This window comes from Cantharellus anzutake, assembly GCF_015039405.1.
Source record: "Cantharellus anzutake strain C23 chromosome Unknown EI90scaffold_30, whole genome shotgun sequence".
NCBI lineage: Eukaryota > Fungi > Basidiomycota > Agaricomycetes > Cantharellales > Hydnaceae > Cantharellus > Cantharellus anzutake.
Window position 1 is genome coordinate 391,614 of NW_024066980.1, and position 138,221 is coordinate 529,834.

The window sequence follows — 138,221 nt, forward strand, 5'->3', positions numbered from 1 at the left end:
TTTCCCTCATGATCTAAGGTTGTTTTGCACTTTCCGTGCTTTGTTTTGACCGGGCTCTTCCTTATTTGGACGGAAATTGGTCTTCGCGATCTGCCGAAGTGCAGATCTTGGTTCTGACGGCCGGTTCCCTGCGCATCGCCACCCTCACATGTCATTACACATGATGCGGATTTCTATATTCCCGTCATGGGTATAACTTCACAATGGCTGGACCGTTTGGGCTGAAAATTTGCATAACTATAGTTCCCCATTTTTAATAATTTCCGTGTAAATTTCGTTGTATGTTTTAATTATGGATCCTACGCAAACATCGTCTTTTCCCTGAGCTCGGACTTTTGATGTCCCTATTCCCGTTATTGGATATCTCATTAACGCATGATCCTTTTATTATGAAAATTTGGGAGGATTAAGATTAGATCCCTTCCTTTCTAATGGCCTATCAAGCTTGTCTCGGTCGTTACTGGTTAATTTTCGCGCTTGCCTTTTAGATATTGTCCTCATGTTGCAGGAGTTTTAGTCATATCTCTGTCGTTTATGGGTAGTTTCCCCTGTAATTACTCTCATTGGTTCCGTTTGGGGGACATCTACATTTCCTATTATAGACACGACTTTGAATTTTGCATTAGTTCCTGAGGAATCCTTGTTCCGTGGTACTTCCATCCTTGGCTACGTGTGCAGACATGGGAAAGTAGTTTCCGTGGAGGTTCTCTGATTATTTTTTATAGTCAAATCTTGGTCGATTGTCCTAATTCTTGTTTTAATATTTGCTATAAATTCCCCCGGGAATTCCGTCTCGTTGATGGTAAGCTTGAAGTATTTTTGCTATTTTTCTTTCTTTCGATTTATCGCATATAGTCATAATAATTCGTAAAAATTCGTGTCCTTCTGTTTTCTCATATCTACTTGTCATATGAGGTTTTGTGATTTATCTGGCATATTTCCATAATGGGTTTCCATAGTGTGACCGTTATTTCTCCTACAATGGCAAGGGGACGCCCTGCGTCTCCCAAACCCACCCCGATCCAATCTTCTGCTCCCTCGTCGTCACAGCCCACTGTTCCCCAAACCATTGTTATCCCCGGGGTTGGCCTGGTGGATCCTGCATCGGCCAAGTCTGCGCCGTCGAAAAAAACCACCTCTTCCAAGAGATGGGCTCCCACGTCCGATGATGATGAGATGGAAGGCGAATGGGTCGTCGACCCTGATGCCCCCTTCGAAGAATTCGTCGCGAACCGTCCACCCAGCTACCACTACTACGAGTACTATGACGCCAAACTCACTGAAGTGCATGGCGAACCCCTACCCCCACCGACATATTGTTGGTCAGTGGCCCTTCCTACCCACTTCTACGACATCGACCATGTCGATAGAATCAAATTCCCAGACGTGGCTGTGCTTGTCCGTGACAAAGAACCTAAGTGGTTCGAGTTAGTTCGAAACTACATACACACCGAAGAAGGTGTGAGGTTCTATGCTACAATGTACCATCTTGCCTGGTTGTTCAAGATGGGCAAGCCCTCGCAAGAGGACGTCGACACCTGTACCGACTGGTACAGGGTGGCTACAAACAACCATGCCTCACGAATGCATATGTCACACGACGACATTGAGACGGAGGCGAAGAGACTTCCCAACCAGTACCCCCCGGCTCATATTGCACAGATGTACATCCTCGCGTGTCGATGGATAAAACCAATGACTGACAATGCTTGCGAGCGTCGTAAAATTCAACATCAGGAACGAGCACTTATGTACTCGAACCCTCCCCCAACGTCGTACTCAAACCCACCTATGATGTATGTGAACCCACACCCTGTGGCGTATTCGAACGCCCCACCTCCGCCGCAATACCCCCCTCCAACGTATGCACACTCGTTGGTGTACGAATCCGCCCACGCACCACCAGTGCGAGGGCGTGCTCCCCCTCTTCTCATGGACACGGCCATCCTGCACACCATGTCCATTACTCGCACCGTTGTCAAGACGAGGATTCATCCATGAACGACGCTGATGTCGAGACTCATCACTACGACGACAACTATCTCAGCGATGATGTCGCTGTCGATGCAGCTAGGTCCACAACAACTCATAGGACTACGTCGAATCGCCCATCCGGCTCTGGCCCATCCGGGTCTGCGCTGCGTAAACGAATGAGGAACTGACCCCCTCATATCCATACCTTCGTCAACAACAATGCCGCCATTGATTACTCACTTTCGTCAACGACAAGGCCATCATTGATTAATAACTTCTTACCTTCGTCAACGACAACGCTGTCGTTGATTGTATATTCTGTACCCTTCATCTTTCGTCAACGGCAACATCGTTGATTATTCATTTTCTTCGTCGGCAACAACTCTGCCATCGACGACCTGCACTGTCAACATCATCACAGTGGACGATGGTATTTAATAAACTCACAACGACGAGAAAGTCATTTCATTGTCGACAACACTGTCGTCGAGATCTGGGTGCATATGTTCCAGGAGAAACTCTAAGTGGGCTTCGCCTACAAACTACTATTATAGCCTCCTGCAATGAGTGTGCCCCCGTTTGCATACATCTTTCGTATGTAGAATGTGAGGCCCCAGCCCATGTCTATATTCCACCCACAACATCAGTTGATGTTGTGTTGTGTAATAATTATGTTGCGACGCTAATTTAGCGTCGCGGAAGCTTCTCTATTTATTTGTGCCGAGAATGTATAAGATTGTATATAAACCCTCGGGGTAGCTGTAAAAGGCGGATCAGCCTTTACTTCTACCCCGTTAATATACAGCAAATCCAAGCGTATACTTAGACGGACATCTGAGGCCTGAGGCGAACAGGGGAACAGAATGTTACTGTCCCCAAACTAGTAAGATACCTTTCAGATTCGGACCCCCTTTGATTTCCTTGTGCTTTCATCTCCCTATTATATACAGGTGCTTGTACATACTTGTTTTGGACCTTCAGTCTAAAATCAACCTGAAATGCCCCCTAGAGACTTCCTGCTCACTGCCTCTGAAATTAAGGACCAAATGGACAAACAGCAATGGCACAGCGCTCTGCATGAGTCACTGAGGCCAAGGTCCCTCCTTGCTAAGTGAAAGGTATCTTACTAGTTTGGGGACGGTAACATTCCATTCCCCCATTCGCCTCAGGCCTCAGATGTCCGTCTAAGTATACGCTTGGATTTGCTGTATATTAACGGGGTAGAAGTAAAGGCTGATCCGCCTTTTACAGCTACCCCGAGGGTTTATATACAATCTTATACATTCTTGGCACAAATAAATAGAGAAGCTTCCACGATGCTAAATTAGCGTCGCGACATAATTATTACACAACACAACATCAACTGATGTTGTGGGCAGAATATAGACATGGGCCAGGGCCTCACAGAATCGGAACAAAGGTGTCTGAACAGGAACAAAGGGATGACAGAAGCGGAGCGGCACCGAAAGGTCATAGGTTAGAACCTGTGGTACATCCGAAAGGAGATAGGGAGGGCAAAGCCCAGAGGGGCAGGAAGCTGAGGTGAAGTGGGGATGATGACTAACTGGCTAGAATGGAGAGAAGCAGCAGTCCAAATAAGGATGAGGGGAAAGCGCGAAAGATACATTACAATCGGCGAAAGTGTCAAGTTGTCAGGGATCGCTCATCAGTCCGAGTCGAATATCGCCCGAAAACCTAGTCGTAGACAAAGCTGAGGTTCCAACCCTCAGCGGCACATAGAGCTATATACACGAGTGACATCAATCAATCGGAAGAGATAGGATCAAAGGAACTAAACAATGATCCGATAGAAAATGAAGTGAATAGAGATGAAGGAACACTCGGATCAGGGGGCAGAGTCGGATCAGGAGAAGGTGAGGGATTTACGATATATGAGGGCTGATGCGGCTACATGCGGTGATATAGTCTTACGTGATATCGATAGGGTAACAGAGAACCGCTTACGCTATGTCCCCTGACACAAGTATGATCTGTGGAGCTTGGAGGTTGTGGAGCTTATGGAGGTTATGGAGGTGGGGTTGAAAGTCCGAGGAATGTTGGCAATGGTGTTTACGTAGTATGAGGTCACCAATGCAATGGACTTAAGCTGAGGTGGAGTCAAAGTCTGTCAGGGCACACCCGCCTGACCCGGGCCCACCCGGGCCCACCCGGCCACACCACACCCGCTCCCCGCTGTCTATCCCCCTCCCCCCTCCTTCCTCCCTCTCCTCCCCCCTCTTTTCCCTTTTCTTTCCCCTTTCTTTATTTCATTCTTCTCATGTTCCTCTTCCTGTTTATTTCTTTCTATCTACACGGACCACCTTCCCTTGTATCGATGTACTATTGACCCGTCCGGCCCACACACCCCGGACGGCCTCCCGCTGTGCCCAGCACGCGCGCATGTAGCGGACGCTCTCGGGATCCCCCACAGGGACACCCGGATGCCTGCGGCTGCCTCCGAGGATGACGTGGCACCTGTCATGTGACTCAAGCCGCATGTACATAAATGTACCTGAAGTGGGAACCGAAGAAGTAACCTTCTTCTCACATTCTCCACTTCAGGTAAGTAGTATAGTTTTCCTCTTTAATAATAATAACACATTCTCCACTTCAGTCTGAGTGGCCAGGGACCACTGTCCCGGATCGGGCCCGCCAGTACGCACGCCCGCTCCACACCCCGCGACGGCCTCAGTGCCGGGCATTACCCCCGGGCCCTCTCGACCCCGGACGCATCCCTGACAAAGTCCGAGGTCGGAACTATGACGGAATCTGTCATATCCCGGAATCCCGACCCCGTGCACTCCCACCACACCACACCTCCCTAACAACTTCACCATCCCCTACACCATGCCTCCCCACTCCCCAAGTCACCTTCCTTCCTGACTGTCTCAGCTAACTTCTCATCTTCCCACAGTGGCCCCAATATCAGCAAAACTTCCGGGGATACCCGGAAGTCACATGAAGGGGTAGGAACCGGGCCCGGAGCATGCAGCGCGCGGAGTGTGCACATGTGCGGGAAGCGCAGCGGGTGGAAGCGGGTCCGGATGCGGGTCCGGGTCCGGGCTAGTCAGGGTGTGTGCCCTGACAGAGAACGTACCCACACTCATAGACTCTGGGTCTTTGGACTGCTTCATCGACGACACATTTGTAAAGAAGTTGGCCTTGAAGACATATCAGATAAAGCCCCTACAACTATGCCTTTTCGACGGTAGCACCAACTCAATCATAACCCGCACCGTTGATATTCCCCTCCACTTCGCTTCCGGAAACATCACCCCCATGACTTTCTTTGTCACATCACTGGATGGATCATGTTCCCTAGTCCTAGGACACAACTGGCTTACCTGCTACAATCCGTTGATTGACTGGGTCTCAAGTAGTATTACGTTCCGAACTTCTGAACCTACCAAGACAGTTACTCCGAGCTCTCCCCCATCGTCTCCGGTACCATTGCCGTTGTCCGACATCCAACCATCTGATGTTCCACCAGCACCTCAGTCACAGGCTCCCATTCCTCGATTACCATCTATCGAATTCGTCAGCCGTTCCGCATTCACGAAGGCTTGTCAACTTGAAGGATCGGTATCCTTCAGCCTAACCATCCCTTCCGAGGACAGCCGCTTGAGGGCTGCCTCATCCCACACCGATTCCGTTGACCTCTCAGCCATTCTGAAGGAGTATCATGAGTTTGCGGATGTGTTCAGTAAGAGCAAAGCCTTGATGCTGGCACCGCACCGTGAGCATGACCTGAAGATCGACCTTGAGGAAGGCACTTGTCATGACCCGGAAATTCCCACGGTCAGGTGATCACTCCCCACACCTTCTCCCTCCTCCCCTTCGACCCTGTCAACTCTGCTGCCTGCCCGACGCTGCCTGAACAAGCCCGTCACCCTTCCCCGTCACTGCTACCGTTTCCACGACCCGTCACTGTCATGGCCATGCATTCCGGCCCGTTAGCTGCCCATCCCGATGCTGCCCGAGCCCATTCCCGCTATGCAAGCCCCGACCTCAGCCCTATCCTCCCTGAGGACTCCCTGCTCACTCCCCTGCTTGCCCCTAGATGGATGGATGGATGGATGGATGGATTCATTTTAAAGTACGTAACCGTGCCTATCGGCATATGCCGTACTATAGTGACTCGGGTGAAAAAAGTTTGGAGAACATAAGGATGTGAAGAAAGGAATTTGTTTGACCTAGGAAGTATGAGACATCGAGTAATCAATGGTGTGAAGGAGAATAAAGTGAGATGAAGCAATAACACATAAAGGGGCATGCGACCCCTGCACTGAGATTGAACAACGGGTGAGAGAGAATGGAGGTGGAAAGAGGTTGGATAGAGCCAAAGAAAAGGACACGCGACCCCCAGTGTTGGGGCCGCATGTTTTGCTGCTGTGTGCCTATGGTTAAGTCAATGTTTGAGTGCGCGGTTCTTGCGGGTGGGTGAGTTGGAGGGTGCTTTCACGGGTTTATGTCACGGTAGGCTGGTGAATGTTCCAGTGGCAGCGAAAGGCGATGGGTGTTGGTGGCATCTTGCTCATGCTTGTTGAATAAAGGCATGTGGCAGATAGGCCTTTGGTAGAAGGGGTAGTGGAGAGAAATGAAAGTGTTGGGGTGACGGCAGGACTTGAACCTGCATTCCTTGCAGTCAACTTTTTGTCGGCATATGGGGCTATCATTGGCGCTACCACTATCGCGCCTCGTCACTAAGAGGTAGTGGAGAGAAAGATGAATCGGAAGGGTGTTGGGGTGATGGCAGGACTTGAACCTGCACTCCTCCGGCCTGCCCATGGACTTATGGAGGCTACCATTGGCGCTACCACTATTGCACCTCACCATCCCAAAAGGTAGTGGAGAAGAGAAAAAGAAGGAAGGGTTGGGGTGACGGTGGGACTTGAACCCACAGTCCTCTGGCCAGTCCCGTCTGGGCTTACGGAGGTCACCATTGGCGTTGCCACTATCGCGCTCGTCATCCCAAAAAGGTAGTGGTGAGAAGAAAAAGGAAGGGTTGGCTTGACGGCGGGACATGCACCCGCGCTCTTGCATCTCTCCAGCCAGTGCGGCTCTGGGCTTATGGGGTTGCGGTTGATTGGCATTACCACGGTGGCTACGTCATCCTCCCTTCAGATGTTAGAGGCCTAATTAGTTTTAAACAGGGGCACCGCGTGAAGGTTTAGGCCCGTGCCGGGTGTTCGCTGTGGTAGCAGAACTCCCCCTCGACTGACATCCATCGTCGAGGCCCTGCTTGCCCCTAGGCTCCCCTGCACCTGGCCGACTCCCCCACAGCCACACCAACCTTCCCACCCCGAGTCCGCCTCCGGCACTGTGCCCAGCGCGACTCTACCCTGCCCACTTGGCCCCTACAGGGCCACTACCATTCCTGCACCCGACTCTGGCTCAACTCCGAGTCCAGTGCCGCTACGATACCATCACCGCTATCGCGGCCCTACGCTCCTTCCTTTATTTATGTGTTATTGTTTGTTTTGACCCTCGGTCATTGCCGGCTGCTATGCGGCCAACCCCGCTCCTTATTCCTGTTTGCTTCCGGACCCTTCGGCCTTCGGCCTGGGTCCGCTTCCATTCATTCTTTCTCCCTATATATATCCTGTATGATACTTTATTGTACCTTAGCTCTAATATCGATTTGACCATGACCCCTAAGTCCTGACCCCAGCAAGGCAACCCCAGTAAGTCTGAAATGAGGGCCAAGAGACAGCTAGGGGGCACAGCGCTCCTTTAGAGTCGCTGAGGCCAAATGCCCTACCCTTGGGCCTTGTTCGCAGCATCAGGGCCATCGCAGCCTATAGCAGCCCGCAACGGCGACCTTCGGTGCCGACCCCGGACCAGTGTCTAACAGTCACAGGCTTATGAGTCATTCCTTATCACGCTTGTTTTTCTTGACGGCTGTGCATGGCCGTCCTTCTCCCACACTCTTTGTTTGTTTTCGTTCCTTCTTAAGCCCGCCCGCAATCTCCGTGAGATCTGGTGACTTATTTCTATTCATTCCGTTACACTTAAATACCGGTTGTATACTACCTCGTACTTCAGTTCGAAAATCAACTAGGGTTACCCCCTGCACTCCCTGTCTGACTCAGTCGCACCCTCTGACTTCTGAAATATCAGGGCCGCATCAAGTACAAGGTGCAACGCTCACAAATGAGTCGTTGAAGCCGAAACCCCGTTTTGCCACGATTGTCATCCCTGCCCTTAACGGGCTGTTACCCTGGAGTAGCGGACCTTAATGGTCGCCAACGGCGAGTCACGGTAACATTTTCCCACGCCCTGACAGCACTTCACCACCCTTGGGTACTATGTACTCTCTCTCTACTTCGGAACTCGAGGCTCTCCGGGCGTTCTTAGATGAACACCTAGCCTCTGGGTTCATTCATCCCACTACTTCCGCTCATGCAGCACCGGTCCTCTTCGTCCACAAGAAGGATGGATCCCTCCATCTTTGCGTTGACTTCCGAGGGCTGAACAAGATCACCAAAAAGGATTGCTACCCACTTCCCTGCATTTCAGACCTCCTTGACGCCCCTAGCTGTGCCACAGTCTATACCAGACTCGACCTCTGGCATGCTTACCACCTGGTTCGCATTGCAGCAGGCGACAAATGGAAGACCTCCTTCTGCACGTGCTATGGTTCCTACAAGTGGCTTGTCATGCCATTCGATCTCACGAATGCACCTGTGGCCTTCCAGTGATTCATCAACATGATCTTTGCCGACCTGTTGGACGTTTCTGTGGTAGTCTACCTAGATGACATCCTTACCTACTCGGAAGACATGGCTTCACATCAGGAGCATGTCCAAGAAGTTCTTAGGAGACTCTGCAAACACGGCCTATATGCCAATCCAAAGAAATGCGAATTTCATATGGACACTACAGAATATCTTGGATACTGCCTTTCTCCCTCCGGACTCACCATGTCCATCGAGAAGGTTAAAGCCATCCAAGATTGGCCCGAGCCCTGTAAAGTCAAGGATGTCCAGTCCTTCCTTGGCTTTGCTAACTTCTATCGGCATTTCATCCACCAATACTCCGACATTGTGGTCCCCTTGATGCACCTTACATGTAAAGGAGTCCCCTGGTTATTCTCTGACGATTGTCGCTCGGCTTTCAATACCTTGAAAGAAGCCTTCACTTCCACCCCTATCCTGACACATTGGGTACCCGACGCCCCCCTCATTGTAGAAACCGACGCCTCCGATTACGCCATCTCCAGAATCCTGTCCATCCATTGTGATGATGGAGAGATTCGCCCCATCGCTCTCCGCTCTAGAACGCTCTCGGCGCCGGAGCTCAATTACGACACCCATGATAAGGAACTGCTCACCATCCAAGATGCGTTCCGATCGTGGCATCACTACCTTGAAGGTTCAGGAACTCCAATCGATGTCGTCACTGACCACAAGAACCTTGAGTATTTTTCCACCACCAAACTCTTGACCCAGCAGCAAGCCCGCTGGTCAGAGTTCCTCTCCTAGTTCCACATGACTGTCTGATTCCATCCTGGAAGACTCGGAGTAAAACCAGATGCATTGACTAGACGCTGGGACGTCTATCCCAAAGAAGGGGATATGGACTACGCTCGCATCAATCCACAGAACTTCTGACCAGTCTTCACTTCGGAGCAGCTCACTGCGTCCTTACAAGCCACGTTCCTAGCTGCCACAGTAATCCAAGCAGCCGTACTCGTCGACACAGAGGCTCTCCATTGAGACATTCTAGCCTCCCTCTCCTCCGATACCACAATCTCTTCTCATCTCGCTTCCCCCAACCTCCCCAATTCCCGCTGGTCCGTTGATGCTGAAGGCCTGTTAAGGCTGGACAACCGCATTTACGTTCCGGATTCCAACGATCTCCGTCTCCGTGTTTTGTGAGACAAACACGACCACCAACTTTCCGGACACTTCGGTCAAAACCGGACTCTGGATCTAGTACATCATGAGTATACCTGGCCGGGCATCCGTAACTTCATCAAGAGCTATGTGTCCTCCTGCACTTCTTGTGCCCATGCCAAAGTCCCCTGTCATAAGCCTTACGGCTTGCTCAAACAACTCCCCATCCCCGAACGTCCTTGGAACTCCATCTCCATGGATTTCATCGAACAGCTACCCTCCTCTTCCGGATTCACTTCCATCTTGGTCATTGTGGACCGCCTGTCCAAACAGTGCATTTTCATTCCTACCCACGATACCATCACTTCTCCGGAACTGGCCAAGCTCTTCCTCCTCCATGTGTTCTCCAAGCACGGAGTTCCTTCCCACATCACCTCCGACAGGGGTCCGGAGTTTGTCTCTCATTTTTTCCGTTCACTTGGTAAGGCCCTCGACATCCACCTCCACTTCACCTCCAGTTATCATCTGGAAGGAGACGGTCAGACCGAACAGATGAACCAGACACTCGAGCAGTACCTGCACATCTACAGTAACTACCAGCAGGGAAATTGGTCTGAACTCCTACCTCTTGCGGAGTTTGCTTACAACAACACTCCGAATGCCACCACAGGCGTCTCTCCGTTCTTCGCCAACAAAGGCTACCATCTGAACATCACCATTCACCCAGAGCGAGACCTAACATCAGTACATGCCCAAGAGTACTCCGTAGATCTCGACTCCCTCCACCACTTCCTTCGCAAGGAAATGCACCTCGCTCAGATCCGTTATCAGGGCCTGGCAGACTCCTGTTGGAGTCCTGCCCCAGCTTTCGAGGTAGGAACCTCAGTCTATGTAAAGGCCAAGTATTTCCGCTCCACCCAACCTTCCAAAAAGCTCTCCGAGAAAAACCTCGGCCCATTCGAGATCATTGCCCACATTGGAACTCACTCCCTCACTCTCCACCTGCCGGAAAACATGCGAGCCATTCACCCAGTATTCCATGTCTCGCAGATCGAACCCTCCGTCCTGAACATCATTCCGAACCGCCACCAGCCACCTCTGCCTCCCATAGAAATCAAAGGCGAGATGGAGTTCGAGATCGAAGAGATACTCGACTCCAAGATTGACCAATGTAGACGCAACAAGTTGCTCTACCTGGTCAAGTGGCTAGGCTATGAAGGGACCGACGAGGAGACACAATGGCTCCTTGCTGGTGAACTCGATCATGCCTCCGACCTCATTGAAGCGTTCCACTCTCAGTATCCAGACAAGCCTGGACCTGAAGCTCCTTAGGAACCCCGACTCCTCTCCCATCTCTCCCTTCCTCTCCACTCCTCACTTCCGTCTTCATTTTTTTTTTCTTTTCTGTAAGTACAGCTCCCCTCACCTTACTGATTCTGGGCCTTCAAGGGTTCAGGCCTAAGAAGGGGATACTGTCATATCCATCCACGGCCATCGACTTCCACCGCTTCCGATCCCTCTGGACTACCTCTGCTCCTTCTCCACTAACCTCGGAGCCCCCATATTCTGCAATCACCTCTGCATCCCTCAATGGTCACCACCCCCTCTTTTCAATATATTACCTACACCTCCCTAAGTACAGAGCCCCGAAGGTTTCCGGACAGCTCCGACATCTGCTAGCGCACTCCCACCTCCGCTGTGCAATACACTTGCTTGCCCTGCAAGATCACCTTTGGGCCTATCCCTCCTTTCCGTTTCTGGGTTATCGCCTACCATTCTGCTAACCCCATAACCTGACTTGTCGGTAATATTCAATCGGCTAATGTTTAACCCCGTTAGCTCCGCTCTGCTTGGCCCTGCCATTTACGGGCCCACCCTCGTTGTAACTATATATACTCAACTTGTACATAGGTTACACCTCAGTAATAAAATCAACTAGAGTTTACCCCCTTCAGTTCTGGTTGCCAGTTAGTAAGTTAGGGCACGGACATGTTACTTGGCACAGCGCTCCTGGCATAAGTTGCTGAGGCCGAAGCCCTCCACCACGAAGACATTCCTTCGTCTCAAGCTGGTCTCTGACACTCTCCCACCACACCACACCTTCCTAACAACTTCACCATCCCCTACACCATAACTCCCCACTCCCCAAGTCACTTTCCTTCCTAACTGTCTCAGCTCCAGCCTGGTTGCGGCACACCGAACCTTAGCCACTCCCATCCCGGAAGCTTGGTCCCAAGTCGGAACATTCAGAGGCTCCGGATTTGCTCCGATCTCCTGACGGATCTCCGACATCCTGTGACATACCCCTAAACCATTCCCCCACCCATTTCATTTATTGGAGTCACCCAACATCCTTCAGATACATAACTCCGCCTTCGGAGCTACCTGCATCCTTCGGTGACCCCACTCACGTCATCACTTATTGGTCACCTTCCATTTATAGCACGACTATCTTCTTCTTTCCATTCAGTCGGCTAACCCCCTCTTACCCATTTCTCATTCCCATTCATCCTCTGGCCTCTTACTCTGCCCTCCTTGACCCGACACCTCGGTTCCCTGTTAAGGATATCCTTTCGGTACCTCTCGGTATCATTCGGCACCTTTTGGTGTGTTCTATTATCATTTGGACTTTGACTAAAGTCCTTTCCATTCCTCCATATAAATACCTGTAGATTAGAACCTGTAGTTTTCCCTAGTTCTAATCTCAACTAAAATGTTACCCCAAGTCCCTTTGAGTGAATCCCGACCCCTTTCTACAAGATACCTCAGACACATGAAATACAAGGACTAACTGAGACGTAACAGAGGCACAGTGCTCCCTCCGAGTCGCTGAGGCCATGTCCTTCTTAGAGCCTCTTGTACCACCCAGCAGAACCGGGCTTCCTGGAGAAGCTTCGGTTCACTACCGGAGCTCTCGGATCCCCTCTAGTTGAGCCCTGCCTGCATTCGGACTCACACATTTTCCCCTACGATCCGGGTTTTTGACAGTGCCAGACACTACACCCAGGCCTCCTCGACCCCAGATGAGTCCCTGACAGTATTCCCATTCTGGGTCGTTGCCAAAGTCATAGAATACTTCTACAGTGTGCCCAGGGAACAACACAGGGTCATTTGGCTTGTGAGGTGCAAGCTGTGAGATGTGGAACTTTGCAAAGATGTTTCTTTGCATCAACACTGGGGGGAGCCTGAGGACGTAGTTTGATGAGTCCTCAAATACCTCCAGTATTTTTGTAAGGGCCAATATAAGTTGGCAATAACTTGTGTGCCCTTCCCTTAGGAAGGTTCAGATCTTTTGTTGAAAGTCTCCCTTCTTCAGTTTGGGGGAGTCAGGGCGCTGATATCATGAGCAGCCTGTCTATTGTCCAGGGCCACTGGGCAAAGGATTTTACCCCCAGTAACTCAGATGATGGCAGAGACACGGTCATCTGTGGGAGGTATCCATATACTAGCTCAAATGGGGTGAATCCCATTGATTTATTCACACTTGAGTTCAGTGTGAATTCTACCATGGGTATATGCATGGCCCAATCTCATTGATCGGGTCAGACAAATGACCGAAGGATCTGAACCACCGTTTGGATCGCTCGTTCTGCTTGGCCATCCCCTTGAGGATGGAATGCAGTGTGTCAGAGACCAGGTCGAGACAAAGGAATGTCTCTGTGGCAGAGGGCTTCGGCCTCAGCGACTTATGCCAGGAGCACTGTGCCAAGTAACATGTCCATGCCCTAACTTACTAACTGGCAACCAGAAGGGGGGTAAACTCTAGTCGATTTTATTACTGAGGTGTAACCTATGTACAAGTTGAGTATATATAGTTACAACAAGGGCGGGGCCCGCAGATGGTGGAGCCGAGTAGAGCGGAGCTAACGGGGTTAAACATTAGCCGATTGAATATTACTGACAAGTCGGGTTACAGGGTTAACGGAATGGTAGGCGATAACCCAGAAACGGAAAGGAGGGATAGGCCCGAAGGTGGACTTGCAGGGCAAGCAAGTGTATTGCCCAGTGGAGGCAGGAGTGCGCTAGCGGACGTCGGACCTGTCTGGAAGCCTTCGGGGCTCCGTACTTAGGGAGGCATAGGTAATAAATTGAAAAGAGGGGGTGGTGACCATCGAGGGGTACCGAGGTGATTGTGATATACAGGAGCTCTGAGGTTAGTGAAGGAGGAGCAGAGGTAGTCCGGAGGGATCGGAGGGAGTGGAAGTCGATGGCCGGGGATGGATATGACACAGTGGTTAACTTGAGTTTAACACCCATCAGTCAGTGCAACTCAGTTCAGAATTGGGACATAAACTTTGTGTCATGATCTGACATGATAGACATTGGCATGCCATGCAAGTGCACAACATGTTGCAAGAACAAATGCGCCAGCTCAATCATCTTGACCTGGGTCGTCACAGGCACTAGGTGGACCTGGCATGTTAGATGGCACAAAACTACCCAAAGGTAGTTATAATTCAGGCTTGTTGGGAATGGATCGATGAAATCCATGGCGATTGACTCCCAAGGCTTCTAAGGGATTGGGAGCTGGTGTAACAATCCCGGATATCTGAGTTTGCTTTTCTTGGTCATCTGGCACGTTCCGCAGGATGTGCAGGATTTTTCGATGTCTTTTGACATCGAAGACCACCAGTAGTGTTTGCATATACATACTCGAGCATCTTTTTGGCGCTGAGGTGACCAAGGATTCTGTGTGCATGCTTGATCATGATGCCTGTAATCCTCTCCCCTTGATGAATGGATTCAGGGAGGACAAGACATGGTTCACCTGAATCATTCAGACAAAAAATCAGGCCATTGACGATTGAGAACTTGGGGAACTCCTCAGGTTTTGTGAGGATTCCTTTCCATGCAGTGTGCCTGGAGTAGCTGTCTTTCACACTCGTGATGAAAGCGTTGTCCTCTACATGAGGACGTAGTTCTGCCAATGGTGGCAGTATATCTTTGAGGGAGCTCCCTCCTCCCTTGACGATCATCAGGGGGATCGAGCTTGGATGCCTCATGATCCTGTGGTTCTTGAACGGCTCTGATAGAGCGAGACACAGCCAGCTGTATGCACTGCATCTTTAATGCATGCAGGTGTAATAATTCTTGTGCCTCTTCAGCATGTGCCAAGGGTGTCATATCCATACAATCCCGACCTCTGCTCCGGGCTCCTGGAACTCCGAACCTGACTTCCAGAGTCCTGCTTCCCTTCTGCCACCTCCTCCTTGCCGACTTCCAAGAGGTTATCCCACCTCCGGCTCCAACACCACCTTCGGTCCAACTCCGGAACATTCCGGGTCCGACCCCAACCTCGACACCTTCCAGATGAGTATGCAACACCTATGCTCCCGACTCCGGACCTCCGCTCCGGAATCCTGTTTGCGTCTCCATCTCCGGAACCTCCGGTCTTAGCTCCGACCTCGGACTTTGACCCCACCTCCGCTTATACCCATTGTATTGGTTAGCTCATTCCATTTAATTACGTTTGCCAATATTCCGGAGTTTAACCTCCGAGTTCGGACTTTCCGGACTTACTCCGGACCTTGCAACTATTGCATTGTCCATTTCAATTCCGCTATTCTCCCTCATTCCTATTTGGGCTGCTGCTTCCTTTCTATTCAGTCAGCTAGCCATTCCCGACTCCCATCCTCCTTCCTTCCTTCTTGGGCCTTGGCCCTTCATTCCTCCTTTGGGAAACACCATTGAGTCAAACACTTGACCCTCGGTGTTGTTCCTCTTTCCATCTCCCTTTGTCTCCTTTTGTCCTACCCTTGTTCCTTTTGATTCCGGACCCCTCCTTATATACAATGTACCTAGTAACTTGTAACCTCAGTCCGAAATCGACCTGAATTCCCCCCCAAGAGACTTTCCCTCTGCTAGATCCGAAATTAGGGACCCCCAGGACAACCAGCAATGGCACAGCGCTCCACCTGAGTTGCTGAGGCCGAGGTCCTTCCACGCTAAGTCTCCGATTCCACTCCGGAGTCGTCCGAATCCCTGCGTTCTAACAAAGGGCAAATTGTTGCCCTCTTTATCAATCTGTATATCTGTGGATACATAATCATTGTAGTGGACATCCTCATCTGACGAGGATTCATAGTATCGTGATAGGGTGTCAGCCACTTTGTTTGTGTGGCCCTGTACATACACAATGTCACAATTGAAACCATGAAAGAAATTTTGCCAGTGAATGTGATGCAGCGCAGTATGGTTCTCTCTTTGAAGTAAGTAAGAGCCTTGTGGTCAGTGACCACAGTGAATTTTCGACCACCAGTGTCAGGAACGTGTCAGACGTGTATCTGGATGATCTGCGAGGTGCACGAAGTTGTCTGGGCTTGTAAGGTCGGAGGGGTGGGACTTTAGCTTCAGCGACTCGGGTGGAGCACTGCGCTTCATTCTTACATTGGTGTCCCAATTTCAGACAGAAGCCTTACGATGAGGATAAGAGTCTAGAGGGGGAATCCAAGTTGATATACGAACTGAGGTACATCCGGTGTAACCTACACACGTTATAAACACAAGTAACTAAATAGGACCGGCCTGGAAGGAGTGGTGGATCAAGCGCGATATTAATGAATGAAGAAAGAGACAAATAGTTAATATCGGCAAACTTGGTCAACAAAAGGCAAGCAAGAAACAAAAGGAGGAACAATAGTCCGCAAGTGAACAAAAGAGAAAAGGCCACCCAGCCATCTAGCAAGCTGTCTGGCTGGCAGGTGGACAACAATGAAGCGGGCAACCTAGGTTGGAAGGCACATGCGTGGGGGAGGAAGTGCAGATGAGGGTGATGGGTGGATGGATGGATGGATGGATGATGATAGTGGGTGGGATGGGCCAAGTGGCACTAGGACATGTTGATGGAAGTGATGGATATGTCGGGTCATGACAACCAGTCAGCTTGTCAAGCCATTTGGTGAGCACTTCTAGAATGCCTAGAGCCTCCAGTTCATAGGCAAAATATGCCCACTGAGTTGGGGTGAACTTCTTTGACATAAATGCAGCAGGGTTGCCACTCTTCACCCTGTGCAAGGACAGCCCCAACACCAGCAGGGCAGGCATCGGTGATGGCCCAGACACGAAATTTGCCTCGGTCTTCAGAAGGTATTGAATCTGGTATATCCCAGATTATAGGCTTCAGAATTGGCATATTGCTTTGATTTGCATGAAACACTTTTCATGTAGGGCGCTCCAGCGAAAGGGCATGTGGCTGGTGCATATAGATTGCAACAGTCCAGTGTAGGCACTGAAGAATTTGGCTAGGTACTCTATGAGACCTAGGAACCGAAGAACCTCTGTGTGGTTCTCTGGTGTTTGCCAGTTTCTTATCTTGTCTAATTTATTGGAATCTGCATGGATTCCATTTGAGTCCACTTTGCACCCTAGTATGTTGAGTATGGGGGCAAATGGCTCAAATTTCCTTGGGCTCACATAGAGCTTCTCATCTTTTAGACAAGTATGAATCCACAAGAATTTTTCGTTGTGTTGCTTCACTGTTGTAGTTCCAGTGAAGATGTCGTCAAACCATATGTGGAGGGCTCAACCGATTTGGTCCCTTAGGATCCAAGTCAGAACATGCTGGAATGTGGAGGGGCCATTACAGTCCCCTTGTTGCAGTACGTTGGATGTGAAAGTACCGTAAGGGGTACTCATCCTGGTATATTGTACACAATCCAGTTTGATACGAATCTGTTTGTATGTGTCTGTCATATTGATTTTGGATTGATAAGTAACCTGAGCAATACTGTCCATGATGAAATGGATGTCAGGCATGGGCATGACATCGAGAATAGAGTTTGCGTTGCGATTTCTTGCATCGATTACAGTTTGCAATGAACTGTCCTTGCAAAGGGGAGCAGCTGTCATGACTGCTTTGCATTCCCACCATTTGGCTTGCTCATAATGAGCGATTTTCTCTTGAAGCTGCAGTTCAAGAGCTTGAGGGCAAGTAGCCCTCCTTTCTATATATTTTTTATTCAGATCAATCAAGTTGATCCGGTGGTTAACCTCCCTGAATGGAGGTAGGACCTCAGGGGCTGGTGCCATAACGTCCTTGAAACATTCACACCACCAATTTCTGAGTGGCACAAATTTAGGGTCTGTCATTGGCAGCCCTTCTAAGTGGGAACAGTTGGGAACCCTGAGGTCTTTTGACCTCAGGCTTGGCCAGTGATTGGGCCACTGGGTGGTGTCTGCATCTTTTTGAGTGGACATGGCAAGTAAGTGTGGCGAAGGGGTTACAGCCTTTGCTGTATTGCGTCATGCTGTCTGTTTAGATGACAGTTCAGTTCTCAGTGCACAGGGAAGTTTGGGGCAACCACGTGCAGCAGCCCCCATGGAAGTCTTTCCCCATTCTGTTAGGACATCAAACATTTTGATGTTGCCCATCTTTATGTGGATGGTGTGATTTTTGAAGTTGAGGGACGCTCCATTGGCATTCAGCCAAGGAGCTCTGAGAATGGCATTGTAGCAGTCAATGTTAATGACATCAAAGTAGTGAGTATTTGTGCTGTACATTATGCATGATCGACTGTTTTTGGTCCCCATTTGGAGAACCAAGGGGTTTGGCAACTCGAGTAGTGGAATGTGCACTGCTTGGACAAAATCTGGAGATAGGGTGTCTGTGTCAGTGCCACTATCAAATAGGACAAAAGCATTTACCCTGGCGATGTTAACTTTGCTGGTGAGCATCCACCTTAAATTGGTGCTGTGGTTTTCAGGGTATTTACCCACCTCTTGCGAGATTCTAAACTTCGTGTCGAATATTGGTGGGGTGTTCTTCAGGAGCTTGTTAGGCACTGAAGAACTCATCACACTTTGTGTTGACAGTTTGGTGGATGAAGATTTAGGGACCGGTATTATGCCGTCCCTTTTGTAAGATTTTACTGCATCATCAACAAGCTCAGCCACTATCTGCTCATCAGATGGCAGTTTGTCTGCTTGCCAAGCAGATGCTAATTTAATAGAGAAGTTTTCATCCATGGGATCCACAAATGTCATTGCACCGATGAAAACATTGGCATCCACCTCTATGTACTCCTCCACCTCAGCGAGGAGGTTGGGATCATACAGGTCATCCATGAGCTTATTGTCAAATGTTTCATCGTCAGGCATATACTCCTGCACCTCTGCAGGATCCTCAACAATTTCTGGTTCTTCTACAGGCTCTGAGTCCTGCAGGTCTTGCTTGTCAGATTCGATGGCTATATTGTACATGCATGGTTTGGGCTTGTCATGATTTGGGCAATCATGTTGATACCCTACCTTCCCACAGTTATAACAATGCAGTTTACCATCCTTATCCAACGATGGCATCGATTTTGTTGCTGTAGACGATGTTGACTTCTCTGTTTTTGGAGCTGGCGAATAGCTTGCATGGAAAGTCGAGTGTTGTCCGCTCCTGTCAGGGCACACCTGCCTTGACCTGGCTCCACCCGGCCCAACCTGACCCAGTACCCCGCTGTCCACCCTTCCCTACCTCCTCCCCCTTTCCCTTCTTCCCTCCTTATTCTTCCTTCCTCACTTTCTCCCTATCTTACTTCTTCTTTATTCTCTCTTTATTCTACATGGACGACCTTCTTTGTATCAATGTACCATTGACCCATCTGCAGCACGCCCACCATGTACCTGGCCCAGGCACCTCGGGCAACTTCCCGCTGTGCCCAGTATGCGTGCCTGCACCGGATGCCCTCAGGATCTCCCACAGAGACACCCGGGTGGTTACGGCTGTGTGCGAGGGTGATGTGGCACCTGTCATGTGATCTAAGCCACATGTATATAAACGAACCTGAAGTGGGAACCGAAGAAGTAGCCTTCTTCTCAACTTTCCACTTCAGTCTAAGTGGTCAGGGACCATTGTCCCGCATCGGGCCTGTCAGTACGCACACCTGATCCGCCCCCTGCCAGGCTCTCAGCCCCGGACGCTACACCCAGGCCCCCTCGACCCCGGACGAGTCCCTGACAGTTCCTCTGTGTGGACATGTTCCTGCTGAAGGTGTTCTTATACACTTTCTTGGTGGATGAAGAATCAGCAGCCTTTTTGGTTGCTGCTGCAGTATTGGCATTGGATTTGTGCATTGTTTTCGACACAGTTGGTGCCTGTGAGTTGTTACGATATGCAGAGATCACCTTGATTGAATTGTACGCATGGTCTAGGTGGAGCATGGCAGTCCACAACTTGTCTTTTGTTGTGTAATCCATGGAAATCTTGTGGCACATAACCATCTCCCGATGCATTTTGCCAGGGATGGCGTTTAGTAAACGTTTGTTGAATGTTGCCTGGTTGGGAGGCGTAATCATCTCCTCAGCTGCACGATGCAGCTGATTATAGAAGTATTTGATTCCCTTTGTGGAATCATATGAAAGTGTCTTGAATGCTTTTGTGGATGCTACTGCTGCAGACTTCTTGATGAAGGTACAGATAAGGATCTCTAGCAGATCCCAGAATGGGGGAGTTTCCCCATTCTGTACTCCAATGCATTGTCAGAGACGGGCTGGTTTCTGTCAGAGTTGAGGTCAGAGGTGTTGGCAGAGGTCTGTTGGAGCACGCACATGGAAATGTGGGTGGAAATATGCGGCATGTCCGGAAGCGCTGTTCAAGGTTAGCAGAGTGAGATTGTGGCCTCAGCAACTCAAGTGGAGTGCTGTGCCCTGAGCTTGACATCTGGGGGAGATCCCATATTTACAGATTGACACTTACAGCAGACTTCAAACAAGACTTGCAGGTGGAGTGGACCTGTAGGAGGAGCATGGACTCAGAGGGGGGGAAGCCCCCTTTGCAGAAGGAGGGACTCAGACCAGAACAGGGGGGGTACTCCAGTTGATTTCAGACTAAGGATATAAATAGGCAAGAGGAAATATAGAGGGGCCGGTTGGTCCGGTGCAGTCCAGTGCAGAAATGAGCAGGGATTGTCAAACTGAATAAAGACAAGAGCCTGGGAAATGGGAGGCAATGAACTTAAAGCAAAAGTGGATCAAGTGCCAATATTGACAGGTAATAAGAAGTGCATCAGCACATGGATCAAGAGCCAATATTGGCAAGTTAAGCGAATGAATAGATGAACAATATAGGCACTTGGCAAGGAATGAATGGTATGTTGCCGAGTGACAAAAATGGCCAGAGGAGAAAAGTGGAGGTCAGCATGTGGCACTGATACAAGTCCGCAAATAAGCAGGGTCGGTGCAGTGCCAACACAAGTCCGTGAAGGGATGTGGAAATCAGCATGGCACTGATAAGTCCGCAACAGAGGGTGGTCCATCAGTGCTGTCTGTTAGAACTGGGCAAGGGCAGACGATTCCGGAGGGGAACTGGAGACTTAGCAAGGAGGGACCTTGGCCTCAGTGACTCAAGGGGAGTGCTGTGCCATTGCTGTTTACCCATTTGGTCCTTAATTTCAGAAGCAGTGAGCAGGAAGTCTCTGGGGGCATTTCTGGTCAACTTTAGACAAGGGTCTAAAACGAGTATGTACAAGTGCCTATATATAGTGGGGAGATGAAAGCACAAGGAAATCAAAGGGGGTCCAAAGCGGAACAAAGGCATCTGAATGGAGACAAGGGGATGACAGAAGCGGAGCGGTACTGAAGGTCATGGGTTAGACTCTGTGGTACATCCAAAAGGAGGTAGGGAGGGTGAAGCCCAGAGGGGCAGGAGGATGAGGTGAAGTGGGGTTGATGACTAACTGGCTAAAATGGAAGGAAGCAGTAGTCCAAATAGGGATGAGGGGAAAGTGCAAAAGATACATTACAAGTGGCAAAAGTGCCAAGTATGGTCCATGAAGCTTGGAGGTTGCAGAGCTTACAGCGGTTGTGGAGGTGGGGTTGAAAGTCCAAGGAATATTGGCAATGGTGTTTATGTAGAATGAGGTCACCAATGCAATGGACTTAAGCTGAGGTGGATGTCAGGGCATCTCTCCTACACCTGTAGCATGGACACGTCCAACGGCGAGTGCCCCATATGGGTACCGTAACGCTGGACGTGCCGCACATTCTTACTTGTACTTCCCATCACTGACACCTGGGATCAACTGCGGAGCCACCTGCAACAACCTGGCCTCGTCCAGGGCTGATGTGGCACCTCCACATGACCCGTTTCACATGTATATAAACTAAGCTGAAGCAGGATCGAAGGAGCAGCCTTCTTCTCACTCCTGCTTCAGCCTAAGAAGCTATGTAGGGACACAAGCCCAGGGAAGGGCTGCCCACCATATGGTCTCACTGCCCCGCCGCTGTCTGGGCTGCTAGCGCCAAGCGTTACACTGCTACCTCCACCTCTCTCAAGCCATCCCTGACAGCAGAAGAAGGCTTCAACCTAATCTCCCCTGCCTCCTCCAGCATGGTAACCAAAGAGCAATACCAGGACCTCTGACCAGGTTCCAGGAACTGCAGGCTATCCTCGAGAGCCATGTCCAGAACCTGCTGGCCTCACTTGCACCCCCACCCATACCCACACCTGCACCCATGCCCAAGCCCAAAGCACCTAAGGTTGCCCCCCCCCACCGCCTTCACCGGTGCAAGCGAGGACCTTGACCACTTCAAAGTGGAACGTGGGATCTACTTCCACATCTGCACCACAGAATTCCCTGACACCCTGTCCCAGATCCTCTTTGTCCTGTTGTACATGAAGGGAGGATGTCAGGGTTCAGCACCCTGCCTTAGGGTGCCCCGGACTCCCCACCTACTTTACCCCCTTTTATTCTTTGACTGTTGCCTTGTTGTTGCCTTTGTGTGTTGTGTACACGCGCGCACGGGATAGCGTGGGAACTTTCTGAGCGAGCAGCTCGCCCAGAATGTTCCCACGGGTCACAGCCACAGTTCTGGGCGAGCAACTCGCCCAGAACGTTCCCACGCTTACTGGGCACTGCCACCTGGATGTTCCCTCCGGGTCACACTACACAACTCTAGGAGCTGTATAGTTGTGGGCATGTGACCCATTCCTTTATATAGCAACCATGCGGGGAGATGAGACCTTTACCCTTCTTCTCATCTCATGCCCCACATAGTGTGAGGACAGGCCAGATGGGGGTTGAGGTCAGGGAGCCTCCGAGTCCGAGGCTGGGCCCTGACAGAGGAGCCGTGGGAGCATGGGCAATGCAGCGCACGATCACACTGCTGATGGCAGGATCCCCCACGATCACCATGGATGAGTTCATGGCGGAACTTGATGCCATGTTCCAAGACCCCAACCGGGAAGCCACTGCCCAGCAGAAACTCCCCGCTCTGCAGCAAGGTAATGACTCTGTGGATAGGATCATCCAGGAGTTCGAGATCCATGGTCCCACCTTGCAGCTAGGTGACATAGGGCTGGTGGACTGCTTTGAGCAAGCAATCAATGCTCGGCTCCACAAGAGCATCTACTGCCTACGCCCCATGCCAAGGACCTGGGTGGAGTGGAGATGAGAAGCCACCCTGTCAGGGACAGCTCCGAAAGTGGCGAGGTCCCAGCACAAGGGACTCGATGGGATGAGTGTTGGCTATGTGTAGTGGTGGTCCCATCATGGGGTGAGCATCCCTGACCACTTGATCTGAAGTGGGAAGTTGAGAAGAAGGCTGCTTCTCCTGTTCCCACCCCAGGCACTATTATATACATGTGGTTAGGGTCATGTGGGGGAGCCACATCATCTCTGCACACAGCCCCACCTCTCTGGGTGTCTCCGTGGGAGATCCTGGAGGTGTGCCGCTCTGTAGGTGGGAATGTGCGTGGCGATCAGGGGGGGCAGCATTAGGTGTGTAGTGATACATAGAGAAAAGGGAAGTCGACCATGGAATAGAAATAGAGAGAAAGAAGAAAAGGGAAAAGAAGGAACAGGGAGTGATAGCGAGGGAAGCAGGGTAGGGCAGGGTGGTGCAGGATGTGGTGCAGGGTCAGGCGGGGTGTGCCCTGACACACCCTTCCCCCAGCAGACTGCCACCACCAGCCCCCAGTCCCTCTCACGCCTGCCACTGGGCCCACCACCACCACCCACTGCTGCCCCTGCTGCCCCCACAACCACAGTCCTGTGCCCCCCAGCCCCACTGCCTCAGCCGATGGACCTCGACCGCTCAAGGGCAGACCCATGATGAGGGCTGTGCCACAACTGCAATGCCCCTGGGCACTTTGCACAAGACTGCCCCCTCCCAAGGGTCCACTGAGTGTGCTGCATGCACCCGGAGGACCTTCAAGCACTTGCAGAAGGACTAAGGAGCCAGCTGATGGGGACACCCAAGGGGAACGAGGAGGAGAGAGAGGAAGCGGACCCCTCTGCGGATTTTCAGGAAGGCGACTGGTGAGGGATGCGTCCCAGCCACCTGTGAGCAATGGCACCCAGTGTAAATACAGAGATATGCATGAGTCCGTGCCACCATCTAAATTCCACCAGGTAATTGCTAAGAAACAGAGGAAAACCGCATCCTCGACCAGAAAAGGCACAAAAACCACTAGCCTACCCCCTGAGGTAGCTGTCTCCCCACCTGCTATCTATGTGCTCGCCAAACAATCCCCGCATTCCCTCAACATGAAAGTGAAGCTGGCTGCTCTACCATCCCTCGCCACAGTTGCTGTGTCAGCGCTGCTAGACTTGGCACAACCGGGAACTTTGTGAGCCCAGACTTCGTCTGGAAACACAGACTCGAGACAACCCCCCTTCCCCAACCCACCCCAGTGTGCAACATAAATGGGACACCCAACGAGAATGGGGCCATCACTGAAGAGCTAGAGGCCCTGTTGACTTTTGGCCAACACTCAGAGCAGGCCCACTTCGCCATGGCAAACCTAGGGCAGCAATCCCTCATCATCGGGCATTCGTGGTTGTTACACCACAACCCAGAAGTTGACTGGGTACAGCAAAAGGTCATCATGTCCCACTGCCCCTCCTCTTGCCAGTCACTGTGGGCAGAGATCAGGCAAGCCCTCGAAGTAGAACCTGGTGACGGGATCTACGCTGCCATAATCCCACCAGGGTGAAGACACGACCTAAAGGCAACGACAACACCATCTCAATGCCTGGCAGAGGAAGCCCAGGATGCACAGGCGAAACTGCTAACGCTGGAGGAGCTGATACCCAAGCACTACAGGGACTTCCAGGACGTGTTCTCAAAGGAGGCCTTTGATGTCCTACCCCCTTGGAAGCCCTGGGATCATGCCATTGACCTAACTCCTGATGCCAAGCTCCCCAGAGGCAAGATGTTCCCCCTATCCCAACCAGAACAGAAGGAACTAGATGAGTTCCTATGCGAAAACCTGCAGAACAGACGCATATGCCCATTGAAGTCGCTGATGGGTGCCCCCATGTTCTTCATCAAGAAGAAGGATGGGTCCCTGCACCTAGTCCAAGACTACTGAAAGCTCAACAAAATAACGGTCAAGAACTCATACCCCCTCCCACTCATCTCCAACGTCCTTGTGCGCCTTCGAAATGCAAAGTATTTCTTGGTGCTGGATCTGCACTGGGGGTTCAACAACATGCGGATCAAAGATGGCGATGAGTGGAAGGCAGCGTTCACAACTAACCAGGGCCTGTTTGAACCCATGGTGATGTTCTTCAGGCTGTGCAACTCCCCTGCAACCTTCCAGACCATGATGAATGACATCCTCCAGGACTTCATTGACCGAGAAGTTGTCATCTGCTATATGGACGACATCTTGATTTTCACGTCCATGCTGGAGGAACACTGGAAGGTTGTGCAGGAAGTGCTGGAAACACTATGGAAAAGGAAGCTCTTCCTCAAAACCAGAGAAGTGCAAATTCGAGTGGCGCCACATTGAGTACCTCGGACTTGTCATCTCCGAAGGTAGTGTTTCCATGGACCCGGTGAAGGTCCAAGGAGTCCTTGACTGGCCAAGGCCGATGAAGGTGAAAGAAGTACAGTCCTTCCTGGGCTTCGTGAACTTCTATCACCACTTCATCAAAGACTTCTCTGAGACAGCATGCCCGCTCCATGCACTGACCTGCAAAGTGAAAGCCTGGGCATGGGGGGAGAACGAGGAACACACCTTCAGAAAGCTATCACCTCCGCCCCCATCCTTGCTTTTCCTGCTGATTCTGGCCACTACAAACTCGAGTGTGACACCTCTAACTTCGCCACCGGCGCCATCCTATCCCAGCTCCAAGCTGACAGCGAGTTCCACCCCATAGCCTTCATGTCCAAGAACTTCACTGAAGTAGAATGCAACTATGAAATCTACGATAAGGAGATGCTTGCGATAGTTCGAGCGCTAGAAGAGTGGCACCATTTCATAGAAGGAGTGGAAGAAAAGGTCGACATCTACACCGACCACCACAACCTGGGATACTTCTGCACCATGCAGCAGCTGAATCGCTGCCAAGCACGGTGGTCACTTTTCCTGTCCTGCTTCCACTTCACCCTCATCCACCAGCCAGGGAAGCTCATGGGGAAACTGGATGCCCTCTCCCGCTGTCCTGACCACCTGAAAGGGAAGGAAGACAACGAGAGCCTGACCCTCCTACAGCTGGAGTGGTTTGAAGCCTGCATGACCAAAGCCATCATGGTAGAGGGAGAAGAGATGACCATCCTGGAGAGAATATGCGCAGCGAAGGACCATAACAAGAAAGTGGTGAAAGCGCTGAAGGAACTAGGGGATGGGACACTCAGATCAGATGAATGGAGCAGAGACGGGGAACTGGTCCTCTACCGGGGGAAGGTGTACATCCCAAAAGACCCGCAACTCCACCACAACCTGGTGCGGCTACACCATGATGTGCGGGTGACAGGACACCCAGGGCGATGGAAAACCCTGGAGCTCGTCTCCTGCGACTACTGGTGGCCCTGGATGGCAGAGTACATAGGCTGCTACATAGCGGGGTGCAATGCCTGCAACCGAGTCAAATCGTTCCCCTCACGGAAGGTGGGGAAACTCATGCCAAATGTCATATCCCAGATCTTCCGCCTCCTTCCATCCTATCACTACACGACTCCTATGACCTCCACCAGCCCTCCCAATCTCTCTCTGCTGCCTCCGGTTGATGCCAATGGCCCTAGGACTACCTCCTCCTCTGACTCTCTCTGACTCTGCTACCCATCTACGTCCGCATCACCTCTGGACCTCCACCACCATACCTCCACCTCCTCGGACACCTTGTTCAAAGGAGTTGGGCTTGCTCGTTGTTGATAAATCTCAACTTGCCTATCCACCCTCCCAACCTCTGGTCTCCACACCTACGGTACCTCTGGTACCTCCTCATTCCTATTACCTCCGGTCTTGATAATCTTATTGTTTTATCATTTGATATTTTCTACAACCCCAATCTTCCGGACTACAACTTCCGGGCTCCGGACTTTCCCAGATGCCTTTTCTCTGTAGTTCCCTGCTTGTTCATAGACGTTTCTAGGCCTTGCCATTCAGTTGGCTTTTAATTCTCTCACTCCACAAACCTCAGACATAATTCGGGCTTTTCGCCTATTCCTTATTTGTCTTGAGGATTCCTTCTATTTACTTCCCCTTTTTGTTGGTAACCCTTGTTTACCTTCGGATCCAATTGTTTCCACTATATGTACATGCATACCCCTCTAGTAAATAATCCCCCCACTTATAATATAAACAGTCTTGAGCCCTCCAAAACCTCCTCCAGGACATCTATCACCGAATCACATGACGAACGATTGACCCTCGCTAACGCCTCCTTTGTTAAGTAGTGAGGGGGGGGCTTCCGGCCCCCTTCTGCTGGCGGCCTCGGTTCCTCCATCACCAGCTCCCCTGACAAATTGGGGACAACAAGAATGTACCAGGCGCAGTGCTCCATTCTGAGTCGCTGAAGCTGAGTCCCTTCAACACCCCATCACCCTCAGAGTTCCACCCCACCTCCGGTCTGTCTCCGACCCACCATCGGACAACCTGGAACATCAAGCTCCACCCAACAGCGTTGCCTGGATAGTGATCGGACCTATCCGAAGGAACGATAAATATCTTGACACCAAACAAGATCCCCATGTGCCGCTGGCAGGTAATCTACATAGATATGATTGGAGAGCTCCCCAAGTTGAGAGGGTACAATGCCATCCTGGTTGTGGTAGATTGCCTTTCCAAGTGCATCCATGCAATCCCCATGGTCACAACAGTAGACTCGGCAGGAATTGCCTGACTTTTCCTCGAGCATGTCTGGAAACACCACAGCCTCCCTGAGGAAATTCTCAGTGACAGAGGGAGTGCCTTCATCTCTCAGTTTTCTAGGGAGCTGGCAGCTCTGCTAGCGGTTAAGCTGACCCTGTTGGTGCCTTACCACCCACAGATGGATGGATAGACAGAGTGGGTGAACCAGGAGATAGAAGCTTACCTCCGAGTGTTTGACAACCACCACCAAGGTGACTGGGCAGATTGGCTCCCACTAGCAGAGTTCTCCCATAACAACCGCATCCATGCATTGTCAGGGACTCATCCGGGGTTGAGGTAGCCCGGGTGTAGCGTCCGGGGCTGAGAGCCTGGCAGGGGGCGGATCAGGCGTGCGTACTGACAGGCCCGATGCGGGACAGCGGTCCCTGGCCACTTAGACTGAAGTGGACAGTTGAGAAGAAGGCTACTTCTTTGGTTCCCACTTCAGGTTCGTTTATATACATGTGGGTTAGATCACATGACAGGTGCCACGTCACCCTCGCACACAGCTGTAACCACCCAGGTGTCTCTGTGGGAGATCCCGAGGGCATCCGGTGCAGGCGCGCATACTGGGCACAGTGGGAAGTTGCCCGAGGTGCCTGGGTCAGGTGTATGGTGGGTGCGCTGCAGATGGGTCAATGGTACATTGATACAAAGAAGGTTGTCTGTGTAGAATAAAGAGAAAATAAAGAAGAAGTAAGATAGGAAAGTGAGGAAGCATGGATGAGGAGAGAGGAAGGAAAAAGGGGGAGGAGGTGAGGAGGGGTGGACAGTGGGGTACCGGGTCAGGCGGGTGTGCCCTGACATGCATCTACCTGCCACACCCCCTTTGAGCTTGACACCAGTCAGCACCCCAGGATGGGGACAGAACCCATGCACATGTCAGAAGTCGAAGCCACAGACACATTCACCTCAAGGATGATGAAAATGCAAGAGGAGGCAAAGGCAGTGCTGGAGTATGCAGCGGAGGAGATGGCCCGCTACTATGACTGGAATTGAGAAGTAGCATCTGAGTACAAGGAAGGCGATCAGGTCTGGCTCAGTACCCAGGACTACACCACGGACTGCCCAACCAAGAAGCTAGACCACAAATGGACAGGCCCTTTTAAAATCCTCAAGGCTGTATCCCCCGCTGCAGTCAAGCTCCGACTCACAGCACAGCAAAAGGGAGTCCACCCAGTGGTGTCAGTAACAAATGTCCGGCCCTACCACCCAGATGCGATCACTGAACGACCTGCTGACCCCCACCCAGGCCCCAAAATCATAGATGGGGGAGAAGAGTATGAAGTTGAGAAGGTCCTCGACTCCCATTGGCACTGCAGAATGGTACCTGGTGAAGTTCACAAGCTGGCCAAACTCCAAGAATGAATGGCTCCCCCTTGACAACCTAGCCAATGGGCGCAACCGAATTGAAGAGTTCTATGAAGCACACCCCAACACCCCCAGGAGAGAACAAGAGAATTCTTCATCCTTGCTTCCTTTCTTCCCTTCTTCCCTTCTTTCTCTTCTTCTTCTCTATCCTTATAAGGACGACCTTCCCTTCAACCCGGCATATCCACCACTTCCATCAACGTGTCCTAGTGCCACTCGGTCCATCCCACCCACTACCATCATCATCTATCCATCCACCTGTCCACCTGTCACCCTCATCCACACTTTCTCCCCCACATGCATACCTTCCAACTGAGGTTGCCTGTTCAAGTGGTTCATTGTTGTCCACCTGCCAGCCAGATGGCTTGCTAGATGGCTGGCTGGATGGCCTTTTCTCTTTTGTTTGCTTGCGGACTATTGTTCCTCCTTTGCCACTCATTATTTCTTGCTTGCCTTTTGTTGACCAAGTTTGCTGATATTAACCATTTGTCTATTTCTTCATTCATTAATATCGCACTTGATCTGCCACTCCTTCTGGGCCGGTCCTATTTAGTTAGTTGTGCTTATAATGCATGTAGGTTACACCGGATGTACCTCAGTTTGTATATCGACTTGGATTTCCCCCCTTGTCTCTTCTCTACATCATAAGGCTCCTGTCTGAAATTGGGACAACAATGTAAGAACCAAGCACAGTGCTCACCCCTCTGACCTTATGAGCCCGGATGACTTCACGTGCCTTGCAGATCATCTGGATACGCATCCAACAGGTTCCTGACAGTATATACAAACTCAAATCGCTCTTATGTTCTTTCCTTGCTTTGTCATTGTTTCACTGAAATATGTCTAGAGCTTATCAGACCTGTTCACAGACATGCACTGAACTTGGCCCTTCTAGGCTTCCAGGTCTCAGTATGCTTGAAGAACTTTTGCACAGACATGATCTGAATGTCCGCCATTCCAAAGCTTTATGGCCGACCATGACGACCCTACCTCCTCCACTCCAGCACCCCCCATCGATTTTGTTGTTCCATATTCCAAGACCATGATGAGGTGGCTGCTGTCAAGAGAGATGTCGATCTGGATAGCCAAGCTGATGACCATGATTCCGAAGCTTCTTGTAACCCTACTCCACATCCTGGTCCCACCAATCCTCTGGACCCACCAGATGCCCCACCCAACCATGGTAACAGTGGTGGTGACGGTGATGGTGGTGGTGGTGCTGACAGTGGTGATGATCTGCCTGAGGACCAGCTGCCAGATGACCCCAGTAGCCATGTGTTGGCCCAGTTGATGGACGCTATTGCTGCCCTGGCCCGTTCAACCACTGCCACTCGTCAACCCCCATTGTAGGACAAAGCTTCGTGAGCCTGACCAATTTGATGGTACTGACCCTCAGAAACTCCGTACATTCCTTGTTCAGTGCGAACTTAACTTCCAGAACCGCTGTTACAGAAATGGGGCCGGAGGCACCCATTTTCGTCCATTTTCGGCACAGGGAAAGGGAAAAGGGAAGGGAGGTGGTTCATTAGGGTTTACAGATGGTTTCACAGATGGTTTGGCGTGTTGTTTAACAGATGTTAGCACAGCGGGTTTTTTGGTTGTAATTGATTAGATAAACTCTATTTATTTACATGTCATGTGATTGGGGTGTGTGCAGGGCCCATAAGAGTCTAAATTAGGAAATTTTCCATTTCCATAACAACCGCCCCCAAGCATTCATTAACGAGTGTATGAAAGTCATCTACACTATGTCATTCCTCAAGGGGATTGCTCTGAGTTGGTTCAAGCCTGAACTCCTCCATGGTAACCTGCATTGCCATCCACGTTGGATGGACAACTATGAACTCTGCATCTGAGAACTTGAAGAGAACTTTGGCCCACACAACCCATTTGGTGATGCTGAACGTTGTCCGAGTACTCTGACTATGTCGGATAATCACAGAATCACCAAGTACATCGTCGAGGTTAATCGCAATGCTTCACAGTTACCCGGATACAGTGAGGTTGCCTTGAGGCACCATTTCTATAATGGGTTGCCAGATAGGATCAAGGACGAGATCACTCATTACGGTAAGCTGTCATATCCCGGAATCCCGACCCCGTGCACTCCCACCACACCACACCTTCCTAACAACTTCACCATCCCCTACACCATGCCTCCCCACTCCCCAAGTCACCTTTCTTCCTAACTGTCTCAGCTCCGGCCTGGTTGCAGCACACTGAACCTTGGCCACTCCCATCCCGGAAGCTCGGTCCCGAGTCGGAACATTCAGAGACTCTGGATTTGCTCCGATATCCCGATGGACCTCTGACATCCCGTGACATACCCCTAAACCATTTCTCCACCCATTTCATTTATTGGAGTCACCCAACATCCTTCGGATATGCAACTCCGCTTTCGGAGCTACCCGCATCCTTCAGTGACCCCACTCATGTCATCACTTATTAGTCACCTTCCATTCATAGCACGACTATCTTCTTCTTACCATTCAGTCGGCTAACCCCCTCTTACCCATCTCTCGTTCCCATTCATTTTCCGGCCTCTTACTCCACCCTCCTTGACCCGACACCTCGGTTCCCTGTTAAGAATATTGTTCGGAACCTTTCGGTACCTCTCGGTATCATTCGGCACCTTTCAGTGTTTTTCTATTATCATTCGGACTTTGACTAAAGTCCTTTCCATCCCTCCTTATAAATACCTGTAGATTAGAACTTGTAGTTTTTCCTTAGTTCTAATCTCGACTAAAATGCTACCCCAAGTCCCTCTGTGTAAGGGATTAACCTTACTTCACTATAATTCCGATTATAGTGATATTTATATTATGTTGCATCACTATAATTCCCATTATAGTGATGTGTTTATTTCTTTATTTATTTGTGCCGAGATATGTAAATTACATATATATACCTCGGAGTAGTTGTAAAGGCCCGGTAGCCTTTTACCTCTACCCCGTTGAATATACAGCACATTAAAGCTTATATTTAGACGGACTACCTGAGGCCTGAGGCGAACGGGGGAATGGAACGTACCATCCCCAAAATAGTAAGCAAACCTTTCACTCTGAGTGAATCCCGGCCCCTTTCTACAAGATACCTCAGACATAAGAAATACAAGGACTAACTGAGACGTAACAGAGGCACAGCGCTCCCTCCGAGTTGCTGAGGCCGCATCCTTCTTAGAGCCTCTTGTACCATTCAGCAGAACTGGGCTTCCTGGAGAAGCTTCGGTCCACTACCAGAGCTCTCGGATCCCCTCTAGTTGAGCCCCGCCTGCATTCGGACTCATGCATTTTTCCCCTATGATCCAGGTTTTTGACATAAGCCATGCTCGCTGCATGACATGCACTCTCTTGCCCAAGACATCAACAGACAATACTGGGAATGCAAGGGCAAGTTGTCACACTGTCCGAGAGATTGAGCTACCTCACCCAACTCCTCCAAGCAGAACGCAAAATTGGGCAAGAACTCGAAATACTCTAAGTCCTCCAATCCTCCTGACTCCATGTCCGACCCTTCCACCTCCGCTGATCGCTCTACCAAGGACCCTAAAAAGTCCAAGGGAAAGCAACCCGACTCTGATTTGTCCTCAAAACTTGACAAGAGTGGCAAGCTCACCAAAGAAGAATGCCATCATCATTTCGAGAACAACCTCTGCCTCTTCTGTGGGTGCTCTGGGCATGTGGCCAAAGAGTGTCCTAAGTCCTCCTCCCAAGCCAAAGCTAGGGCAGCCCAGGCTGAGGATGCCATGGATTCTGTGGTGGATTCAGATGAGGAAAAAACTGGATAGTGACCCTCCAGGCCCTGTACAACCAGTTGGTCACACTGACCCTCCTGTCATATCCCGGATCTTCCGCCTCCCTCCGCTCTATCCATACACGACTCCTATGACCTCCACCAGCCCTCCAATCTCTCTCTGCTGCCTCTGGTCGATGCCAATGACCCTAGGACTGCCTCCTCCTCTCTCCTGCTCTGCCACCCACCTGCATCCGCAGCACCTCCAGACCTCTACCACCATACCACCACCTCCTCAGACCCCTTTGTCAGGGCAACCACACCTGACCATACAACCCCAGAACCACCTTCCCTGACCTCCCCCCACTTCCCTCATCCTCCCATCTTCACACACCTTTCACAACTACAGCCCGCACGCGAACCCGCAGGAAAAATCACGTGGGTCAAGGCGAGCAACTCACCTTAACCCATGTGACACCTTTTCCACATCGCGGGAACATGCTCGGCTCCTACCCTTAGTCACGTTACAAACTGTATAGTACATTTCCCTTTTATAGTAGCCAAGCGGGGAATAGGGAAACTTACCCTTCTTCTCAACTCAATCCCTGCTTAGGCAAGTTGTAGCTACCTTCCATAATACATGACAACTCAATCCCTGCTTAGTGAATTTGAGGAGCTTGGGGTAGGATCCAGCACTTGGCTGCCTGGGACACCGCAAGTGTCCAGTTCTGAGGTAGGGCCGCCCCCGGACAGAGGCTGGGCCCTGACACCCTTGTTCGAAGGAGATGGGCTTGCTTGTTGTTGATGAATCCCAACTTGTCATTCCATCCTCCTTCCTACCTCCGGTCTCCACACCTCCGGTACCTTCTCATTCCTATCTTACCTCCGGTCCTGATAATCTTATTATTTTATCATTTGATATTTTCTACAACCCCAATCTTCCAGACTACAACTTCCGGGCTCCGGACCTTTCCGGATGTCTTTCTCTGTAGTTCCCTGCTTGTTCATAGACGCTTTCAGACCTTGCCATTCAGTTGGCTTTTATTTCTCTCACTCCACAAAACCTCAGACATAATTCAGGCTTTTTGCCTATTCCTATTTGTCTTGTGGACTTTTTTCTATTTACTTCCCCTTCCCCTTGGTAAGCTTTGTTTACCTTCGGATCCAATTGTTTCCGCTATATCTACGTGCGTACCCCTCTAGTAAATAGTTCCCCCAGTTATAATATAAACAGTCTTCAGCCCTCCAAAACCTCGTCGAGGACGTCTATCGCATCCCACTTGTCTGCTGTTCCTAAGAACTGAGTAACAGGCGCTCCCAGAGATGCCTTGGTATAACACCCAACAAATCATGTGATGAACGATTGACCCTCACTAACACCTCCTCCGTTAAGTAGTGAGGGGGGGGCCTCCGGCCCCCTTCTGCTGGTGGCCTCGGTTCCTCCATTGCCAGCTCCCCTGACAAATGGGGACAACGAGAACGTACCGGGCGCAGCACTCCATTCCGAGTCGCTGAAGCCGAGTCCCTTCAACACCCTGTCACCCTCGGAGCTCTGCCCTACCTCCAGTCTGTCTCCAACCCACCATCGGATGACCCGGAACACCAAGCTCCACCTGACAGCATCACCTGGATAGCGATCAACCTATCCTCCAAGGAAAGGTGTTCGTGACACTCCTCTTACATCTAGAGTCCTGTGCTTGAACGTGTCTGGACTATCCGCTCCTCATTCTCTTTCTGTTCCGATCTCTTTTTCTCCTTGTTCTGATGATGGTCAATTTCCCATTTCAAGGGAGTGTGCTCCCAGCTCTGATCTGTTTCCTGCTTCAAGGGAGAATGCTCCCGGCTCTGCTCTGTTTTCTTCTTCTGGGGGGTCTGAACACCGTAAAAATATGTCTTTTCCTTCTTCTCTTCCATTTGGAAAATTCTCTGTTCTCATTGACTCAGTGTCATATCCATCCATGGCCATCATCTTCCACTACCTCCGACCCTTCCGGATTACCTCCGCTCCTTCTTCACTAACCTCGGAGCCCCCATATTCCACAATCACCTCCAACTCCCTCGATGGTCACCACCCCCTCTTTTCAATATATTACCTATGCCTCCCTAAGTACAGAGTGTCACATCCATACCAGCTCCACCTCACCTCCACTCCACTCTGCCACTGTTCCGGTCCACCTCCGGTTTGTCCTCCCCCCACACCTCTGCTGTACCCTCCGGTTCACCTCTGCCTCCATTCTCTGGTACCTTCTCCGGTGATCCTCATCCTACACGTTTATTAATATTTCTATCTACCCAATATTACTATGGACCTCCTAGGACCTCTGCTCACTCTGCAAAGGTTTTCCCACTGCTCATAGCTGTCGCTAATTCCACCCTTCACCTACCCACTCCACAATGCCCGATAAGGTGATTCTCTCACAAGCTCGCTGACCTGGCAAGTGGGTAAGTCCCCCTTGGGTTTTCCCCTTTGTTCCCATTTGTCCTCTATTATGTATATAAGTCCTGTACTGTAGTTGATGGCACCTCAGTGCAAAGAATCGACAACTAGACTCCCCAGTGTTTGTGCCCTCTCGTTCTGAAGTTAAGGACCAGACTCCTAAAGCATTACCGAATGTAGGCACAGCGCTCCTCTCCAAGTCACTGAGGCCACAGTCCCTCCACTCATTCTCTACCTCTGGCCTCCTTCTAGGGAAAGGTCCAGGGTGTCATATCTGTACTTGCCTGATCCCAAACCGACTCCCGGACCCCATCTTCACCACCTCCGGAGTCCTACCCTACCGCTGTCCGTTCCGATATTCACCTTCGGACCTGACACCACTCCTCCCCTCACCCCTCATGCCACCTCCACCCTTCCATCCTTCTCCTACCTTATCCTCGTCCGCTCCAATACTCACCTCAGACCGAACACTACTCCTCATGCCACCCTCCTCCTCACACTCCTCCTCACACTCCTCTTCCTCCTCATGACACCTCCACCCTTCCGTCACTCTCCTACCCTTCTCCCATCTGCTCCGATACTCACCTTCGGACCTGACAACTTCCTTCTCCTCCACTCCTCTCCCCGTTCCTCTCTCCTCTCTCCTTCCTCTGACCCTCTCCCGCCGACCCTCCGGAAAGTTATGACCTTCCGCCGCTGTCCCGTACCCTGTACTTGGACACCGCTTGTACCTTCGCTCAAGATTCCGTCATAGTTCCAACCTCGGACTTTGACTCCACCTTGGCTTAAGTCCACTGCATTGGTGACCTCATACTATGTAAACACCATTGCCAATATTCCTCAGACTTTGAACCCTGCCTCTGTAACCTCCGTAACCTCTGAGCTCCATGGATCTTACTCAGCACTTTTGCCACTTGTAATGTATCTTTCGCATTTTCCCCTCATCCCTATTTGGACTGCTGCTTCAGCCAGTTAGTCATCATCCCCACTTCACCTCATCCTCCTGCCCCTCTGGGCTTCACCCTCCCTACCTCCTTTCAGATGTACCACAGGTTCTGCCCTATGACCTTTGCTACCACTCCACTTCTGTCATCCCTTTGTTCCTGTTCAGATGCCTTCGTTCCGATATGGACCCCTTTTGTTTCCATTGTTCTTTTGCCCTCTCCATTATATACCGGTGCTTGTACATACTCGTTTTAGGCCCTTAGTCTAAAATTGACCTGAAATGCCCCCTAGAGACTTCCTGCTCACCACCTATGAAATTTAAGGACCAAATGGACAAATAGCAATGGCACAGCACTCTGCTTGAGTTGCTGAGGCCAAGGTCCCTCCTTGCTAAGTCTCTGGTTCCCCTTCCGGAATTGTCTGCCCTCACCCAGTTCTAACACAGGGACACTGCCCTCCTCGTGTGTTCTTGATACGGAGCCCCAAAGGCTTCCGGACAGCTCCGATGTCCGCTAGTGCACTCCCACCCCCGCTGGGCAATTCACTTGCTTGCCCTGCAAGTCTACCTTCAGGCCTATCCCTCCTTTCCGTTTCTGGGTTATCACCTGCCATTCTGCTAACTCCATAACCCGACTCATTGGTAATATTCAGTCAGTTAATGTTTAACTCCATTAGCTCCGCTCTGCTCAGTCCTACCATTCATGGGACCACCTTGCTGTAACTATATATAATTAACTTGTAGATAGGTTACACTCCAGTGATAAAATCGACTAGAGTTGATCCCCCTTTTAGTTCTCATTGCCAGTAAGTAAATTAGGGCATGGACGTGTAACTTGGCACAGCGCTCCTGGTCTGAGTCGCTGAGGCCGAAGCCCTCCGCCACAGAGACAACTCCTTCATCTCGCTTCTGGTCTCTAACACTCAGGATCTTCTGACACCATTGTAGATACATCCTTTGTCAATAAACATCACATCTCCATGTACCCTGATGTACCTCTGCAACTCCGATTATTTGATGGTACCATGAACTCCATGATCACCCAAGCTGTCAATCTGCCCATCCGATTTGCCACTGGTGAGGTTACTCTGGCAACATGTTATGTCACATCATTGGATGGCTCTTGCACTATCATCCTAGGACATGACTGGCTCACCCGACACAATCCGTTGATTGACTGGGTCTCGAGCAGTATAACTTTCCGGACGTCTGTGCAATCCAGTCCAACCACCCTGAGCTCTCCTCCTGTAGTTGTGGACCCAGTCCCAATGCAAGGGAATCCGGCCTCTGACCCACAGTGTGTCAGGGCACACCTGCCTGACCCAGCCCCAGCTGACCTGGTCCCCCGTCACCCACCTGACCTGGTCCCCTGCTACCCACTCCTTCCCTACTTCCTCCTCCCTTTTCTCTTCCTCTCTTTCTTTCTCCTTTCTCTTTTCTTTCTTCCTTACTTATTACATGGACAACTTCCCTTCTATCAGTGTACCATTGGCCCAGCTGCAGTACGACATGCCTGGACCTGCCGGGTGGCCTCCCACACACTGGGCACTCCTGGGATCTCTTGTGGAGATACCCGGATGGACATGGCTGTGTACGTAGATGATGTGGCCTTAACCACATGTATATAAACACAGCCTAAGTGGGAACTGAGAAGCAACCTTCTTCTCACACTTCCCACTTTAGGCCAGTAGCTTACATTCCCCTTGTTAATAATAATAACACACTTCCCACTTTAGCCTAAGTGGCCAGGGACCCTTGTCTGCTTTGGGCCTGTTATTATGCATGCCTGCGTCACACCCTACCAGGCCCTCAGCCCCAGGCGATATACCCAGACGCTCTCAACCCTGGGTCAGTCCCTGACACAGTGTGCATCCGTCCGTCAGGCAATCACCATCAAGATTGTCAGTCCAGCTGTGTTCGCCCAGGCCGCCTGACTCAATGGATCCGTCACTTTCTGCCTGGAAAATCTGTACACTATAGCAGAGTTGTGCTCAACATCCATCCCATCTGACCCTGTCGACCTCTCAACTGTTCCTAAGGCTTATCACGAGTTTGCAGATGTCTTCAGTAAGAGTAAAGCCAATACTCTTGCACTGCACTGTGAACATGACCTGAAGATTGAGTTGGAGGAAGGCACCCATCCTCCCCTTGGCACCCTGTATTCCCTGTCCCAGTCTGAGCTTGAGGTTCTCTGTACATTCCTTGACGAGCATTTGGCCTCCGGTTTCATCCATCCTTCATCTTCAACCCATGCCACACCAGTGCTCTTTGTCTGCAAGAAAGATGGTTCACTACGTCTTTGTGTGGATTTCAGGGGCCTCACAAAGAAAGATAGGTATCTGCTGCTGCATATCTCTGACCTCCTAGACGTTCCTAGCCATGCGATGGTCTACACCAAGCTCGACCTCTGCCATGCATACCATCTGGTGCAGATAGCAGCGGGTGATGAGTGGAAGACTGTGAGGTCTCAGTGGGTAGCTCAGCACACAGAGCCATAAGTGATACAAAGATGTGTATTTTATGGTGTGTGTAAGCAGTTAACGGAAGTTACCGCTTACCCACATTGTAACGGGTCAATCGCCTTGACTCGAGACAGAGAAGAGGGGGAGGGTTGTAGTGTGCATGGGTGTGGTTCATGGGGCCGGGTTTTGGTCCGTGGGCACTACTGAGTCTGCAAAAACCTCAAACAGACACTTACCTACATCTCTCTTGGATGTCAAGGCTGAGTATTATGGCAAGAGGGGTCTTAGACGTAAGAAACTAGCTCAAGGGGGGCGTTAGGGTCGTGGATGGCGTCTTTGCCACTTGGATGTAACTTCTGCTTTGTCCTTCACGGGTCTATTCAGTACTAACTTGTTATGTACAAGCTATTATCTATTTTATATGAGTTGGAAATGGAATGAATGGACTGGGGGAATGTAAACGGGCCGTTAGGCAACCGTAAATAATGAATATCCAATTGGGAACAAAGAAACAATAAAAGAAATATGAATGAATGGGCAATATGTGATAACGGATCCGAAATGGGAATTGTGAAAGTTATCTCCGCAACACTTCACCACAGCGCCCGCCTATCCTCCCGTCAGCAACCTCCTCGTCTCCAGCTTTCCAACGAGCCCTCATTCGTCCTGATTGGTGCAGTAATCCTTGAGATGTGGCCATTGACAGGTGCTGTTAAGACCATGTGAGACTCTACTCCGTGCTGAACCATCCAGGTATGGGATTGCCATTCTGGGAAATGCTCCGGGGGTGAAGAAGGATGGTAGAGCATCACTATCGGGTAGAAAAACGGCTGGGTTGTATGTGTGGTTATAGAGATCTGGAGAGGGGGTGAAATTGGCAGCATGGTTGGGCGTGGGAATTTTGCTTGGGGTTGTCGGGAATGATGGGGAAAATATGAAAAAATAAGGAATGAGTTTATGGAGTGTTGGATAGTGATAGAATGAGCATCGGGAGCGTCAGAGGGTATGTGGTGTATGTTGGTGGCCAAATCCCGCAGAATCCGACTTTTTGCGGTGCACGGCAACAACGTGACTATATGTATCTTGTAATTACATATGGCTCGGGGTTCGGGGCTATTGCCCTGACAATTTTCCAGTATATCTGGCTTTGTTTATAGCCAGACTTCATCGCTTCAATGAGGTCTTTTTCTTCAAATTGTTTTCAAAGATTTTCTTCTGGAAGTATGATTTCTTCCAGGTTTTGGGCACTCCCCCCTAGAGCTTCCTCTAGGTTATTACTCATGCATATTGCTGCGAGTCTCTTTTTCTCTGAGTGTTCACTCTGAGTGCTGCTTAGCAGCAGTTCCTCATACTCCTCAACTCTGTCAGGGATGATGTCTTCTGCATTCTTATCCAGGTGGATGTCCACTGACACACAGTCATCGAAATGCAGATCTTCATCAGTTGACAAGTCATAGTAACATGAAAGTGCATCTGCACTCACTGTATTCTTGTGGCCTTCCACATATTTTATTTCGCAATCAAAGCTTGCAAAGAAAGCTTGCCATCTCAGGTGTCTTCCTGAGTTGTGGTTTTTTGCTTTGAAAATATTCCAAAGCTTTATGATCCATGGTTACTGTGAATTCACAGCCTCCCATGAGATTGTCTTACCATCTCATGAGTGCCTCGAGGACTCCAAGTGCCTCAAGTTTGTAGGCAAAATACATATGCTGCATGTTTGTGAACTTTTTGGACATAAATGTGGCAGGGCAGCAAGTTTGCCACTTTTCACCTTGTCCAATTAGTGCACCCATGCCCGCTGGGCATGCATCTGTTATAACCCAGATGTGGAGTTTATCCCTCTCTTCTATCGAGAGGTTTTCTGGTGGATTCTACTGGATGGGCTGTAGAATTGGAGCCCTGCATGTGAGACGTTTTATCTCATCAAAGCATTTCTGGCAGAGTGGGGTCCACCTGAATATCTGCTTGTTCAAGCAGATTGTTTGCAGTGGCCCTGTGTAGCTGCTGGCATTTGGCATGAATATCGATAGATATTCTACCATTCCCAGGAATCGTAAGACTCCTGTGTGGTCTACTGGCTCTCACCAGTTATCCATTTTATCCATTTTGTCTACTTGGGCATGGATGCCTTGTTCATCCACACAGCTTCCTAGAATGTCTAGGATTGGAGCAAACAGCCGGAATTTCTTCCAGCTTATGTAGAACTTTGTCCCCTTGAGGCAAGTGAATAATCACAACAGTGCTTTATTGTGGTTCTCCACCAAGCTTGTGCTGGTGAAGATGTCATCAAACCAGACATGTAAATGTCTGCCTCTTTCTCCTCATAGTTCCCAGGTCAATGCATGCTGGAAAGTACAGGGAGCATTGCAGTCTCCTTGCTGCATTGTTTTGGAGTTGTACATCCTGTGGGGCATAGAGAACACCATCTTGTGGATGTCATCTGGATCCACATTTATCTGTTCATACACATCCGACATCTTGATCTTGGATCGGTATGTTGCTCTGGCAACTGATTCTTGGATCAGTCACATGTCTGGCATTGGAGTGATGTCAAAAATCATGTTTGAGTTTCGATTTCTCACATCAATTACTGTGTGCAGAGATCCATCTGCTTTGTGGATGCACAGTAGCAGGCATGCTCACTTGCTGCTTGTGGGATACCATCATCCTGCTTTTATGTAGCGATCTATTTTGGTCACTAGTGCTTCCTGCAATGCTGCAGGGCATCTTGGGGTATTCTCCTGAAATTTCTCATTTAGATCCTTTAATGGGAGACCTCCCTCAGGGGAGGCATCTCTAATGGTGCTGGCACCATTACAGTTTCAAACTTTTCTCTCCACTATTCCCTGAGTATTTCGAACTCAGGGCTAGTCATGGAGAGTCCTTCCAGATGTGGTATGTCTGGAAGTTCTAGTCCTTCTGGACTAGGATTGGGTCAACCTTCAGGGTATCTCTTTTGGATTACCCTGAGGTGTGTTTCTTTCTTGCTTCCCAGTCAGGGAGGCTTTTTCCTTGGCAGTTCTCGAGTCCTTGCTCAAGTTTTCCACCTGTGCAATCTCATCGCACAGTCTTCTTTGACTCCAAGGGTGTCTATGTTGCCCTTGGATGCCATTCTCACTTTGTGAGATCAGAAGTCTAAGTTTACCTGGTTTTTATTCAACCAGGGGGTGCCAAATATGGCATTGTATCTGTCAATGTTGATGACATGAAGTAATGTTTCTCAATGTGGTTGTTGATCTTGTTCCTTTCATCCCCATTTGGAGGATGACCAGATTCTCCAAGTGGAGAATTGGGATGTGGACTGCACAGATGAAATCTGGCAATATTGCATCTGTGTCAGCCCTGCTGTCGAACAGCACATAGGCTTTTACACCTGCTATTTTGATGTGGGCCATCAATATTCTCTTAGTAGAGAGCAGTCTGTTTGTGGGATATTTCTCTGCATCTTTGGAAATGCAGAATTTCGCATCAAATAAGGGGGTTTGGGTTTCATCAGACTTCCGGTCCTTCTTCCCCTTCCCCTTGTTCTTCTTGGGTTCCTTTGTGTAGGTTCCCAAGGCATCCTTCTTTGGTGTTTCCACCAAAGCCTCTGCAACTTTCTTGTCTGCAGATTCTTCTAACTGGCGTGTTACTGCTAGTTGACTCTGTAGTTGGTGTTGTTGTGGTCAATGACTGACATTGGGCCCATTCTTATGGTCCCAACGTTGACTTCCTCACCCTCTGAATCAGGTGAGTATTGAGGTCCCTTGTATGGGTCCTCAACTTCGAAGCTTGACACTTCAGAGTCCCCAGAGTTATTCTCTGGTTTATCTTCTGATGAGTCCTCCAACTCTTCTTCTGATAAGTGGGCAACTTCCATGGCAGCTATGGATGGCTATGTGCCTTGGTTTCTTGTCGCTTATTTGTGTGATGCTTAGGGCAATCTTTTGTTTGCCCTAATTTGCTGCACTTGCCGCAAATTGAAACTGATTTTTGGTCAGTTTTCCTCACATATTTCGAGGATAAGTCCTCTTTCCATCTGGGCCTCATCAGCCCTCTTCCCTGATGGGAGGGTTCTGCCATGGCTTGTGGTTGCCATGGTGGTTGTTTGGGTGTAATAACCCAATTTGTAATCTTCAGCCCATCAATTATCTCGTCCACATGAGATATTGCTCTTATCATCTCTGTTAGAACGGGCGGATTCGGACAACTCCAGAGTGGAATCGGAGACTTAGCATGGAAGGACCTTGTCATATCCATTCCCGGCCATCGACTTCCGGGCTCTCCGACCCTTCCGTTCTAACTCCGCTTTCCCCTCACCAACCTCGGAGCCCCCGTATTCCGCAAACCTCCCAGTACCCCTCGATGGTCACCACCCCCTCATTTCAATTTATTACCTACGCCTCCCTAAGTACGGAGCCCCGAAGACTTCCGGACAGCTCCGACGTCCGCTAGCGCACTCCCGCCTCCGCTGGGCAATACACTCGCCTGCCCTGCAGAGTCCACCTTCGGGCTTATCCCTCCTTTCCGTTTCTGGGTTAACGCCTGCCTTTCCGCTAACCCCGCGAACCGACTCGTCGGTAATATTCAGTCGGCTAATGTCTTAACCCCGTTAGCTCCGCTCCGTCCGGCTCCGCCAATTGCGGAACCGTCTCCGCTGTAACCATATATATACACTACTTGTACATAGGTTACGCCCCAGCAGATAAATCAACTAGAGTTACCCCCACTAGGTTCTAAGCGCCAGTCAGTAAGTTAGGGCACAGACGTGTCACTAGGCACAGCGCTCCTGGCAGAAGTCGCTGAGGCCAAAGCCCTCCGTTACGGAGACATTCCTTCGTCTTAAATCTGGTCTCTGACAGACCTTGGCCTTAGCGACTCAGGCAGAGCGCTGTGCCATTGCTGGTTGTCCTGGGGGTCCCTAATTTCGGATCTAGCAGAGGGAAAGTCTCTTGGGGGCATTTCAGGTCGATTTTGGACTGAGGTTACAAGTTACTATGTACATTGTATATAAGGAGGGGTCCGGAATCAAAAGGAGCAAGGGTACTCTGAAAGGAGACAAAGGGAGCTGAAAAGAGGAACAACACCAAGGGTCAAGGGTTTGACTCAATGGTGTTTCCCAAAGGAGGAGTGAAGGGCCAAGGCCCAAGGAGGAAGGAAGGAGGATGGGAGTGGGGAATGGCCAGCTGACTGAATAGAAAGGAAGCAGCAGCCCAAATAGGAATGAGGGAGAATAGCGGAATTGAATGGAGCAATGCAATAGTTGCAAGGTCTGACGTAAGTCCGGAAAGTCCGAACTTGGAAGTTAAACTCCGGAATATTGGCAAACATAATTAAATGGAATGAGCTAACCAATACAATGGGTATAAGCGGAGGTGGGGTCAAAGTCCGAGGTCAGAGCAAGACCGGAGGTTCCGGAGACAGAGACGCAACTGGGATTCCGAAGCGGAGGTCCGGAGTCGGGAGCATAGGTGTTGCATGCTTGTCTGGGAGGTGTCAAGGTTGAGGTCAGACCTGGAATGTTCCAGAGTCGGACCAAAGGTGGTGTCGGAGCTGGAGGTGGGATAACCTCTTGGGAGTTGGCAAGAAGAAGGTGACGGCAGGGAAGTAGGGCTCCGGAGTCAGTTTCGGAGTTCTGGGAGCCCGGAGTGGAGGTTGGGATTGTATGGATATGACAATCTCCTCATTTGAGGAGAAGTCTGCTCTGATTCTGTCATGAGCGATCATTTCCCTCTTCCATATGAGGGGAATTGTCAGGGACAGCTCCAAGAGCAGCGAAGTCCCAGCATGGGGGACTTGATGGGATGAGAAGTGGCTATGCATAGTGGTGGTCCTGTCATGGGGAGCATCCCCGACCACTTGGTCTGAAGTGGGAATGTGAGAAGAAGGCTACTTCTTCGGTTCCCACTCCAGCTGTTATTATATACATGCAGGGTCAGTCATGTGGGGTGCGCCACATCACCCTTGCACACAGCTGTGGCTCTCCGGGTGTTTCCATGGGAGATCGTGAGAGGGTCCGCTGTAGGCACGAGGTGGGTGTGGTGGTGGTGACAGCAATATAGGGATGGTAATTACAGGATGGGGATGTGGCATGTGCACCAGTGATACATTGAACAGCAGGAAAGGTGGTCCATGTAAGAGGAAGAAAGAGAGAAAGAAGGAAAGAAGAGAGAAGGAAGGAAGGAAGAAAGAAAGAGCGGTGCGGAGCAGGGGGCAGCAGAGCAGGATTGGGTGGGGCATGCCCTGACAGGAATGTTCTTTAGGAACCTGGAATTGAAGGACATTGTCATATCCTGGATCTTCCGCCTCCCTCTGCTCTATCCATACATGACTCCTATGACCTCCACCAGCCCTCCCAATCTCTCTCCGCTGCCTCCAGTTGATGCCAATGACCCTAGGACTACCTCCTCCTCCTCTCTCCAACTCTGCCACCCACCTACATCCACATCACCTCTGGACCTCCACCACCATACCACCACCTCCTCGGACCCCTTGTTTGAAGGAGATGTGCTTGCTCATTGTTGATGAATCCCAACTTGTCATTCCACCCCCCTTCCTACCTCTGGTCTCCACACCTCCGGTACCTCCTCATTCCTATCTTACCTCCGGTCTTGATAATCCTTATTGTCTTATCATTTGATATTTTCTACAACCCCAATCTTCTGGACTACAACTTCCAGGCTCCGGACCTTTCTGGACACCTCTTCTCTGTAGTTCCCTGCTTGTTCATAGACGCTTCCAGACCTTGCCATTCAGTTGGCTTTTATTTCTCTCACTCCACAAAACCTCAGACATAATTCAGGCTTTTCGCCTATTCCTATTTGTCTTGTGGACTTCTTTCTATTTACTTCCCCTTCCCCTTGGTAACCTTTGTTTACCTTCGGATCCAATTGTTTCCGCTATATGTACACGCATACCCCTCTAGTAAATAGTTCCCCCAGTTATAATAAAAAACAGTCTTCAGCCCTCCAAAACCTCTTCCAGGACGTCTATCACATCCCACTCATCTGCTGCTCCTAAGAACTGAGTAACAGGCACTCCCAGAGAGAGGGGGGGCCTCTGGCCCCCTTCTGCTGGCAGCCTCGGTTCCTCCATCACCAGCTCCCCTGACAAATGGGGACAACGAGAACGTACTGGGCACAGCGCTCCGTTCCGAGTTGCTGAAGCCAAGTCCCTTCAACACCCCATCACCCTTGGAGCTCCACCCCACCTCCAGTCTGTCTCCGACCCACCATCGGACAACCCAGAACACTGAGCTCCACCTGACAGCATTGCCTGGATAGTGATCGACCTATCCTCTAAGGAAAGATGTTCGTGACAGACATCTGGTCTGGCAGTGTCAGCATTTGGGATGCTGCTCTTGACAGTTCTAAATAGAACTGTTTTAAACCTTTGCCCACCTCATATTTTACATTGCAGTACTTCTTTGTTGCATTTAATGCAGCAGATGCTTTTATGAACGTTGGCATCAGTATGTTGAGAACTTCGAGGAACATGCCCTCATCTCCTCTGAGGAGAGTTTCATCTCAGAGTCTTATTCCAAGGTCAAATGCAGGTCCCCCTAGTCCATGAATTAAGCAGTCCAAATGGACTTTGTCAAACTGGGGGCCTTTGCATCCTCATGAGGCAAGGAATCCCAGTTGTTATGGGAATGGGTTCTGGGGAACCCAACCTGAGCCATTCTGCTCATGGATGGAGGTGGCTGCATAACTGTTGGGGGGAGAGTGGGAGAAGATCCGAGGTGAGGTTTGCTAACAGTAACTTGGCACTCGGAGGAGTGTACCAGTAGTGAGTGTGGTGGGTGCTCCTTGGGGGAGCCACCTAGTGTCTTGCTAGCTGTCATATCCATTCCCGGCCATCGACTTCTGGTCCCTCCGATCCCTCCGGCCTACCTCCGCTCCTTCCTTACTAACCTTGGAGCTCCCATATTCCGCAATCCTCTCGGTACCCCTTGATGGTCACCACCCCCTCCTTTCAATTTATTACCTACGCCTCCCTAAGTATGGAGCCCCGAAGACTTCCGGACAGCTCCAACGTCCGCTAACCCACTCCCGCCTCCGCTGGGCAATACACTTGCCTGCCCTGCAGAGCCCACCTTCGGGCCTATCCCTCCTTTCCATTTCTGGGTTATCGCCTGCCTTTCCGTTAACCCCACGACCCGACTCGTCGGTAATATTCAGTCAGCTAATGTTTAACCCCGTTAGCTCCGCTCCGTTCGGCTCTGCCATTTGCGGACCCATCTTCGCTGTAACCATATATATATCCAGCTTGTACATAGGTTACACTTCAGTAATAAAATCGACTAGAGTTACCCCCCTTCAGTTCTGGTTGCCAGTTAGTAAGTTAGGGCACGGACGTTGCAAGAGGGCTAGCGGCTCTCTATGCCGACTAAGCTCGTGGGGCCAAACTCTCCAAAATCCTACTTTCTTGACTAAACTCGCTATTCTCTCGATCCTTAACTCCGCGGTGGGTTCTCCGGGATTTCCGCAAGGTCCGGGCTCAGCGTCCACTACTCACTCGTTGTGAGCTAGACAGCTGCCCTTATTCCTACTGTTGGAATTCCACTCACTCACACCCTCTCTAGCGCGTCCTAGCACCTTAGAGAAAATGGGGGAGGGGAGAACTTCTTTTCAAAAATCCGGTATGTACAGGATTATAAGAAATAATTATTTTTAGAAATAATAGATGGTGAATATTGGTACCATATGGCACCTGGGTACCTTATTAGGTGAAATAATAAAAAGGGTAACAGTAACAATAAAAGAATATCAATCAATATCTGAAATGATGGCAAAATATGAAAATAAGAGAAAATAAGCGATATCTCAATGGATTTACGGAATTAAGAGCCTAAATTGGAAATGTAGCCGGAGATAACTCTCACGCAGCCAATGAGCATTTTTACCAATTTATTAGACGCCGTGGGAACGAGTGAGGCTGGAATTCTGGGTTGCTGCTTGAGATTCCCACGCCCGCACATGCCCGTGACCTGCTGTGCCTAACTTGCCCAACATAGAACTCCGTCAAATCTCCACCGATTAGGACGTTCTTGGTATCGATGGGATCGTAGGAATTAGTACTATTTTTAGATACCGAATCCGTATCGAGTTGTTGTGTGAATGGAAGTGGTTTTATGGTCGTGAAATCGGGTATCCGAGCCGGCTCTGCGCATGGGCGATTATCCCGCCTACAACGTGTTACTAGGCACAGCGCTCTTGGCATAAGTCGCTGAGGCCGAAGCCCTCCGCCACGGAGACTTTCCTTCGTCTCGAACCTGGTCTCTGACACTAGCAGTAACTTGGTGCTCCATAGTGTACTGGCAGCGAGTGTGATGGGGGCTCCTTGGGGGAGCCACCTATGGGTCTGCCATCAGTGACTTGGCACTCATGGGAGCGTACCGGTAGCATGGTAGGTTGGGACTTGACAGTTGTCGGACCAGTACATGGGATGTGTAACTGTGGGAAACAGGGCCCATGGACACATGGCCAGGCTCCCTGAGGCAACCTTGGCCACTTTTCCCTCCCAAGGAGGAAGGAAGGTTTGCAGTACCCAGTAGGGTACTGCAAGAAGGTTTGGAGCAGGAGCTCCCACACCTGGTAGGCTGGGAGTGGGTTGTGGATGGTCTGGTGATGGAACACTCACCCAGCCTTTGGGGTTTTGTCATAGACTGGATGTGGACATGAGGGAATCCAGAGATTACAATCATGAAGTGATGGTTTGGGGATTATTCATTAGATGAAGAGGACAATCTCAGCAACTGCCTTACATGTCATATGACCCATAACTGATCTAATATAAATGTTACAATGGTCAAGGGAAATCCCTTGAAACTCAACAAATCCCCCAGCCAGCACCAAAACCCAGTGGGAAAGCTTGGCATGGGGTTTGACAGTGAAACAAAGTGGAGTTCTGAAGTCTCATTGTCTATAGTCACAGACCATAAGATTCTAGATCCATTTCTATAACACCAGTAGTTCCATGAACCACTGCCAGAACGACTCCTTGTCATTCTCCCCTGACCATTTCTTGTCAGGGAAGGCTGGGCTGTTCTTCAGGGCCTCCGGCTTCACTCCCTCCGGGTATGGGGTGAGTATTCTTACTTCAGCCATCTTTATGGCCTTTTCATACCATTTTTCCAGGTACTCCTCTTGTTCCCCTGCCTTAGCAGGGTCACTGTCCAATGGAGATTTCTCCTTTGGAGTGTTTTTCGCTGGGAGAGACTTTTCTCTCAGTGGTTGCACCTGAGACTGGATAGGAATTCTCTCATTCTCTTGAGAGAGCGTGTTGGTACCTCTCTGTTCAAGAGGTTCTTCAGTGAAGGAGGTTTGGCTGAAGCTTTGGTACATGCCTATCCTTCTCCTGATTTCTGAATGATGTCTTCTTTCAGCATTGTCTTCTCCTATCTTTGGGAGAAGGACTTCTTTAGCATCTCTGTCGAGTCACTGGTGGTAATCCAGTGTACTTTCACTGGTTGTTCTTTTCGTGAATTTTTCACGAGTTTTAGTTTTTTCCTGGCCCATGGACCAGGGGTATTGTTTGTTTCCTCACTATTTTGTGAGAAATTTAATTCTTTCAGCAAGTCTGTTTGCTTGCTGATTTTATCAGCCAACATGTCGATTGCATTGGCCATTCTTTCTAGAGTTATCTCTAGACAAGCTGTACTATTGTAGCTTGTTTCCTTGATCTTTTTTTGGATCAAGTTTATTGCACTTATTATGTGCAATTCCTGGTTTTCCAGGAGGAAGTTAGGCTGGGTGAGTAGTGACTCTCCCCAGTTTATGTTGCCGCTTCTGGGGGTTCCAGAAGGGGTTCTTGGAGTGTAAACTCCATGCTCACTTTGTTTAGGCAAGGGAGTCGTGGGGGGCACTTCCTTTTCATGGAAGAGTCTGCTTGCTGATTTTTCCTTACTTTTTCATAAGGCTTCCTCAGCAAACTCTCTCATTTCACTTTGCCTTCTTTTCATAATCTCAGAGACCTCCTCTGAGGTTGATGACCTTGCCTTGTCTGGCATGGTCTGGGGTTGTGCAGGTAGCGGAAGTTCTATTTGAGCTTCCGCACTCTGAGGAATCCTGCTCTCACGGCGTTCTTTTGCACTCTCTTGGGCCTTCAGCCTGAGAAAGAGTTGTTCTTCATCTCCCATCCTCTATTCAGATGGGACCTGGAACAAGTCCAGTAGTTTTTTGGACAGCCAACATGGAGGTTTTTCCCTTTGTCTGCCCTTGGGGCTTGACTTGGGGAGACATGGGGAGGCTCCAGGAGATAGTGGGGCCCTGGAGTTTCCTGTGTCTTAGTCCAATCAGCTTTTTTGGGCTGATTTCTTGGCGCTGTAGGAGAAATAACGGCCACACTATGGAAACCCATTATGGAAATATGCCAGATAAATCACAAAAACCTCATACAACAAGTAGATATGAGAAAATAGAAGGACCTGAGTTTTAACGAATTTTACGAATTTTTACGAATTATTATGACTATACATGATAAATCAAAAGAAAGAAAAATAGCAAAAATACTTCAAGCTTACTATCAACGAGACGGAATTCTCGGGGGAATTTATAGCAAATATTAAACCAAGAATTAGGACAATCGACCAAGATTTGACTATAAAAAATAATCAGAGAACCTCCACGGAAACTACTTTCCCACGTCCGAACACGTAGCCAAGGATGGAAGTACCACGGAACGAAGATTCCTCAGGAACTAATGCAAAAGTCAGAGTCGTGTTTACAATAGGAAATGTAGATGTCCTCCAAACGGAACCAATGAGAGTAATTACAGGGGAAACTACCTATAAACGATGGAGATATGACTAAAACTCCTGCAAAACGAGGACAATGCCTAAAAGGGAAGCGCGAAGATTAACCAGTAACGACCGAGACAAGCTTGATAGCCCATTAGAAAGGAAGGGATCCAATCTTAATCCTCCCAAATTCTCATAATAAAAGGATCATGTGTTAATGAGATATCCAATAACGGGAATAGTGACATCGAAAGTCCGAGCTTAGGGAAAAGACGATGTTTGCGTAGGATCCATAGTTACAACATACAACGAAATTTACCCGGAAATTATTAAAAATGGGGAACTATAGTTATGCAAATTTTCAGCCCAAACAGTCCAGCTGTTGTGAAGTTATATCCATGACGGTGTCAGGGCCCGGCCTCGGACTCGGAGGCTCCCTGACCTCAGCCCCCATCTAACCTGTCCTCACACTATGCGGGGCATGAGATGTATAGTAAAAGAAAGGGAATATATACACTTGCCTATGCGGGGCATGAGATGAGAAGAAGGGTAAAGGTCTCATCTCCCCGCATGGTTGCTATATAAGGAATGGGTCACATGCCCACAACTATACAGCTCCTAGAGTTGTGTAGTGTGACCCGGAGGGAACATCCAGGTGGCAGTGCCCAGTAAGCGTGGGAACGTTCTGGGCGAGTTGCTCGCCCAGAACTGTGGCTGTGACCCGTGGGAACATTCTGGGTGAGCTGCTCGCTCAGAAAGTTCCCACGCTATCCCGTGCGCGCATGTACACAACACACAAAGGCAACAACAAGGCAACAGTCAAAGAATAAAAGGGGGTAAAGTAGGTGGGGAGTCCGGGGCACCCTAAGGCAGGGTGCTGAACCCTGACAGACGGGAATATAGAAATCCGCATCATGTGTAATGACACGTGAGGGTGGCGATGCACAGGGAACCGGCCGTCGGAACCGAGATCCGCACTTCGGCAGATCGCGAAGACCAATTTCCGTCCAAATAAGGAAGAGCCCGGTCAAAACAAAGCACGGAAAGTGCAAAACAACCTTAAATCATGAGGGAAAAATCTGAAATAAATCACAGAAGCCCATATGAAAGAAATAAACACCCACGCATATCATAAATCCCGAACAATTAAACGGAAACGGCGCCCGCATACGAACGACTATGGGAATGACGCACATGATTACCGAATGTGCATGCGAACTTTTGCTAACTCAACGAATACCAGGAAATAGGACACAACCTTGGTACCATTGGAAAGGTGGGAATAAATGAAAATTTATGATACCAAGAACGTGAGAAAACATCCAGAAATGAATGAGATATAGGGACATGAAGTCAGAAACCTGAAAACGCGCGGGAAAACAGCTTCAAGAGGTCCAGAGTCCTAAATAAAATACATAAAAATATGAAATCTTCAAGGACGACCTACTATAACAACGAACAATACATATGGAGGATTAGGATGTGATAATACAAAAGGGAATCAGGGAATATGAACGGAATTCACGAAAACCACTAAACTACGACGGACCATGGCGGGAATTTTAGGGAACGATATTCTAATGAGGTGGAGAGCTATAACACATTCGTTTGAGTAATTCTTGATTACTAGCAACTTTTTCATTCAGTTTTAAACCTGAATAATTCACTCATTTACCATTTCAGTCTCATTTTAACTAAATGTCACTAAATAAAAATGGAATAAATCAGCTGAAGGTCTCAGCATAGCCGTACGCATAGTAATGCGAAGTTTGAATTCAGAATCATCGAGTCATAGCAAATTTAACAGTATATATATAGGGAATTTGAAATAGGTAACTGTGGCAAATGCAGCGCAGCCAAGTTCCAATTAACCATTAAAATAGCTTAGGCGAGGGAGGACAATAAGAATTCTAGGCGCAGTCTGACCGCAGTAGAACTGCAGTTCAGTGCAGCAAAAGCGCAGTAGAACTATAGCATGAAAATTTCATTTTTATTCAGTTTGAGAAAAATACACTGTAAATAAATCCTGTAAATAGAAGGTAGAGCGTGAAAAAGGAAGGCGACCCAAGGAGTATAAAAGGGAGACCCTTTCTGCGACTTTTTGCCCCCCTTAGAGAAGTAAGAAAATAGAGTATTATTTTTCTCAAGCATTTCTGGTTGTCACTCCAGTGCGAAAAAGTGATATACAGTTAAGATTGCCACTGTAGTAAAAGGCAGCAATAAAGGAGAGAAATATTAAGTAGATATTTCAACAGGAGAGCTGGTTAACACTCCAGATTTCAAAGTGTAAACACAAAACAGTTATTTTGCTACTGTTAAAACAAGCAATAAAATAAGACAAAAATAGAACAAACTCAAGGGACACTCCAGACACAATCCAAATTCATTAACTGAATAAAATCTTTGAAACTTCACTAAGTAGAAGATTAAATTCAAGTTTAAATCCAAATTAAACAACGCTACACAGAATTACACCTAGACAAATTAATAAATTTCAATAAAGAAACAGCTCCGCAGGGCTCGGTTTATCTGTAAGTCAATTCCCAGGAACTTTAAAACTAACCCATAAAAATAGAATTAGCCAAAACACTCGGATTGGTACTTTATTTACAATAAATAACACTAGTACACTTCCCCATCCTAACTAAAGAACCAGGGAACAGCTTGGTGGTGGTCTCGTTTGAACCTCCCAACTGACCTTCCTTCGTTCTCTCCTTCAGCGCTTACACATTCATCACATAAGTCATTGATCACCTCTTCTGGAGGTGATGAATCTTCCCCAATGTGGGTAAGATTTGTGTAACATGGAGTTCTAGGGGTATTGGGCCCCACACTTACTCCACATAAGTTTTTTGAACCCTCAGGGACCAGCCCTGAAGTGGTTGCTTTTTGAGGATTGTGTTGATCCTTGTCATCATCTGACAACAACTTTTGTTGTGAATCAGTTACAAAAATGGGGCCGGAGCGCTCATTTTCATCCATTCTTGGCGCAGGAAAGTGGAAAAGGGTAGAAGTTGAGCCCATATGATTTTACAATAGATATGGCAGGTGTTGTTATAGATGTTTTCACAGAGACATTACTCTCGGGTTTTTGGTTGATTATTGATTGGATAAACTCTATTTATTTACATGTCATGTGATTTGGGTGTGTGCAGGGCCCATAAGAGTCTAAATTGGGAAATTTCCCATTTCCATAACAGAATCTTCCATGATGGGAGATTGTGGTTTCTTTATGAACCACTTGTTCTTTTTTATCATTGCTGCAGAGGTGACCTTGCCCTTGTGGGCATGTTTTGGTGCCATGGGTGCTACCAAGTCAAATTGTTTTAGATGTAGAGAGTGTGTCATATCCATCTATGGCCATCGTCCTCCACTACCTCCAATCCTTCTGGACTACCTCTGATCCTTCCAGACTACCTCCACTCCTTCTTCACTAACCTCAGAGCCCCTGTATTCTGCAATCACCTCTGACTCCCTCAATGGCCACCACCCCCTCTTTTCAATATATTACCTACACCTCCCTAAGTATGGAACCCTGAAGGCCTCCAGACAGCTCCGACATCCGCTAGCACACTCCCGCCCCTGCTGGGCAATACACTTGCTTGCCCTGCAAGTCTACCTTCAGGCCTATCCCTCCTTTCCATTCCTGGGTTACAGCCTGCCACTCCGCTAACCCCGTAACCCGACTCATCAGTAATATTCAATTGGCTAATGTTTAACTCCATTAGCTCTGCTCTGCTCACTCCCACCCTCACTGTAACTATATATACTTAACTTGTACATAGGTTACACCCTAGTGATAAAATTGACTAGAGTTGATCCCCCTTTTAGTTCTCGCTGCCAGTAAGTAAATTAGGGCACAGACATGTAACTAGGCACAGTGCTCCTGGTCTGAGTTGCTGAGGCCAAAGCCCTCCATCACGGAGACATCTCCTTTGTCTCGCTTCTGGTCTCTAACAGTATTTTATCACTCCCTGACAGTACATGTCTTGTATGGCACCCAAAGCCCCTCGCACTCGTTCGCAACTATGCACATTGGTTCCTAACTCTGCCTCACCATCCCCCAAACCCTTGCAGCCTGGTCCTAGTCGTCTGGCAAGAAACCCAGTTGAGTTTCGCAGCTTTTCTAATTTAGAAACCCCTCTCCCATCGACTCCAATCATGCATCCCATTAGAAATCAATCACCAGTTGCAGATTCCGACTTTGGAGACACCATGGAACAACCCATAGATCCAGTCCACTTCTTTGGCTCGGTTCCGAGGTCCCCGACTTTGTCGACCCTCCTCCTGCTGATCCTCCCATCCCTACTGTCCCAGCCACCAACAATGCCGAACCCATCCCCAACGTAGCTATCACACAGCTAGCCCAGGCCATCACCAGTTTGGCTCGTCACACCAGACACCCACCTCCTCCACCATCTTCCGCTCTCCAGACCAAGTGTCAGGGCACATGTGAGGCCCCGGCCCACGTCTATATTCCACCCACAACATCAGTTGATGTTGTGTTGTCTAATAATTATGTCGTGACACTAATTTAGCGTTGTGGAAGCTTCTCTATTTATTTGTGCCAAGAATGCATTAGATTGTATATAAACCCTTGGGGTAGCTGTAAAAGGTGGATCAGCCTTTACTTCTACCCCATTAATATACAGCAAATCAAAGCGTATACTTAGATGGACAACTGAGGCCTGAGGCGAACAGGGGAACGGAACGTTACCATCCCCAAATTAGTAAGATAAACCTTTCACTCTTTTACACTATATTCTCTTTTCCATTCTCGGCACCACGTTACCGGCACCGAAACCCCATTTGGCAACATGCGTGTTGTCGGCCCCTGACAATGCGTGACTTCAATCAAGTTCTCATGTGAACTTGTTGAACGACTTGACACATCTTCTTGATGTTGTGGAGATACAACACCAGGAGTACATCCAACGCTCCCGCCAACACGGCCGGCCCCTCCACTGGCCGTAGGGTGGAAGACGACACCACCTCAAGTGATGGTGGTGATCTGGGCCTGCAAGGGCCCAGGGACGCGTCTCACCTACATGAGAGATGTTGACCAAGTCACAACGTCTGAAGCCCTCGCAGCTGAGACCCTCGCGGCATACGTCCCAATGCACGCGTTGCGTCCTCCATCCCCAAACCACTCCCTTGCATCTGAAACAGCGCGAGTACTAAGAAATCGCGTCGACCAAGTCGACAACAACATCGCTGACTTGAGGGGCGATGTCTGTAACATGAATACCCAAATCTCTGGGAATAGCAATAACATTGCTCGTTTAGATCGTAACATCATTAAGGTAGAAGAAAGACTTAATGAGAAATTAAACGAAATTCTCCTCGCGCTCTCTCGATGCGATGAGCCAAAGCCACCTGCAGCAACGGTGGATAACCCACCTGCAAACCCTCCTGTGAACCCAGCAACGGGTGGGGACCCTATCGTCGTCTCTGAGCAGACGAAAAAACCCGCTGTTGAGGCGCAGGCACCCCAAGAGGTCCCTGTAGTCCCTGTTAATCAAACGGGTCAACCAATCATTGGGGTCCCCATACCTGAAGGAGTCCCCACTGTCACTGCCGTTGTCACAGAGGCGACAAGTTCATGCCCGTTGTAGGAGAAATAACGGCCACACTATGGAAACCCATTATGGAAATATGCCAGATAAATCACAAAACCTCATACGACAAGTAGATATGAGAACATAGAAGGACCTGAATTGTAACGAATTTTACGAATTTTTACGAATTATTATGACTATACACGATAAATCGAAAGAAAGAAAAATAACAAAAATACTTCAAGCTTACCATCAACGAGACGGAATTCTCAGGGGAATTTATAGCAAATATTAAACCAAGAGTTAGGACAATCGACCAAGATTTGACTATAAAAATAATCAGAGAACCTCCACGGAAACTACTTTCCCACGTCCGCACACGTAGCAAGGATGGAAGTACCACGGAACAAAGATTCCTCAGGAACTAATGCAAAAGTCAAAGTCGTGTTTATAATAGGAAATGTAGATGTCACCCAAACGGAACCAATGAGAGTAATTACAGGGGAAACTACCCATAAACGACGGAGATATGACTAAAACTCCTGCAAAACGAGGACAATGTCTAAAAAGCAAGCGCGAAGATTAACTAGTAACGACCGAGACAAGCTTGATAGCCCATTAGAAAGGAAAGGATCTACTCTTAATCCTCCCAAATTTTCATAATAAAAGGATCATGCGTTAATGAGAAATCCAATAACGGGAATAGCGACATCAAAAGTCCGAGCTCAGGGACAAGACAATGATTGCGTAGGATCCATAATTAAAACATACAACGAAATTTACACGGAAATTATGAAAAATAGGAAACTATAGTTATGCAAATTCTCAGCCCAAACGGTCCAGCCGTTGTGAAGTTATACCCATGATGGGAATATAGGAATCCGCATCATGTGTAATGACACGTGAGGGTGGCGATGCGCAGGGAACCGGCCGTCGGAACCGAGATCCGCACTTCAGCAGATCGCGAAGACCAATTTCCGTCCAAATAAGGAAGAGCCCGGTCAAAACAAAGCACGGAAAGTGCAAAACAACCTTAGATCATGAGGGAAAAATCTGAAATAAATCACAGAAGCCCATATGAAAGAAATAAACACCCGCGCATATCATAAATCCCGAACAAATAAACGAAAACGGCTCCCGCATACGAACGACGCACGTGATTACCAAATGTGCGCGTGAATCTTTGCTAACTCAACGAATACCAGGAAATAGGACACAATATTAGTACCATTGGAAAGGTGGGAATAAATGAAAATTTATGATACTAAGAACGTGAGAAAACATCCAGAAATGAATGAGATACAAGGACATGAAGTTAGAAACCTGAAAATGCGCGGGAAAACAGCTTCAAGAGGTCCAGAGTCCTAAATAAAATAGATAAAAATATGATATCTTCAAGGACAACCTACTATAACAACCAACGATACATATGGAGGATTAGGATGTGATAATACAAAAGGAAATCAGAGAATATGAACAAAATTCACGAAAACCACTAAACTACGATGGACCATGGCGGGAATTTTAGGGAACGATATTCTAATGAGGTGGAGAGCTATAACACATTCGTTTGAGTAATTCTTGACTACTAGCAACTTTTTCTTTCAGTTTCAAACCTGAATAATTCACTCATTTACCATTTCAGTCTCATTTTAACTAAATGTCACTAAATAAAAATGGAATAAATCAGCTGAAGGTCTCAGCACAGCCGTACGCATAGTAATGCGAAGTTTGAATTCAGAGTCATCGAGTCATAGCAAATTTAATGGTATATATATAGAATTTGAAATAGGTAACTGCGGCAAATGCAGCGCAGCCAAGTTCTAATTAACCATTAAAATAGCTTAGGCGAGGGAGGACAATAAGAATTCTAGGCGCAGTCTGACCGCAGTAGAACCGCAGTTCAGCGCAGCAAAAGCACAGTAGAACTATAGCATGAAAATTTCATTTTTATTCAGTTTGAGAAAAATACACTGTAAATAAATCCTGTAAATAGAAGGTAGAGCGTGAAAAAGGAAGGCGACCCAAGGAGTATAAAAGGGAGACCCTTTCTGCGACTTTTCGCCCCCCTCAGAGAAGTAAGAAAATAGAGTATTATTTTTCTCAAGCATTTCTGGTTGTCACTCCAGTGCGAAAAAGTGATATACAGTTAAGATTGCCACTGTAGTAAAAGGCAGCAATTAAGGAGAGAAATATTAAGTAGATATTTCAACAGGAGAGCTGGTTAACACTCCAGATTTCAAAGTGTAAACACAAAACAGTTATTTTGCTACTGTTAAAACAAGCGATAAAATAAAGACAAAAATAAAACGAACTCAAGGGACACTCCAGACACCATCCAAATTCATTAACTGAATAGAATCTTTGAAACTTCACCAAGTAGAAGATTAAATTCAAGTTTAAATCCAAATTAAACAACGCTACACAGAATTACACCTAGACAAATTAATAAATTTCAATAAAGAAACAGCTCCGCAGGGCTCGGTTTATCTGTAAGTCAATTCCCAGGAACTTTAAAACTAACCCATAAAAATAGAATTAGCCAAAACACTCGGATTGGTACTTTATTTACAATAAATAACACTAGTACACTTCCCCATCCTAACTAAAGAACCAGGGAACAGCTTGGTGGTGGTCTCGTTTGAACCTCCCAACTGACCTTCCTTCGTTCTCTCCTTCACCGTGCCTGCACCCAGCTGTTGCACTTCCTGCACATGTGGCCGGATGGCCTGGACCTCGGGTCTTGGGTCTCATGTGACTTCTGGATATCTCTGGAAGTTTTCAATCTATGGTGGCCACTGTGGGAAGATGAGAAGTTAACTTCCTTCTCATCTCTGACCCACAGTAGGATTGTGCCCTGGATAGGGCTGGCCAGACTTGAGGCTGTGGGCCATAGGGGAGGGTCATGGGGACCCGGGAGTCGTCCCCTGACACAAACTTGACACTTATGAGATTTACCAGGTAGTGCGACAAAGGACCGATTCCTTAGAATGAGATGGGAAAGAGAAGGTTATCTTTGTCTGATAATTCAGTATAAGCTTAAGATCAGTGAATCTGCATACCCATTCGATGAGATTAAAGCACCAAAGTGGCTTCGAAAGCTGGAACTGCTAAAATTGATCAAGGGCTGGGAGTGTGGGTCTGTCAACTGGGTAACAGTGTCTGATGAAGATGTTGAAGGCACCTGGCAAGAAGTATGCAAGTTCACAAGGGATAAAGTGGAATGCACAATCAACCATCAGCAAACTCGCAGGTATGCTGGTTTCATTACTCTTTGGCCTGCAACTCTCATTGTCAACACAGCCTTATGAGTGAGAACAACAGCGGCATGTCCATGGCAGACATGTAGGTCATCCAGTTATCTCAGATGCGTTGATCTGATATATGGTCTTTAAGTACGACCAGCAGCCAATCCACAGTGGCAGCCAACCCAGCCCTTGTCTCACAGTCCTCAGGAAGGGCTGCCAGTGCTATGAGTGGGTAAGCGGTGTCCAAACAGACACGTGGCTGGCAACTTCTGAGTACTTTGTGATTGTGATAGATGTAAGCACAAAGCCATTCACCTTCAAGATGCTCCTGCATTGATTGATTGACTAGGTGCCCTCTGAACTGTTAGACATGGGATATGCATGGCAAGCATATAGATCACAGGGCACAGTAGCAGTCTTTATGGGGCACGAAAAACTTGCTTCTCAATATATAAGTATATATTGACTGTTAATATCATATCACATAGTGCCGTATATTTACTATGCAAAGGAAGAGGAAACCAAAAAAAAGACAACAGGCTGAAAGTCGAACAATGTAGTGTCAGTGATGACACTTGAGACTGAGGTCGCATGCACAGACGCGATGGTGAGGTCATGAGATGTAAGCTAGTACAAGTGTGGGATGTTGTAGGGTCTCAGTCCAACTTAGGAAATCAATTTATTCGTGTGGTGGCTTTGCAGTCATTCGGAGCACAGGTGATTCCATATTGAGAGTGTATGAAGTATCTATATATGGCTAGGATTCTGAGAGCACGCAGAGCATGCTCGGAAAAGGTGGTTTGGTATCTAAGGAGGTATCGGAACCCCCCCTGACTATTGATCCCATGATGAGTAATAGGTGAAGCAGACCTTTTGTCCAGGAGGCGGAAGACCCTCCCACCATAAACTTTCAAGCAGGAAACTGTTGCGAAAGCTGTAGAAGGTTCCACAAAAAAAAATAACTGACAGACGCCACCTGTTGCGGCATTACCCGCTACTCTTATCGGTTCTCTCATCTGACGTCCATGGAGGAAGGCCAGATTGAATTCAGCATTGTGAGTTACAGTGCTGTCCCAAATCGCCCTGAAAATTCCCCTGGCCTTTCTTCTCTTTCAGCAGTGGGGCGGTTAGCCAAACTTGTGTCACTGCACGCTGTGGTACATTGGTACCTCCTCTTGAACAAGTGCTCTACCCGTGTACGTGCGAATTCATGCATTTGCAACAAGACAACTCCCAAGGCCCTCAGCCTGATTCGAAACAACAAGAGTAGCGTTGGGGATGAAAATTGAGTGTCATCCATGGTGACTGCGTGAGCGAATCCGTTCAGGGCCGGGCCCTGATTGGTTTAACTCGAGGTGGGTTTGAATGCGCAACAGGATGCCTTCTTCATGAGGATTGTTTAAAGACTCAAACTGCAGTGCGTCCTTCCCAAGATGGCCTGTGTTCGAAGTGCCTCAAGCCTGGGGAGCGCGACATTATCATGCATTATTGGTAAGAATCCGCCCGGCTTCCAGGAACTATGGCCCTCCCTGATTGGGACCTACACTGACGGGCAGGGTACTACGCTTTGCTTTTGGACTTTGGTAGACAATCCACAAGTAACATAAGCGCCCAGGGAACATAACCCCAAAAAAATCCATGCATGAGTCCGTCTGTGAATCGTACACAACCTCCCGAACCAGCAATGCAATGTTTATTAGCACAAGTTGGCGCGAAAGAACAGGAGGCTCACACATAAGCTCATCTGTTTCACAGCTCAAAACCTCGTGGGCACTGAGTCCGCTAATGACCGTGCAATGGGTGATGACATCATTGGCCACAGACATTAGCGAAATGTCGAATAAGGCTGTGAAAGAGAGAATGGGTAAGGAACATGGCATGAAGGGCAGGTGAAGTTATTGGGGAGGGGAGCTTTTAGAGCGAGAAGAGTTACAAAATAAATGCGGAAAGTTGGCTTACAAATCAAGATAAGGACCCTGGATAGCAAGGGAATTTGCAATAATACAGGACCTCTTGCACGGGCATTCAGTTTACGCATTCAAGACCCGCTACAGAGTAGCGGGAATAATTGGCTGGCTATTGTAGCGGAGTTGGCCGATTGAATTGTTTTATTGTCTCACCGCACACATTCTGCATCGAAAGCCAGCAATGCTTGATGACAGGATGGACATTGACGCGCCCCCGGACCTCTCCGACAACCAACTGGAGGCGCTTCAGTCGCGCATGAATGGCTTGGCTACCCTCTTGGACTGGCCTGTTGGCCTATCTACTGCGGAGGCAGATGAGCGCCGTTGGCCGAGAATCATGCACAGCGTTCTTGGGAATCTTTTGACCCTGTTGGATCATACAGACATGGAAGAGCGCATTCAGGGCCTCGGCAACGCCGAGTCGATCGTGAACAAGCTCAGCGCTGGTGACCGCAGCCGATGGAGGGATTGGATTAGGACAGGAATCAAAAGCGGCGATTGGACCTCCCTAATTGCGAATTGTGTGTACCAACCCGGATTTAAGGATCAGGCTGCCACTAATCCGTGGTATAGGGAGGGCACGCTCCGCAAGAGAAGCTGAAAGGGATACTCGGGACCGTCATCAGTACGCTTGTTCAACGTCGCCTTTGTGCTGTGCTTATGTATTTTTGCTACAGAGTCGTCAGTGCGGAGGGTAGGTTCGGGAGTTATTACCTCCTCCATTGTTCTCATTCGCTGTATCAGAGCTTGCTGAGGCATACCGTTCACCATTTGTGGGAGCTGCTCCTGACAATTTCGTTCAGCACCTCACCCAGACCGACAAAAGAGTGAAAGGTACCCTTTATTGCAACGCCATTTCGGTAGTTCAAAGCTCCGGGACTGGGAAGTCGCGGATGCTCACCGAGGTGTGTTATTCCTTGGTCGTGGCATGAAATATCATCATATTTGATCCAGGTTGGCGCGAAAGTCTTCACCCTCCCCGTGTGTCTTCGTAACCCAAACGATCCCGGATATCCCTTATCAGACGAGGCCGCGTTTCTCTACTTCCACAACCTTAGGTCCAAGTGTGGTGGGAATGATCTGAGCCTCAGCACGCTTTCAGGCATCGCCTGTTTCCTTGCTGCTGCGTATGAAACTATGCTATCCAGGCTCCGGGACATACAGCAGGAAGTGGGTAAAGATGTTGAAAAGATTCGTGAAAAGTGGTACCGGATGATGGAGAAGGACAGTTCACGTGGTGATCGTGTGGTTTTTTTTCAAGATGTGGTGGAACGGGCAGAGAAGGTAAATCTCTGTTTTCTCCTTTCTGCTCCAACTAATGAGTGGTTCAGATAGAGAAGATAGTACAAGGAGGAAGTCCACAGCGCAATAGCGCTAACAGGGCAGGGAAGGTAAATCTCTGTTTTTGTCCTTTCTGCTCCAACTAATGGGCGGCTCAGCCACGAACAGGAAACAGTCCAAAGCCCGATGGCGATAACAAGGCAGAGAAGGTAAATTTCTGATCTTGCCTTTTCTGCTCCGACTGATGGGTGGCCCATCTACAAAAGATATCTCCAGGAAATAGTCCGAAGCCCGATGGCGATAACAAGGGCCCAGGCAAGGCAACTGATGTGGCCAAGGACCAATATGACCAGCACGTAAAAAAGGCGTTCAAGGACCTCATGACGTTCATTGAAACCCTTACCGATGACATATGCGTGACATACTTTGACGAGGCTCATGAACTGGATATATGTTTCTGGATTATGTTGCGGTTATTGAATGCTCATGATCGATCCCAAAAAATGTGGTATGTGTTTTTGGGAACGAAATCATCCATGTCGTATTACAGTCCTTCCCCAAAAAATAGTGCGTATTCACACAGCTAGCTAGCCGTGCCTGACTATTGCATATAGTGATTTCTGCAAGACTCAGGAACCAATCATTTCGCCTGGAGCTTCCCTACTTTGTACTGGACTTTGATCAGCGGGCCATCGAGAACACTAAGGCTCCAGGACCCGTCAAAATGAGTGATTTTGGTACGATCAAGCATCTTGCCCAATATGGGCGCCCCTTGTATGTTCTTTCTTCCAAAATATGGGATCGACTTCACACTCGCATTCCCAGGTGGCATGCACAGAGCCATGAGAATATTACCGCTGCCACAGAGCTCGCGGCCTCAAAGCTCACCGAATTCCAGGATTTTGAGGCAACTGATCCCCATCATGTATTCGCCGTGCTTTCTCAGCGGCTTTGTCTCGATCCTGTCCTATCGAATGCCAGGGCGGTTGAACTAGCCGATAACAGCGTTGCCCACCACATGAGACTTCTTACAGGCTTCTTGTTTGGTGGTGCGATATCTCGCACCGATTCGCCGTCGGAACCGCTTCTAGCGTTGGGTGCTGCTTCCTTAATGTACGAGCCTGACAAAGAACCCAACAGATTGGCCGCTATCCTTGGGACATTAAATTTAAAGTTGTTCTCCGCAGGTTTAATAGAAAAGGGACTTATGGGCGAACTTGCCGCCCGGTTTCTACTCCTTGTTGCACGCGACTACGCAGCCCCAATTGGTAAAACGGGTCCCGATCTCCTAAAACCCGTTCGGTTGTTAGAAGTCCTCGAAAAACTCCTCGGTAAGCTCCCGTGGGATCGTAGCGGTGTGAAAGCTGCTTTCGATGATACATATGTCAATTTCACACATTGGATCCTTACAAGAGATGCCTTACCGGAAAAGCCTACTCGGTACATAGTTCCTTGCGTGCCGGTCCATGTGTTTGCTTACCCCCCTAGGAAATTACTTTCCAACTTATGGGCCCGGGGAGCCATATTGCAGTGTTGCTTCAATCAAGTCTCGATCGATTTCCTATGCCCCATTTACTTTGGTTCTGTCGAGCCAGACACGATTTTTGACCCTGACCAGCTTTCGGGACTTGTGGTTCAGGTCAAGTTCAAAGATGAAGGAGATGTCAATGCCCAAAGAAAGATGCGACCAGCCGGGATTGTTCGTGATCCAAATGACCCTCTCCCTTATCTTGCCCTCCTGATGGAGCTCGGTACCACTGTTCACCACAAAGCCTCATCGGACGTGATCAATGGCAGGATCAAGATCACTCCTCCCAACTCTGTCACACATGCCGATTACGAAAGGCTGACGAAAGAGCATGAGGAAGCCTTCCAGAAACTTTCCCAACACCAAATGCAGTATCCACGAGACAAAACAGTGCTGAAAAAACTGAAGGCAGAAGTTGAAGGCAGGCAACTAGAGAAGGAGCATTACAACCGCTACCTGATCACCGTTCGAGGTGCAGACCTCGAGACCTACCCCATACTTGGTGAGGCAAGAATTGCGTCGGATTTTGGAAACTTGCTCGAGGCTGTCAAGCCTCAATTACTGCCTCTAAATATTGCGGCCGGACATATGCGACCTCTGGAGCACTTAAGGGATGGGTGTCCAGCTACTGACTGGTTGTTCAATTATGCACAGTGAATTAAATCCGTCATGTGTGTATGTATCGTGTATCTACAATCCCCAGTCTCGTCATCGCTGTAACTTGCACAGTATTTGTAGATGACCCAAAGGTTGTTTTCTGCTTTCATGCTGGACAGAATTGATGATGCGATGGCATTTCAAGGTACCCAAGAGGTCGGGGATGAGATAAATAAACACTGCTCAATTCAAATCATTGGGTGATAAGGCCACGTATGAAGTCAGTTGTTAAGGCGGGAGACAGAAAGGCCGGGATGAAGAAAATGAGAAAAAGGCATCACTTCAACAGGAGAGGCTACACTACTTGGAACGACACTGTCAAGTATATTTGTGACCATCTCGAAAGTTGGCCACTCCATTTCTGCCATGCAGTCGATGGACCGCCAATTTACTGAGACCCATATCATGAATGGAACTAACTGAGTAATGGAGCTTCGTGGTAGCGCGCCAGCTGTGCATGTGGACAGCATCAAATGAACATGTACCGAAATTGCTTGTCTTTTCATCTACCGATGCGGGGAGAACGCTCGATCTTTCACTTAGAGCATTAACAGCTATCTCCCCCTCAATGAGATAAGCAGGCAGGTTGTTCCTCGCGGCGTCTGACTGAGGGCGGGTTCACATCCCGTGCCTCCTGCATGGCCAATCCACCTAAGCTAGAGAATTCCTCTTAACAAGACGTGCGACCACAGCGATAAACACAACACAAGTCGATTGTAAGTCCAGTTGTTTTGCAATGGGAATATGCCTGCTGCATTTAACTTGATCATCCAAGAACATCATAAAAGGTCCTGAAAGAGAGTTCGTTCTTGCCCGAACAAACACACAATACCACAATAACGGGTGTTGATAGGTTTTCTGCCATTACCCATGTGTAATCAACCATACACCTATAGCCAAAACAAAGATAGAAGTGGAGAACAAGGGACTCAGATCACAAAGAGTTTTGCCTCTCGAACTAAGTGTGGGGCTGCAGGAAGAGGAAAGCGATTCGGAAGACAGCATGCAGAGGGTAATGTCCATGAAGGTTGCCAAACCTTTTGATTTCGGCACTTGTGTGTGTGTGGGTGTGGACTTATGAAGTCGGTTAGGATGCGAACAAGGCAGAAAAGAGAAAGGTCGGGAGGTAAAGAAGGAATGAAACACTAATGAAAGGAAACGAGAAGACAAACCCACGAAGACCAAGAGAGAGATGAACTCGTGTTACTCGTAAGACCAGAAACGAGTATTGATTATGACACGTCTTGATGGCAGCAAGCGCGTTGTATTATGTATATTATTGTTGCCCCATGGAGATAATAAATCGGCTGGGGGAAATATAAAGTGGAATGGGAGGATTTAAACCACTCAACAGATGGAGACCCGGCTGCCGTGCAAGTGGAATGGAAGAGACGTCCACTCCCGCACTCCCCCAAGAGATCAAATCGCTATCGTAAGCGTGGGGATGGTGTGATAGTAGCCCAAGGCGGCCCGGCAGCAGCGGCAGCAACGACTTGTCCACCATTCCGTTTTCTCGCCGACCCTCCACACCCCGTCGGTATCGGCGCACTTACAGCACTCCATCCATTAGGATAACTACACCCCTGGATAGAAGTGTAATACCCGACGGTATCGCTTGAATCATACCATCCATCCCCAGGACTGACGGTGGATGCCACAGACCCAGTGAACGTCGGAACGGGTAACGTGGGCAACGAACCCGTAGGCGTGTACTGCGGCAACGCCTGGACGTTGTTGACGCTCGGGGACATGGTCGTTGGCGGCCAAGCACCATAGGTTTGTAGTTGGCCAGCTGCAATAGTCCCTGCACCTTGACCTCCTGTTTGCCAAGCTGCAAGTGGTGGCGTCCATAGCGTAGTCACTCCCTGCGAAGCGCACACTCCGCTAGCGGATCGAGGATCCTTTGGTAACCAGCCGTTCTCCCAACCAAGACGATAACTCCAATGGGGCGACTCAACCCGACCTAATAGATGAAAAAGAACCCTCAGAACCCACTACCCCCAAAAATTTCCATAAAGCAACCGTACCAGAAACAGAAGAGTTGCCAATCTTCCACGTCCAGAAGAACCAGTTTTGCAAGACATCCATCTGAGCCAAACCAAACGCCATTAACCCAGACTTCGTCGACTGATTATAATTCTCCCAATCAAGCACAGGTGCACAGCTCCCAATGCGAGTACTTGGGAATGTCGAGAGATTCCCTTCATACCGCGTCCCAAGTCCAACACCATTCAGGAAGAGGCCGCCTAAAACACATCAATTCCAATCCCGAGACTTGTCAGCAAGCGGGAAAGGAGGCACGACAAGGAAAAAGAACCCACAATCTGTGTACCCCAAAGACCACTCCCCGGCATTAACCATCCCAAAGTTCTGCATCGTCTGGTTGATCCTGCCTGCCCACGCACCACAGGGTCTCCCAGCCTGCTGTGAAGGTGGAGAAGGGTCCAACGCTTGGAAACACAAATACGGATGTGTATCGAGCATGATACGGTCGGCACCGGACAAGAAGCCATACCAACCGTTTATGGGGAGGAAACCTAAGAAGTGAAGACGAATCAGATAAGGAAGAATGAGAAAAAGACTCATTCAGGACAATGACAACAATGAAAAAAACTTACCATCGTGAATGGTGATGAACGGCCCTTTACCAGTCCCAACACCAGTGATATTTCGAATCATGTAATATGCTTGGAGGTAGCTAAAACCAAGAAAAGGTGAAATCCAGCAGTACGCATGCTCATGAGTTCCCCCAAACCAAAAATTAAAATGGTTCAACATACAAACTTCCAAGGACATCAATCCCAATACTCGGTGCCAGTGGTTCATTCACCTAGAAAAGAAAACACCATCGTCATCAGCACCCCAATCACCCCAAAGATGGTAAAATAAAATAAACCAAAAATAACGCACCAAACCAAAAACAGGAATTACAGGCGAATACTGAAGCTGCGAAATAAACTCGACAAGAATCCTTATAATATCCAACGACCTCTGCGCATTCGCGAGCCCCATCGTTCCATATAACCAATTAACCAATCCAAACTTGCCGGAATGATTAAACCTGTGTTACGGTCCAGCATGGCGTAAAGAAGTGAGGGGGACAGGGGGTTTAAAAAAACGTACGCATTCTGTGACCCCGGAATGGCGTGTAAATCGAGATTAATCCGAATCCCATACTTGCGTGCCCACTGAATCGCCTTCAAAAAGTACCTATTTTCCAACAAAACAAGAAAGAGAAAAACCGAGAGTCAACAAACCCGTCTCAAGCAGCGCACAAAGTGTTGAGGGTTGAGGGGGAAAAAAGGGACTTACTTCCAAGCGGTCCCCTCCAAGAACGGTTCACCTGGGAAGACCGATATCGCCCTATGGCAAAAAAACCCCGCCACCATGCAACACGCAACCACACCATCCAACGAGCCGCCCACGGACCAAACCCCAAAAAGGAAAAGCAAAAAAAGGCTTGGCATCAGTCACACGCTCGTATCTTTAGCAACGAGGCAGTACAAGATCAAAACAACAACAGCTATTCCCACGACTCGAACGAGCAACACCCGACCGAACAATCTCCGGATGTTCGGGAATCGGACGGACGTTTTGGGATTTGCAGCACCAAAGCAAGAGAAGGGAAAAAAAAAAACTCACCAGTATGGAAACGGAATCCGAACAAAGTTGAGGCCGGCAGCCGCAATGAGCGCGAAATCCTCCTCGGTCTGAAAACAAGTATCATCATCCAGTCATAATCGCCAACCAAAACAAAAAGGAGACCCGGCCAAATTGACACACGAGAAAGAAAGAGGCAAATCGAAGTCAGCTTCCTCAATTTCGGTGAACGGTGAAGCACCCCAAGAACCAGCAGAGGGAGAAAGAAAAAAACGTACAATGAACGTTGCATAGTGGTTCTCTAATTGACCTAAACCGCCACTGGCCTTATCGGCTGCCATGTTCGTACTGAGCGTCCATTCATCTATGGCGGGCGTCGACGCGTCTAGGTACTTCTCGTAGAGAGCGGGTGAGATGAAGGGTTCGGTGTTGAGCCAGCCTCCAAGGTTGACACTAGAACCAAAAGAATAAAATTAGTGATGGGAAGCAAGAAGAAAAGAAGCTTGGATGGAAGGTGATCGTCGAAAAACAACAACAACAACAACAAATAATCAAATGGAAAACGCACCCACGAATCTTGTTCGTCCCAAACTTGAACGTCGTATTCAAAGGTGGTGTCCAACTCTGAGCCTGAGCATTATTGTTGAATGGATCGTTCGGGTCATAATACCACGTCCCTGCAAACGAATTCCTGTAGACCATCGTGCTCCCATCCTCAAAGGTAACGACGCTCCCATCACCACCCGTCACACGGACGGTATTGGAAGGACTTGCACCAGAAGACGTACGAGTTGGACTACCTCCCGTCAATGAAGATCCGGAACCACCACCCGACGTAGTGTTATCCTTATTACTCGAGTGTTTCCGAAGGACGAAAAAGTATAAAGCACCAAGAGCGACGGCAAGAGCGAGAAGAACGGCCAAAGCACCGATAACGATATTCCTAATCCTCTTACGTTTCTGTACGTTCGGGGCCATATACTGAGCTCTCTTATCTTCCAGAGTTGCATGATGGGCGACAACTGCTGAATCATCCATAGGACCGGACATGTTATCCATTGGATATATCGAATTGTTGAGATGATGATCATCACGAAAGGAATCGTCGTAACCTCCCAAGGATGTAGAGAGATGACGGTCGCCGCTACCGTCATCAGCACCATACGTACCAGCATATGAAGCTCTTATATCTGTAGCGACGGGAAGACGTGAAACGGAATTGTAATCAGAATCTCTCCAGCCTGCTCGACTGCTGTTGGACGGAGTCGCGAAACCGGGACGGGGTCGTCCACCTAGTTCGTTGAGAGTGGGAATGGAGGAGGCGTAGGACTGTCGAGAATAGAGGTCTTCTGTTCCTAGAGCAGAGTAGTACCGTTCAGGGGGGAGAGCGCCTGGAGGAAGAAGGGAGACTGGAACGGGCATATCATCGAGGTTGGGTGCTGAACTAGGTAAAGTATGATGACGAGGGATGGACGGAGTAGGTGTTGGGTCGTCGTCGTCATGTTGAGGGACGCCTTGATAACTGTCTGCATCACCCAAGTTTCTGCTAGCTTGTTGAGTTGGTGGAGTGAATGCATCGTATTCGTTGTACAAAGGCTCAGGTTCCTCTGTTTGAGGAGAGAGTGTTAGCGGGAAAGGATCGAGACGTGGTGAAGGAGGCCCGATGGGCGAAAGAGGGTCATAGTCGTTGTTAGTGGCCATGGCGCAGAGGGAGAGTGAGAAAGAGAGAAGGTGAGAGAATTAAGTAAAAGGAGAGCGGAGGAGGACGAAACGAATGTTTGCGTCTTTAGTGTTCAATCAGCGGGAACAAGTTTTTTTTCTTTTGAATTACATATGTATTATCATATTACAGTAATTCCCTTTCCAGTCCAACTACTCGAATACAACCAAATCCCGCCCATATCGCCTCAACGTTGAGCTCGAGTCTGGTTCACAAGTTGCCTTAGATATTACCAAATAACTTAGATGTACGTACACATGCGAATGTGCCCGCTCAATCATAAATCCGACCCGAAAACGGCAAACGCCCGTTGACGTTCCCACAGTCAGGCAATCCCCCAGAGCTTAGACTCTCCCTCAAATGATGATTAGCGCTTGACCGATGATTCCAATAAGGCTGGTAACCTGTCTAGGCCGATGACCATAGCGATGCCCAATGGATTGCAGCCTGCAGCAGTAATGGAGAAGAAGCTTGGTCATTCTCAACCTGACTTTGCACTTTCTCCGCTACTTGTTTTCCCTGAAGTTGCTAACATATTGGCTCAGCACGCGGACTGTGTCACTTGATGGGACTAGGTTCACCGAATTTTATTTCTTCTCAATTGACCTCATTCAGGGAGCCGTGGAGGTCCAACCTACTGAGTCTCTCTGATGCCCTAGTACCAGATACAACGTCAGGGCCAAACGCGCCCGATATTGAACTTGTCAGTTTTCCTGCAACATATTTCCATGCTGGTTCCATCCCCGTTGAGCCAGGTGCAAAGTCATTTAGCATAGTGAGCAATCACAGTACTGACGTATGCTAATAAACATATGCGAAAACTACTTATGGCCTGAGAGCCAACGTTCTATAACATGCACCAAGCCACATTATGAGTGGGAGGCCCAACTAAATACGGTCCCTGCTTGGGTCCTCTAAACAGTAATACAAGAGAGAACACAACACCGGGTGGACATAGAAAGGTTTGACCCCATTCCATAAAGAGATGATCATGCTACGAGCTCATGCGCTTGTTGGATCTACAAACAATCGTGTTCAGTGAAACTGTGATAGCAAGAACCCCCTTGCTATGTACGACCCGACCTACCTTCCACCGAAATTGGGGTGATTTGGTTGGGCATCACTTTGCCTGCCCTGACCACTCCGATTTGTGATGGTTGAGGGGGTGGGTGTGTCGGGGCTATCTTCGTCGACATTTCGCTCGGACACACGAAGGTGCCGCGGGCTGTGCGAAGCAATGTTGGGAGCTAGAAAGTTATGTGGTTGACTGCTGGTTGAAGGTGCATGTGAAGCTGAAATGGTGTGCCAGTCCGTTATGGCGCGTCGGCTGATCGGTTCAGGTATTCTAGGCACATTAGCAGCATAGCTCGGGCTCCAACCGGCGCCACCTTGAGGAACTTGAGCCTCTCCAGGTTCACCTTGACCAGAGGACCGATCCTGGTCTCTCACAAGGATACCGATTGTGCTAACATTATTAGTTATCTGCAGCTGCCTCCTTTGTGTTGAGAAGCGATGGAGTGGTGATTCAGCTGATTCCAATGGAGGCATGAGAAGACTCGGAGAAGATGGTGTTCCGACAGGTTGCAGTGGTAAGTCTGAGGGAGCCCCCGGAGTGAGTGGCATTCCACCTGAGTGAGCGGCAGGCATGGATTGAAACCCGTGAAAAGGCCGTTTTTGGCCTGGCTGGGGGGTGAACATCCATTGGGCACTACCGCGGAGATGCGGTGTCCCGTCGACTCGATGATCGCTGCTCAAGTTGCTTGGGGCAGGGAAATCGAAGAACGGGGTGTACGAGAGTGTTTCCCCAACCCGATCAGCTGAACGGAGTTGGATTGGACTCTCGATTTCACGGGGCCCAGTAGAATCGGTGTTTGTAGGGCTAAGGCCTGGTAGGTAAGATGCGGCACCAAATACATTGGGGTCTTTGGGTTCGGGCATTGGAGGGAATCTCAATGCCACAACGTCTTCAAAGAGACCACCCATCGTATCTTGGGGTCTCTCCATGTCAGCATCTTGTTGGGCCACACCCACACTGCTGTTGAGAGAGCGAGTTGCACGCGGCCACGTAAGTGACTTCTCACGCACTTCATCGTCAACCAAGTTGCGAATGTCTGTCCAAAGCTTGGCTGCACTGTTGTCTAGAAAATTTGGGGCAAATCCCGACTCGACATGAATCATCGGTGTACCTATGCCCATCATCTGGTACAGGTACATTCGAAAGCCTACAATGGCAATGCCATATAGCACACTCGGACAATGTCTCTTTTGATAGGCATCGATCATGTACCGATAGAGTTGATCCACCGCTTTCTTTGTGTCCTCCTTCCTATCTTTAGCAGAAAGTGGCTTATTCTTCACCTCTATCACCAAACAGGTGAGGGAATCCGAGTCTTGATCGAAAAGTTCTGTATCAGTTACTACGGTAATGTCAGGTCGCAGCAGTTCGCGTTGATCCCGCTTCCCATCTTCTAGTGTATACTGCTGCATAGGCCTGTATAAACTGTTTTCAGGGAATACGGCGTTCACAATGGCATTGACAGGGCCATAAAGTATTGTCTCGTTGGCGGGCCTCCCGATTCCGAAATACCTAGAATGCTGTTTCCTTTGTCTCTCCAGGACGCCTGCAAGGCGACCTTGGTCCACAGCGGGTAATCGAGTCTGAAATATTTGAATTGGGCTATTGAGAGATGATGAGGGCTGTGCTTGAGACGGCATGGCAGACAGGGAAGATGGCAGCACAGGGGTTGGGTTTCGATCATGAAGTGCCCGCATGCGCCCCACTTAAAAGCCTGGGCCGGCTCATGTTTGATCATCAAATCAGAAGCATATGATACGGAAGCGATATTTTCTGTTGTGGAGTAGCATGCGGCAGCTTTCAGAAGCTGCCTCTGTGGTATTGATTATGAAAAACCATGTATGGGCGGGGGACATGTTAATAGCCAGGCTGATATAAGTACACCACGGAAATGGAGTATTTGAGGTTGAGGAATACACAAACCGTCAGGCTGGAGGAATGAGAATCAATGAAACGGCCCCCGTCCTCTCGGTCTAAACAAGGCCCGTTGCGTCAAACTGGCAGCAAACCATGTCCTTTGAAGATGGCACGGGCGATCGAAGTTACGGGGCATGGTCACTTCGGCACTTGCCCTTCCCCACACGGCAATTGACGAGTTGGCCTTTCTGCATTATATTTACAGAAGCTGGAGTTCTACTTGGGCTGATCCAGTTCCAAGTGTCGGCGTTAGGGGTTTGACTCGTCATGACCAAGGAGCTGCGACGAGGATTGGAACATCCCACCCACGCGAAGGGTCCAGTGCGTGCATCCAGATCCTGGAACACACTCCCTTCGGATATTATACACGAAATTGTTCACTACCTCATCCCGTGTCACTTGTATCCTGGGGATGATGGCTACTCACCTTCCCCAAAATTTGTGACGAGTTACATCCAGAAACGTGCCACTTTGGCATCTCTCGCTCTCGTCTCCTGTAATTGGGTCGACCCTGTGATGCGTGGCCTCTATCGTAAAATCGCAATATTCATCTGCACCGAAGCATCCGTATATTCTCTCCACGAATCACTCAAGTCCCATGGGAGCCTCGTTCGAACCATCATTCTCGACTCTAGAACTCGTCATTTGAAGGACCGACCATCTCTCATTGACCACTTTCCCGATCAGCTGGCTCGGTTCAATCAGAGGGCGATACTGGTGAACGGAATTATCGCATCATGTTCGCACCTGGTGGGCTTGGAGAGTTTTGGCTGGTACGATGATGCCTTTGCCGAACTCGCCCAGTTCAATGACAACTTTGAGACTGTCGTCGCTCCTTCAACCTCCATGAAACATTTTACGTGGACAAGTGGGTGTTATTCACACGGGCTGCGCTGTGCTCTCCAGCACCTTTCTCGGACATTAGAAACCTTGATTATTTATGAATGGGATCCAATCACTCGCATGTCCATATTCGGCCGGCCTTTCACTCCCATCTCGCGCCTCCCTTCTCTTCCACGACTTTCAGAAATTCGTCTTAAGAAAACCTCAGGCCCCAAATTGCCTCATATGCTTGAGCTTCTTAAAAGTACAGAGTGTCTCGGGGAAGGTGAGAACGTCACTCCCCGTTTACGTGTGCTAGAAGTGCAGCGGCCACACTATTTAACGCCCAAGGATTTCCTATGGATGATACAGACGACAAAAGCATTTTCCAATCTCAGGACGCTGATTCTTACCTGTCGTCCGGTCGGCTCAGACCAGTTCCATATCACCAAAACATGGGAGTGGCATGACTATTCCGAACTCCCTTGTGCACTTTTCCAAAGCTCCCCACATTTAGAAGAGCTCTCGCTCCTCAGTCCAATTCCACTCTCTTCATTCTCCAAACCGCCTGAAACACTTCGCATATTGCGCACCCTGATTTGGCGGAGTTATTTTGGGCCGCGTGAATTCATGCGCTTCCTGGACTCTCCATCGAGTCGAAATCTGAAACTTATCGAACTACAACATACCTCGAGGACGGCGATGGCGAAGTGGAAAGTTGAGGTGGAAACTGTGTTGCAAGTCGGACGTCGTCTTGGGAAAGATATCATCATCCCGACGGAAATTTATCCCGAGCCCCAATTTAGACAACCTGGTGCAATAATAACCAGGGTCACGCGGTACAGTCGCTCTGTATGTATTCTCGTAGTGGACAAATCCATCCAGAAACCTCGCAGAAAGCTGAATGTCGTCTTGGAACAGATGTCGTTATACTAATCTACCCTCTCTAACACCTTCCACGCCATGGCCGAACAACCTACGGTGACAATAAAATGGGAGAAAGTGCTCGGGTTACACTTCGCACCTGTGCCTCTCGTTTCATCGGATTCATGGTACTCGAGGGCTTGGACAAACAGCATTTCACCAAAGTACGGACCCCCCACCACGCCGGAACAGGTGCACGTGAACAAGAAGTAGCCATTCTCGATCTCGAGGGTCACTGAAATACGGGGTACCCTCAACGCAATTCCCGTCTCACCTGACTTGGGCTCCATGCGCCGTCCGATCCTCGTTCTCAGGTGGGTATGATTGCTACCACCGGTATGGTATTACCAATAACCGAAGGGTGATTCTAACTGCGGGCTTTTTCAAACAAATTTTGAGGTCGTGTCCGCGATCCTAGCCCGCAGTATCATCCAATGATGGCGCGCAAAAGTTCAGGTACTGACGCTATTGCGGTGGGGTCCCGCGATAATGATCATCAGGATTTAATGAATATCTGGTGCAGAGAACCGCTGTAGCCACTGAATGATGCATGTTGTCGTCCACTATTGTGAGCAGGTTATTATTGATACCACGATAACTGATGGACCTTCACCGATGCCTGATTAATTACACGCTCCGTTCTGCGGGGATGCGGGTTCCAATGAGTCTCCTTTCGTTGTGGAATGGAAATTACCAGGAAAAATCCCACATTTGTGCTCGTCCTCGGAGTTGATACATATGCATATGAGATTGTTCAGCACTTACATAGTCGAGGTGCCACATACTGACTTTCATAAGTTCTGTCGATCCTGCGAAGCCTTGTCAGCAGACTGCGGCTCTCATCAGCTTATGGTACGGATTCGTTCATTTAGCGTGGCCAGTATGTATTCGCAATGGTTGACTGCGACACTATCGAAATTTGCTGTGGACGACGGCGTTGAACTAACAGCCCTCACTAGCACGGTATGGGTGGCAGCCAATTACACTTCGTCACTGATCCAGGCTCGTTGATTGACTTAAAGAATGTACATTGTTGGCGTGGGTGCGTTTCTCACCAGAGGGCTGGCTGCGTTCTAGGTGAAAGTTTTGAGTCCTACCCTCCTGTGACGGATACATGCAGCTCACGCGTTTCCACGGACCCTCAGATTAGATCTATGCCCTCTGCTTGCTTGACCTGTGCCTTACACTCTTCGTTGCTGTTCAGTGCTGCTCATTGAGACTGGTCACAAGTTGGTCCGATGCCGATCCATAGACGGCAATCCTGCTTATTTGATCGTCTAACCCTTAGCAGCGAGGATGAAATATATCTGCGGGGGTGACGAGGCTTTGGCCTCAATCTGCGATAAATATGAAATTAGTGACTGCCCTCGCGGAAAGTCCTTGTGTATCAAGGGAGTCGTTGGTTGCATTCCCCTCGATTAGTTGTCAATTCTCTCGCTTTTACAAGATCTCGACGAAGATTAGGACGCTCTGGGGGATCTCGCTCCGTTCGTATTCCATTGGGGTGGCATCGATATCGCTCAAGCGGCCGAATACATCTTCTCGTCGATGTCACCGGAAAGCGGAGAAATTCCAGCCTTCTTCATCCTCATACCACCCACGAGCACCATCGGGATCGAGGGTTATGGCATGTGCGTGACTAGAGGCCCTGTCTCTGAAGCTACACCTGACGCCGCCGGGACCGGACCCGACGGCGTGCTACTGAAGGCAGAAATCCGCCGAAGCAGAAGGCCTCGGCACACACGTTGGAAGGAACCTACGCGATGTTTATACACCGAAGATCTGGCGAACTATGAATATTCTATGTTTTTTTTTCTTACCACCCGTCATTAAGCATCGCCATTTTCCGCTCTAAGGACTCAGTTAATAATTTCAATCATTCAAAGCTTGTGCAATGCTGTATCCTCTCCAACACGCCCTTCTGGCACAAGTTCATTTCGAACTGCAATGTCCTTAGTGGAGGCTGAGATCCTGCCTAATGTCCTCCTGAAGGCCGAACGGGCTACCCAGAAGACAGATTCAGCGCCGTTTCCTTTCACTGGGTGCCGACGGACCAATAGTTGTAATTCCATATCGTGTGCTCGCTCACATGGTAGATGAAATGTCATCCCAGTAATGACAGGTTATGTGCAATATTATTAGCTCTTGTCCACTTCCCTGAGGCTGATCGCCTGCCTACGCTTGCCACAATTCCAAAAAGGCAAAATGCTGATTCTTGCTGTTGCCATTACAAGACGTGTACGTGACAGAAGAGTGACAGCTGCGTTGGATGTAGTGGATCTCTCCGTAGAAAGTCCCGGCTTATTCCGACGAGGGAAGTGTCTCATGCCCAAGCCACCACTAAGCCGCTCAACTTCTGCAAGGACCTGGGTAAGAATCGCCCATTCAGCCATACATGCGACGGTCAGGCAAACGCCAGCAGCTATGGAATGATCACAAGTAGCTTCCGAAGCGCCCTCCAGTGCATCTGTCTGAGATGCATCAGCCCACGCATAAGCTAACAGGCTCAGTTGGACCAGCTCCCGGCCTCCCCAATCCCAATATCCCCGCCAGTCCGCCCGGCATAACCCCCATCTTTAGCTGGTAAAGGCAAAATGTCGCCTCAATCCACTCGCCCACCCAAAACCCGACACCATGGACCTACGGATATTTTAGCCTGCAGATTCGAGGCTGCTCCCAAGGGCAGGCGTCTTCGGGAAAATTGGAACAACAAATTTCAGTCCGATCTGAGTCCTCCGTCTGGGGTCCCAGATGATCGTGCCCCGCCCCATTGGCAAGTCCCGCTTCATAGCTGATTATGTTCTGCGCACGATAAGATGTACATAACTCACCCAACCCATCACTCTTTCCCCGGCCCACGCCTCGGGATTGATGTGTAAGAGCCAGTTCATTGCGAAATTAAAATTAAACAAATGAGTAGACTCTAATATGCAAATTGACGCCAAGCAGAACCAAAAAGGTTCATTTGTGCTCAATCCTCAGGCTCGATCATGCATGTACCCCGACTAACTCACTCGTAGTTCAACAAAGCTCTCATGCTCAAATTGGCTGTTGAGCGCCCCCCACTAGCGTAAATCCCTAGCTCTGGAAGTAACATGCCAACAACGCCCTCCATCTTGTACGCGTACTCGTTCACAAGTCCGCATGCACATGCGATGCCGCGCGCGCGCGCAAGCAACGCATCCTTGTATAGTATCTTTGACCAAATGCAAAAGCAGAACATGTACACACGTTTGTGATCACACGGTCGACAAGAACATGTCTCTACACGTGGAGTTACAACGAATGAGAATGAGAAAAAATGCCATATTGTACAACAACGAAAACAGCAACGAAAAATGAAAGAATTTAAAAGTACATACGAATGGAGAGAAAAAGAAACCAACGGATGACTAACGAGAACGCGCAGAGGATTACTCAGCCCCCAAGCCATCATATCTTCTTATATTTCTCATCAATATCCCTCTTAGCTCCTGGATCCAGCGAGTTTCTCAATCCGAGGAGCGTCTTACTCACCGCCTCGCTCGCGCCGATCATCGGCTTGAGCACAGCGATAGGTACGGCTCGGACGACAGCTCGAACAGGACCCTGATTCAGATCACAGACCAACAAAGAAAAAGCGAAGTAGAAAGAATTTAATGTCATATCAATCAGCTGTTGATTTACTCTCATCCAACAAATAAAGGCTCACCTCCGCGCCCGAACCCGAACGCTCGTAAACCTCCATCGGCACAGCCAAAATCGTCTGAGCAGCCGATTGTAAATTCTTTCCCAAGCTCACATACGCACTCTGCAAACCCTCCCTCACATCCCTGGGTTGATTCGCATACCGGCTAACAACCTCGGGTGGTGTCCTACCTGACACCAGTAAATCTTCAAGTTCCTCTTCATCTGACCATGAATCCTCCACTACACCATGTAACTCCGCTCTGGTCCATCCTTCCTCATAGCCACCACCAGCGGTGGAGTACATCGAAACATCGCCGGCACCACCTGCCCCAACGGCTCTACCCCCAAGAACGTTTTCTGCGTGTTCAAGAATGATTTGAGTCCCATTTGCCAAGCGTGCACCAAGTCTAATAGCCTCCATGGCTGTACTCTTCACGAACGACGTAGTACCCTTCTGCAGTCCTCTGATAATTCTTCCATCTTTCTTGTACTGTTCAATGGGAAGTAGGACGAGATCCGCCACACCCGAACCAACATTGACCACCGAGCGAATGGGCTCGATACCGGAGATGACGTCCGCGAGTTGATTCGCCTTTACGTCTGGAGACCAGAGGTCATTCAGCATGTCAAACATCCGTGCCCAACCTGTGACCTAATCATGATACAGGGTTTAGGTAGGAAACGAATGAAAGATATCTAGTAAAACTCACTCCAAACATCTCTATGTGTCTCAGAGTCATTTCCGATCCATCAAAGTGGAAAAAGTTCATCAATTCGAGCGTACGACCTTCTTTCAACGCCCTGTAGTCCACTCGTTTGGGTTTATAATCCAACTTGATCTCCACCGGAAAGACATCGACGTGTTCTGAAGACAAATTCTCATCGTGAACATGGGCTGAATGGTCAAGGGTCATGTAAGGAAACAATTCGGCTCACGGAAATAGATTTCGCTGCTATCAGACTCCAGCTCTTCGGGTGCCTGAGGAGCATCCGGATCTTTGAAAGCAAAGAATTTTTTGATGAAATCGAGTGCATCCTGGTCCACATGAAGGCGCAAAGGCAAGATCTTCGCCTATCATGCAAGGTAAGATAAGTACCATTATTGAAAGGAACGTTATTTTCCGACCAACCTTGAGTCTAGCCTCTTCCGAAGGATTACCTCTGACCGGTCGAACACTTAGCAACTCAATCCTCAGCATATCTGACCCAGTTTCCCTAACATTCCCCTTCAAGTCCTCGCGCATTTGAGTCAAAAATTTCCTCCACGTAGAAGACTTTATGTGATCTAAAATCTCCACATCTTTCGACATCAAAAGGAGCCTAGAAGCTGTGTCCGACCTGGCTCCGTATCCGTCATATTCTATCTTCGCTCCAGCGAAACAGAGTTGAACTGAAGGGTGCCTCGATCGCTTCAAGTTCGGGTTCCTTGAATCACCCGGGTTTTCTTCCGCGACAGCGTTAGAAGCCATTGGCTCGCGATGCAAGGATTGCCATGAACTTTGAGTGGCCGTATCATCGAAATCATCTTGGAGTTCCTCGTCTATTGCTTCCATGAGCGCGTTGGGTTCGTTGATGTTCACTTCTGGGCGAATACCAATATATACGGAGTTGAAGAGCAAAGCGTGTGTTTCTTCGATGCTATCGTCTGGAACTTGACCCCCTGCTGCCACAAGATGTCTGATCTTGAGCAACTTGCGGCGCATCGTGCGTACTTCGTCATCAACGATTCGTCGCGTGCGGTGCCAGTCGAAACCAGAATGAAGGGATAAAGTTATATTGCAATTCTCTGCACGGATAACCGTCCGCAGTTCCTCATGGCTGTAAAGACGGATGAGAACTGTCGACCAGTCAAAAGTATTGCTCGAAAGCACCTGACTGTCAGATCCTCGGGAACCAAAGAATCAAAATAATTCTCGACAGGTCTCAAGCCGTTCGGCTCGAATATTCGAATCGTTTCGCCACCAAAAGTCGACACGATGCTGTCTGGAGCATCCTGGGTCTGCGCATCATCGTGGAAGCTCTGCTCATCTTCCACATCGTCTAAATCTTCGTCTACGATATCCCTCACGCCGGCGGCGGCACCAAAGGATGTATCCAAGTAGTCTGCATTGCTAGGAAGATCGTCGTTGATCATGTCAGCCATTTCTCCGAGCTCTGAGAGGTCCCGAAAGGCATGTTCGTCTAGACTGGCTACAATCCGGGGCAATATTAGGACGAGGCCACCATCCACACGATACGTACGGACCTAGAAGGTCGCTCGACCCCCCTCGGCTAACCATCGGTGGTGCTCGTGGAATAATCCTTGGCCTGTACGAGCGAAATCAGTGACCGGATATCGTAAATGGACTGAACTCACTCCTCATCTGGGGGTGATACTCCATTGGAAAAGTCAGAAATGAACGAAGATGCAGAGGACAGCGAGTCCGCGCATATGCCAATCAGCAAATTCATGTCTGATATTAACACCTGTTGAAGGTGACCTGGGACTTCGTCCGTAGGAGGCAAATAGAACCACATACCTTATTTGCAACTTGATCAGGATCAACATTGCGCCTTATGTCAGCTACCAATTCGTTGAGCTCTACTAGGGGTGCGAATCCAGTCCTCTGTGCCATCTGCATCAGAAAAAAAAAAAGAGAAATGTTGGATTCACGCGCCTTCCAATAATCTGATGCTTGGAGCAATTTCCCAGGTCTTGAGCCACGGCGAACGGCGTGGGAAGAGGAAAGAGTGTCGATGCAGAATAGCCAAGCAGAAGTAATTTCAGTCTTGAAACGAGATTCGGGCGATTTTCCGACAAGATCGGCAGAAACATGTGCATTATTGAAGGCCAAAACGATTGAGCCGGGGTGGAGGGGTGCAAGTAGCTTCACCGAAAAATCTTCCACATGAACGGAAAATACTGTTCTCTCGCTCGGTACGACTGATTCAAATGCCTGAAGATAGGAATTTGATGTAAACGAGCCATCTCAATGGACGGAAGAAAATTCGTAAACATACACCTTCCGGAGCCCTCGCATATCGGCCGATATCGTCAAACCATGAACCCTGGCCGAGAAGTTGGTACGTTGAGCCCCATAAAGAAATTTTGATGCGAGATTCCTTGGCTGCTTTGTCACTCATGTTCACAGAGGCGAAACGAATCTTGACCATTGGCACTAGGTCAACACCCTAACGACCTTTATTTGAGTCATACACAAACTCCTGGGTGATGAAGGACGCACAGGCAGACGCTGGGTGGTCAGATACAATAACGCCGTGGCTTCGTCATTAGCTCCGGTATCAAAAATGTGGACATCTATGATCGAAAGCTGGATTATCATTTCATCCTTGATGACTGTAAGCTGAAGCGGCATAAAGATCAGGTAGTGTCGACGCACCTTACCAGAGGGCTTTGAAGTCAACATGGCATCGACTTCAAACACGTCTAAATTCACGGGTTTGGAAGGCAAACCCGAACTGCCGGACGCATCGGACCTAGGTATCCACAGCTGTATAGAGCCTGGACAATTCAATTTAACGCCCCGTCCACCAAAGCGACGAAATTTGACAACCTTCAGTCACGGAGCACTTGATGCACACTTCTGTGGAGTTCACGGGATTCCTCAATGATGATGCGGTGTTGGCTCCGCTTGTTGTTGTAAACGAGCTAGATAATGACTTAGGACGCCTTGAGAAAAATCTGCTCCCGATCAAACTCGTATTGTGACTGTAGAATATCTCTCGCGTTCTTGCTTCAGCAGTCCGGGACTCTGCGAAGCGTTCAATCCATTGAGCTACATCATCCGCCCATAGCTGAACAAGGTCGAGTTGTGGTTTTCCCAAGGATAAGCGGATCGACGGCAGTGCCGCAGCCACATTGACAAGAGAACGCGAATTCCCTTCGGTCAATATGGTTGATTGGGAAGCCGACACGTAAGGTAGGAAAGGTTTGTCTAGGTCATTAAGACGAGTTTCTGAAGGGTGTGAGGAGGATGGTGGAGATAGTGGCCCAATGCTGAGAACCCCAATAGCAGTATTCTCTAGATTCACAGAATTCATGAGGATGCTGCCATCAATCACAAGGGTCACATACCTGGAGGTTTAGCAAAAGCTAAGCAGATCAATTCCCATTCTATTCGGAGAAGGGGACACGATTCCGCCCCGTGAACGATCGAAAGATTCGGCTCAAATTCAGGCTGCCTATCTATTGAAGGAACCATAAATACAGCACGCTTTTGGCCTCTTTGTCCACACTCCTGCCCGGATTGAGACCCACCGGTAACTGCTGATATCCCACATATGTCAAATGTCAAGGCACCCGAGCGTCGAGGCAAGACTTGGCCGCGAATCACTGTTGGTGGTGTCCGCAGTTCGACCCGCACCATTTTGATGCTGATTAAGGTCCCAGACGAGGAAGACGGGGATACTGGATCGACTAAAGGAAGATCCAACTGACGAGGACGAGGTGTGTCGAAGGGGAACTCCTCGGAGTTTGCATCCTGACCTTGATCTATGTCTAAGATAGGACTCTCATCATCACTATCTGGATCGGAATAGGCTTCAAGATTGTCATCAGATAGACCCTGGAATATCCCGTCAACAAACGGCATGGTTTGCATAAGAGTATCGAGGTCCACAAAAAGATGCAGAGGAAGAAGGGAAACGGAGACGGTAAATATGTCCCCTTCAATAGTTTCATGGAAAACCATCGATTTGGTAGTGCTAGAATCAATAGCAGGAGCATTATGAGTCATTTTCGGGGGCAATCGTGATTTCCGCCACGCTGACGGTTTGAAATGGGCACCTTGGTGTTTATCCCATTGGGAATCACTAGTAATATCGCCGACAGGAAACATGCGCTGGACCAAGGCGCTGCTGTCCCTTGGCAGATAATGCGATGTCAAAGCGCCCGGAACCGGGGTGAGGTTTGGGTCAAAAAGGATAATAGGAGAAGCGATACAATCCATTTGACAGTCAGTCAATGCATTCCCCGATTCGCGCGGACTGATCAGTGCCATGTAGAAGTCCGCAAGGTGACCACGTAGAGGTAATCTGCCATTCCTGTCCCGCGAAGTGTACTGACTCCTGTCCAAAGCGGACACTGCCTCTAAATCGTCAGCCTGGACTCGGAGTTGTTGGAAGAATGGGATGTTACGATAGGGTTTTTGAAAGAAAGTCGACAGGTGGATATTAATGGGAAAATGCCCCCCCGACGGATTCGAAGAAGTGGCCTCACATTGTTCCAAATCCAACAGGAACACGCTGACGAATGATTTCAAACGTAGCGACAGTTCAAGAAACTTTGAAGGTGATGGGGGAGGTGATGACTTAGAAGACTTAGATGTATGCGTAGGGACATCTTGCCTGGAGAAACGATGAGAAATAGACAGCAAAGAATTCAACTGATATCTTTGGAAAGCGCAAGCAACGGTCCCCAGTTGCACATTGATGGAGATCCATTGATTATTTGAGCCTAATGAAGGAGACTGCGTCTGCCCTTGCACCCTCGAGGCCTGTGATTCCACGCCGGCGGGAATAGGGTCCCGAGATGGGGAAGACACGGGCTCAACAGTTATGAGGAGTTCGGTCATTGATAACATGGTTGACTCTGCTGAGTCACAAGTATCGGGACCAAGCGGAAGGGACAGAGCACTCTGGTAAACGCTGGGTGGCGGCGGCAGTGAAGCGACACTCTGCGACAACATCGTCCGAGCGGCATCGTCGTCATCGGAGCCATCTGATGTGAACAAGGAATCTTCACGAACGGAAACATTTGACATTGATTGTACAGGATGAGGCGCGAGATCTTTCATGGTGATGGATAGCCCATTTACCCGCAAAACCCTCTCCTGACCGGTACAACTAGGCAACGAATCATCACAGGCGGGACCAATGGGACCATATGAGAAATCGGGGATGAAAACAGCAATTTTGCACCTCTCGTCGATTATCGAAACATGAGCATTGAGGACGGAGATCTTCAAACGATTGATGAGCCACTCTGTCAGCGAGGCGAAGACAGATGCTCCTTGAAAGTCTCCCTCTTCATCGCCATCCTCGGCGTCATCCTCGGCGTCACCGCCGGCCATCATGAAGGGGTCCAAACCGCCAGGCACGCGAAAGGCACCTGTCTGCGTAGCGTTCCCTGCGTTGGGTGCAATCGACTCCCGCAGTTTCAGAGTGTCTTCCTGACCAAGCTCTTGGAGCACAAAACTCTCTGCCAGATTTGAAACAGACTGCGACAAATTCCGGTCTAGTGAGCCAGGTTTAAGGGCAGATGGATCAGCTGCCCTGGGAAGCGAGAATGTGGTGTTCAGTGTGTCCAATGATACAGTAATGGGAGCACTCCATATATTCGACCATGGAATGTTAACAGTTATTCTCCCGACAAACCCATTTCGGAGTTGGAAAGGAAGATCACGGATCGCCTCGTTTATAGTCTAGTTTCAGTCGGACTTATCTGTCAGTTGACAAGGGCCACATGGTACACACTCACATCCGTAGCAAGATGAACGTTGCTAATTTCAATCTGTCCATTACCTATCTGAGCATCGATCTGGAATGCATCAAGTTGGTCTGGATGGACGAAACGTCCGAGGGCTCTCTTGAGAACGAAGGAAAAGAATCGTTGCTGTAAGTTTAGGGGCACAGATGGTAGAGCATTGGAGATTGTGGATTGCAGCCAAGAGAACATGTTCGGGCCTTTGTATCAGGTGGGTGATTGATCGTCTCGCGCTGCAACAACGATGTTGGGCTCGAAGCCCCTGGGTCGGGAAGCGTCAGCGGTGGCAGTGCAGACTGGCACTGCCTCGAGCCACTCACTTGTCCGACTCCGAGTTGGACCATGGAAAACAAGGCCGGGTCTTCAGAAATCATTGATGAAGAGCTCCTTTTCTGCGCGGGAGTCGTCCATTTATGTTATGCATGCACTCCACCCGAAGAGACACTGAGCTGGGGCCCGGTGACAGCCCCTCTTCGAGTCGCGGACTTCGTACAAGAAGATAGGACTTTGGTCAATTCTCTGAACCGTTCCCTTCTCGTGGGGAGTGTTAGGCTGGATGGGCTCTGTCACCAAAAACACTTCACCTTGAGAGTCAAGCTGGTGCCAATCGACTTGCCCAATCAGAGCAACAGAAGGCGCAGCCTTCGTTTACCAATTGAGAGGCGCAACCAAGGCCGGGACATAGAGCTTATATTGTCTCGGACTGCCAGGTCACAACCTGATTGGGATGGGCTTGCCATTTCCGCCCCTAGTTTTTTGCATGAAGATGAAGATGGCGTGAGTCATGCCTGAAGCGCGACGATCACTGCTTTTTTCATCGGTTCACCAAATAGGACCATAGGACACTCTCAGAAATTTTCTCTAGTTTGCCTTCCCCCATTGTTGATGATGCTTTTCTGAGTGAGGCATCCCGCCGACTTATCCAATCCATATCACACCACACAATCCCTGGATTTAGGTCACGAACGAGGCTGTACCCTTACCAGAGACGCACCCTAGCACGTCTGTTGCACCAGGAAATGGATTCTAAACCTCATATCGACCCAACCTTGATCAAGCTATCGTCCTCACCATCCAAGTCGGGTCCCCAAGAAAGATCTTCCCAACTGTTTTATCTTGACCCGGTGGATTTCATCCTCAGGAAAACCCCTGATCTGTACGTTTGCTCAAAGGGTGGTATACTTGCTGAGGAACTTGGGATGGGGAAGACAGTCATCGTGCTTGCTCTGATCCTCAGTACTAGAGATGATTTCCCAGAACTGCCGCGAGACACCATCCACTTATGTGAACCCCTGTGGACGCCGGCTTTGCACAAATACTCAGCCCCCCTCCATTCTCCGACGCCAAAAACGAACATCCCCAGTCTTACTGACATGGTTCTGCATAAGATCAGAACGTCGGATTTGAGGTGCCTCCCCTGGGACGAGCTCCTGCCAGAGCATCTTTATCGTGTTCTTCTGAAAAATGTGCCGTTTACTTGGGAAACCAACGAGAAAGACTTGCAACTCTCTGGCTTCGCTCAGTCCTCGCGGATTGAAGGACAGCGGAAGGCTTCAGTCGATCCGCATCGTACAGAAAACCAGAGTAATTCACTTCAATGCACCACTCGCGGGAGGATTTTCATATCAAAGGCTACACTAGTCGTTGTCCCCGTTATGCTACTGAAGCAGTGGGAGGGTGAAATAATGAAGCACACTGAGGATGGCGCGCTCAGTGTCCTCACAATTAGGAACAGGGGGGATGTTCCGACGGTGGAAGATCTCTCAAGTTACTACGATGTAAGGCATTCATTCATCACTTCGAGCTTGGATGTTGTTGATGATTACGGCCAGGTTGTGCTAATCAATGACCATGGTAAGTAAGGTTACGCCTTCTTGCGCGGTGGCTGACTTCTATCGCAGTTTTTCCCGTCGTAATGAAGGAAACTTCACGTTGTGATTGTCCAGCCTCCCACCCTTGCCCATCGCCGTTCCTCCACATTCGTTGGAAAAGGCTGGTCATCGATGAAGGAAATATCTGTGCACATCATTCGCAGCTTGTGGAACAATTGGCTAGTTTGAATACCGAGCGAAGATGGATCGTTACAGGAACACCGACTGCTAATTTAGTCGGAGGAAACGTTGGAATGAAGCACGATGTTGCCGAGATCACTGTGAGGTATCATTGATTCTTCAACCAATTATAATTCATGTGAAATTGTGCAGGAGACTCGTCCTGAATCCTTATCCCCTCGCACAGCACATCGCATCTGGTCACAGATGGACCGGGCAGACATCAACAAACTTGGTGTTATGACTGGGTCGTTTTTATGCACCCCACCCTTTCACCGGACAATGGAAGGTTCAAGCGGACTGGCCACGTTCCGCGAAAGGGTCATCGAGCCGCTTTTTACTAGCAGGGGTTCAAAATGGGGTTCTCGTAAGGTGTTGGAACAAGTTATGAGCCTGGTGATAGTAAGACACAGGTATGTCTTGAGGCGTTGGTTTCTCCGAATCGCCAACATCCTTCCAGAGCAGAGGATTTAGATCACGAGTTGGATTTGCCTCCATACACACACTCTACAATTCTTCTTGATTTGGATTATTACGCCGCTAAAACCTATAACATGATGCAAACTGCCATTGCCGTGAATGCAGTGGACAGTGAGAGAACTGGACCGGTTAGTAGCTGGGCTCCATGACTTAATCCATCTGATCTGCGTTCCCAGGATTACTTGTTTAGCCCTTCGGTATGACTCCAATGCATCCAGGCAAAGAGCCTTTTTTTGATAGTTCTTCTGGATAGGGTATCGGTTACTTAAGGGGGCTGACGGAGAATATCACTCAGTACGCAAGTGCTTTTCTAATGGTGAATTTGGCCCTAAAGCCTCCGGATTTTCTTAGATCCCTCTTTTGGCATTTCGACGAGGATCTTTTTGATGTGGACAAAGCAATTCAGCGTACACTGAAGGCAATAGAGACGGCCAAACAGCGATCACTTAGTGCTGATGATCAAGCATTGTTATTGGACGCACTCAAATACCAGTACGGGGCCAGCCTTCCAGTTAGAATCAACGGCAATCCTGATTTGTCTTTTCAAGACAGGAAGCGGCACAGGACCAGTTCTGGCGTAAAATGATGGCCCGCGATGACATCCCATTCAGAGTCTACTCGCTACCCATCAGTGCCACTAAAGTCCTGAGCAAACCGTACTATGGTGGAGGGCATAACCCCTCTATGAATAATAGCGACACAGGAGAACACTCTGAGATAGCAGCCCGTCCCTATCCATCTAGTTCCGCCATGTCGGCGGATATATTATGCCCCTCAAGCCTTACTATTATCAGGAAGACTGTTCAGCAATATGGTCCTCTCATACCTTTATCGCGCATCATTACCGCGCAGTTGCATGATTTGGGACAACGGCGCGTTGCCTCTCAAAAGCCGGGCTCTACCGCGATCTCACCAAACAAGAAGTCCGCAGAAAAACCTCAGGGAGTACCTCTTGTTGGATTGGCAATGGGTTCTGCAACACCTGCCTCTCGCAAGCGGACAGACCGCAAGATACATTCCACTGTCAACACATCCAAGCCTATCGAAGTGATTAACATGGAACTTAATACTTCCTTGCACAACGAAATGCAATTAGAACCCAACGACCCCGAGCTTATGACCGAGGTCTCTTTTGGTTCAACTGTGATCGGCCCTTCAGGCTCTACGAAGCTTGACTACATTTTGTCTGAGGTTTGCTCCCGAACCACCCATACACTGAGGTTGAGGACGTTGCTCTTACTCGTTAACCCCTCAGGTTGTCATGCACTCACCTACCGAAAAAATTCTAATATTTTCCGCAATGCCCATGACACTCGCCCACATTTCGGAAGCCCTCAAGATGATTGGCACCGATTTCCTTGAATTCAAGTTCGGAAAGACACGCTATGAAAGGGAGCAGATTGTGACTACTTTTAAAACCTCTGACAGTGCTCGTGTCCTACTAATGGAACTGAAGGTTCGTTGATTGCTCGGCTGAACGCTGGTTCTCATAGGCCCTCTAGGACGGTGCCCGGGGCCTGAACATCACTGAGGCCTCACGCATCATCTTCTGCGAGCCAGTGTGGACACTAGATGTGCAAACTCAGGCCATCAAGGTGAGCGTCGCGCGTGTTGATGTCCGCGGTCTGAGACAAACCTCTTGTATTCCCAGCGTGCACACCGTATCGGTCAAACGAAGCCTATCACGGTGAAGACGCTCGCTATCCGTTCGACAGTCGAAGAGGAGATCATGAAACGGCGGCAGCCCGGGAATAATTCAAAAGACGTCTGTGCTGACGAAGGAATGCGCGGCTTTATCAAGGTTAGTGCAGCCCCAAGTCCCACATCTCAACGTTCGTTAAACGCTTCTCCTAAGAATCCGAAATTCATTGGTTATCGAACCATTCACCATGCACTAGAGTCCGGTTTCCCCCTGCTCGATGCTGTGTCTAGAACTATTCCACGTGCTCTGCCAGCGAAAGGGGGTCTAAAACGTAAAATCGAAGGAGAGGATAAATTAGGAATGAAACCCAAGAAACGAGCCACTCTGCGCTTCGCTGATGAGTAAGTCCATAGTCGACTGTTGGGATGCTGTATACGTAGGGACATGCATATGCTCAAAACCACGTGTAATTCGATATCAAAGAGCAAGGTCTTTCCGCCTGAGCTCCAGCTCGTCGCGCAACTGGGAAAGTGGATTAGATACTTCTAAGATGATCTGTGCACCAACGTACCATCGTTATTCTGCTTTCAAGTCTTGACCCAAGATCCACGTCGCTTGTGCCTCGAGCTGCCAGATCCAGAGATTGTGTCGCGGCTGCAATTGCATCGCGGAGAATCGGCTTCGAAGCTTCCAAAGATAATCCTTTAGATTTCGATTCCGCCTCTCTCATTACCAGAACCGCCAATTCAAAATGTGTCGTGTTCCTTAACCACGCCATCTCTAGCTCTTTCCCTGTTTCAGACACCTCTGTTAAGAATTGGCGGGATACATCAAAATCACCAGAGACTCGGTGTAGGATACCGAGCAGGAGCGAACGGGCCGCAAGCTCGTCCCGAAGAATGAGGTCTGGGTTTGTCGTGTCTCGGAGGGTGTCGACGGAAGTAGAATAAGGTGACTCTATAGCGGGAGCGGGGCTGAGTTGAAGGAGATCTATGATATGCTCCTGCGCTAATTTCTTCGAGATTCGCCCATGGGTATTCCAAGTGATGCCAAGTTCTTCCGCCTACGCCACAATTCGGGCTTTAGTGATGAGCTGCACGCAAAAAAATAACCAAAGACATACGGGCGATAGCTTGATCACATTTATGTATTCATCCTCATCCCCACCAAGAGATACTTGTTTTCGTTTGTAGGAGGCGACTGCGACAGGTGTTAGATAATTCAACGGCGAAAACTGAGTCAGAGAGAACCTTACTCCTTTTGCGGATGAAGACTTCAGTAGGAAGGTCCTTCCCTCCAATTTTTTTGCCCACCAGAAATCCCGGGAGTTTGTCGAGCTGCTCCTGGGCCTTCTGATGCCCTTCGGGTGTATTCAAGCTAAGATAGCAGCCTTTGATGAACGTTTTTGAGTAAGCCACCGCCCGCACTGAATCAGACGTTATCCATACCTGCAGCTAAGTAGGTGTAGGTGGCGTAACTCCTGATAACAGAGTAAATTTATTCGTGGCGAAGACGATGCGTCGAACGACGAACCAGTTATTGAGTGTCACGAGGCGAAGGAACATCTCAGCGGATTCTTCATATCGTCTTTCCGCTAACAAAATCCAAGCTAATTCGAAGACCAGTATAGTGTCAGCCTGTTTGAAATGATTCCTTCTCTCTGGACCGATTCCACGTTGAAGAGTGGCGATAGCTGCGGCGTTGTCGCCAGTATACCGCTGCAGTTTAGCCTTGAAAGTGCTCGGTGACCGGGACAGGAAATAATTGCTTCAAAACTCACTCTATTTAGTAACCACAGTGATCCATCTGGGTATTTCGTCTCCACTCTGTACATCTCATTAAAATCGTGACGAAAAAGGAGTTAATCTACTCACTTTTTGAGAAGCGCATCGTACTGGCTCATTATTTGCTGCTCGTCTGCTTGATATCCTGAAAGCAACAGGACACTGCCGTAATATGTCATGAGGGTAATCTGTGATGTATATCAGTAGGATTACCAAAACCTTGAATTCCAGTCGTACCCTTTTCAGGATTATTTCAGTGGCTGACCGTCTAAGTCAAGAGTGTAAGACTCACGCGGCGAATTGAGAATGGGTGTCATCTCCTCTTGTGGCGACAGTCAGTGCCCGCAGACCCAACCTTTACAGCACACGAATTGGTTAGTGGGTGGAATCCCTGGGAAACAAATGTAACAATCACTTTCTGTCTGATGTAAATCCAAAGACGCCGACGACGTTTCTATGAAAAGAGTCAATAATTTGCTTTTTGCGGGCAAGCCGGACTCCTACCTAATCCTAGGGGGAAGCAAGGAAAGGACTAGATTAAATAGACCATAACCTTAATGATATAGATAAATACCACTAAAGAGTTCAGATGAGAGGTCCTCACACTAACCGAATGCGACACCAGAATAAATTAGATGTTCGACAGGGTTCTCAGGGATGACCTGATAAGACGAGTCGCTTCTCGACACTGGAGTTATAGATCTGGAACCGCCCATCCAGCGGCTGAACAGATTACCGGAAAGAGGTGATAATGAGGTTTGGGACGACGTAAATTTCGGCGAATACAGAGGGGTCGGCGATCGGGTCCTTAACTGCTTTGTAGCTTCGTCCAGCAAATCCGTCTGCGAAGATTTCTCTGAGATTGTTGGAGTGAAAACATCATCAATTCCGTTTGGGAAGACGACTTTATACATGGAAGTAAATCGCGAATGGGCACTTTACGGCAAGCGAGGTTGCAACCTTGTTCATAGCGTCCATACAGGAGAATTAACGTTAGCTCACCTGTTAAGTGAATACAGGCACTTCGCGTAACCGATATAGGACTCCGATAAGGCGTTTGTTAGCCCTAAGAGTAGGGTTGCATCTGCTGCAACCACATCCCATTCGAGACCTGCTGCATAGCGTGTTCCCGTTGGTCCTGCCCTTGATGCCTTGGCTATTTTTCCCTGCTGCCTCGCACAGGCTTCAGCTGCCTCCAAACTTTCCGAGGCTGCGCTCATCAGGTTCGTCTAAAGAGCCGCGAATCAGAAATAGTTGTCAATCCCGACTAAACTGATCATACTTCAAGCCCTGAGAAATTCAATCTTCATTAAGCGCTCAAATGTTCACACATCGAACGCAGTGACTCACCTAGCGCCGCCTGGAGAAAAATTGTGACTCCTGCGCCGAGAATAATGAGATATCGGCAACGCGCCACATAACACGTTCAAGTTACCTTTCCCCATCAGATGAAAAGGCGAAGATGACGAATCGACTACGAAAGAACCCCATTAACACCTCATGGCCGCTGTGAATCGAAGCTACATTCATCACATACGCACATTGCGTTAAAGCACCGTGGAGATCGTCATTAAGAATAGTATCAAAAGCCTTGGTAGCAGACTCGAGGTCAGAAAGAGTAGCAGAAGACATAACCAGACGAGACGGGGGGGGTAATTGGGAGGACACACAAGCAATCGCGTGTCTGGAGTATTTAAATGATGGCGAGAGGCGCGGAAGATGTTTATGCTTGTTTGACAGCCTCGCTTGATTCAGTACACACAAACAATCATCAACAGAAGGGCTGATTGTCCCGAGCGTATTTCCGGTGGCCTCGTAGGCAGGACTCCAGCCTCTATGACTTCGTAACAATATGTGTAGCCTCGAGCACAAGAAAGCACTCGACACTGGCGGCTTGTGATTAGCGAAATTGGCAGGGTGGTTGTCCTGGTATGCGTAACGTGTCGTGTGACACTCACTTAGGCGCGATGAACCCCAGCTTGACTATCACAACGACTCGTGGATTGCTATCCATAAATGCGCTATTTTTTACTCATCACCGTTATCAGTGCGACTGACTACATATTTACTACCAAGAGTTCACTGTGCTCATCTGCCTCTCCCATCGATTGTCGAAGTGTTAGGGCGCCTTCCTCACAACCATCTTCAGCTCCTCTTTATTAGCGATGTCAAGACTAACATATGGTCGGAGCACCTAAACAATATTCGACCCAATTAAGAGTAAAGGCTGAGGCTCACATCACCCGGCTTATGCCTCACAGGACAGGCCCAGTGTCGAGGAGGTTGATTCTACCCGTCGCGGTGCATAGTGGCCGAGTGGCATTGACACATCAGCAAGAAAGACCACCGTGTTCGTCCCATTTCGTCATTCTGGTTGTTATGAGGAAGCGATACATTGCAGCCAGCAAGAAGAGAAGGCAAGGAGCGTGGGGAATGGGAATGTCTGACAGTTACCGTGCTCAAGCAATATCATCCAGAACGTTTCCCCCACTCCTGCGTTGCTATTTTCGTCCAAGACAAAGAGAAGGATTGCGGTACAAATTTTCCCGGAAGGCTGGTTCTTGGATGTAGCGGCTTTTTGGCCCCATTATCCGTCTCGACTGGGTCTCGATACGTACAACCCCACTCATGGTAGCATGTTGCTCCGTCCGGGAGCCTGTTGACTCCGATATGAGCGCTGCTTGTTTCATTGGGAGGGTGGGGAGTGGATACGTGCACACGCGGGGCGAGGCTGCGTTCGTTGAATGACTATGACTATCATACCACCGACCACAATCTGTTCAGAAGTCGAGTGACGTTGAACCTACTCTAGACATCGTAACATCCCCTCGTCCTCTTCGCGCTTTTCATATTCCTCGTCTTCTCCCTCTTCTCCCCCCGCATCCGTATGCACATCCATATTCACCATGCGTGTCGCACAAAAGTAGTTCCAAGTTGAGATGCGCCTAGCTGAAGGAGTAGGATAGTTGGCTGCTCTTTCGTTCCTTACAACCGGCGACTCGTTATTTAGAAACACAATCATGCCAGCCAACGTATTTGTCGAGCTCCAGGATCGAAAATACTGTCCTGGGGTCCTGGTCTTGTGTTCACATTTGCTGAAGGATGAGAACCAAAGTGGGTTACGTGTCAAATAGGGCAATATATATTACCATATTTGGATGACGGGCTTTTCCCCGTGCGGTTTGCAACCCCATGTACTTAGTGGTCAAGCTCCTGGTTTGGCCATTCAACACCAGCTTCACGTGCACGGGAATTCATACAAGAGGCACTTGCGCTGTTATCATGACAGCCAATTGGCGCCTGCAGTCAGGTGCGACTTGGCTACCAAACGGGATTGAGTGAAATGGCAGAGTGGAGACTGTTCTGGTTATGAGTTTCAATTCTCATCAACAGGGCGAGGAAGGAGAGCTGAAATGGCTCCCTTCTGTAATATCACTACAAAATACCAACAAGGGACGTGGAAGAGTCCACAAGACAGACGATCAACGATGAAAAGTAACGCGAAAGAACACAGTCTTTTTGGTCTTCAGACATTTGTTGGAGTCGCATTCTGAAGAAGGGATATCTTAGTGTAAACTCAAGCCTCAGGAAACACGTTGCTCACTTGATTTATCGCGTTATAAGGGCGTCTCCGGCCACGGAACCCTCCCCTTCCGCCCCCACGTCCACCCAGCCAGTATCCTCCACCAAGATTCACACCGGTCTCTCCGAATGTTGTCAGGTTCTTCGTCCTTTCCTCGTCCCGGCGCCCCATCCCCCGTCCACCACGACCTCGTCCGCGTCGAGCATCGATGTCCTTGACATTTGCATCCGAGGAAAAATCATCAAAAAACGAGCGACTCTTATCATAGAACTTCCGAGGCTCCTTTTTTTCCTCCATTATCTGGCCTGGCTCAGGTATATCCGCACTGTCAGCCCCCGACGGAGCGAGGGTTCCTACAGACAGAGGGGACTTAGCTGCGTAGAGAGCTGCCTTATCAAATTTGGAATTCGCTTCAACAAAGTCAAAATCCTCCTGAGGAATTCTCACACGAGGGAAGGCGCCACCACGTCCGCCGTAACCTCTCCCCCTGCCGCCACCACCCCCTCGGCGGGGATGCTGACCACGGTACCCATTAATAACAGGATGGCTGGTCCGAAGAGGTTGGGCAGAGACCCGCAAGTCTGTCAAAGCCTTCTCGACAGCTTCAAGAGAGGTAGACGCCGAACGAACGGGACCACTCTCATCAACAGGTGGACGAGGTCGTGTTGGGACAGTTTGAGGCTGAGGATTAGGTTGTTGGGGCCTGGGTTCTTGAGGCGCAGGTTGTGACTGGGTCTGAGATTGCGAGTTATCAAGAGGCAATCGTGAGCTAGATACAGGGGGGACTGGCAGGGGGGCTGGTTGAGAGACTGGTTGAGGGACTGGTTGAAGCACTGGTTGGGGCGCTGGTTGGGGCGATGGCTGGGGCACAGGGGCTGAGGGTTTCACAGTGGTGGCAGGCTGATGAACAGTAACCGGTGGAGCCTAGGCAGCGTAATTTCGAGGTCAGCAATGTAGTAAACGAATAATCGGGTTGAGGGGTGCTCAGCAGAAAAGGCTACAGTATCCTCATACGAGCAAACAAATGCCATCGGATAATACATGCATAAACCAATCCATCATGGGAGAGCAGAGGAAAGTCACTTACCTCGCTTTGAACGTGAGATGGCCCGTTTTGAGGTGGCTGGGAGAAAAACACGCGTAAGTCTCATGAGTGACAACAAACAGGTAAAGAAAGATTGTGAAGGCAGCAATAACACGCATGGGTTCTTTAGCGGCATGAAAGGCACAGATTGACACTGAAGGAACATGGGGGGGGTCAATTGGAATATGAACTTTACCAGTTGCTGGGGCTTGGATGGTGCGTTAGGAACCTGTGGTCGAGAGCATGTTAGCTTTACGACAACAAAGGTAGAGGACCGATGGAAATGGCTCAGAAGGAAGGCAACGGAAAGCTCCACATGGGTTTTTGCGCTCTCGGACGATATTACATCCGTGAATATTTCATCATGAGGTGGAAGGCGAGAAAGGGAATAAGTGATACTGACGCCTAGGACTGCTGGATCATTCACTATATTCCGTGGCTGAGGTCGAGCCTCCGTGTCAACCGCGAGGTTTTGAACCTCGGACGCGCGAAAGACGACATAGTCATACGGCATGGGCTGCGGAGGAATATATTCCGCTGGGGGGCGCCTGTTTTCCGTGCCCATAGAGTAGACTTTCGAGCGCGCGTTAATGGCTCAGAAGGCCTTGTATCAGTAAACCATGCTCACCATTTGAGAGACCCAACGTCGCTGCATCATGATCAATGTTCGTGAGAATACCACGGTAACGAATGTCGGCGACGGAAATTAAAGATATTGGCGAGCTGAAGAGCGCCCATGAGAACTCGCGGGGCGTTTAGGAACTGAAAATTCTCGCTCACTTGATGAAGGAAGTAGCCATCGAAGAGAAAGTTCGAATTTAAGGAGCGCACGGCATTCACCTGTTCACACGTGACGGATAAAAATTAACGATAAATTGGAATATTAGAGGGCATACAGCGCTCAGCACTTATGGGTCTCAGTCGTGTAAATTCCAAAGAGTTGCCACTGAAAACATCTACGGAGCAGATAATTCTGACCTTGAAGCAGATAATGCGTTGCAAGCTCTTAGATAACTTCCACGTTATCTCAGTCATAAAACGCCTCTTAAGGTCGTGCGTTGACCGAAACTTCAAAAATGCCTTTCATCCATCAACCAACAGAGTGGGGAACTGAACGGAGTAGGGATGCGCTTGTTGAATATGTAAATGTAGGTTGCCACCAGATATGACAGATAATGCAAAGTATCATAAACCACCAAACTAACACCAAGCAGGATTTTATTCCTGAATTTTAGCAAGGATTTCACTGTCCCGGAAGAGGAAATATTCCTAAACAAACAATGTAGTCAGAACAAATAGAGGCAAAACTCGATCAACGGAACGGACACACCTCTTCGCCAACCTTGATTGAATTCCCTCCCCAGCCGGGTAAGAGGACACGGTCGCCAGCCTCCACACTGCAAGGGGCAACAGTGCCATCTTTTCGTGGTGCGCCGGGCCCAACAGCAATTACCGTTGCCTCGGGCAAGGGGTTCGAGGTTGCTGATGAAGGCAGGAAGATGCCTGAGGCAGTTTTCTATGGGGATGATGATATTATGGGCCTAGTGCCATGCAAGAACAGTATGTTTACTAACAGTGTCAGGTTTGAATCGCTGGACGAGAACGCGGTCCAGCAACGGAACCACAGCTTTTATTGACCTGAAGGTAGCAGACTGCGAGACAGTAAACGTTAGTGCCCATTATCTCAAAATGCGACGGCGTACACGTACCATCTTGGTCGCGGTGAACAGGTTGGGGAAAGTACAGAAATTTCGAGAAAGTTGCTCACGGTTCTCAGTGAAAATTGCCGGAGCCTGCCGTCCAAACAGATTTTTCTGGACCCTCCGCTTTCTCAGCTTTCTTCATTGCTTCTCAAAAAAATTGTCTCCAGCTCATTGAGCTTAAGACTTCAATTCCCTTCTTCTTGCACTCGTTGCGTGTCACCTATTTACAAAAATGCATCATCTTGGGAGACGTTCCGCAGTTGCTGTCCGGCGTGCAACACCCGTCCTCGCGAGGGGTGCGCACAAGGAGATAAAATTTTCTCATGAAGGTCGTGCCGCTATGCTCAACGGCATTGATGTGCTGTCTAAGGCAGTTAGTGTTACACTTGGCCCTAAAGGTACTTGGTTCATGCAACAATTTCTCGACTTTGACGTGACCGAACGCCCACCAGGTCGCAGTGTCATCATTGAGCAGCCTTATGGTGGACCAAAAATCACGAAGGGTGCGCTGCTAGTGTCAGTGCCATCCATTAGAGGCTAACGTGTAGTTATTCACAGATGGAGTAACTGTAGCAAAGTCCATTCAACTGAAGGATAAATTTGAGAACCTGGGGGCAAAGTGCGTATCAGCAAGGCCCATGCATACGTCGAGTCCCTGATACCTCTCCAATTTTCAGACTGGTGATTGACGTTGCAAACAAGACAAATGACATTGCTGGTGATGGAACTACGACTGCGACCGTCCTTGCCCGAGCCATCTACTCTGAGGGCATCAAGAATGTCGCCGCCGGGTGCAATCCTATGGATTTACGGCGGGGGTCCCAAAAAGCTGTTGACCAAGTCATTTCCTTCTTGGAAACTAACAAGCGTGTCATCACAACTAGTGATCAGATAGCTCAGGTTTGTAACTTGCATAGTCTCTTATTTTTATACCCACGGTTCATACTAGGTTGCAACCATTTCGGCTAATGGGGACAAACATATTGGCCAATTGATTGCTACTGCAATGGAAAAAGTTGGAAAGGAGGGTGTCATAACTGTCAAGGAAGGGAAGACGATCGAGGACGAGATTGAAATTACGGAGGGCATGCGTTTCGACCGTGGCTACATCTCACCGTACTTCATCACCGATGTCAAATCCCAGAAGTGCGAATTTGAGAAGCCATTGGTTCTCCTGTCAGAAAAGAAGATTTCTGCGCTCCAAGACATTCTTCCCTCTCTTGAGATCGCTGCCCAACAGCGCCGTCCCCTTCTCATTATTGCTGAAGATATCGATGGCGAGGCACTTGCCGCTTGTATTCTCAACAAGCTTCGCGGTCAACTTCAGGTTTGTGCCGTCAAGGCGCCCGGCTTCGGCGACAACCGTAAATCTATCCTTGGTGATTTGGCCATCCTCACTGGTGGAACTGTCTTCTCAGACGAGCTCGACATCAAGCTCGACAAGGCTTCACCGGAGTACCTCGGCAGCAGCGGCTCCGTCATCATCACCAAAGAAGACACCATCTTCCTTAACGGTGATGGTGGTAAGGATGCTGTCACTGCCCGCTGTGAGCAGATTCGTTCCGTGCTCAATGATCCTACAACCAGCGACTATGATAAGACTAAGTTGCAGGAACGTCTTGCCAAGCTGAGCGGTGGCGTTGCCGTCCTTAAGGTTGGCGGTGCTTCCGAGGTTGAGGTTGGAGAGAAGAAGGATCGTTATGACGATGCTTTGAACGCAACCCGCGCAGCCGTCGAGGAGGGCATCGTCCCTGGTGGTGGCGTTGCATTACTCAGGTGCGTCTTATCACAGCACCATCGGAGCTCAGGTCCGAAAGCCAACGTCTTCTGGTTGTTTTCTGTTAAGAGCTTCTCTATCTCTCAAAGACATCAAAACGGACAACTTCGACCAACAGTTGGGAGTTTCAATTATCCGAGAGGCGTTATCTCGTCCGATGCGTGTCATTGTTGAGAATGCTGGGAAAGAAGGCGGCGTCGTCATCGGTCAATTACTGGAGAAACACGCCAGTGACTTTACAATGTGAGTCCCTGGCCCAATGATGCAGCTGTCGTGCGGCTGATTATGATTTCAGCGGTTATGATGCTGCAGAGGACAAGATCGTGAACATGTTTGATGCCGGTATCATTGATCCTTTAAAAGTTGTCCGCACTGGTTTGGTGGATGCCAGTGGTGTGGCTAGCTTGCTAACTACGTCGGAGGCATGCATCGTGGAGGCACCTGTACGTGTGATGCGACAGTTGCCCAAGTGCTCGCTTGCTAATTATCTATTTTGTTTATAGGAAGAAAAGGCTCCTGTAGGTGGCGGCGCTCCAGGGATGGGAGGAGGAATGGGTGGCATGTTTTGAGGCTTCGTTGCCGTATCTATAATTCGCAATATCTTTTGTTGTTTTTACGCACTTTTTCCACATGCATAATGGAATCCCCGCTCTGAATCGAATCTTCGTGTCATCAAGGAAGCGCACGGCAGAAGGTCTCATCGTCTTGTCCCCGTCATGTCTGATTGATGCTTATTGCCATGACCTTCCTTTTGTGCTCTGGGACAAGTGACCTGGTCGGCAAATTCCCGTGATAACAAAGGTTGACCTACATTTGTATACCCCTCTTGTCGTGCATCTCGTTCTCCTATTTCCCTAGCGCTGCATGCAATCGCTTTTCTCTCGTGCCAAGGCAAACACTAGCTCTGTAAAGATCCATCACAAGAGGACGCTTACTCCGGATGATATCGGCCGTGCACAGGTCTTAACTGGCAGCAGTCCGCCTGCTCAGCGGAGTTCCAGTTCAAAGGACAAAGAAGCCAAGTCTAAGCGGTCGCGCACTCACTCAGGCCCGACGAGTGGTATCTCGTCTGCGGATCTGCCCCCGGACGAGCATGGCTTCATACCGCTGTTACCTGATGGGAGTTTCGTTCCGCTGTTGACTCCGCCCAAGCGGGTCGGCACTCAGCAAGAGTATGGATACATTAGTACAGAGTCCGACGTCTTTCTGGGGCTGGATCAGGCCAACAGGCTAGTTGATGTTGTAGGAAAGGAACTCAACACACGAGGTCTGTCACTTTTTCCTGGTTGCTGTGTGCTCCACCCAGTCTTCACCGTCATGCACTGATCACAATCGTCTTTCTGATGCTACACTTGAACGTGAATGTGTCATATACAGGCCTTCAAACCCCACTCTTGTTTTCCACTCAGGCGCTGGACGTCTCTGCCGCTCGAGTCCGGTCGTTGATCCGCACATTTCTTGTGACATGCCAATCACCGAATCTTCCGCATTCATCCGCACCTCGCAGATCACCGATGTCAGCCACCCAGGCTGAAGCCAAGTGGCGAGAAGAACTTAAATTCGCGGATCCTCACGCGTTGGCAATGGTATTGAAGTGGGGGCTTGCCCGAATCGCTCGGGTCCAGAGCGGATTCGAAGTACGTGGATTTATAAGTCTAGATGATTATATTCTCTGGCGATCAAAGGAAGAAGGTAGACGCAATTATTTCATGTCCATCTACCTTGATGCTGATTCTGCTCCGCGAAGAGCTGAGCTACCCTCCTGATCACTTCTCAGCTTTTCTTAGCGTTATTCCCCGAATGACCCATACCCTTTTCTTATCCTTGCTCTCTTTATTTTCACGCCTCTGCGCTAATTCTCAATCCTCTGGACTGACGCCTCAAACACTCGCGACGCACTTCGGCCCGCTGATATTCGGGTTGGGTGCTCCATCACTGTCGTTTGGATCGACTTACACGCTCTACCTTCGTTCTGTGCACGCAACCGAACACCTAATTCTCTCGTACATCGTCAATGCAGATTACGAAGCTCGTAACGGAGTAGAGTTGCCGACCCGCCTGAAACACTGGATTAAGGGATACCCAAACATGCTCCCCAAGAGCATCGCTGAATTAGATAAGACACGGCCGACCGTGCGCACGATTCGGGTTGCGAGCGTTCGCAGGAATGTGCGCCTCTATTCCCCTGATTTAGTTCAAACCGCCACCCTTTGGTCTGGGGAGGGTGATCTCACAGGTAGAAGAGAGTGGACTCGCATTGTGCCAAGTATGCGGGGCGAGTACAGTGAACCAAAGTATGCGGAAGGGTTCAAGAAGCGCCTTAATCTGTCCAAGTCCTTCGAACCAAAGGCGAAGTACAATTCCCAGGCTCATCTACGTGTAACGGAGTCATCAACCAGCCTCCTACGCCCCAATCCTATTGATGAGTTGATAAGTCGAACACACCCTGAGCTGGCATCATCTGCGTCAACACCTGTTTCGCTGTCGTCGAGCGAGGATCGTTTTAAAAATCTCAGTGAGTTGCTTATATCACGACTCGTGGCGCTCCTTACTAACTTCCCATCCTAGCGGAACTCAAGTGGAGCATCTTCGCTGAGACTGGGTTCGACAGCCCGAACGCTAAACTCCTTCAGTTTGACCTGAGCGAGACTGCCCGTCGCAATGTTCGCAGTCCTCGTAAACGGGATACACTCTCTTGGAATGACTTCAGCGAGATAGGCTTTGATCGGCTATCTGCTAAACTCTCCTCAACAGAAGGCGATCCCCGATACCTTGACCGAGCAGGAACGCCCATGCCCCCGATGTCCCACGATCCGTTAGCGGATGCTCTGCAGTTCAGCGTGCCGACGGAGTCGCCGAGCGCATGGACAGATCACGCGGTGGATTGGCATCGTAAGCTCAAGAAACAGCAGAAAATCTTACCCCAATTTGGGTGGGAGACGACGCCTGTCGCAGGAAGGGAGTGGATTATTGAAGAAGGAATGGCTGCTGCCTGGTGCGAGCTGTGCTTGAGCTCGCGTTGGGTTGATTGGGATGAAGGCACGTTTCGCGAGTCAAATTGGGCTCTCGTATGTCTCTTGATTCTGGAAACGGATATGATTTTGTCAAGTCACATATCTTTTATCGCAGGTGGAATTCAAAGCACTTCCTGAGAATCCTGAGAGTTCAAGAGAAAGGCGCTCCTCACGCGACAATCCTCCGTCAGATCCTCGCACCGCTTCGCAGTGGATACTCTTCGAGGAATTCGTTCCGCGAGAGTACAGAGACCAGCTGCAGAATCCGAAGAAGAAGCCATCCTTATTTGCGTCTCTTAATAAGCAGAAAGGGTGGAAGCCTGCTGCTACGCTTAACGGGCAGCCATATACTGGTAGACCTCGAAGTCCGAACCCCAAGGATTTTGAGTTCGATGCTATGCTCCGGCATTCAGAAAGCAAGACGAAGATCATCAGTCTCAGCACACCTCCACCAGCCACTCATAATGACTTCTCAACTCCTCGTGGAGATCGCATAGTGAGATCGCGTTCTCCTTTCCGCTTACCTCCCAAGGGTGAGCAGCCTCGTACCTCTTCACCTGAACGACAGATGTCAGTCCCCTCGCATGTACCACCTCGCTCTGAATCCCTTGCTTTGGTTCAAACTCCCCCCCGCCCCCCTCAGAAGTCCACAGTGCCTTTGCCACGGTTCCGGCTTGGGAAGCCGAGGTCTCAGGGTGCAGACTATGACACAAACATCAAGTTTGAGACGAGAACGGAGTCCAGCTCGTCACTTGACTCCCTTGCACCCGAGCTTCCCCCAAAGTCCGATCAAGGTCATCGTCGAAGAGGAAGCAAGGATGACGCTTGGGTCGATATCTTAGTTCTGGAAGCAGGAGGGAGGGCAGTGAGCCCTAATGGCCCTGGGGTTCGAACACGACAAATGCGATCTCTGTCGGATCCCGAAAAGGCTAGAGCTGAGATTCAGAGGATCATGGAAACTGGTGGTAACTTGCGCTTTTCGGAGGAGATGGGCCCAGGCGATTTCGCCCAACGTCTCGAAGAGCTTCGCAACCCGAGTAATCGCTCCTCGCAGGAAGAATCGAAGATGAGCATTCCTACAGATGCTCCTGATGTCCGCGTCCAATCTCCAACTATAGCTTCCATTGTTTCGGCCCCATCTGAGCAGGATCCCAATTACCGGGAGACATTCTCTCGCTATCGCGAGATTGGCATAGAGGGATACAGAGACCTCCAAGAAAACGATGATACCAGCTCCAGCCGGACACCCGAAGAGGTGGAATTTCCTCAACCTCCTAGAGTACAGGGAGATAGTCTGATTCCGCAAGCCCCGGTGAGGATTTCAATACCTTCACCACGTCCACCACGTAAACCGATCCTGGAAAGTGAGGCTCCTGGCCTCATTTCCCCTGTTCCCCAACAGCCAAAAACCACTGGGAACGGTATCACCTCCCTGATTCAAATGTATCAACAGAAGGATGATGATGTTGCCGCCTCCCAGTCTCCGCGCCCATCTCGTCTTCCAATTCGCCAACTCCCTGCAATACCAGACCCTGCCTTACCCCCCGAACCGATCCTCCGCCAGAGCCATATTGAATCCCCCACCCCCCGCCTTCGCTCCTCTGGCATTCCAGTCAGCGTCATCAAATCGACTCAAAGCCCTTCACAAACCCAGTCACCTGTCCGTCAACCTCCACTTCCAGACCCTCTTGCTTCTCAACAGGTAGCTTCTCGCACCACTGCCCCTCTGCACACTCTTGCTGAGGACGAAGTTGACCTAGAGGAAGACAACCCCCTCGAACCTCCACCAGCTGTTGACCTTATTCCAAGGATGCCAAGTCCAGGTCGGTATATTCACGGAGCTCCTCTTCATAATGTCATGGAAGAAGAGGAAGAAGATTAAGTACAGCGTATTTTTCCCGCCCTCCCCCTCTCTTATATTGTTATGCTCAATTTCTCATGAATCCCGCTTGTGCTGGTGAAATTTTCCTGTATCCCTTTGCCCAACACTCGTTAACGCTTTTTGTCCTCTCTTCTCTTTCTTACCATGTGTTGCGTGCAAACCCAAATTGTGCAAGCGACATACGAAGTACCTTCCTTGCTCAATTATATCCCTTTATCTCCCTGGCGCAGTCTGTCGAGCACATAGTCGTTGTTGTGCCTTCGTGAATCAGAACGATTTCCTATGCGTTTGGTGGGGTGAAAATTAGAAAAGTTGTGAATCATACATAAAGATCTAGCAGTGCAAGTGACAAGGTCTATTTCTTGGCAGCCCCTACTGCCTTTTCTTCGACCTTAACTTTGGCAGAATCGACCGCTACTTCAGCGTCACTAGGAGCTTCACCAGCCTTCGCGAGCTTGGCTTCTCGCCCACCGTTATACCAGTAATTTATGAATCGAATGCCTTGAATGGACTGGGCTGTAGCGTTCGTTGAATGACAAGCGAGGAGAAGATAGTTCCGCGGTTGCACGCGCCAAGCTGAGCAAGAGAAAAGTATTAACACAATAATGGGACATTGGAGAGATAGCGGCCTGCCAACGGACCAAAGCGCATGAATGTCAACCTGTGGACAACGACACGATCACAGCATTTGAAAAAGTCAGCTAAGGGAAACGAATATAGACCTTCTTGTCTTAAGGGCACTTACGAGTAGAAGGTCATGGCGGTGGTCATTGACCCTGATATTATTTCCTCATCTTTCTTAAGATCGGCAATGGCAGCCAACGGTAGACCCCAGTTCGCTAACTGCGCCAAAAGAAAAAACGGGGGTGGAAGAGATAGTAGGCAATCCCATTCTAACCCTAAAATGTTGAACATACAGGTCCCCAAAAATGTGTACCTGGTCAACAAGGGCGTTGGGGTGAGTAAAGGAAGACAAGATCACTGAGAAGGTAAAGGGAGAGGACAAAAACTCACTTAAAAAGTACTCCTTGGCCGCCGGGCTCCTAGCCCATTGCATGAATGCAGACGCCATAAGTACCCAGCACTGAAGTCGGTTGGTGAAAAGCCTGTCACAATATTATTCCTGTGCGTGTCACGCTCATGTGACAGGGAGCAAAGTGTTTGCGTAACAAACACTCTGACCAAACGCCAACAGCTAGACGTGGGCTCCGTTACACACTATCGCCAGGATACCCGGATGTTACAATGCCTAACTTGATCCTAAGATACTCAGGATAACAAACTAACTACACATGTGCATACGCCTCAAACGCCACGCGGAATGAGTGATCTTCAGGCCCAGGTCGTCTAGGGCATTCTTCTGAACGAGCGCCAGTTCTGTTTGTTTCGGTCAATCTCTGCGCTATTATAATGAGATATCGATGAATGGGTTCTAAAGATCGACCACACCGCAATTAGCTTGTTATTGCCTTATTATAACAATCCCAAGGAAGATCCTAAAGGCAGAACTGTGCGTCTGCTTTTTTTTTTTTCCAATGGAGAATGAACCAACTTTTGGCTTGAAGTCTTTCCCTTGCATATGAAATTGATCCCCTGATTTGATGAAGTGGTTCCGAAGTAAACACATGTCAGGGGAATGATTTGTCCTGACGGAAGATGTTTGTACTCCTTTCACTCGCGACGACGAAAGACTTGAAATGGGGGCAGCTCTTGACGGCAAATGAACAGGGGAATTGGTCTATCAGTATCAGGGGGGATACACCCTCCCCCTTTCCGATCCCAAGATAGAGGAGCGGTTTACGTTGGAAGATTCAACGCGAAAGCTATATATGCATTCGTATGGCTTCGATGCACCTTCGCACTGGCTAGTATCAGTCTTAATAGCGCCCTTTTTGCTTAGACTGTAATCTTGCCGTCATGATGCTTATTGCTCCAGTCTTCTTGGGACTTGCTGCGATGACCTTTGTCGTCGAAGCATCTCCCATCAGGTTGGACTCTAGATCCACCGTTGTGACCCCCATGACCTCCTCTCAGGAACTCTCATACGCTGTTCCGGCCCTGTTTGCCTCCGCCGCATATTGCACGCCTGCTCAGATTGCTTCCTGGTCTTGTGGAGGTGCGTAAATCGTCGCGGCTCACCTTTTTTTAAGTTTCGTGCTTGATGATTCTGGCATTCTAGGAAACTGCAATGCTTTACCTGGCGTAGAGATCTACGGGACTGGGGGCAATGGGGCCGATACCCAATATTGTTAGATTTTTATATTAGCCTTGTGATACCAAACTCTCCTTACGCGCCTGGAACAGGGTATGTGGGTTATGACCCAAATCATCTTGGAGCTATCGTCGTCGGCCACCAAGGAACGGACGCATCCAAGCTCAAAGCTGATTTAGTCGATGCGGATTTCTTCCTCGAGAACCTCAACCCTACGCTCTTTCCCGGTGTCCCTGCCTCAGTTCGTGCACATAATGGGTTCCTCGGCACACATTCCCGCTCAGCTCCAGGAGTACTGGCGGCGGTACAGGCTGCTATAAGGGCTACCGGCTCGAAAACGATCCACCTCGTTGGGCATTCGCTTGGTGAGTTGAAGATGCCAGGATATGTGCTGACTTGGAAGTTGTTCAAACTGATTCCCTTCAGGAGGGGCCATCGCGCTCCTTGATGCTATTTACCTCCCCCTTCACCTCCCTCCTGATACAGTATTCCACACCAACACCTTTGGAATGCCACGCGTTGGTAATCAAGCCTTCGCCGACTACGTTGACGCCCATGTCACTAGCCTTGCTCGCATTACAAAGTGAACTTGTCCCTTATCCCTTGCTCTCGCCACAGGGATGAACTGACAATATTTCCCATCAGTAAAAAGGATTTGGCCCCTATCATTCCGGGCCGCTTCTTGGGATTCCATCACGCCTCAGGAGAGAAGCATATCGTCACCACGGGGACAGCTTCTGGAGATTGGTACGCTTGCGAAGGTCAGGACAACACTAGCGACGACTGCGCTACGGGAGCGGTGCCCAATATCTTGGAAGGAGATATTTCTGAGTGAGTGGCAATTCTTGGGTATACTGGCACATCAGAGTTCTTAAATATACGTAGTCATAAGGGCCCTTACGGAGCCATCCTTATAGAATGCTAGGCACGTTTGTCTTCCAGGATCGTTCCCCCCCCTTCTCCAGCGGCTTCTATCGCCATTCGGGGCGGACACTATTTTTTTACCATGCTATTCGTGTAGTTATCAGATACAATTCAGGGACAGTATGGATAGCAATGGAGTACTGTGTCTCTAATAACTGTTTTTTGTTTGTTATCGGATCAGGATGTCTGGAGTATATTTGTCCCTAAACAACGTCTGGCATGCACCATCTCGGCTTCCCACATGACCATCGCAGATGTTGAGGTAATGCCGTAGCTCAATGTGCGTCAGATACCCAGTAATTCGTAAATAACAGATGCGTGCGCTCAATGCGCAGTCCAGAATAATACCGCCAAAAAATGGCAGCAAATAAATTATGATCGGCTGTCATTTCCTAAAGAGGGATGATCACATGATCATCCTGGCCCTTAAATCGCGCGCGCCGTTTTTTGTTTTTTGCACCTTGCTGTAAGCAGTCTGAACGAATTTATAAAGAGTGTGTTAAGATGTGAAATGGTTTTACATCATCTATAGGTAGTCCTTGAGTATTGACCAGTGCATTAGTATGATCGTCCCACCGCCTCCGCCTCTAACATACGTAAAACGAGAGGTTACTTATTGCCATGTTTTTTTAAAAAAAGATCTGCCACACACACCCAGAACGGGATTCCCTCGTTTGGGTGAATTACTTGGTGCGTGGGGTTGGAGTTTGGGTGACTTGACGTCGAACCCTGCGATCTGCAAGGGATTCATGCACATGCTATGCGGAGATATACCCTTCCATGGTGTACTAAAGGGGGACGAAGCAAATGATGGATAGTGTGAGTAAAGGGCAGCGCGCTTGTCGGAGGAAGATGTAAACTCGAAGGCCCGTGAGAAAAATTTACTTTGCAAATTTTAGAGGAAGGGGGTCACAGAATAGCGGGAATACTCATGCATATATAAGCTTCGATGCACCTCACACTGAACTGTCTCAGTAGCGCCCTCCTTCCTTGGATCGTGATCTTATCGTCATAATGTTCTGTTAAACTGAGAAGCGCGATACGTCTATTGTGATGTATGTACGTAGTGATGGGTGGACTTACCTGAGAAGCGCGATACGTCTATTGTGATGTATCGGCTCTCAGTGCAAGTCCTGTCCTTATATACATTTAATGTCAGTTCTACGCCACTGAAGTGAAACGCGTGCGGTAGCCAAAGCGTGAAAACAAAGGGCCAAAGCGACATTATGTTCTCCGTCGATTGCCCTAAAAGTGCCTCCTTCCCAAAGCTCTCAAAGCGCGAATGTACGGTCCTAGGACCGCCAGTGGCGTCGGGCTGTAACTTCCAACACTCCCCCACAGCCCAACGTCCACGTATCCATCTAGGCCACAAACTCCATCCCCAGCATTAGGCAGAAGCGATCGTGCTTTACCTTGGCTAAGGACTTCGTGAGTATGTCGGCCGCCATATCGTTCGTCCCAATGAGTTTCAGGTCAATCGTTCCGTCCGCGATACATTCCCGTATGAAGTGGTACCTGACATCGATGCTCTTGGTCGCAGCGTGATTGACGGGGTTTCGGGCGAGTAGATTCGCAGCTCGATTATCGATGTGTAGCGTGGTCGGACTGGATGTTCCTTCGTGCAATTCCTCCAGGAGCCGTCGGAGCCAGATCGCTTCCTTGGCTGCTTCGGCCGCTGCAACGTACTCTGCATGCGTCGAGGATCCTGCCACACCTACTTGCTGCTTTGACATCCACGAAATCACCCCCCCAGACAAGAGGAAGGCGTATCCGGATACCGACTTCCTGTTTACTACGTCGTTCGCCCAATCTGCGTCAGTATAACCTATGAGGTCTTCTCCCCCGGTTGTGTATACTATCCCTCGGTTCATAGTCCCTGCGAGATACTTCATTATGTGCTTGAGTCCCTCGATGTGTTCCTGTCCGAAAGTCGATGCGAATGGTGCCAGCGCTCTTACAGACGCGCAGATATCCGGGCGAGTTCCTAGAGCGGCATACATGAGAGAACCAATAGCTTCGAGGAAGGGGTACGAGGAAACTTTCGAATGTTCTTCTGTTGATGCTGGTTTGTAGTGTATCCCAGTGGGTAACGGTGTGACACATGGCGTGCAGTCTGTCATGTTGAAGCGAGCAAGGATATCCTTGATATACTGTGACTGGTCTATTGATAGCATGCCGGCTGATATGTCTTGGCAAACTCGGATCCCTAGGATCCACGATGCTTCTCCTTTGCTGGAAACTTTAAAACGGTCCCCGATGGTGTCTTGGATAGATGCAAGCAGTTTTTCGTCGTTCCCAGCAAGAAGTTTGTCATCAACGTAGACGGGAATGATTACGATGGATCGTCCTCGTTTGAATACGAAGACCGAGTGGTCAGCATGTGTTCGGCGAAAACCAAGTTGAATCAGGAAGTCATGTAAGGTTGCGTACCACTCCCGTCCAGCTTGCTTTAATCCATAGAGCCCCTTCTTAAGCTTCGCAATCATCTGTTCCCTCCCCTTTTCCTCGTATCCCTTTGGCTGACGCATGTAAATGTCCTCCGAGAGTACCCCATTGAGATATGCCGATTTGATATCCATCTGGCGGACTTTCCAACCGTGGCGAGCGCATATGGCGAGAAAAACACGTAGAGAGGCCGATTTTACAACGGGAGCAAACGTCTCCGAGTAATCAATTCCCTCCCGTTGACCAAAACCTTGAGCAACTAGGCGGGCCTTAAAACGGGTCACTTTTCCATCAGCACCACGCTTCTTGTTGAGTACAAATCGACAGCCAATGACGTTACGGATGCTCGAGGATGGGTCAACAAGGTCCCAGGTGCCAGCGTCCCGGATGGCAGCGAGCTCCTCTAGTACGGCGGCATGCCATTGTTCCCGCTCGGGCCCAGCCAAGGCCTCTCGCAAGGTTGGAGCATCTGGTAGATCGGTGTCCTCAGTCAGTATGGGGTTTGCCAGGTGGGCCTCATCCAATACAATGTCCAGGACATCTTCCGTGGTGACGGTCGCTGCAATCGGTACCTCGTTCAGAAAATCTTCATATACGTTCGCGATCTCGTCCCTGCGTCGGCCATGTGCGCCATAGTCTGATGGATCAAAGCGATGAGGTGGACGTCGTTCCCTCTGTGGTCGAGCAACGGGCTGGGTGGCAGCAGTGGGCACGGTGGGAGGTGTGGGGGACTGATCTGATGGACTTTCGGTGAGAGGATCACGAGGTGGACTTACAGGCGTGGGTCCGGGGGTTGCCGCCTCTGTCAGGTGATCCGAATCATCTGACTCGTCACCGGGGTCATCATGTGCCCTTGACTCGAAAACGGCACGTGGCTGGATCCTCGCTTCTTCCCGAAAAATGGGCGCGCGAACAATTTCGACTTTGTGAGTCCGTTCATCGTACGCCTTGTATCCGGAAGAACTCTCTGGGTACCCTAGAAACTTTGCCGGCCGCCCCCTCTCCCCCAATTTCTGCGCTCCCAAATCCTTCGGCTGGTGAACAAATATGTCAGCGAACCATACCCTCATGTGCGCGACATTCGGCTTCCTTCCGTGAAATCGTTCAAAAGGCGTCGTCGCATTTGAGTGAGTGTCAATGGTCCGGTTCATGGCGTAGACGGCTGTGGCGAAAGCGTCGGCCCATAGAAAGTCCGGAGCCCCAGCATCCTTCAGTAAGGTTCGTCCTTTGTCCAAGATCTTCCGATTAGCTCGCTCAGCCACTCCGTTCTGCTCAGGCGTGTGCGGGACCGTCTGCTCCATGTCAATACCTTTGTCTTTACAATACGTCCCCAGGATGGAGTTCAGGTATTCCCCCCCCCTATCCGTCCTCAAGATCTTGACGTGGGTCCCGTACTGATTCGCAAAGTATGTGTCCATTTTGATGAACCACGCCGTGAAATCTGATTTAAGTGAGCATGAATAGAACCAGGTGAAGCTCGTCTTGTCATCCACGAGTGTGCAGAAGTATCGGCTTTTTCCAAGTGACGTCACCTCCATAGGTCCGCAGACATCGGAGTGTACTCGCCCCAGCCTCTTGTCAGCTATCTCATGTCCCCTCCCGAAAGGACCTCTCGTCATCTTCCCCCTAATGCACGCTTCGCAATCAAAACCCTTCGAGTCATCCCGAACATTCTCCATTCCCAGAACTGACCCATTCTTTATCATCTCATTCAACGCATCCTTACCAGGGTGGGCTAGACGTTTGTGGAGAAGATCGAAAGAGGGGATGGGGGCTTCCACAGCCGGGTTTGCCCTCCCAGTCATGGTAGATGTCAGCTGCGAGGATGGGTGATTCAGGTAGAACATGGGTGCGAACTCTTTTAGTGACTCAGCAACTAATTTCCCATCTGCTCCCTCGATTCTGCAGACATCATCGGAACCGAACGTAATCCGGACTCCTCGGCGAATCAGGATCCTGCAAGACAGGAGACCATACTTGAGGCTGGGTACGTACTGTACGTTCTGGATCCGACAGGTGACACGCTTCCCTCTAGCGACGCAGCCGATCAAGACGGTTCCTTCACCCAAGGAGGGGACGCGACTGTCATTCCCAAGAGCGATTTGGCGTGGGGGGTCAAAAGGTGTGTATTCTATGAAGTCGTCCTTGTTTGGACAGAAATGGTTACTGCACCCTGAGTCCACGATCCAGGGCTTTGGCGCATCGGTGATTGACGCAGCATTCGCAACGCTTTCTGCACACAAAGCCTTTGCCTCCTCAGTTGCGTTTGCGTTCTCCTTCTCAGCAGCTTTCTTCTGCTGATACGCTTCTTTTTCAGCTTCTGTCGCTGTGCATTTTGTTCGGAGATGGCCCATCTTTCCACACTTCCAACACGTTTGGCGCGTTACCCAAGTAGGGTCATTCCTTCTTCCCTTCATGTTTTCTTCTGCGGCGAGTGCCTTCGGAGTATGTGTGGGTCCGACTTTTGTTCCAAGGTCCATTCCGTTTACTCGGGCACGGAGTTCTTCAGTCTCTATTTCCCTCCTCAGCTTGTCAAGATCCCAATCCATGTCGCTGGTCGCTGCTGGGGCATTCTGGACAAGCATGGTCTGCAAGGTGCTCATGCAGGATGGGAGGCAGTGAATGAGTTGCATGGCGATCATACGGTCTTCGATGCGTCCTCGGTCACCAGGTATGTGTTTGTTTACTTCATGGGCGAGGTTCATGAGGCCGGATAAGAAATCCGAAATAGATTCATAATCGCTGATCTTGGCCTCATAGTACTTCGTCCTTGCGTAGTATTCGGCAGAAGCTCCAGTGTGTTGGTAAACACCCTTCAAGGCTTGGAACAAGGTTGCAGCGGTGCTCTGGGCATGACGGAAGACGTTGTCTTGGACCGGGTCACTGAGGGAGAGCCACAGCCTTCGGCGAGTATTGCTTTCCCCTTCAATCCATTGTGCATGTTCAGTCGTTGTCTTATCGGATGGTTCAACTAGGCTTCCATCTAGATATCCCCAGGTATAACCCATGGCGAAGCGGAGATTGGTGGACCATCTATTCCAGTCGTCGCGACCTTTCAACTTAGCGATAGCAAAGACAGCCTTATCGATGGTTGAGTCTTTCAGGGTCATAGTGTGTTCCTCGGGGCTAGTCCAGAACAAGTAAGGTACGGCGAATCAGAACAAGTAGTTCAACAGTGCCAGGCGTCTTTGGTTGACTTTCCGAAGCGGTGGAGTAGAGCTGGGCTGATAACCTGTTAAACTGAGAAGCGCGATACGTCTATTGTGATGTATCGGCTCTCAGTGCAAGTCCTGTCCTTATATACATTTAATGTCAGTTCTACGCCACTGAAGTGAAACGCGTGCGGTAGCCAAAGCGTGAAAACAAAGGGCCAAAGCGACATTATGTTCTCCGTCGATTGCCCTAAAAGTGCCTCCTTCCCAAAGCTCTCAAAGCGCGAATGTACGGTCCTAGGACCGCCAGTGGCGTCGGGCTGTAACTTCCAACATGTTCATCGCTCCAGTCTTCCTTGGACTTGCTGCGATGACCTCTGGCGTCGAGACATTCCCCATCAGGTTGGACTTTAGATCTACTGTTGTAAATCCCATGGCCTCCTCTCAGGAGCTCTCATACGCTATTCCCGCCCAATTTGCATCGGTCGCGTATTGTACACCTACTATGGTTGCTTCCTGGTCTTGTGGAGGTGCGAAAAAAACCATTGCGGATGGCTCATCCTTTTCATGCTTGATTCCTTGCCACGGTGCTAGGGAAGTGCGATGCATTACTTGGCGTAAAGATCTATGGGACTGGCGGAGATGGCTCTGATACACAATATTGTGTGTTTTTCTGTGTTTAGCCTAGTGATATCGATCCAGCTCTCACACGCGCGGAGCAGGGTATGTCGGTTATGACGCGAACCATCTTGGAGCTATCGTCGTCGGTCATCAGGGAACGAACCCGTCTGAGCTCGAAGCTGATTTACTCGATTTGGATATCATTCTCGAGAGGCCCAACCCCAAGCTCTTTCCCGGCCTCCCTTCCTCAGTTGAAGCACATAGTGGATTCCTTGGTACACATTCGCGCTCGGCCCCTGGGGTACTAGTGGCGGTGAACATTGCCATGAAAGCTACTGGATCGAAGACGGTCTATATCATGGGGCATTCACTTGGTGAGTTTGAACGGATTGCTGATGCTGGGATATTTACTGGACTAAAGGCTGAAGTTCCCGTTAGGAGGAGCCATTGCGCTTCTTGACGCTGTCTACCTCCCGCTTCACCTCCCTCCTGATACAGTATTCTACACTAACACTTTTGGAATGCCACGCGTCGGTAATCAAGCCTTCGCCGACTACGTTGACGCCCATGTCACTAACCTTGCTCGCATTACCAAGTGAACTTGCCCCCTTATCCAGCTTACTCTCGTCACAGAGATTAACTGACAATTTTTCTTTTTTCCCTTCAGTAAAAAGGATCCAATCCCTACCCTCCCGTACCGCTCCATGGGATATCACCATTCCTCAGGAGAGAAGCACATCGTCACCACGGGGACAGCCTTTGGGGATTGGTACGCTTGTAAAGGGCAGGATAACACTAATCAGAACTGCTCTACCGGTGCGGTGCCCAACATCTTCGCGGGAAAGGAGTCCGAGTGAGTGGCGCCGATTCTTAGGTATTCCACATCCGACCTCTTAAATACGTGCAGTCACGGTGGCCCCTATGGAGCCATAGTTATAGGATGTTAGCCATATTTCAGCTTCTGTAATCATTTCCCTCCTGTTGGAGAATCGAGGGCGATTACCGGCGCTTAACGTGACTCGGGCCACTGGTCAGAATCGTTGTTTTCTTTTTATTCTCCTTTCGATCGCCGCGCTCTACGCGCTTTGACCTTCACTTTCGAACATTCAACATCATCATTCACTCAACACCCCAGTTGGTTCACCGTCGAGAAACCGAGCCGACGCTATAACACTCCGTGCTTCTCCGATGGCATCCAGCGCAGATAACTCCATTTTTTTTATACCACGACATGAAGAATGTCCTTGAGGACGCCTTTCCCTTGCATGTGTGTGTGGAGGGTATGAAATTGATTCCCTGTTTCGACACATGTCAGGAGAATGATTTATCCTGGCAGAACATGTTTGTACTCCTTTTGGGTGACGATATAGTTAGTATTCATCAGGTGCAATGACATGAACGACGTCCGGCGTGCAACAGATCTTCCATCTCGGCTTTCCACTTCGCCACTGCAAACTTGTGGTATGCCGTAGCTAGCTTAGGCAGGTGACCAGCCTCTATGACTTCGTAATATTAGACACCTCTTTCGCTTCCTGTCTGCACCTTCGACGCTGGGTCAGGTGTAGGATTCGGGTTTTATCAGGAAGAACTCTGGGGGTTCATTCGATCCTTGAAATTATACGGAGAGGTAGCTTCTGAAAGGTGCCATATGTTGCTAGGTGAAAGAGAAAATCCTCAATCTGCTGCTGGTACATGGTCCGGTACCATGATATGCATGCGTCAGATTTGATGATCGAGCATGGAGTCAGGCTTCAAATAGGACACATCCGAGCCCTTCGTGGTCGAAATCCAGCCCCTCCAACATTTTGTTGCCTGTCATCTTGAGGTTGTCGGATCGTCAAAAGCACAGCTCTCATCAAATACTCCAGCCAAGATTCCTTGTTGTGGATCGAAATCGCCTTCCTAGGGCTCTAGGGAGGCAAAGGAAGCAACATTCTAGGTGCTTCGGCATCGAGAGGCCAGTTGATGAGACGATACTCTATGGCCCCGGTCAATGCTGGTCTGAACGCCACATTCCCGGAAGATAGTTTATACAGGCCGATGCCGCAGTATACCCTGGAAGATGAGAAGCGGATCAACGCGAACTTCTACGGCCCGACGTTACAGTTGTAACCAACGCAGAACTCGTCGACGACGATTCAGATGCCCTTAGTTGTTTGGTGATAGAAATGAAAAACAAGCCTCTTTCTGCTAAACAAGGAAAGCGGTAGACCAACTCTATCGATATATGATCGATAGCCTGTTGGAAGAGAAGCTGCACGGACGTGTTATACGACATTACGGTTGTATCTACCTGTACAAGATGAGGGGGGGAACGCAAATATGATTCTTGTCGACGAAGGATTCGCACCAAATTTTCTGGACAACACAGCAATCGGGCTTTGGGTGCTCGTTCGTGACTTAGTTGACGAACAAGTGTGTCAAAAACTCGCTTGCATGGCCACGCACCGTTCGCTCTCACAACAGCGATGTGAGTGTGGCTCGGCAGGATCCCGACATGGAAGGATCCCAAGATACGATGGATGATCTCTTTGAAGATGCCGAGACACTGAAATTGCCTCCGAGGCCCGAACCCAAAACCCTAATGCATTCGGGGCCGCGACTTACTGAATAGGCCTTAGCCCCGCAAATACTGGTTCGACTGGGCACCATGAGATCGAGAGTCACATGCAACTTCGTTCAGCTCGTCAGGCCGCTGGGGAAACCCTCGTACATCCCGTTCTTCGACTCCCCTGCCTCAAGCAACTTGAGCGATCACCCAGTGAGCAGGACACCGGGCTTAGTAGTGCCCAACATATGTCCACCCCCCAGCCAGGTCGGGCGCCGCCCATTTATGGGATTCGATCTATGCTTTTCTGCTCACCCAGATGGAATGCCATTTACTCCAGGAGCTCCCTCGGACTTTGCATCCCAACACCATCCTCTTCGAGTCCTCTTGTGCCATCCCTGAAGCGCCGGACGTGGGTCTGTGCTCCGGCATGGTGGGGGACTGTACTTTGAGGAAATGGGTGCTCGTACCACCAATTGGATGAAACAAGAGGCACAGGTGTGGGCAGGAGGGAAGGTGAGAACGAGGAGGAAATGGAACAGGGCACTGGGTCTCAGCGAAGGGCAAAGCAAGATAGCATAATAAGCGGCAGGGTAAGGCCCAGAGGATGTTTTCGAGTTCGATCATGCCCTAGTGCGTAACATTCGTTCGGGGCACCCCACGGTACGTGGGATCCAAATGTTAATCCGGGTACTTTTGCCCAAATTTCGTATTTTATTGTCACCGCAGGTTGTCTGGCTATGACGCGGGATGAGTTAGAGGGTAAATTAGTATAACGACACCTGTTCCAAGACGACATTCAGCTCTCTGCGGGGTTTCTGGATAGATTTGTCCACTGCGGGAATACATACAGAGCGACTATACCGCGTGATTCTGGTGATTATTGCACCAGGTTGTCTAAATTGGGGCTCAGGATAAATTTCAGTCGGGATGATGATATCTTTCCCAAGACGACGTCCGACTTGCAACACAGTTTCCATCTCAACTTTCCACTTCGCCATCGCCGTCCTCGAGGTGTGCTGTAGCTCGATAAGCTTCAGATTTCGACTCGATGGAGAGTTCAGGAAGCGCATGAATTCACGCGGCCCAAAATAACTCCGCCAAATCAGGGTGCGCAATATGCGAAGTGTTTCAGGCGGTTTGGAAAATGAAGAAAGTGGAATTGGACTGAGGAGCGAGAGCTCTTCTAAATGTGGGGAGCTTTGGAAAAGTGCACAAGGGAGTTCGGAATAGTCATGCCACTCCCATGTTTTGGTGATAGGGAACTGGTCTGAGCCGACCGGACGACAGGTGAGGATCAACGTCCTGAGATTGGAAAACGCTTTGGTTGTTTGTATCATCCATAAGAAATCCTTGGGCGTTAAATAGTGTGGCCGCTGCACTTCTAGCACACGTAAACGGGAAGTAACATTCTTATCTTCCCCGACACATTCTGTACATTTCAAAAGCTCAAGCATATGAAGCAATTCAGGGCCTGAGGTTTTCTTAAGACGAATTTCTGAAAGTCGTGGAAGAGAAGGGAGGCGCGAGATGGGAGTAAAAAGCCGGCGGAATGTGGACATAGGAGTGATTGGATCCCATTCATAGATAATCAAGGTTTCTAATGTCCGAGATAGGTGCTGGAGAGCGCAGCGCAGCCCGTGTGAATAACACCCACTCGTCCACGTAAAATGTTTCATGGAAGTTGAAGGAGCGACAACAATCTCAAAATTGTCATTGAACTGGGCGAGTTCGGCAAAGGCATCATCGTACCAGCCAAAACTCTCCAAGCCTATCAGGTGCGAACATGATGCGATAATTTCATTTATCAGCATAGCCCTCTGATTGAACCGAGTCAGCTGATCGGGGAACTTGTCGATGAGAGACGGTCGGTCCTTCAAATGACGGGTTCGAGAGTCGAGAATGATGGTTCGAACGAGGTTCCCATGGGACTTTAGTGATTCGCGGAGAGAATATACGGATGCTTCGGTGCAGATGAATATTGCGATTTTACGATAGAGGCCACGCATCACAGGGTCGACCCAATTACAGGAGACGAGAGCGAGAGATGCCAAAGCGGCACGTTTCTGGATGTAACTCGTCACAAATTGACGAAAAGAAGATGTGTAGCCATCATCCCCGGGATACAAGTGACATGGGATGAGGTAGTGAACAATTTCGTGTATAATATCCGAAGGGAGTGTGCTAGATGCACGCACTGACCCTTTCGCGTGGGTGCGATGTTCCAGTCCTCGTCGCAACTCCTTGATCATGACAAGTCAAACCCCTAAGGCTGATACTTGGAACCAAATCAGGCCAAGTAGGACTGCAGCTTCTATGACTGCGTAAATATGATGCAGAAAGGCCAACTGTGCTGTCGGTCTCTCGTCAATTGCCGCACGGGGAAGGGCAAGTGCCGACGCAACCATACCCCAACGCTATTACTTAATACTAGTTGAACTGCCTTCGGCTGGTTGCGAATTTCCGGAGGGCGACTGCTAAGTCACAATGCGAGCATTACAATACTGTACTCTTCACCAATTGAAGTGGGAGACCAATCCTAAGCCTGAGTTTCATTTTGTACAGCGTCAACTCTCGTTATCACAGTCACAATCATGTACAGTACATTCATTTTGACGCCGATGGCAGTTCCAAACAATGAGCCACACACCATCCACTTTGATTTTCATATTGAACCGTGAGTACGTTATACCGAATGTCACTCAATTTCAATCATTCTCGTTTTGCTCGGTCATGTCGGGAGGCGTAAGCAGGCGAGGTAGGGAAGGGGAGGGAGAAGGAATTTCATTCGACTGAGAACGGCGGGTAAATGTCTTGTTTAGTCAACAGTGGATAGGAATCCATGTTGAAATCTTGGTTTTCTTGTACGCTGTGGCCAACTCACAATGTGATGTTGAGCTAGCGGCGCTCTATTTCCTTTCTTGGTATTCCTGCTACCAAAGTCAGTGCGCCATTGAGGCGACTGCTTATAAAAGCAGTGAAGAATTTTTCACTTTCGTCTCCCTCAGTTCAACAACGATTGACTGAGGTGAGACTACGCTTTTACCGCATGTTTGTATTGTCACTCATGTATCTTCATATGCCCTAGCGTAAAACGCTAGGTAATTAGTTCTAATCTATAAGTTCAACAACGATTGACTGAGCGTAAAATGCTAGCGTAAATCGCTAACATCCTAATAATCCATACTTGGAATTTGTCGTTAACTTGAAAGTGTCCGAGGTGAAGAGTGATGCATATCAAGGCATTTGGTTCAGAGATTTCTAATGCTAAATCCAAATTGCTGGGACGCTGTGGGACCAATGTTGTGAATGTGACGTGAGGAGGGGAGTGAAGCGCAATCAACGAACCAGGAGACAGACGTGAAGATGGGGTCTTCCGTCGTGTTCATGCTGGATGAAACTCAGCCAACCATCGATGTTGTTCGTCCAGTTCTACATGTGTGCTTCATAGCGGTTGTGACGTTGTGAGGCAACTGTACCCACCAATATGACTAAAGAACTGCGTCGCTGCTGTACAATGAAGTTTCGGTTCTCTCTGTCATGGTCCATACTTAGAGGTGGTCGAGGAGGAGGTCTCATTTTACACCCGTTATATACATAGACTGCGAGGTTAGGTTATGGAAGATGGACAGCCATAATCATGCATGCATCGAGAGCCACGGAGGACCCTCACTTGGACATGAAGGCAGAGAGCATGGCATACTGTCACGGCTGTGCATTCCAGCCCGTTCCCCGCCCATCCCAATGCTGCCCGAGCCCGTTACCGCTATGCGAGCGTGAGCGCGAGCCCCAACCTCAGCCCTATCCTCCCTGAGGACTCCCTGCTCACTTCCCCGCTTGCCCCTAGGCTCCCCTACACTTGGCTGACTCCCCTAACCTCCCCATCCTGAGTCTGCCTCTGGCACCGTGCCCAGCGCGACTCCCCTACCCTGCCCACTTGGCCCCTACAGGGCCGCTATCATCCCCGTGCCCGACTCTGGCCCAACTCCGAGTCCAGCGCTGCTATGATACCATCACCGCTATCGCGGCCCTATGCTCTTTCCTTTATTTATCTGTTATTGTTTGTTTTGACCCTCAGTCATTGCTGGCCGCTATGCGGCCAACCCCGCTCCTTATTCTTGTTTGCTTCCGGACCCTTCGGCCTCCGGCCCGGGTCCGCTTCCATTCATTTCTTCCTCCTATATATATCCTGTATGATACTTTATTGTACCTTAGCTCTAATATCGATGTGACCATGACCCCTAAGTCCTGACCCCAACAAGGCAACCCCAGTGAGTCCGAAATGAGGGCCAAGAGACAGCTAGGGGGCACAGCACTCCCTTTAGAGTTGCTGAGGCCAAATGCCCTACCCCCGGGCCTTGTTCGTGGCATCACAGCCATCGCGGCCTATAGTGGCCCGCATCGGCGACCTTCGGTGCCGACCCCGGACCAGTGTCTAACATCCACCTGGACTGCTTGATTTGTGGATTAGGGGGGCCCGCGTTCGACCTCAGAATTAGACTCCGAGATGAAGCTCTCCTCAGAGGAGACGAGGGCATGTTCCTTGAAGTTCTCAACATATTTGTCAGAGACCAGATTCGAGATGAAGGAATGTCTCCGTAACGGAGGGCTTCGGCCTCAGCGACTTCTGCCAAGAGTGCTGTGCCTAGTGACACGTCCGTGCCCTAACTTACTGACTGGCAATTAGAACCTAGGGGGGGTAACTCTAGTTGATTTTACTACTGGGGCGTAACCTATGTACAAGTGGGATATATATATGGTTACAGCGGAGACGGTTCCGCAATTGGTGGAGCTGAACGGAGCGGAGCTAACGGGGTTTAACCATTAGCCGACTGAATATTACCGACGAGTCGGTTTGTGGGGTTAGCGGAAAGGCAGGCGATAACCCAGAAACGGAAAGGAGGGATAGGCCCGAAGGTGGGCTCTGCAGGGCAGGCGAGTGTATTGCCCAGCGGAGGTGGGGGTGCACTAGCGGACGTCGGAGCTGTCCGGAAGTCTTCGGGGCTCCGTACTTAGGGAGGCATAAATTGAAATGAGGGGGTGGTGACCATCGAGGGGTACCGAGAGGTTTTGCGGAATACGGGGACTCCGAGGTTGGTGAGGGAGGAGCGGAGTTAGAACGGAGGGATCGGAGGGACCGGAAGTCGATGGCCGGGGATGGATATGACAATATTGATGAGAACTTTCATTAAAGCCTCTGCCCCACTGAACGTGACAAGGAAGTACTGCAACGTCAAATACGAAGTGGAAAAAGGCCTAAAACAGTTCTACCTAGAACTGTCCAAAGCAGTGTCCCAGATGGTGACGCTGCCAGACCAGGCATCCTTCAACACCAGGTTCCTAAACTACATTCCCCTCGAATGGAAGAGGGAAATGATTGCTCATGATAGAATCAGAGCAGACTTCTCCTCAAATGAGGAGATGTTAAAAGCAATATCTCGTGTAGACGAGATAATCGATGGGCTGAAGATGTCCTCAGCCTACAAATCAGGTTACTATACCCAAACAACTACCACGGCAACCACGAGCCACGGTAGAGTCCTCCCATCAGGAAAAAAGGCTGAAGAGCTGAAACCCAGATGGAAAGAGGATACATCCTCGAAAAACTCGAGGAAAACTGACCAAAAGTCAGTTCCAATTTGCGGCAAATGCAGCAAAATAGGGCAAACGAAAGATTGCCCAAGACACAATGTAATGGGCGATGAAAAACCAAGGCACATAGCTGCCATGGAGATTGCGACCTCAATGGATGAAGAGTCGAAAGGCTCATCAGATGAGAAACCAGAGAACAACTCTGGTAACTCCGAAGCATCAAGCTTCGAAGTAGAGGACCCATACAAAGGACCTCAATACTCACCTGACTCAGAGGGTGAGGAAGTCAATGTCGGGACCATAAGGATGGGCCCAATGTCAGTCATCGATCACGACGACATAAAATACAAAATCAAACTGGCTGTAGCATGCCAGTTAGAAAACATGGCAGACGAAAAAGTCACTGAAGCCTTGGTGGAAGCACCAAGAAAAGATGCCTTGGGGAAATACACCAAAGTACCCAAGGAAAACAAGGACAAAGGGAAGAAGGACCAAGAGTCCATCGAAACCCAGTCCCCCTTGTTTGATGCGAAATTCCGCATCTCAAAAGACGCGGGAAAATACCCTGCAAACAGACCGCTCTCAACGAAGAGAACGCTAACGGCTCACATAAAAATAGCAGGCACAAAAGCCTATGCGCTATTTGATAGTGGAGCCGAAACGGACGCTTTATCGCTGGATGTCATGGCCGTGCATTCCGGCCCATCCCGATGCCGCCCGAGCCCGTTACTGCTATGCAAGCATGAGCGCGAGCCCCAACCTCAGCCCTATCCTCCATGAGGACTCCCTGCTCACTCCCCTGCTTGCCCCTAGGCTCCCCTGCACCTGGCCGACTCCCCCACAGTCACACCAACCTTCCCGCCCTGAGTTCGCCTCCGGCACCGTGCCCAGCACGACTCCTCTACCCCGCCCACTTGGCCCCTACAGGGCCGCTATCATCCCCGCGCCCAACTCCGGCCCAACTCCGAGTCCAGCACCGCTACGATACCATCGCCGCTATTGCAGCCCTACGCTCTTTCCTTTATTTATCTGTTATTGTTTGTTTTGACCCTCGGTCATTGCCGGCCGCTATGCGGCCAACCCCGCTCCTTATCCTTGTTTGCTTCCGGACCCTTCGGCCTTCGGCCCGGGTCCGCTTCCATTCATTTCTTCCTCCTATATATATCCTGTATACTACATTATAGTACTTTAGCTCTAATATTGATGTGACCACGACCCCTAAGTCCTGACCCCAACAAGGCAACCCCAGTGAGTCCGAAATGAGGGCCAAGAGACAACTAGGGGGCACAGCGCTCCTTTAGAGTCGCTGAGGCCAAATGCCCTACCCCTGGGCCTTGTTCGTGGCATCACGGCCATCGTGGCCTATAGCAGCCCGCATAGGCGACCTTCGGTGCCGACCCCGGACCAGTGTCTAACACCGGACTTTGTCCGCACGGTCCACATCCCAATTCTCCAATTGGAGAACCCAGTCGTCCTTCAAATGGGGACGAAAGGAACAAGATCACAGATCCTGTTCGGAACAAACATGGACATTGAGATCAATGGCCACATAGAAAAACACTACTTCGATGTAATCAACATCGACAGATATGACACCATCTTCGGTGCCCCCTGGTTAAACAAAAACCAGGTAAGCTTAGACTTCCGGTCCCACAAAGTGAGAACAGTGAACAAGGGCAACATAGACACCCTTGGAATAACTGAAGACCGTGTGACGAGATCACATGGATGGAAAACTTGAGCAAGAGCTCGAGAACAACCAAAAAAGAAGCCCCCCTGACAGGGAGGCAGGATTGAAACACACCTCAGGGTAATCAAAAGAAAATACCCTGAAGGTTGGCCCAATCCTAGTCCGGAAGGACTAGAACTTCCAGACGTACCACACCTGGAAGGTCTCTCCATGAACAACCCCGAGTTCGAAACACTCAGGGAGTGGTGGAGAGAAAAATTCGAAACCGTAATGGCGCCAGTGCCATTAGAAATGCCTCCCTTGAGGGAGGTGAACCATCGAATCCCATTGAAGGATCCAAACAAGAAATTTCGGGAAAACACCCTGAGATGTCCTGCAGCACTGCAGGAAGCACTAGCAACCAAAATAGATCGCTATGTAAAAGCAGGATGGTGGTATCCTGCAAACAGCGAGCAAGCATGCCCACTACTGTGCATCTGCAAAGCAGATGGATCTTTGCGCACGGTAATAGACGTGAGGAATCGTAACTCAAACACGATCCTCGACGTCACACCAATGCCAGACATGTGACTGATCCAAGAATCAGTCGCCAGAGCAACATACTGATCCAAGATTGATATGTCGGACGTGTACGAACAAATACGTGTGGACCCAGACGACGTCCATAGGACGACATTCTCCATGCCCCACGGGACATACAACTCGAACACGATGCAGCAAGGAGACTGCAACGCTCCCTGCACCTTCCAGCATGCACTGACCTGGGAACTACGAGGAGAAGTAGGCAGACGCCTACACATCTGGTTCGACGATATATTCACCAGCACAAGCTTGGTGGAAAACCACAATAAAGCACTATTGTGGTTGTTCACTCGCCTGAAAGGGGCGAAATTCTACATAAGCTGGAAAAAATTCCAGCCATTTGCCCCAATCCTAGACATTCTAGGAACCCGTGTGGACGAACAGTGTCATATCCATCCCTGGCCATCGACTTCCGGTCCCTCCGATCCCTCTGGTCTAACTCCACTCCGTCCTCACTAACCTCAGGGCTCCTGTATTCCGCAATCCTCTCGGTACCCCTTGATGGTCACCACCCCCTCCTTTCAATTTATTACCTACGCCTCCCTAAGTACGGAGCCCCAAAGACTTCCGGACAGCTCCAACGTCCGCTAGTGCACTCCCACCTCCGCTGGGCAATACACTCGCCTGCCCTGCAGAGCCCACCTTCAGGCCTATCCCTCCTTTCCATTTCTGGGTTATCGCCTGCCTTTCCGCTAACCCCGCGACCTGACTCATTGGTAATATTCAGTCGGCTAATGTTTAACCCCGTTAGCTCCGCTCCATTTGGCTCCGCCATTTGCGGACCTGTCTTCGCTGTAACCATATATATATCCAACCTGTACATAGGTTACACTCCAGTAATAAAATCGACTAGAGTTACCCCCCTTCAGTTCTGATTGCCAGTCAGTAAGTTAGGGCACGGACGTGTCACTAGGCACTGTCAGAACCGTGCGAATCTTCGCTGATGGTAGCCGTAGGCGACTGAGCGTTGCTGTTAGAGATGGGCGGATTCAGATGACTCCGGAGTGGAATCGGAGACTTAGCGTGGAGGGACCTTGGCCTCAGCGACTCAAGCGGAGCGCTGTGCCATTGCTGTTTGTCCATTTGGTCCTTAATTTCACAGTAGGTGAGCAGGAAGTCTCTAGAGGGCATTTCAGGTCGATTTCGGACTGAACCCACGGGTATGTACAAGCGCCGATATATATAATGGAAGGGGCAAAGGCACAAGGAAACAAAGGGGAACCGAATCAGAACGAAGACGTCCGAACGGGGACAAAGGGAAGAAGGAGCGGAACGGTACTGAAAGGTCATAAGGAAGGACCTGTGATACGTCCAAAAGGAGGTAGGGAGGGCAAGGCCCAGAGGGGCAGGAGGATGAGGAGAAGGGGGGATGATGACTACTGGCTAGAATGGGAAGAAGCAGTAGTCCAAATAGGGATGAGGGGTAAATGCGAGAGATACATTACAAGCGGCAAAAGTGCCGAAGGCGATCCGCGAAGCTCGGGGGTTGCGGAGCTTACGGGGGTTACGGAAGCGGGGTTGAAAGTCCGAGGGATATTGGCAATGGTGTTTACGTAGTATGAGGTCACCAATGCAATGGACTAAGACCGAGGTGGAGTCAAAGTCCGAGGTTGGGACTATGACGGAGGCTCAGAGCGGAGATACGATCGGCATCCGTGTAGGAAGTACGGGACAGCGGCGGAAGGTCGTAACTTGGCAGAAGGGTGGCGGAGGAGTACCAGAGGGAGGAGAGAGGGGAAAGGTAAGGGGGAAGGAGTGGCGGAGAGGAGGGTTGTCAGGTCCGAAGGCGAGTATCGGAGCGGACGGGGGAAGCGTAGGAGGATTACAGGAGGGTGGAGGCATTGCGGAGGGGGAGTGGAGTAGGAGGAGGAGGAGTAGAGGTGGCGTGGGGGGTAAGGAGGAGGTGTGTTGCCAAGACCGAAGGTGAGTATCGGAACGGCAGCGGTAGGTTATGACTCCGGAGGTGAAGAGGGTGGAGGTCCGGAAGTCAGGTCGGGGTCGGGTATGCACGGATATGACAGTTGCCCACTAGTGGAACAGGCGTCCTACACATGACCGAGCTTTAGCGAGGGATAAACCCCACCAATCTCGAGGCCGAGGCTACTTAGGCGAGTGAGCCGGGATTTCGGCTTCAACGACTCGAGGGGAGCGTTGTTGTCAGAGACCAGACTCGAGACGAAGGAATGTCTCCGTAACGGAGGGCTTTGGCCTCAGCGACTTCTGCCAAGAGCGCTGTGCCTAGTGACACGTCCGTGCCCTAACTTACTGACTGGCAATTAGAACCTAGGGGGGGGTAACTCTAGTTGATTTTACTACTGGGGCGTAACCTATGTACAAGTGGGATATATATATGGTTACAGCGGAGACGGTTCCACAATTGGTGGAGCCGAACGGAGCGGAGCTAACGGGGTTGAACATTAGCCGACTGAATATTACCGACGAGTCGGTTCGCGGGGTTAGCGGAAAGGCAGGCGTTAACCCAGAAACGGAAAGGAGGGATAGGCCCGAAGGTGGGCTCTGCAGGGCAGGCGAGTGTATTGCCCAGCGGAGGCGGGGGTGCGCTAGCGGACGTCGGAGCTGTCCGGAAGTCTTCGGGGCTCCGTACTTAGGGAGGCGTAGGTAATAAATTGAAATGAGGGGGTGGTGACCATCGAGGGGTACTGAGAGGTTTGCGGAATACGGGGGCTCTGAGGTTGGTGAGAGAGGAGCGGAGTTAGAACGGAGGGAACGGAGGGACCGGAAGTTGATGGCCGGGGATGGATATGACAGTTGTCAGGGCACATCCACCTGACCCGGGTCCACCCGGACCCACCTGGCCACACCACACCCGCTCCCCGCTGTCTATCCCCCTCCCCCCTCCTTCCTCCCTCTCCTTCCCCTTTCTTTATTTCTTTCTTTTCATTTTCCTCTTCCTGTTTATTTCTTTCTATCTACACGGACCACCTTCCTTTGTATCGATGTACTATTGACCCGTCCGGCCCACACACCCTGGACAGCTTCCCACTGTGCCCAGCACGCGCACATGCAGCGGACACTCTCGGGATCCCCCACGGGGACACCTGGATGCCTGCGGCTGCCTCCGAGAATGACATGGCACTCGTCATGTGACTCAAGCCGCATGTACATAAATGTACCTGAAGTGGGAACCGAAGAAGTAACCTTCTTCTCACATTCTCCACTTCAGACTGAGTGGCCAGGGACCACTGTCCCGGATCGGGCCCGCCAGTACGCACGCCCGCTCCACACCCCGTGACGGCTTCAGTGCCGGACATTACCCCCGGGCCCTCTCGACCCCAGACGCGTCCCTGACAAGCATTGCGCCTCGTTCTCGATGCGGTCCCGATACTTCAGAAGGTTGGAGGTCTTACGGGGGACAGAGGTAAGCTTAGGGGTGAATTTCTAGTTGATTTCGAACTACAGTACAAGCATTAGTTACAAGCTGTATATAAGCGCTAGGGAACTGAATAGGGAATAAGTCGCCAGATCTCGTGGAGATTGTGGGCGGAGAAAAGAAGGAGGAAAACAAACAAGAAGCACGTGTTCAAGATAGCGAAGGTCAAACGTGACCTTCACCACGAGATAACAAGGTGCGGCGAAACCTGGAACAACAGGTCGCAGCGCTCTGTGGCGCTAGGTTGTTCAACGACAATTAGGAGAGGGGTTGTGGAGAGGTGGCAGGAAGGGGTTAGACGGCGACGGGTGGCGAGCGGAGTGTGCGGGGAGTGTTCGGGCATGGGAGAAGGTCGGGGAGGAGGTCGTCTGACCCCGGGGAACGCTGGGTCGTGACAGTAGTGCAAAAGTGGCATCTTAGCACCTGTATAAATACCAGGATCCAAGTTGACTGAGTGGTCAGTCAACGTCAGCCTTTTGGCAAAGAGGCTCCAGTGTGGTCCTGGTCTGGCCTGTCTCTGACAGGCACAACGCTCTTGGCATAAGTTGCTGAGGCCAAAGCCCTCCGCCATGGAGACTCTCCCTCATCTCGAATCTGGTCTCTGACAAACAGGGCATCCACACTCAAGCAGATAAAATGGAAAAAATCCGCAACTGGCGAGAGCCAGTAGACCACACAGGAGTCCTAAGATTCCTGGGAATGGTAGAATATCTATCGATATTCATGCCAAACATCAGCAGTTACACAGGACCACTGCAAACAATCTGCTCAAACAAGCAGACATTCAGGTGGACACCACTCCACCAGAAATGCTTTGATGAGATCAAACGTCTAGCATGCAGGGCTCCAATCCTGAAGCCCATCCAGTGGAACCCACCGGAAAGCCTCTCAGAAGAAGAGAGGACCAAACTCCATGTCTGGGTCATAACAGACACATGCCCAGCAGGCATGGGTGCATTAATTGGACAAGGCGAAAGGTGGCAAACTTGCCGCCTGGCCGCATTCATGTCCAAAAAGTTCACCAACACACAACGTAGGTACTTCGCCTACGAGCTCGAGGCACTGGGCGTCCTTGAAGCACTCATGAGATGGCAAGACGACCTCATGGGAGGCTGTGAACACAGTAATCACGGACCACAAAGCTTTGGAATACTTCAAAGCGAAAAACCACAACTCAGGGAGACACCTGAGATGGCAAGCCTTTTTCGCAAGCTTCAATTGCGAAATAAAATATGTGGAAGGCCACAAGAACAAAGTGGCAGATGCACTCTCACGATACTACGACTCGTCAATGGATGAGGATCTGCATTTCGATGACTATGTGTCGGCGGACATCCACCTGGACAAAAATGCAGAAGACATTATCCCCGACAGAATCGAGGAATACAAAGAACTGCTACTAAGCAGTACCCTGAGTAAAAACTCAGAGAGAAAGAGACTCGCAGCGATATGCATGAGAAATACCCTAGAGGAAGCTCTAGGGGGGAGCACCCAAAATCTGGAAGAAATCATAATTCCAGAAGAGAACCTTCGAAAACAATTTGAAGAGAAAGACCTCATTGAGGCAATAAAATCTGGATACTCAAAAAGCCAGATCCACCGGGAAATCCTAGAGAACCCAGGAAATTTCAAAAACTTCTCCGTAAAAGATGGGCTGATAACCTGACTTGGAGAAGGAGGAACGACCCAAATAGTAGTCCCGAAAGGGAACTACAAAAGGAAGTCCATTCGAGGAATAATCCTCGAGAACATCCATGAAACACTTGGACACCTAGGATCCAAGAAAACAGTGGAAACCCTCCGTCGACACTTCTGGTGGAAATTGATGAGGAAGGATACCCACAAGTTCTGTAGGTCTTGCAGAACTTGTCAAACGACAAAGAAAAGCACCAGGAGAAATCCCGGAATGCTTCACCCACTCCCGACCCTGGAGACACCATGGTCGTCAATAGCCATGGACTTCACAGGTCCATTCCCAACAAGCTTGGGATATGATTACCTCTGGGTAATCATTTGTAGGTTGACGTCCAACGTCCACCTAATTCCAATAAAGACAACAACGAATGCACTAGAACTAGCATTCGTATTTCTTCGTGAAGTTGTAAGACTCCACGGTTTACCACACTCAATCATATCAGATCGAGACTCGAAATTCATGTCAAAATTTTGGCACGAACTACACCGAATACTCGGTGTGCAGTTGAAATTCACAACTGCATTCCACCCACAAGGCGATGGCCAAGCGGAAAGAATGATACAAAAAGTAGTACAAATACTACGTGCGATGGTTAGACCAGATCAATGTGACTGGGCAGCGAAACTGTCGATGGCGGAATTCGCGATCAATGCAAGCTCAAACACATCGACAGGATTTGCCCCATTCGAATTAATCTACGGCCATATGCCAAAGATGTGCCTAACAGCACCACTCTCGGACTACCTGGGAGTAAATGACTTCGCCCAAAAAGCGAAGGAAAACCTCATGGCAGCACACGATGCGATAATACACAATCACGCTGCCCAAACAATCCAGGTGAATAAGAAAAGACGCCCGGACCTGCCTTTGAGAAAAGGCGGGCTTGCATACTTATCCACGGATAAGCTGAACCTACCCAAAGGAAGGGCAGGAAAACTAAAGCCCTTATACATAGGGCCTTACGAAATTCTGGAAACATTTCCAGAGACATCAAACTACGTCCTCAAGTTGCCACCACAACTTGAACAATGCGGAATCCACCCAAGATTCCATGTATCCCGGCTCGTACCTCACGAGCCGAATGACCAGGAAATCTTCCCAAATAGGGAAGTAAACATATTCTATGATTTTGGGGAAGACCCCAATCGCGAAGCAGTAGTTCGCGAAATCCTAAACCATGCATGGGTTCACAATGAACTCTGGTTTAAGGTCAAATGGGAACTAGGGGACACCACATGGGAACCCCTAGGAAATTGCAACGACCTCGTCCACCTGGACGAGTACCTCACCTTACAAAATGTAAGGGAACCAGAAAAACTCCCTATCAAAGAAGACAGGGAACTATCGGCATCACTATGCCCCCAAAAACGGAGGCGGAGGAAGTAAAGCTGAGGGACGATGGCCCACAGCCAAGAGCGTGGGAAAGTTCTGGGCAAGTAACTCGCCTGGACAGCCACACCATGTACTAGAGATCACATGGGCTAGATGAGTAACTTGCCTAGACCACGTGAACCACAGGCTCACGTGCAAAAGAACACACAACTGCGGTGAATCCCACGCACGCAAGAACGAAAACCCCTCCCACCACCACGAGAAACATAATGACAAAATGTCGTTCTCTGGGGGAGGCAACCCTCGGTTCGATCCAAATAAGCCACTGGATATCAAAATACGACAACCCGGGGAGCAAGGCTCCCCGGAACAACAACAACACCAGGCGCAGATAAGTGCCATGGACTACATGACACATGCAGCACAAATGAGTGCTGCGAACCAACAACCATCCGTGTTGCTAACAGGCACCGCATACCCTCAGCCTCCTCAGAGGGGCTTCCAACCATACGTGGTGCAAACTGCACCGATGGTGCAACAAGCGCCATTCCAGGGGCAGCATTTGCTGCTGCAGCCCCAGGCTGTCAGGGCACGCCCCACCCGACCCTCACTCTGCTCCCCTGCTCCGCACCGCTTCTCCCTTTTCCTTTCTCCTTTCCCCTTTCCTTCTTTCCTTCTTTCTTTCTTTCTTTCTCACATGGTCCACCTTTCCCGCTGCTCAATGTATCGCCGGCGCACACGCCCATTTCCCCTCTTGTATCTCACTGTTCCTATATCGCCGCCATCGCCACCGCACTTACCCCGCACCCACAGCAGGCCCTCTCAGGATCTCCCGCGGAGGCACCTGGAGAGCCGTGGCTGTGTGCGAGGGTGACATGGTGCGCCCCACATGACCAATCCCGCATGTATATAATAACAGCTGGAGTGGGAACCAAAGAAGTAGCCTTCTTCTCACATTCCCACTTCAGACTAAGTGGTCGGGGACACTCACCCCGCGACGAGATCGCCGCTACACACAGCTGCTACTTGTCCCACCAAGTCCCACATGCCAGGACCTCGCCGCTTTCGGAGCTGTCCCTGACACAGGCATACTCCCCAGGGAACTTCCCTGGCCAGATTAACCCCTGGATCGGCCAATTTGGCCCAGGTCCAACAACACCCCAGCCAAATGCAGGCTGGGAATCAGCCATCGCGTCAGCGGTAGCTGCTCAGACAGGTCAGCTCCGTGAGGAGCTGAAAGAAATGAAGTCCCTCATAGGAGGGAGATGAGGGAGCGACAGCAGCTCCTCGTCCAGACCGTCCAAACGGGCATGGTCTGATAACTCGAGGGCGTCAGAAGACACCTGCGACCATTGTGCCCACTGGAGGCATGAATACAACAGAGCACGAAGAGATGCTGAGGGCATCTTCGACTCTCTGAAAGACACAGAGAGAGAAGTCGATCTCCAAAAAAGGGAGATCGAATTACTGAAATGCGAGCTCAGAGAGGCATGCGCACTGGCAGACCTCGCTGCCAAACCCATCATGACGGGGGCCTCCCAGGTCAGGGGGAGGGGATACGGTTCCGGGCCTCATGAGGCACAACCCCACATGGGGACTAGCGCATCAAGGGGTGGGGCACCGACTATCCCGCCACCCTGTGGGCAGGTGACCCTGTCCGGGTTGCATAAGGGCCTGCCCTCAGAAGGGCAAACCCATGTTGAGGGGAAGAGGGAGAGCGGTAGGCAACTGACGGCAGACCCTAAAACGGGGACCACTGCCAGAGGCGGTGGGCCACTGAGTACCTCAGCACCCTATGGGCAAGCTACCCTGCAGGGAAGTGTCCACATGCTATACAAGACTGCCGAACTCAACGAGTTCAGCAAAGTTGAAGCCCCAGTCGACGTAACATTTGACCCCAACTTCCCCATGAGGAGAATAGCGGGGTCAGAAGCGGTGCACGACACCACATACGCTTGGTGGACAAGCGTGAGTGGGAAAGAATTTGTACACTGGTACGAACAGGCCAAAGCCACCTTCAAAAGCGGCAAGGTACACAGAACCCTTCATGATAAAGCGAAGGAAACCGAGAAATACTTCTTGGGACTCCCAAGTATTGCAAGACTCACAGAGGAGTATAATTCCCTGGAGAATAAGGGAAAAATCTCCTGGGAAAGCCTAGGCAAAGCTGCCTATCTAAAGTCCCAGTTCAAACCACTCAGGACTCCTGAGGAACGTGCCGCAAGAACTGCGGAATGGGAAGCGAAAGCTTCCAAATACCGGGAAAGAGACGCAAGTCTCCACGCTGGACAACCAGCCCAACGACCACCCTTCCCCATGGGAAGAACAGTAGACCTACCGTACTCCACACCTGAGCCAAGTAGCTCAGGAACACAACAACCCGCTCCCACCCAGGGAGCGCCCACTTCGTCGAGCCCACAGCTCGACAATGTAGCCCAGGCTACATCATCGCATCCGACACAGCAATCGGATGTCCAGATGAACAACCCGGAGGAAAACCCTCCTCTGGGGCAATGACTCCACCCTTGAGAAAAGGGGAAAGTGACACGGTAATACGCCATCGAGGCGCCCGTGAAAACACCTTCCCCCAACTTGAGGCCCCACACACAATACTGTATGCGAGGAACCGCAAGTAACAATTGCGGAAATCTCCACTCCACCAAAAGACCCACATCCACCACCACTCGTGTGTAAACACCACTTACACACGAACCCTCACGGAACAAGTGAGGAACACCAAAGACATACAACCTTTGGGTCGAAATTCATTTTCGACAAACTCCCCTATCTTTCTCCCTGCAATACCCATGTATCGCAGTTCACTTCAAAGTAATGGCCCACACTCATTTACTTCTCAAACCTTTCCTCTCTCCTTCACCGACATGTATAAAATCGCCCACTTTAAAGTGGCGACAACAAAAACACTCATTGACAATTCCAAACTCAATGTAAATCAATTACTAAAAATTTGTTTTATTTCACTATCAACCTTGTATGCATCGCAAATGCAATGCAAGGGGGGAGAATGTCAGGGCAATAGCCCCGAACCCTGAGTCATATGTAAATTAGATACATATAGTCACGTGGGTAAGTGGGAACCTCTGGGTAACTGCTTACACACCACCGTAAAATACACATTCTTGTATCACTTACGGCTTTGTGTGCTGAGCTACCCAAAGACCTCACAGGGACGAACCTTTGGACTATAAGTACTAACGTTCAGTCCAAATTCTCGGCCGGAACCATTACCCACAGTGGTGACTTGACCCACGAAGTGGGCAGTAGCAAGTTGGGCGTTGGAGGGCTGCATGTCTTCCGCCGAAATTCTGATATTTTCAACAGTGGAGGCATCCAACATCATGATGGGACCATCGACCACTTCAGGCCCTTCATTCATGATGAGAAAATTGCCAGAAACATAAGCCACACAATCTTCTTGTGCGTTGTCTTTCATAAGAGACTGAGTGTAGATGGTCATTGTGATTTCGTGAATGTTTTGGTCACCAGCAGGACCGTCCCCTGCTAAACAGAGAATGAAAGAGCAGTGTGGTCCTTCGGTAATGCCGTTGGAACAAATGGGAAACAATCCAGACAGATGTGAGGACGACATCAGAAGCAGTGGTGACGATCGAAGTTCATGTTTGGAAAGGCAGGGGAAAGTGGAAGTCTCTTTTGAGAGGATGTATATAATCAGAGGTGGCAGAGAGGGACAGAGAGGTGATGTCATTAATCTGTATATGGACCTCTCACTTGAACGGATCATCAACCCATGACTGCACCTTGATTTAGAAGTTCACTTACGCAAGTGCGGCAAAACATTTTAAGTACCCAGAAGTTTCTTATGTACGACATTAGCTACGTCGGGCTGATGTTGAGGGATGAATAACAAAGCGTGGGATCGATGACAAATTCGAGATAATGCGGTGTATAGTTGACTGTGAGCAAACACATCTTGCCTGCAGTCTAGGACGATCCGATCCAGTGTGAGTCCTTGACAACTGTTGAAAGTGGAGGAGTATGCTAATCTGAGTGGAAATTGTTTTTGGCGAATTGTATAACGGGTGTAGGGGGGGTTGGAAGTCGAAGTTGATACGGGGAATCAGATGGGAGACGTCTGGATGGTTGCCTCGATTCAGCACTCGAACTTCTATCCAACGTGATCGACAGCTGACGATCAGCACTCATTGATTTTTCACCAATCCTTTCGGTACAGACAGGTTGCGTAGTAGAGCACAGACAGCCCCTGGTTTCAGTTTTAGCTTGTGATTAGGTGCTTCTGTGGACACCACGAGGGCCAAGTAGTCTGGGGAGGTGACAATGTGAGAATCATTCAGTGTCCCATCATCATCCATGATGGAATTGTAGCTAAAGTGAATGGCTGGAGGACTGGGGATTGAGTGACTGCACTAACTGAATTAGAAAGGAATCACTGACATAAAGGACCAGCCAAACATTGCAGTAATGTTTCATTAAACTCGTCAACCAATGCATTCAGGGGAGTCAGGAAAGCCCGTCAGACAGCATTCAGGGGGTCTGACAAAATATGAAATGGGAAGAGGAAATCTTGTACCACATCGAGGTCGTCCATGCGAGGAAAGAAGGAGTCAAGAACAATCCGACAATCTTCTCTGACTGAGTCAACAAATCTGCTCAGTTCGGGATCTACAGCATTCCGCATTGGTTGCCACAGTTCGAGAACCGTGAATTTTGGCCACCACTGCCAAGACAGCACTGAGGCCCGAAAAATGTCCATTTCTGAGCCATGCTTGATTACTGGTGCGACTTGTCAAAAGTCTCCTATTGTTATGACAACTTTTCCACCAAATGGCAGTGGCTTTCGACAAATGAGTTGACACACCGAGTCGATCGCCTCCATCATGGCAACATTTAATAAACCCACTTCGTCAATGATCAGAAATGGAGCATATTGAATCAACTCAGCTCGTTTACAATGGGGTGTTAAAGAAGAAATGACATCCCCATTGTCTTTAACCACCGGAATCATATAACCACTATGAGCAGTCCATGCACAGTCATAATTTGAGGCCGCTAACGCAGTCGCTCCAACCACAAATGGGAGTTCACCTTGACCTTGAGCGAGATGAATCAGGGCTTCCGAAACATGTGTTTTGCCTCTACCAGCTCTCCCAGTGAGAAAAAAGAGGTGGGGGCTGGAAGGGGTGTTTCGATAGATAGCGTTCCAAAGGGTGTCATATACGCGGCATTGATCGGAAGAAAAGCCTGCAACCATTTCAGAGTTCTTCCTCAGTAATAATGAACGTTGGGGAAGGAAATAGTCCAATTGAGTGAGGACTTTGGTGGAGTGGATTGTAATGTTAGGGAGTCCAAAATCAGCAGTGGACTTCCCTCATTGTTGAAGCAGATGTTGAATGTCCGGTAATGCGCGAGCTTTCACAGCAACTGTTAGAACTGGGCTGATACAGACGACTCTGGAGTGGAATCGGAGACTTAGCGTGGAGGGACCTTGGCCTCAGCGACTCAAGCGGAGCGCTGTGCCATTGCTGTTTGTCCATTTGGTCCTTAATTTCACAGTAGGTGAGCAGGAAGTCTCTAGGGGGCATTTCAGGTCGATTTCGGACTGAACCAAAACGAGTATGTACAAGTGCCGATATATATAATGGAAGGGGCAAGAGCACAAGGAAACAAAGGGGAACCAAATCGGAACGAAGACGTCCGAACGGGGACAAAGGGAAGAAGGAGTGGAGCGGTACCGAAGGTCATAAGGCAGGACCTGTGATACATCCGAAAGGAGGTAGGGAGGGCAGGCCCAGAGGGGCAGGAGGATGAGGAGAAGTGGGGATGATGACTAACTGGCTAGAATGGGAAGAAGCAGTAGTCCAAATAGGGATGAGGGGTAAACATGAGAAATACATTACAGGTGGTGAAAGTGCCGAAGGCGATCCACGAAGCTCGGGGGTTGCAGAGCTTACGGAGGTTATGGAGGCAGGGTTGAAAGTCCGAGGGATATTGGCAATGGTGTTTACGTAGTATGAGGTCACCAATGCAATGGACTAAGACCGAGGTGGAGCCAAAGTCCAAGGTTGGGACTATGATGGAGGCTCGGAGCGAAGGTACGATTGGTGTCCGAGTAGGAAGTACGGGACAGCGGCGGAAGGTCGTAACTTGGCAGAAGGGTGGTGGAGGAGTACCAGAGGGAGGAGAGAGGGGAGAGGTAAGGGGGAAGGAGTGGCGGAAAGGAGGGTTGTCAGGTCCGAAGGTGAGCATTGGAGCGGACAGGGAAAGCGTAGGAGGATGACGGGAGGGTGGAGGTGTTGTGAAGGGGGAGTGGAGTAGTAGGAGGGTGGCGAGAGGGGCGGTGTTCAGTCCGAGGTGAGTATCGGAGTGGACGGAGATAGGGTCGGAGAGGTAAGGAGGAGTAGAGGTGGCGTGGGGGGTAAGAAGGAGGTGTGTTGCCAAGACCGAAGGTGAGTATTGGACCGGCAGCGGTAGGTTATGACTCCGGAGGTGAAGAGGGTGGAGGTCCGGAAGTCGGGTCGGGGTCGGGTATGCACGGATATGACAGCAACACTCATTGGCCCGAGTACATTCCCACCATAGTCCCATGCTAGATCATCAGCAAAGCGTTCCCAAATAGGAATTGCTGGGGCTCCTTCTAAGATTAATAACACAAAGAGGAAACGAAGTTGTGAGGGAGATTTGAATGAAGCCACAGCATCTTCCATGGCGGATAGACCTTCAGAATCATTTGCAAATAAACCAGCCACTTGAGCCGCACGTTGAAAAATGGGGTGGACAATGCCATCCACACAATGCAGGGACTCAAATGAGCAAGCTGGGAATGCTAAGAGAAGAGCCCGGATGTAAAACAACTCTCCCATCCCGGGTCTTACTGACTGTAAACGGTAGAGGGAGGGTTGTTTATGCTGGCTCACTGTTCGAGGAGGAACATCAGGTAGGATAGATGCTTCGGACCAAGATTCAGAAGGGAGTGTGGAAGGGACTGGTTGGAGAGTGAAGAGTTGATAGTAATCCACATAGCGAATGTTATTGAACAAAGGGTCTGAAGGTCGATTGAAATAGCGAATGAGTTCGGATGCTTGTGAAGGACTGGCACCACGAGAGCGGCCCCTGAAGGAGTATTGAAACCGATTCTGATTGGGCTCATGGATTTTCAAGCATGAGACTGAAGGTCGTTGACGACAGATGTCATACGCTAGGATTTGCCACACAGCTTCAGGGGCGGAGATATATCATCCTCGAATGTATTGATCCACAGGGTCCAAATCGGAATTATGGCCCAGTTGGAAGTTGGCATAGTCCACTCCTTTGAATAGATACTTGAAGAGATACAAAAACACATCGGCAGTAAACACAATGTCCACATTGATGTGGCCTTCCCAGAGTAAAAGTAGAGGTGAATATGGTACGACCCAAGCATCTGAAGAAGATCGTCGTCGATAAGAAACACGTTGTTTTTCGTTCACTTGGGTGTAAGTGGTCACTGGGTGGGGAAAACCGTAGATGCATTGACCCTTTCGATTGCAATGACTCGTTCGTGCATGTCAAGGATCCAAATGATCAGAGCAGTGCATCATGTGAGACATCACTAATGTGTGAAGATGACTTTGATCTGGAGGGACTTCAGCCGACACAATGTAATCAATGTGTTCGAAGTCAATGCGTGTCAGGGCATGCCCCAACATGCCCTGCCCGATCCCTGCTCCGCTTCCCCACTCCGCACCGCCTCTCCCTCCTCTCCCTCTTCCTTCCTCCTGTTCTCCTTTCCTCCTTTCTTTCTTTCTCCCCTTCTCTTACATGGACCACCTTTCCCCTGCTCAATGTATCATTGGCGCACACACCCATCTCCCCTCCTGTATCTTACATCCCTATACCACTGCCACCGCCGCCGCACTCGCCTTGCACCCACAGCGGGCCCTCTTGGGATCTTCCGCGGAAGCACCCAGAGAGCCGTGGCTGTGTGCAAGGGTGACGTGGCGCACCCCACGTGACCATTCCCGCATGTATATAATAACACCTGGAGTGGGAACCGAAGAAGTAGCCTTC

General features: G+C 49.6%; 18 protein-coding genes across 18 annotated transcripts; 9 read left to right on the top strand and 9 right to left on the bottom strand.

Moving 5' to 3' along the window:
- Positions 1-32,749: 32,749 nt before the first annotated feature.
- On the top strand, positions 32,750-33,971 carry EI90DRAFT_3125009 (uncharacterized protein; the record flags this gene model as incomplete). Its single annotated transcript, XM_039063774.1, has 4 exons — positions 32,750-33,004; positions 33,146-33,417; positions 33,643-33,712; positions 33,762-33,971. 4 exons carry the CDS (start codon positions 32,750-32,752, stop codon positions 33,969-33,971), a joined length of 807 nt encoding a protein of 268 aa, XP_038915076.1.
- Positions 33,972-60,706: 26,735 nt separating this feature from the next.
- On the bottom strand, positions 60,707-61,405 carry EI90DRAFT_3061771 (uncharacterized protein). The gene is made up of 2 exons (XM_039060586.1): positions 61,126-61,405; positions 60,707-61,016 (listed from the first exon to the last, which is right to left on the bottom strand). The coding sequence occupies exon 1, from the start codon at positions 61,382-61,384 to the stop codon at positions 61,172-61,174; it is 213 nt and encodes a 70-aa protein (XP_038915077.1). The 5' UTR covers positions 61,385-61,405; the 3' UTR covers positions 60,707-61,016; positions 61,126-61,171.
- On the top strand, positions 61,365-64,962 carry EI90DRAFT_3061772 (uncharacterized protein). Its single transcript, XM_039060587.1, has 10 exons — positions 61,365-61,834; positions 61,887-61,938; positions 61,991-62,007; positions 62,058-62,218; positions 62,268-62,597; positions 62,645-62,704; positions 62,753-62,803; positions 62,861-63,161; positions 63,209-63,368; positions 63,420-64,962. The coding sequence occupies exons 1-10, from the start codon at positions 61,495-61,497 to the stop codon at positions 64,777-64,779; spliced, it is 2,832 nt and encodes a 943-aa protein (XP_038915078.1). The 5' UTR covers positions 61,365-61,494; the 3' UTR covers positions 64,780-64,962.
- A 1,244-nt stretch (positions 64,963-66,206) lies between these two features.
- Positions 66,207-69,417, bottom strand: EI90DRAFT_2923627 (glycoside hydrolase superfamily; the record flags this gene model as incomplete). Its single annotated transcript, XM_039054821.1, has 11 exons — positions 66,207-66,742; positions 66,807-67,025; positions 67,101-67,316; positions 67,398-67,477; positions 67,560-67,609; positions 67,690-67,840; positions 67,903-67,989; positions 68,092-68,142; positions 68,422-68,489; positions 68,658-68,832; positions 68,948-69,417. 11 exons carry the CDS (start codon positions 69,415-69,417, stop codon positions 66,207-66,209), a joined length of 2,103 nt encoding a protein of 700 aa, XP_038915079.1.
- Positions 69,418-70,901: 1,484 nt separating this feature from the next.
- Positions 70,902-73,202, bottom strand: EI90DRAFT_3061779 (uncharacterized protein). Its single transcript, XM_039060588.1, has 2 exons — positions 71,187-73,202; positions 70,902-71,118 (listed from the first exon to the last, which is right to left on the bottom strand). The coding sequence occupies exons 1-2, from the start codon at positions 72,869-72,871 to the stop codon at positions 71,094-71,096; spliced, it is 1,710 nt and encodes a 569-aa protein (XP_038915080.1). The 5' UTR covers positions 72,872-73,202; the 3' UTR covers positions 70,902-71,093.
- Positions 73,203-73,525: 323 nt separating this feature from the next.
- On the top strand, positions 73,526-75,316 carry EI90DRAFT_3061795 (uncharacterized protein). The gene is made up of 2 exons (XM_039060589.1): positions 73,526-74,765; positions 74,835-75,316. Exons 1-2 carry the CDS (start codon positions 73,608-73,610, stop codon positions 74,847-74,849), a joined length of 1,173 nt encoding a protein of 390 aa, XP_038915081.1. The 5' UTR covers positions 73,526-73,607; the 3' UTR covers positions 74,850-75,316.
- Positions 75,317-77,996: 2,680 nt separating this feature from the next.
- EI90DRAFT_3155180 (uncharacterized protein) lies at positions 77,997-85,275 on the bottom strand. Its single transcript, XM_039065978.1, has 17 exons — positions 84,985-85,275; positions 82,582-84,928; positions 82,061-82,528; positions 81,887-82,008; positions 81,731-81,835; positions 81,507-81,677; positions 81,164-81,442; positions 81,026-81,112; positions 80,863-80,972; positions 80,752-80,813; positions 80,378-80,696; positions 79,637-80,324; positions 79,443-79,578; positions 79,217-79,371; positions 78,529-79,158; positions 78,096-78,425; positions 77,997-78,058 (listed from the first exon to the last, which is right to left on the bottom strand). Exons 1-16 carry the CDS (start codon positions 85,180-85,182, stop codon positions 78,270-78,272), a joined length of 6,033 nt encoding a protein of 2,010 aa, XP_038915082.1. The 5' UTR covers positions 85,183-85,275; the 3' UTR covers positions 77,997-78,058; positions 78,096-78,269.
- An 11-nt stretch (positions 85,276-85,286) lies between these two features.
- EI90DRAFT_2996912 (P-loop containing nucleoside triphosphate hydrolase protein) lies at positions 85,287-89,570 on the top strand (the record flags this gene model as incomplete). The annotated part of the gene is made up of 14 exons (XM_039056226.1): positions 85,287-85,767; positions 85,824-86,768; positions 86,823-86,844; positions 86,892-87,142; positions 87,195-87,454; positions 87,502-87,649; positions 87,698-87,718; positions 87,775-87,815; positions 87,873-88,013; positions 88,070-88,712; positions 88,777-88,977; positions 89,024-89,116; positions 89,173-89,322; positions 89,377-89,570. The coding sequence occupies exons 1-14, from the start codon at positions 85,333-85,335 to the stop codon at positions 89,566-89,568; spliced, it is 3,543 nt and encodes a 1,180-aa protein (XP_038915083.1). The 5' UTR covers positions 85,287-85,332.
- A 70-nt stretch (positions 89,571-89,640) lies between these two features.
- On the bottom strand, positions 89,641-92,579 carry EI90DRAFT_3125021 (outer membrane protein Iml2/Tetratricopeptide repeat protein 39; the record flags this gene model as incomplete). The annotated part of the gene is made up of 18 exons (XM_039063775.1): positions 89,641-89,685; positions 89,735-90,226; positions 90,287-90,363; positions 90,419-90,553; positions 90,612-90,643; positions 90,697-90,881; positions 90,944-90,989; positions 91,038-91,135; positions 91,167-91,185; positions 91,240-91,302; positions 91,363-91,401; positions 91,452-91,500; positions 91,558-91,883; positions 91,950-92,176; positions 92,230-92,237; positions 92,298-92,327; positions 92,383-92,421; positions 92,489-92,579. The coding sequence occupies 18 exons, from the start codon at positions 92,577-92,579 to the stop codon at positions 89,641-89,643; spliced, it is 2,001 nt and encodes a 666-aa protein (XP_038915084.1).
- A 1,945-nt stretch (positions 92,580-94,524) lies between these two features.
- Positions 94,525-96,414, bottom strand: EI90DRAFT_3125022 (Scd6-like Sm domain-containing protein; the record flags this gene model as incomplete). Its single annotated transcript, XM_039063776.1, has 5 exons — positions 94,525-95,454; positions 95,618-95,653; positions 95,811-96,187; positions 96,243-96,337; positions 96,395-96,414. The coding sequence occupies 5 exons, from the start codon at positions 96,412-96,414 to the stop codon at positions 94,525-94,527; spliced, it is 1,458 nt and encodes a 485-aa protein (XP_038915085.1).
- Positions 96,415-96,528: 114 nt separating this feature from the next.
- Positions 96,529-97,326, bottom strand: EI90DRAFT_3155184 (chaperonin 10-like protein; the record flags this gene model as incomplete). The annotated part of the gene is made up of 4 exons (XM_039065979.1): positions 96,529-96,883; positions 96,945-97,130; positions 97,189-97,266; positions 97,318-97,326. The coding sequence occupies 4 exons, from the start codon at positions 97,324-97,326 to the stop codon at positions 96,833-96,835; spliced, it is 324 nt and encodes a 107-aa protein (XP_038915086.1). The 3' UTR covers positions 96,529-96,832.
- Positions 97,327-97,549: 223 nt separating this feature from the next.
- On the top strand, positions 97,550-99,663 carry EI90DRAFT_2923735 (chaperonin GroL; the record flags this gene model as incomplete). Its single annotated transcript, XM_039054822.1, is given in 8 exon segments — positions 97,550-97,715; positions 97,770-97,820; positions 97,876-97,936; positions 97,995-98,217; positions 98,267-99,093; positions 99,110-99,337; positions 99,390-99,537; positions 99,598-99,663. The coding sequence occupies 8 exon segments, from the start codon at positions 97,550-97,552 to the stop codon at positions 99,661-99,663; spliced, it is 1,770 nt and encodes a 589-aa protein (XP_038915087.1).
- A 195-nt stretch (positions 99,664-99,858) lies between these two features.
- Positions 99,859-102,376, top strand: EI90DRAFT_1341600 (uncharacterized protein). Its single transcript, XM_039051699.1, has 4 exons — positions 99,859-100,361; positions 100,472-100,786; positions 100,842-101,609; positions 101,663-102,376. The coding sequence occupies exons 1-4, from the start codon at positions 99,959-99,961 to the stop codon at positions 102,244-102,246; spliced, it is 2,070 nt and encodes a 689-aa protein (XP_038915088.1). The 5' UTR covers positions 99,859-99,958; the 3' UTR covers positions 102,247-102,376.
- A 1,096-nt stretch (positions 102,377-103,472) lies between these two features.
- EI90DRAFT_3061823 (uncharacterized protein) lies at positions 103,473-104,386 on the top strand. The gene has a single exon (XM_039060591.1). It carries the CDS (start codon positions 103,550-103,552, stop codon positions 103,988-103,990), a length of 441 nt encoding a protein of 146 aa, XP_038915089.1. The 5' UTR covers positions 103,473-103,549; the 3' UTR covers positions 103,991-104,386.
- Positions 104,346-105,062, bottom strand: EI90DRAFT_3017075 (uncharacterized protein; the record flags this gene model as incomplete). Its single annotated transcript, XM_039057069.1, has 5 exons — positions 104,346-104,566; positions 104,632-104,651; positions 104,736-104,833; positions 104,908-104,927; positions 105,005-105,062. 5 exons carry the CDS (start codon positions 105,060-105,062, stop codon positions 104,346-104,348), a joined length of 417 nt encoding a protein of 138 aa, XP_038915090.1.
- An 884-nt stretch (positions 105,063-105,946) lies between these two features.
- On the top strand, positions 105,947-107,127 carry EI90DRAFT_2923778 (lipase; the record flags this gene model as incomplete). The annotated part of the gene is made up of 6 exons (XM_039054824.1): positions 105,947-106,106; positions 106,170-106,238; positions 106,295-106,567; positions 106,629-106,785; positions 106,848-107,033; positions 107,088-107,127. The coding sequence occupies 6 exons, from the start codon at positions 105,947-105,949 to the stop codon at positions 107,125-107,127; spliced, it is 885 nt and encodes a 294-aa protein (XP_038915091.1).
- A 6,029-nt stretch (positions 107,128-113,156) lies between these two features.
- Positions 113,157-114,291, top strand: EI90DRAFT_2923531 (lipase; the record flags this gene model as incomplete). The annotated part of the gene is made up of 6 exons (XM_039054819.1): positions 113,157-113,253; positions 113,318-113,386; positions 113,446-113,718; positions 113,783-113,939; positions 114,012-114,197; positions 114,252-114,291. The coding sequence occupies 6 exons, from the start codon at positions 113,157-113,159 to the stop codon at positions 114,289-114,291; spliced, it is 822 nt and encodes a 273-aa protein (XP_038915092.1).
- Positions 114,292-116,404: 2,113 nt separating this feature from the next.
- Positions 116,405-118,027, bottom strand: EI90DRAFT_3061834 (uncharacterized protein). Its single transcript, XM_039060592.1, has 3 exons — positions 116,744-118,027; positions 116,604-116,674; positions 116,405-116,465 (listed from the first exon to the last, which is right to left on the bottom strand). Exons 1-2 carry the CDS (start codon positions 117,899-117,901, stop codon positions 116,660-116,662), a joined length of 1,173 nt encoding a protein of 390 aa, XP_038915093.1. The 5' UTR covers positions 117,902-118,027; the 3' UTR covers positions 116,405-116,465; positions 116,604-116,659.
- Between the last annotated feature and the right edge of the window lie 20,194 nt (positions 118,028-138,221).

What these genes read in the sequence shown, in the direction of transcription:
- EI90DRAFT_3061771 (XM_039060586.1), bottom strand. Translation starts at nt 61,384, where the DNA reads ATGCGTAAACTGAATGCCCGTGCAAGAGGTCCTGTATTATTGCAAATT.
- EI90DRAFT_3061772 (XM_039060587.1), top strand. Translation starts at nt 61,495, where the DNA reads ATGCTTGATGACAGGATGGACATTGACGCGCCCCCGGACCTCTCCGAC. An exon ending in AGTCGCGGATGCTCACCGAG is followed by an intron (nt 62,219 to 62,267) that starts GTGTGTTATTCC and finishes TATTTGATCCAG; the next exon opens with GTTGGCGCGAAAGTCTTCAC. An exon ending in GCGCTAACAGGGCAGGGAAG is followed by an intron (nt 62,705 to 62,752) that starts GTAAATCTCTGT and finishes TGGGCGGCTCAG; the next exon opens with CCACGAACAGGAAACAGTCC.
- EI90DRAFT_3061779 (XM_039060588.1), bottom strand. Translation starts at nt 72,871, where the DNA reads ATGCGGGCACTTCATGATCGAAACCCAACCCCTGTGCTGCCATCTTCC. An exon ending in CACCCCAATTTCGGTGGAAG is followed by an intron (nt 71,119 to 71,186) that starts GTAGGTCGGGTC and finishes GATTGTTTGTAG; the next exon opens with ATCCAACAAGCGCATGAGCT.
- EI90DRAFT_3061795 (XM_039060589.1), top strand. Translation starts at nt 73,608, where the DNA reads ATGCGTGGCCTCTATCGTAAAATCGCAATATTCATCTGCACCGAAGCA.
- EI90DRAFT_3155180 (XM_039065978.1), bottom strand. Translation starts at nt 85,182, where the DNA reads ATGTTCTCTTGGCTGCAATCCACAATCTCCAATGCTCTACCATCTGTG. An exon ending in AAGCATCAGATTATTGGAAG is followed by an intron (nt 81,113 to 81,163) that starts GCGCGTGAATCC and finishes CAGATGGCACAG; the next exon opens with AGGACTGGATTCGCACCCCT. An exon ending in CTGATCAAGTTGCAAATAAG is followed by an intron (nt 80,973 to 81,025) that starts GTATGTGGTTCT and finishes CACCTTCAACAG; the next exon opens with GTGTTAATATCAGACATGAA.
- EI90DRAFT_1341600 (XM_039051699.1), top strand. Translation starts at nt 99,959, where the DNA reads ATGCAATCGCTTTTCTCTCGTGCCAAGGCAAACACTAGCTCTGTAAAG. An exon ending in CTGGCGATCAAAGGAAGAAG is followed by an intron (nt 100,787 to 100,841) that starts GTAGACGCAATT and finishes TGCTCCGCGAAG; the next exon opens with AGCTGAGCTACCCTCCTGAT. An exon ending in GGATCGTTTTAAAAATCTCA is followed by an intron (nt 101,610 to 101,662) that starts GTGAGTTGCTTA and finishes TTCCCATCCTAG; the next exon opens with CGGAACTCAAGTGGAGCATC.
- EI90DRAFT_3061823 (XM_039060591.1), top strand. Translation starts at nt 103,550, where the DNA reads ATGTATCAACAGAAGGATGATGATGTTGCCGCCTCCCAGTCTCCGCGC.
- EI90DRAFT_3061834 (XM_039060592.1), bottom strand. Translation starts at nt 117,901, where the DNA reads ATGCGTGGCCTCTATCGTAAAATCGCAATATTCATCTGCACCGAAGCA.